The 144,179-nt window shown below is 46.1% G+C and overlaps 2 protein-coding genes and 1 non-coding gene across 6 annotated transcripts; 1 reads left to right on the top strand and 2 right to left on the bottom strand.

The window, feature by feature from the left end:
- Positions 1-3,514: 3,514 nt before the first annotated feature.
- On the bottom strand, positions 3,515-43,668 carry ST14 (suppression of tumorigenicity 14). The gene is made up of 19 exons (XM_032358572.1): positions 43,292-43,668; positions 20,787-20,946; positions 20,337-20,464; positions 20,026-20,096; positions 19,107-19,264; positions 18,843-18,878; positions 18,340-18,580; positions 16,376-16,515; positions 15,964-16,061; positions 15,144-15,253; positions 14,922-15,052; positions 13,485-13,589; positions 13,080-13,190; positions 12,865-12,978; positions 12,442-12,564; positions 11,429-11,615; positions 5,236-5,510; positions 4,322-4,458; positions 3,515-4,167 (listed from the first exon to the last, which is right to left on the bottom strand). The coding sequence occupies exons 1-19, from the start codon at positions 43,370-43,372 to the stop codon at positions 4,006-4,008; spliced, it is 2,568 nt and encodes an 855-aa protein (XP_032214463.1). The 5' UTR covers positions 43,373-43,668; the 3' UTR covers positions 3,515-4,005.
- Positions 43,669-57,245: 13,577 nt separating this feature from the next.
- On the bottom strand, positions 57,246-140,674 carry APLP2 (amyloid beta precursor like protein 2). 4 transcript variants are annotated; one of them, XM_032356280.1, is made up of 18 exons: positions 140,498-140,674; positions 95,981-96,154; positions 94,969-95,092; positions 80,981-81,093; positions 79,824-80,023; positions 79,278-79,486; positions 77,963-78,130; positions 74,821-74,951; positions 73,607-73,681; positions 72,013-72,171; positions 70,946-71,074; positions 67,567-67,666; positions 65,910-66,062; positions 64,394-64,429; positions 61,300-61,385; positions 60,529-60,603; positions 60,044-60,199; positions 57,246-58,798 (listed from the first exon to the last, which is right to left on the bottom strand). In XM_032356280.1, exons 1-18 carry the CDS (start codon positions 140,576-140,578, stop codon positions 58,697-58,699), a joined length of 2,271 nt encoding a protein of 756 aa, XP_032212171.1. In that variant the 5' UTR covers positions 140,579-140,674; the 3' UTR covers positions 57,246-58,696. The 4 variants fall into 4 exon arrangements, with proteins under 4 accessions (XP_032212171.1, XP_032212172.1, XP_032212173.1 ...); XM_032356281.1 differs by lacking the exon at positions 64,394-64,429; XM_032356282.1 differs by lacking the exon at positions 77,963-78,130.
- LOC116600424 lies at positions 123,030-123,132 on the top strand. Its single transcript, XR_004289637.1, has one exon. It is a non-coding gene; the product is annotated as a U6 spliceosomal RNA (small nuclear RNA).
- Positions 140,675-144,179: the final 3,505 nt, after the last annotated feature.

Raw genomic sequence — 144,179 nt, 5'->3', positions numbered from 1 at the left:
CCCACAAATGTGTGTGTGTGTGTGTGTGTGTGTGTGTGTGTGTGTGTGGCGTGTAAGAACATACCTGCCTGTGTGTGTATGTCACAGCTATCTGCCAACTGTGAGTGTTTCATGGGATGATGTTTCACACTTGTTGGCTACTCTGAGTGATGACATGTACCTCCTACCCACAGAGGTGACCTCTGTTCTCAAAACTGTCTTTGACCTCCAGGTCCCAGTGTCTGAGGGCCAGCGCTTCTGGCTGCAGATTAGGGGCGGGGGCACTAACGGGGCCACAGGACTGACCAGGAAAGGTTTCGTGCTGGGGCTTCTTGACCCTCACCCTACAAGAGGGCACCAATTGATTGCACTAGAAAAGCTACTGAAAAGCAACAGAAGGCAGCTTTCTGAGAACAGGTGGACTTGGGGTCCTTCCCCATCCCTCCTCACCAGCCTACTACTCACAACCCACCCCAGAGGGCAGGGAGCAGACCCCTCCCCTGTGGCTGCAATGGGTTCTATTCCTTCCAGCTGGTCGGAGGCCCAGAAGGGAATCCTGTGCTGCCCCATGATGGTTGGACAACTTCCTTCCCCGCTGTATGGGTTCTGGGGCTCTGGGGCTCGGAAGACTTCCAAACTGGGCTTATTCATTGTCTATAAACTCCATCCTAATTCATCCAAGCTCACTGTTTTTTCTGCAGGATCCACATCTGGATCAGACTCCTTGTCCATGCAACTGGATTAAACATTCTCTAAACTTTATATGTTTTTGGTTGGTGGCTAAAACAACTGCAATTAAGGATAGTTGGGAGAGAACCAGAGAAATGGATCTTTGGAGACTAAGGGACCTCAAAGGGATGAGCTTGACTTCCCATTACTTGAGGATTCTTGGGTTATTCTTTTTCTTTTTTTTTTTTAAGATTTTATTTATTTATTTATTTGTCAAACAGAGATGACAAGTAGGCAGAGAGGCAGGCAGAGAGAGAGAGAGAGGGAAGTAGGCTCTCTGCTTGGCAGGGAGCCCAACACAGGGCTTGATTCCAGGACCCTGAGACCGTGACCTGAGCCAAAGGCAGAGGCTTAACACACTGAGCCACTCTGGCGCCCCTCTTAGGCTATCCTTATCCCCAGTTAGGAGTAAAAGGATTTGGCCCCATGGTCTTTTTAAAAGAACTGACATTTCGTTGAGCTTCCAGGCATCAAATGTCTGAGGCTTCTAGGGCAGGGCCAGGAGTGCGGGACACACCTGCACATCACCGCCCTGGGCGCCCGTGAGGCTGATGCCCTTAGCCTGTGGACACACTGCTGAAATGGTGGTGGGTTAGAAGCACCCAGAACACCTGCTAATGCACAGACCAAGGGGCCCGCCCCAAAGTTTCTGATGCAGGAGGTGTGGGTGAAGCATGAGCCTTCCCAGGTGGTGTCACAGCTCCTGGCCCAGGGGCCACACTGTGGGAGAAGCTGTGCCCAGTCCCCGCCCAACTGAGTCTCCTGGAGAAATGGAAGTGACTCCGAAGAACTATCTGTATTTTTAACCCACTCCCCAGGGGGAAAAACAACAGCTAAGGAATGACAGTCAATCAGAACAGGGTAATCGCCCTTAGGGGACGAAGGGACTTCCACATGGAAGTCTCCTGATGACCTTGTGTGCATTTCTGACCTGGGCGGGGAGTTCTCAAGACAGTGCTCACCCATGGTGGGAGAAAGAGGATGCAATGGGCAGGCACAGGCCGGCCTCCCACACTCCACTGTGTGGGCGACCACCTCTACACACCTGAGCCAAGGCTGGCGACCCAAGGGGTGTGCGAACTCGGGAAGCAGAGCGCACGTGAAGCCTCCCACTGAGTGTCAGCTATTTACAGCACAGCGCCCCCGGCACGGGAGTCTTCTGACAACCTCTTCTTTCTTCTACTTATCACGCCTTGGTGAAGAATGAACGCTCTTGCCATCCAAAAACATGAAACCTTGCCATTTGCAACAACGTGGATGGAACTAGCAGGTATTATGCTAAGCAGAATAAGTCAGTCAGAAAGAATTATCATATGATCTCTCTGATATGAGGAATTTGAGAGGCAGGATGGGGGTTCGTCGGGGGGAAGGGAGGGAAAAAATGAAACAAGATGGGATTGGGAGGGAGACAAACCATAAGAGACTCTTAATCTCAGGAAACAAACAGGGCTGCTTGGGGGTGAGGGGAAGGATAGGGTGGCTGGGTTATGGACATTGGGGAAGGTATGTGCTATGGTGAGTGCTGTGAATTGTGTAAGACTGATGATTCACAGACCTGTACCCCTGAAGAAAATAATACATTATATGTTAATTAAAAAAAAAAAAAGCTCCGGGGTGGGTGGAGAATGGGTGCTCGTTCCTTTCCCTGGAAGGAAAATCCAATGTACATGCCTGTGCAGGTGTCAAGACAAAACTCCTCCCTCCAGAAAGTCAAACATTCAGGCTAAAAGCAAAGAGGCAGCTGATCTCCTCCAAGAGGTCCGTCCAGATTGCTCCAACCAAACTGTGTTTTCCTCACTTTGGTTCCCAAAACTCATGGAGGGCAAAGACTATTCATTTAGCAAATATGTATTAGCATCTTCCAGGAGCCAGGCCTGAGCCAGGGGTATGGTGATGAGCAAAGACCACTCCACCTTGTCCATGACACTGGCCATCTGATTTCTCTTTCTAAGCCCCTCCTTTCCCCTAGCACCAGCCTCTATAATGCCTTGGCATACAGAAGGCTCTCAAATGTCCCTTCAGGAACTCCCTAAGCCCTCCCTAGATCATTGATGTCATTCTGTGTCACTCCAAGCAAGGAAAGAGAATATTTGAGATTAATGAGTAAAAAAATCAAAGAATGGGGGTGCCTGGGTGGCTCAGTGGGTTAAAGCCTCTGCCTTCAGCTCAGGTCATGATCCCAGCATCCTGGGATCAAACCCCGCATCGGGCTCCCTGCTCATCGGGGAGCCTGCTTCCTCTTCTCTCTCTGCCTGCCTCTCTGCCTACTTGTGATCTCTCTCTGTCAAATAAATAAATAAAATCTTTAAAAAAAAAAAATCAAAGAAGGTATACTGGAAATGTGAGAACACTTAAGCAAGGCACCATCCTTCCTGCAAGGCTCAGGGACTATCATTGACAGCCTCGACATCAAGCCTACCCTCATGTCTGCGTGTACATGCACACACCGGTTCACAGAACTCATCTCCCTGCCTAAGGAAAAGCCGTACTTCCTCCTTTCTTCCTGGGACACAGCTCCTCCTTCTCCTCGGGCACCCAGGCTGGGCATACTGCACACCCTTCCCACCTCATGCCTCACTGCCAGGCGCCCTTTACCCTGCACACTCCTCCTTTCAGGGCACCAGGCCCTGCTCAGAAGCAAAACATAGTCCCTTGCTGTTCTGGAAAAGGCCACAGGGCACTGTGGCCTCTGCTCTTAGCCTGACTCCAGGGTGTGTGCTGATGCGGAATTTAAACCCAGTTTATGGCTTGCAACTGGAGCTGGGAGAAAGAGGAAGGAGAGTCCATCAAGTCCCGTGAGAAAAAATTTACCTAAAAACAAAGTTTACTCATACACACAAATACATACACTGAAGCCCACCCTAGGAGCTGGTAAAAATTCAAATCTTGGGCCCATCTGTCTTCCAGGGTCCTCCAGCCTGGGTTTCCTGAAGAGTGTGACCCTAGGAGCCTACAGCGCCCCCACCAGCCCCACTGTAGGGGTCCCAACGCTCCTGTGTCAGACAGGCAGAGCGCAAAGATCTTCAAGAGGAGCCTCAGTCCAGTTTGGGACTGGAGGGAAAAGGCTGTGTCTTCGGGCTTGTGCCCCTTGGGACGGGCAATGTCCCCAGCTCCCATCTCCTGCTTCGGAGGCTGAGCGCGGAAAGAAGTTCTCCAAGCCGATTCACCCTCTCCAGAGTCCTGGGGATTCAGTTCACAGTCTGGGTTCTGGGGAGCTCAAGTCAGGGGTGCAGTTAGCGATCCTGTCCTTGGCCCGCAGGTGTGCACGTTGGGGTGGCCCGCCGATGGCCACTGCATCTACACCCCAGTCTGCTCTTTAATCCAGTCCCGAAATTCAGAGATCCTTGTGTACACGCCGGGCTTGTCCCTCTGAGCGCAGCCATCACCCCAGCTCACCACACCAGCCTGGAAAATCCGCCCGTCGGCTTCCACGCTGGACAGGGGGCCCCCGGAGTCGCCCTGCAGGGAGACCAGCGCCTCAGTGTGAGTGCCAGCCCCGCCTGCGCCCTCGCCTGCCAAATGGCGCCAGGCCTCGGGCCCCGCCCCCTACCCCGAGCCCCGCCCCTTATCTCGCCCCGCCCCCCCCCCCCCCCCCCCCCCGCCGCGCGCACACCTGGCAGGCGTCCACGCCACCGCTGAGGTAGCCCACGCACATCATGCGGGGGGTGATCTGCTGCGGGAGCAGGCTCTCACAGGTCGTCTGGTTGATGACGCGGATCTCACCCTTCTGCAGGATCAGCGCGCTTGTGCCTGGGTGGAAGGGGAGAAGTGAGCAGGCCGAGGCTGACCCCGGCCATGGCACCCCGACGGGCAGTGCAACGGCCAGCGCCCCATTCCAGGAGCTCCCACGGCAGTGACCTCACTAGCAAATCTGCGGACACAACCCCAGTGCTCATGGCTGATATGCTCAAGGAACTGATGCCTCGCCTACTCGAGGGGACATCGTGCAGCCCTGTGGATAACTGGGCGACAGGTGACAAGAAATCGGATGTTCGGCATGGGGACTGGGTGTGGAAAACAGGAAACAGAAGAGTGAGGGAAAGCACCACAGAGTGGCTCCAGGGCTGTGTTAAGGATGTAAAGCCTTATGTCAAGCTCCTTCTCGTCTTCCTATCTCTATTCTATAGATTTTCCACAGTGTGCTGTGGTACGATTATAACTGATTTTTTTTTCCATTTACCATTTACCAGCTAAGGGCCTTCAGATGGAGGCAGAATGACTGAGGAGGCCAGGCTCCCCCCATAGGACCTGACATAGGCCCAGCTTGCCAGGCCTTTACATCACACAGGGCTCCCTCCAGTGTCCCTTCCGCTCACTGAGTACCATCTGGGAGGGTGTTTTATCTTCATTTTATAGGTGAAGAAACACACTCAGAGTTTAAGCAACAGCCAAGGCCACTCAGTTCAGTGGCATGGCCAGGCCTTCCATCCAGAGCCTAGCCTCCACTTCACTCCTGAACAACCTCAGCCTGCCAGGCAGAAGGTGGTGGGACAGCCCAGTGGCCACCAGCTCCACCACCCCACTCACCTCCTTCCTGGGTGTGGCCCCAGCCCGTGACCCAGATAGCCTTGCCGGCAGGGAAGGTGTGTGAAGATTCCGGCAGGCAGATGGGCCTCACGGTGCTGCTGTACTCGGCCGGCTTCTCCAGCTCCAACACTGCAATGTCATAGTCGAAGGTGAAGTCATTGAAGAAGGGGTGGGTGATGATGCGCTTGAGCCCAAGTTCCTGCACCCCAGTGGCGCTGCGCTTGCTCTGGTCATGCAGGCCCAGGTAGGCGGTCCACATTTTGTGGTCAGAGTACCTACGAGAAGAGCCCAGAGCGCTGCCTTGAGCCAAGCACTGACCTAGCCAAAGCCACCCACCACTGACAAGTCCGTGAGGGGGCCGTGGCTTCCATGTGGTTGCAGCCCTCCACCAAAACCACTGGTGTCCCCCACCACAGCACTCAGCCCCCTTCACCTCCTTGTTTCATTTGATTACCAAAATAGATTTCTTAGCGACCTGATCTTTCACAGAAAGAAAATTACAGAACTCAGCACAAATACTTTAACACTTTAACAAATAACTAACCACTGTGCTAAAGTATTCTAAGAACAAAATGTATTCTTAAGTGTGTATTCTAAGAACAAAATGAATTGAAAAGTAGACTGAACTTCACCTATGTTTGCTGTTGGTAGTGAGACAAGTATAGCTATTCCGGAATGCATTGTGTATACTGGCGAACTGAACAAGTAAAGATAACACACTGACATCGCTGGGAGCCAATTTTTGGTGTGGGAAAAGGGAGCTACAAAGGGAGTAGGGCAGGAGGGAGTGCAATCAGAGGTAGCAATTAAAGCTCAGGATTTCCCCCATAAAATGGCCCCAAAGCAATGATATCCCCAATAACACCAAGAACTTGGTTTCTCTATATTCTTCTCCATTAAAAGGAACCAAGGCTCCCTGGAGAAATGGTTGATTTCACGTCTGAAGCATGGAAGGCATGAAGTGACCTGGGAACATTTTGATTTACCAGAAGTAAGCAAGTGCTCCAACAATCATGGAGCCAGTTATCAGGACCATCCAAACATCAAAATAAACAACAGGATCAAAGCAGTACACATGCTGACTAATAGAAAAGGGGGAGGGGAATCCATGAGCCCATCTTGAATTCTAAAAAAGAATTTCAAAACTTTATAAGGACAGAAGGAAAGCTACTCTTTACAGAAAAACACCAGCTAATAAATACAGAAGAAGCAATATAATAAGAAATCGCATTTTGCATCTACCTAGGCAATAACAAACACCACCAAGAATCAATGATGGACACTAAAAGCGCTAGGTAAAAGATTGCCAAGAGGGCTGCTGGGGGGCTTAGTTGGTTAAACATGCGAATCTTGATTTGGCTCAGGTCATGATCTCAGGGTCATGAGATCGAGCCCCACAACAGGCTCCAGGAGGGACATGGAGCCTGCTTAAGATTCTCCCTCTCCCTTTGCCCCTCTCTTTCCCCCTCTTTCTCTCCCTCTCCAAAAGGGGGGGGGTTGGAGGGAGTTGTCAGGCAACAAGATACTCACACTGATTCAGTGTCATTCAAGTGGAGGCACATTTATGATGGATGAAAGCCATGAACCCCACCTTAACCAGGTGATCAGACTGTCCTCCCGGCCATTTCCACCAGTGGGCTGGGACACAGCATCACCCATGTAGTGTTTTCCAGAGGGAGGGAAAAAAGTTGAACTTAATTCTAACCATGAAAAAGCAATAAAAAAAACACAAACTCAGAGACAGTCTGCAAAGTAACCAGCCTGGACTTTTCAAACATGTAACGCCATAAAAAATTAAAAAAAAAAGTTAAAATAAAGGCTTAGGGGAACTGTTCTAAGTTTAAGAGACTAAAGAAAACTAAGGACTACTACAGAGCACAACCCTTGACGGGGTCCTACATTTTTTTTTTTTAATCTATGAAAGACAACATTGGGGACACAGGGGGACACCTGAAGCATGAAAGACATGCTCGCCACTAATACTGTGTCAACACTGTCGTTTCTAGAAGCGATCCCCATATTGTGAGTATGTGGGAAGCTCTCCTTGTTCTTGGGAGACAGGAGCCAGCGGAGGAGGCACTTAGGAGAGGGAAGTCATCATGGCTACACCCAACTCAGAGAGTTCAGAAAAACACGTGTATGTGTAGAGAAATAACAAATGTGGTAATATTCAACAGATAATGACTGTAGATAAAGGGTATGAGGAAATTCATTGTCATTTTCTTCTTTCATTATATTCGCAAATTTTTTGTTGGTTTGAAAACTTTTCAAAATAAAAAACTGGGGAAAATATATCTTTAAAATAGAAAGTCTGCATGTAGGAGAAGGGCACGAAGGCCAGCTTCATTTTCTCTAACCTCTCAGGAAAGTCGAGAGGCTAAACAAGCGGCCAGTCCTAAAATGTCCAAGCAACGCTCCTTCCCTCCTCGGAGCTCTGAACCTTAGCCCCTCCTCCCTCTCTCTCGCCGCCAGCCTCTGAAGCCGAGTTCACCTGCCCTCCGCCAACCCCGCCCTCTGCTTAACCCGGCCCTGTGCTAATCCAAGCCGCCGCTAACCCGGTCCTCCGATAGCCCCGCCCACCTCTAGCCCGGCCCTCTGCTAGCCCCGCCCTCCGCTAACCTGCGCCTCCGTCCCCTCTTCTCGGTTCCTGCTACCGCCTCCCTGCAGAACCTCATACCCAGACAGTAGCAACAGCCTCCAAACCGTGTTTTTGCCTCTGGTCTCTCTTTTCCTTTTTTTTTTTTTTTTTTTTTTAAGATTTTATTTATTTATTTGACAGAGAGAGACACACAACGAGAGAGGAAACACAAGCAGGCGGAGTGGGAGAGGGAGAAACAGGCACCCTGCTGAGCAGGGATTCCGGATGACCCGAGCCAAGGCAAATGCTTAACGACTGTGCCACCCAGACGCCCCTCCAGTCTCTTTTTAATCTGTTGCTGCCAGATGAAAAATTCCTGAAAACTTCTTTTGTGAGAGCCGTCTTGAACAGCCTGAAGTGATTCCAAGACCTCCAGATCAGCCAGGCATTCTGTATCTGCGTTATTCAGCCTTACCCTTTCTGACTTGTTCTCCCAACCATCTATAGTGTCCCAGGAATTGCATGAGACCCAACCTTCAAGTGTTCCCTGTACTCGGGGAAGGAGCCATGAACACCACCATGACAGCACAGTAGGGTGACCTCCAGAATGATGGGCAGCGGACTGTGGCAGAGTATCAGGTGGGGGGTGGGGAGTCAGGAGAGGAAGCATGTCACGAACAAGGCCCTGGAGCTCAAATGGACTTGGCTACTCAAATCCTGAGGGTGGGGGAGAAAGCAGCAAGATCACAGAGAGCCCAGGGAATGTGCAGATGCCCCCCAAAACTGAATATATGGAAGGAATGACGGTGGGACAGGAGACCGAGCTTGGAGAGATGTCACGGGCCAGAGAATGTGGCCATCTCGGTCATGTTACACCTTTTCTGCTTTATCCTGCAAGCTACCGCAAGCAAGGGGTTGCTGGGATCAGATGAGCTCTTTAGAAAGACCACACCCACATTGTGGGAGACGGATGGGGTGATCAGGTAGAGGGAACTGCGGCCACTAAGGCTGGGGAGTCAGGGCAGCTGCAAGGTGAGTGGGAAAGAGTACAGATGGTCTGGGATATTCAGCAGGCAAGGGCCAGTGGCTGAAAGGATGGGATGTGACAGGGCTGGGGGGACAGGCTGGGGGAGTCATCATTCTCCCCTCTGGCACCATCTGTCCATGATCCCGTCACCTGCTGTAGACATTTCTTTGTCGCCTGGGTCCATGCTAAGTCCTGTGCCTCCCACCCCCTTGCCAGTCCCATTCACCCAGCAACCCCAGCCCCTCTTTGTCGAACCTTCCTCATTAAGCCTGCCATGGTGGTCTTTTCTCTCCAGTCTACATTCTTCAGTCTAGGACAGCTTTCAACTATATGAGCAGACTTAATCTCTAGTCATTGAAGGTACACACACTCACCAGCAACTGAGAGACCAGGTGTGAAGGTACACCCACAGAGGAGCCCGGGGACTGCGGGTGGTTGGGAGGGCGCCGGTGGTAGCCACACCAAGCTCTCTTCTCAGTGCTGACACGTCAAGTCACGCCATCCCCCAGGCAGCCCTTCAACATAGGGCTGCCCATTTTTAGATGAGGACTGACTTGCCCAAGACCACACAGCTAATGAGTTGTGGACAGGACTGAACCCAGGCAGCCTCTACTCTTAACCATGGCCACACCCTGCAAGCACCTGCCAACTCAGAAATGTGTCCAAAGTAACTGCACTCCAGATCCTTGCACACTTCACACCCACCTGCCTCCGCTCACACCCTTCTTTGTCTGGAAGGTCTGCGTCACCTCGTCCAGTTGCAAACACTCTCATGTTTCAACACTCATATCAGACACCCCTGCTCACAGAAGCACTCCTAAGTCTCCCACCCCCGCCCCAGGGGGGAGGGGGTGGGAATTCTCAACTCCCACATGCTGGGCCCAGGTAACTTACCCAACTCCCACACAGCACTTGCCATGCGCTCATGTACGTGTGTGTGCACAAGCATGGGTCACGTATCTCGTCTCCCCAGCCTGGGAAGCCTGGGAAGTGCGGGGAAGGCTTACTCATCTCTGTCCCCAGTGCTAGTAACAGCATGGGGGTGTCGAATGCATTCACTGCATTATTATTTCATGGAAGACTGATGATCAAGAGAAAATGAAGGCGGGCGCCTGGGTGGCTCAATGGGTTAAAGCCTCTGCCTTCGGCTCGGGTCACGGTCCCAGGGTCCTGGGTTCAAGCCCGCATCGGGCTCTCAGCTCAGCAGGGAGCCTGCTTCCTCCTCCCTCTCTTTGCCTGCCTCTCTGCCTACTTGTGATCTCTCTCTGTCAAATAAATAAATAAAATCTTAAAAAAAAAAAAAAAGAAAGAAAGAAAAAGAAAATGAAGGAAGAGGAAATGAGAGAGTGATGAAGCAAGAGAAAGAGGGAGAAGGAATGGAGGGGATGGGGACCACACGTGGAGATCCTGGCTTGCCCTGCTAAGGGTCTAGAAGCAGTGGGATTGCAGTAACACAGGATACGGAGGGCCCCAGCTTCGCTGTTCCCTGCTAACAGGATTCCCAGGGTGGGGGTGGGGGAGAGTGTCTCATTCCAGCCCTGGGCCAGGGAAAATAGAAGATAAGCCTAGAACTCCTGGTAGGGCCAGAACGCATGGAAGTGGCTGAAAAGAACAAAAGAATGGGGTCAGAACAAAAGAATGCCCACTGGAAGAGAGGGCAACGGTCAAATCTGGAACAATTCGAGCAACGAAGTCACGTCACGGCACTGGATTCCAACCCGAAGAAACGTGAATACACGTGCGCCCATACGAATATAAATAGCTAAGTAAATAAATAAATGGAAGAGAAGGGACAAAGCTTCCTCACAGAAGAATTCCACATTGGCTCGCTTCCAAAAAATAAAGAAAGGGGGACTTCACCGTGAGGCAGCCTGGTAAACACTCCCTCAACCAGCCAAGAAGGATGGACGTTACCAGTGATAAGTCAGGCTGGTGTCCTGTGCCCTGTGACAGCATGTGATATTCCTTCCAAACACCCAGAAGCACAGTCTGAGCAGAACAAGAACATCAGACAAATCCAGATGCGGGGCACTCTACAGGACACCTGGCCTCCAGGCTGTCAAGATCACAAAAACAAAGACGGACCAACAAGCTCCAATAAGCCAAGCGCACTGTGTGCCCAGTGCAGAGCTCAGGGTTCCAGGAGCACGTGCTTGTTACTCTCAGGGCCCCAAGGGTAAGAGCTCACGGGGAGTCTGCACCGGTCCCAGGGCGGCCCCGTGCACAAACTGACCACGCACGCCTGGGACCTGGCACACCCGGGCTTGAGTCTGACGGTGCCGCTCCCAGCGGCACACTCATGAGCACAGGTCCTGACCTCCCGTGAACCCCCGCTTCTTTAAAATGGGGACGTAACGGGACCCATCTAACCGGGCTGTAGGAGAGGCACTACGATACTGCTTTACAGAGAGAGAGGGAGTACGTAACAAGGGTCTGTTTTCATGATTACTGTTATTAAGCCCCATCCCGGGGTGTCTGCCACTCCGCCCGATCCGGTCCCAGCGCCATCCGCTCCGGCAAGACTTATATACAGGCGGCTTTCCGAGCCCAGAAAACCCAAAGAGAACCCCTCCCACCCAGCGGCCCACCTGAAATCTCTCTCATCGATGAAGCAGTGAGCTGCCGACACCATCCAGTTGGGAGAGATGATCGAAGCCCCGCACACGTGGCCCTGGCTTTGGACGTGGAGGCTGACCTGCCAGGGCCACTCACCTTCATCTGCATTCGTGCCGCCAACCACCCGAGACTGCCTGGTGAACGACCGCAGCCCACAGTCTGGGAGGTGCAGAAAACGCACAGGTCAAAGTCAAGGTGGGGCACCAGTCCCCCAGCCCACCCCAGGCTCAGCAATAGGCCATGTGAGGCATTCACCTTTGCGTGGGACCCCCTACAAATATCTTCTAGACTCAGAGATCCCACTGATGGTCCCCGGCCCCTCTCCCTGCTTCCAAACCCAAAACCCTTGCACTCCCTGCTCCCCATCCGTGCCCAAATGCATTTAGAGGTCTTCCGACATCTGCTGGTTTGCTCGGATTTAATTTGAGTGTCATTTGCCTAGATTTCCTTGCTGACTGCTGACAGGCACAGCTCCCAGGAAAGAGCGGATAGGCGACGTGAAGTCAGAAACTGGCCATAGCTGGGCTCAGATATAACCTCAGGCCAATGCTTCTGAAATACACACGAGGCCACAAACTGATGCATGGGTGCAGTGGTGAAACCTGCCGGCTGCTCAGGTAGGCCATGTCCTCTCTCCTCCAGGCAAGATGGCCAGGTCCACAGAGCAGGGGCCAGCCCAGTACATGAGCCAGGACATCAGCTCTGCCACAGAGGTGTTGACCTGCTGGTGGCCACCAGCCCTGCCTCCAGGACCACAGTGCCTCTCTGCCAGTCAGCAAAATCATCCTTTCCCCCAGACAGATACACCCTCTCACCAGGGCAGAGCTGGATGAGTGAGATACTGGCATGATTTCCACCTCTGTGTGTGCCTTGCACAGTGAACAACCTGCACATGTATGCAGTGAACAACTGCATACATTTCTACCTCTGTGTGTGCCTTACACAGTGAACAACCTGCACAACAGTATGCAGCAGCCCTGCTCACCACAATCCTTCTCATCTGAGCCGTCGCTACAGTCCTTCTTCCCATCACACTCGGGGTTTCTCTTGCTCAAACAGAGCCCATTGTGGCAGCGATAGGTGTGTTTGGTGCAGGCAACAGTTCTCACTGTTCAAGAAGGAGTCCAAGGGACAGGGAATCAATTCCTCTGCAGCACCCAACCAGAAACCTGATGACCCATCTTCCTGATGCCCCTCATCAAGCCTATCCCACCCTTCCACACTCATGCCCATGTCCTCCCAGCCTCGCCAAAGGCTCTCCACTTTCCGGAAGATTCTCCCCCCCACTGACGCGTTTTCTCATCACATTTCACATCTAGGGTGGTGTGTGTTTATTAAATTTGGGACACCCTGAGATGTGAGTGTGCTCACAGCTACTTCCTTCCTTCCTGCTCCCACCAGGTCTCACCAAGGTCACACATGGCCTCATCGGAACCATCGCCACAGTTGTCAGTCCCGTCACACTGCTGGTTCTGGGGGAGGCACTTCCCATTGCCACACCTGAAGGTCTGAGCTGGACAGCCTGGGGGCAGGATGCACCAACAACATTCAGCAGCTGCTCTACGATGCCCCCTGCTGAGGGTGGGCCAAGGGGTGGCCCTGGCAGCCCCACCCCACACTCACTGCACTCCAGCTCGTCGCTGTTGTCCCCACAGTCATTGACGCTGTCACACAACCAGAAGAGGGGCTTGCAAAGCTTGTTCTTGCACGCGAATTGGTAGGTGGCGTTGCATTCTGATGGGAACAAGGGGCCACAGTCAGCGGGGCTCTGAGCCCTCGCTCTGACATCAGTCACTGCTCACTGCTTCCCACAGAAGCAGGGGCGACCAGAGAGCTGCCCAGGGATCCCCTTTCCTGCTGGGGGGAGGCAGCTCTTTGGCGCCCTGGTGCCCCCGCTATGGAAACTGAGCCCGGCACTACAGAAGCACTCCACTGCCCACTGAAACAGAAGGCCAGCCTCCCAAACAGCAGAGGGGGGGATGGGGCATGAGGTCTAAATGGGTCACCGCGCAGGCAGAGGGGACTCACGGCAGTTGAGTTCGTCGCTGTAGTCCGTGCAGTCAGCCCAGCCGTCACAGCGCAGCTCGTTCCGGATACACCTCCCGGTGTTACACATGAACTTGCCCGGGCATGCTGCAGGGGAGATGGCAGGCCTCAAGTCCACGAACACCAGCCCTCCCTCCCACGCTGGCTGCCCTCCACCTACAGCCGCCCCGGGAGGGCCAGCCACAGACCCACAGTGAGGGGCCCCTCCTGACCGCCAGCAATCAAAGCCCAGGGAGCTGCAGAATGGAGACAGGCTGGCTGGGTGTGCACTCGGTTCTCCTGCCCCGTGTCCTTGGCCAGCCACATCCCCCCCGAGTGCCAGGTTCCCCTTGCCGGGCATGGACCTAGCTCAGCAAATAGATGATACAGGTGTCCTACCCAAGTGTCAAATGGCAGCCCAAGGGCGCCTGGGTGGCTCAGTGGGTTAAAGCCTCTGCCTTCAGCTCAGGTCACGATCCCAGGGTCCTGGGATCGAGCCCCACATCGGGCTCTCTGCTCAGCAGGGAGCCTGCTTCCTCCCCTCTCTCTCTGCCTGCCTCTCTGCCTACTTGTGATCTCTGTCAAATAAATAAATATAATCTTAAAAAAAAAAAAAAAGGCAGCCCAAGATTTCCATAATTCTAAGGTTGTTCTCACATTTCCGTGTTTCTGAAATTGGAAGGTATCTGCCACCTGACGTTGTGGGGCTGGTGACAGAGCTGCGGGTAGGTGGGGGTGAGTCTGTCCCGGAAGGCGGGGCCTTCACCTGCGGGCTGGCCCTGTTGCCGGCCAGGTAGACTCCAGGTGGTGAGTCAGGCCGGTGCATTCTAACTTAAATTTGGATTCCCGTGTATAGTTAAAAGCTCTCCCAAAAGGTTACTCTCTGATGTGGGGCCAAAACAAAAAGTCCCCGTGGATAGGGACCGGCTTGTCTGCACACAGCAGGCAGGGAAACTAAAAGCCACAGAAACCGCCACATCTCTTATGTAGATAGAGATGGCAGAATTTTCAGAGCCCAGAGTTGCTCGTGTGATGATTCCTGCCCCAGGATTTTCTTACGTGTCTCAGAACTACTATGCTATTCCCCAATGTCTTTGTGGCTAAAAGGCCACAAAGACAAGCATGGATTCCTAGAGGTGTGGCCCTGCTGAAACACAAGGACAGATGGCCCCAAGGAACCTGGGGGGCCCTTGGGCTCCAGTGCCTCTCACAGGGACTCAAGGGCACAGCCTGTAGCAGCATTCACTGTTCACCTTTGTCAAGAAATGCATTTATGGCAGTCTTCCCTTTTATTCCTCCAAAAGGCACCTGAGGATATGCACCCTGCGTTCTCGGGATCTCAGAATCAGGGGAGCACAATACTGGGAAGATACAGAACACAGGGGTCATCGCTGGCCGGTCCCTCCAGCCAGGTTCCTCCTTCTAGAGACGTGTACTCACGGTCACTGGAATCGTAGGAGAGGTACTCGGCCAGGAAACCCGTGTCGGTGTAGGACTGATCAGAGTGGAAGCGCACAGTGATCCTGCTGCTCTTGCTGGTGACCACGAACTGCGGCCTCTCTCCGCAGTACCTATGGGGACCATGGTCAGAGGTAAGAGGGGGATCCGGAGGGGCTTGGGGCACCCCTCCCCTTCCAGCTCCAGCCGCTCCAGGGCACTTACTTCTCCCCGTTGACCTCCACGTAGTCCTTGGGGCAGGAGCCCGGGGGAATGTTGGGCTCCACCAAGTAGAAAAGCTTGAAGAGCACTTTCACATTTTGGTTGTTGGGCACCTAAGAAGGGAGATGCTGCTGGGGGTCTGCTGCGTCCTTCCTTCCTCCTAAACCCAGTGCTGCTGGCCACGGGCACTGGGGGGACCATGGCACATGGCACGGTCACTGCGCTTTTCTCTCTACCACCCGCGTTGGCAATACGGAACACACAGCAGGAGGGACTCGAGTTAGACCTTTGAAAGAACTTCTGGACTCAGAGGCAAGAAAAACCAGAGGTCCTCCCGGCATCACCAAAGAAAGGAAAGAGAGCGGGTCTCTGACTTGGAGGGAGTGAGCGGGAGCCCCAGGCAGCAAGACTCCCGTCCACTGCCATCCAGCAAGTGCTTTCTCCACGCACACTCTGCGACTTCACCTCTGAGAGGCAGACACCCTTCTCTGCTTCTCTCTTACTCTCCCTTCACCCAGGAGCAAGCTGAGGCCTGACAGGTGAAGCACCGGCCCGAGGTCCCTCAGGCAGGCACCGGTCAAGAACTAGGATTTGAGTCTGCGGGGGCGTTACGAGGTCGGCCCTCCCCGACCCTGCCCCATCCTTCCCCACCCTGCAACGCTTTAGACACATCTCTCTACTGGGGATGGGCTGGTCAGGGAGCCCATCTCCCTCTCCTTGCCCTTCCTCACTTGCCTTCCTGGAGCGTCCCCTCTTCCCTCCCCCTTGAGCCCCCCTCCCTCCCTCCACCTTCTGCTCTCACGGGCACCCTACAGCCTCCTACCTGGATGTCCCACGTGCAGTTCATGTTGGGCGGGTAGTGGCCTGGATAGTAGGGGCTGCTAAATGTCCCATGGGTGCCACGTAAAGAGCCTCCACAGCCTGACAGGAAAGGCAGGAGAAAGGCTCGAGGACCCGGGGGCCCTGGCGGAGCCGGCCCGCCCATCTCTCACGCTACACGCGAGGGCACCCGTGCGCTCCGCAGCCCGTTGCTGGAAGGCCTCAGTGCAGGGAGCCCGACACTTTACGGAGGGGTCCCCACCCACACGAGAGGCCAAAGGCCCCACGGCTTAAGCTGCCAACCTCTGTCACTGACCCGGGTCGGTTCACCCACCGAAGGCTTTGGCCTGGGCTTCGTGGGCGCGGGCCAGCCCCTCAGACCCATCCTTCCTCTGCCCTGCTGTGCCCCTCCTTACTGCTCAGCTTGGACAGCTGGGAGAACGTGGCCTCAAAGCCAGGGTGTCGGCGCTCGGTGTTGGTGATCAGCGTGACGAGCAGGACGTTCTGGGAGGAGAGGAAGGTCAGGTTGTAGGAGGGCGGGTAGGTGCCACACAGCCTGTGGGGGCAGAAAGGGCACGTGTTACTGACAGCATCAAGAAGCCCGGCGTCCTGGTCTCGTCCACAAAAGGCAGAGGGCGGGGTCACTTCAAAGCTCCTCCCTGCATACACGACCTCAGTAAGGATTTAGTTGTAAGACTGTCTTTTCAACAAACAGCAAAAACTCTGCCACCTCGAATGCCTGACCACAGAAGATCCATTCAGCTATGCGTTAACTAAGCACAGTAACAGTAACAGCACCGACGCCACCTAGGAACAGAACATGCACTCAGTGTTCTTCCTAACAGCTCTACTAAGTAAATACTAAAATCCCCCCTTTCTAGACAAGGAAACTGAGGCACAGAGAGGAGAAGTAGCTTGCCCAAGGATCCACAGTGACTAAGTGGTGGGGCTGGACACAAACCTCAGGCCCCCGGCTCCCCGACGTACGCAGCCAAGGACAGTGTCCCGCTGCCCTCACACGAGAATGCCACGTTACACAACCACCACAAATGACAGAAGCGCGCTTACTGATTCAGAAAGAGCACCAGGACATGCTTCAGTTTTAAGAAGCAGAGAGCAAAACCACACGAGCCCTCTGATCCCATTTTTACATCACACACAAACATTGCCGTGCACAGGAAAACGCGTGGAGAAACGTACATCGCAAGGCTCACAGCGACTCCTTCTAGAGAGTGAGACCGTGACTGAGATCCGTGCTCTCTGTGCACACCGATTTCCCAGTTCTTCCCTTCAGAGCCACATGCTGATTTTGTTGTACGATTCATAAACGAGAGAGGGGATAAACCTTACAGGAAAAGGAGCCCTGGCTGCTGAGCTGTGGCGGCAGATGGTTCTATCCTGTCCGGAGCCGGAATTCTAGCCGATTATTTATCACAGAACATCTGCCGTGCTCATTTCCGCAGACAGCGAGGGAAGGCTGTGGCCCACTGAGTCAGGGAGAGCTGAGGAGGGGGCAGCCCACCCCCACCCACAGCGCTGTGCGAGGCACGCTCCATCCAGGCCAGGGGCAGGGGGGCTGCGGGTGGCCCCACGACCTCAGCATATACAACGCCTCCTTATTTCCTGTGGTCCTGATGCTCTGGCCACAGGCTGGGGCCTTGCTGGCTCTGGCGACACTGCCCCTCCCAGGACTAGGGAATTACCAGAGAGAGTCAAAAGTCACCCCTGCACAAGCCTTCCACGTACAGACCCCTCAATCCAGAGCCCACACACCCCAACACCCTCCTCCATGGGGCTCTCCCCTCCAGGTGACTGTCCACCAGCCCACATCACGCCACAACCAGGTACCAGACAGCTAGAGATGGCCTTGTGTTGTGCCCCAGAACCCACTGGAATTCTTTGAACCAGCCAATCCTAAACCTGCCTACACGGCCTGGCCTGGCCTTTCCCAGAAACCATGACAAAGGCTCTCACCCGTTTCCACCCCCTCTGCCTGCTCTGCCTCTCCTGACTCTGGGGACTCTGTGGCCCTGCACCTGGGGACTGTCCCTCCTCTTGCAAACAGTCAGAACAAACTAACTTTTCAATGGGCAGCCATCTCCTGAGCCATCAGCCTCAACATAAGTGAGTCTAATAAAGTGGGGTCTGCACCTCCACTCTGGCGAGGAAAGGAAGCGCACCCAGCTCGCCGGCACCAAGGGGCCACTGAGTGCTCCTCACCCCGACCATGGCTGATGAAACTGCCTCTGAGCTGCTCTGCTGATCCCTATAGCCTGGAAAGTGCCCAGGGGCCTCGAGTCCCACAGTCCATCTCCGGCCCACGCTGGGCTTTCCTCTGCGGAAAGCCCCCAGCCCACCTCTGCACCCCTGGGACACTCACTGCACCACAGCACGGGGCTCCACGGGGCTCAGGGTGTCATACACCATGACCAGGTCACTGCCACGGTCGTCACAGGACGCGACATCAAAGCTGTGGAAGGTGAGGCTCAGCACGGAATCGGCATCCCCCCGCAGGGTCCACTGGCAGCGGGCCCGAGCCGGGTACGGGCTGTCGGGGAAGCCGGGCGTGGTGAAGCGGGTCAGCTCCCCGGTCCGGGCGTGCAGGGCGAAGCTGCAGCTGTCTGCGTGGGAGACAGAGAGGCTGTGCGGGTAGCGCTGGGCACAGCTGGCAGGGGTGAGCCACCCAGGGCTTCCCTGGTGAGGCCATCAGGCCTGGCCCCTCTGAGATGTCCCAGGCTTCCCTGGACCCGGAGACACGGAAGAGGGGGCTTCTCGTGGCCTGGGAGAGGCGGATGTGTGCGTGTGTGATTTGGGGGACCCCCGTGACTGAGGGGCATCTGGCCACATCCCTCCTCTTCTCTGGGAGGAGGGCACGATACTTACTGTCCTGGGCGGTCTGTACTGTTCTGGGGTCAGTGGCTAAAGAACAAGGAGAATAAAGTATTTACTGACGCGGTCAATTTCCTCATTCCTGCTTCCTTATTCCCCCAGAGGGAGGTGCCGGGCCGGCAGGCAGGCCGTCTTCCCTTCCGCGCACTGGCTGGGCAGTGCTGCTCCCACGACCGTCCCCCCAGCAGTCCAGGGGCTGGCCCTGCTCCTCCAAAGACAGGCCCAACACAGGCTCACCCCTGGCGTCCCTGTACTCACGGAAGGCCACCACGGAGGTCAGCACGAAGGAGCTGAGGGCGCGGGCGCGGGGCGGCAGAGTGACCACGCGCTCCTCGGCCATGGCGCGCTCGGCCTCCTCCACCAGGTACTTGGGGATGCTGAACTCGGACCAGTAGTAGGCGATGATGCTGCCCTCGCTGGGGGAGAGGGGCGAGCCTGAGGTGCTGGGGCAGGGGGCCCTGGGCATACCACCCGTCCCCACACTCTCCCCGATGCCGGGCACAGACGGGACAGCTCAGGCCCCCAAGAAGACCGTCCTCCAGGCGGGGGCCCACCCCGGATTCTTTTATGCTTCCCCACCTTTTGATTCCTTAAGCCCGAGATCGTGCCCCTTCACCCTCTCCTCTCACGTCTCGCACCCGTCCAGCCGTGCTGCGGGGCCGGATCGGGTTTAGGACTGGGAAAATGGCCCTGGGTCGTGGACTCGGCTCTCCCACTAGCTTGGGCACCCTGAGTAACAAATTCTGGAGTCTGTCTCCTCATCTTGGAGAGGGGGTGATGCCACCTGCCGCACAGCATTCATAAGGATTAAATTAAACTGACAAAATCAAAAGCACTTTTGAGATAAAGTCTATTTTTAAAAAAGCGTGTTGAAGGCGGGGTGAGCAAGGAAAACATGAAGGCTCACGGACGCCTTCCAAAGCCCTATTTGGAAAAGGAATGAACGGTCACCACCATTACTGAGTGGCTTCTGTGGCAGACATGCCGCCTCATTCACCCGTATTGTCCTGGCAATGCCCCCGTGGTTACCCCTGCCCGGGAGACAGCCTGACGCAGTGTGTGCTGAGGGAGGAACGGGCCGGGCGCCATGCTCCCCGAGCCAGACCCCGCAGTCTGTTGGCTATCCCCAACCGCCACCACACAGCACCGACCCCAAAGCCTCCTCCCCAGCACCCACCTGAAGGCAGTCACCGCCGACTCCTTGTGGTAGGGGCCCAGGGATGGCACCCCACTGTATAGCACCTTCAGCTGAGGGAAGGAGAGAAGGCTCACAGCAGGCCAGAGAGAGGCAACAATCCCCGCTCCGTCCCACGCCAAGTCCACCCTGCTCCCTCCCTCCGGGGACCTGGGCCCCCTTCCTTGGTGTCTGGAAGCCTGAGCCACCTGCAATCTGGGAGGAAGGGGAGCCGTGCCCTCCAGGCTGGGTGATGGTGGGGGTGCCAGGGTGGACAGCAGGGACAGGGCTCCCTTCCCAGGGGCCGGACTCACCGCTTCCTTCACCTTGTTGGCCAGGTTTGCAAACTCCGTGGAGTTGGAGTTCTCATAGGCATCCAGAAAGTTCTCATTTGTGATCCTCAAGTAGCCATTGAAGACCTTCTGAACTCGCACATTCCGGTCTATAGGAGACCAGAGAAGGAGGGTGGTCAGAGGAAGTGACACCGTCACCCCCATGGTCCTCAAGCTGCCCTCAGCTACCCTCGGGGAGCAAAGGCCAGGAGGGGCCAGGGCACACATGGGCCTCTGGGCCAACACTTGTCCCTTATGGCCTCAAAGAACCAGGGGAGGCAGAGCCCTGGACCCTTCCCCACAGCCCCCCGCTGCACCCTCCATTTCCTCCCTCCTGTCCACAACCAACGGCCCCCGGCCCCGTCCACTGAGAAGGGAGGTACAGCCACGCCCACATCACCCACCCCAGAGCCAAGCCCCGGCTTTACTCACACTGGAAGTGCCACACCAGGAAACAAGCCACGAGAGAAAGCAAGAATAAGCCAACCAGCACGGTCACCAGCACCACCCAACGCTTCGGGCCCCGCTTCTCAACCTTCTTGGTGTTGTTGACTGGCAAGAACTCCACGCCTTCCTCAATGCCGTTCATGCTCTGAACAGAGAAAGGCAACGCAGCTCAGACACAATCCCTCACCTCAGCAGCCTCCCCGCCCTGCTCCGGGAAGCATGATTATCCGTCCTAAGGTCCAGCTTGGGGAAAAGGGCAAGGAGAAAGGAGAAGTGGCCTTCTCATCCATGCATCCCCATGTCTGGGCAGCGCCACACAGGTATTGCTTAAGGACTGGTAGTTTAAAGGAAAATCAAACAAAGAGGCTGTCTAAACCCAGTCATGTAGGCTCTCCACTTACATGGAGGCTCGGCACTTACAGTGCGGGGAGAAGAGGCCGAGCCAGGGACCACCACCATGTCAGCTTCTCCAGGCAGCCCCCCCGCCCGGGCTGACACAGCCCTGGGGTGTGGTGCAGGGGGCCCCTACAGATTCAGTCCCCACCGATCAAGGAGGGGGTTGGGGGGGGTGTGCGGGCCAGGAGCCCATGGGCCACACAGAGACTGTACACCCTACCCAGTGGCCTTGCTCTGCCAATGTTTAACCAGCCCAAAGTAAAAAGGCAGTCGACCCTGGCCGCCCTGCCACGCCCCTGTGGAAGCAGCCACTCTGTTTCTCGCCTCAGGTGTCCCGGTCCGGAAACTCAAGGTGATGCAAGGCCAGGCCTCTACTAGAATCCACACCCATGCTCACCCTAAGAGCAGGAAAAGCAAAACTTCCCACAAATAGGACGGTGGCTTACCTAGGCTCCTCCTGGCCAGGGGCTCCCCAGGAAGACAGGAGTGTGACTGTGGCAGGTGGGGTGTCCACAGGCACATGGTGACAGAAAGACAAGCTCTCCAGGCACTCTAACACACACTCTATCTGCCCGAAATCCCGGAGAGGAGCCCTGCCCTTCCAGCTTTAGCTACCTCAGACCCACTCCAAAGGGGTATGTGCTAAAAGCAATAGCCCCATCCCCAAATTCCACAGATGAGGTCATGTTAACAGTTTCCAGATGTGGTTCTGGTGTCCACCTCGGGCTCTCCACGATGTGCTTGAACTGACATTTCTTGATTTGTCACATCATCTGTTAACTTCACCATTCAAAGAGTCTCCCCATTCCTGCCACCCTGGACACTATATTTCTGTTTCATCATTGGTTATTTCTGTGACTTTAATATTGCATACAGAAACACACCCCATAGCTAACTCTACTTTGGTAATCATACTGCAATATACAAACATATCAAATCAACATGTCCTAGACCTTAAATTTACACAATGCCCTATGTCAATTATATCTCAATAAAATAAATTTTTAAAAAGGAAAGAAACACAGCCCAGAGGCAACCACTTAAAATGCTTTTGTGATCTGCTTATTGTGGAATTCATCTCCATATTCCTAAATACCACTATCTCTTGATTCATCTATTTAAAATACAAGCATCTGACTTCCTATTATGATAATATGAAATTCAATATCCTTCTTTCTCTTTGTCTCGCCCATCCTCCCAATAGTTTCAGGGCTACAGTTTTTGTTTTTGTTTTATATCCATACTCTCTATTTTCATTACAGCTGACCCTTGGAGGGTTAGGGGTATCCACCTCCTACACAATCAAAAATCCACATGTAACTTTTGACTCCATCAAAACCACTCACAGCCCACTGCTGACAGGAAGGCTTACTGATTAACACATATTTTGTATGTTATATGTATTACATACTGTACAATAAGGTAAGCTGGAGAAAAATGTTAAGAAAATCTTAAGAGAAAATACATTTATAGTGCCATACTGTATTTATCAAAAAAAGAAAACCCCACATATAAGTGGGACCACACAATTCAAACCCCTGTTTTTCAGAAGTCAATTATATTAGTCTTTGAAAATATTGTTCACAATTGTTTCCTTCCCAGTACAACGAATTTGTTTCTCCTACTGCAAAAATGATTCACTTGGGTGTTTTTTTTTTTTTTGAACATATACCCAGGTGTTTCTGTACAATCTAAGAGCTCTGTAATACTCTTCTAATCTTCCACATATAAAGTCTGTCAAATAACCTCCCACTTCATTTTTTCCTGAGATCTTCCCTCCAACAGCCCTCTGCCCTTTCCTATAGCTAGTGTCTGGAACTTCCTTCAGCATCACCCTGGGAATTTCCTTCTTCTCCCTCTTGTGTTAAAACCCCTATTTCCTGAATTCCATGTCTTCTTTTTTCTTGGCTTACTTCATTTTGGTGGAATACATACTTCAGTAGCTTCCCAAGAGGGAAAATTTCTGAGACTTTCCATGTTTCTGAGTATCTTAACTCTGTACTCACATTTACTCATAGTTTAGCTGGGTATAAAACTATAGGTTTCAAATAATTTTCACTTAAAATTTTGAAGGCTCTATTGTTTTTTAGCTTCCAATTTTGCCTTTGAGAAATAACATAAAGGACAAATCATTATTTCTTATTCATAATTTGTTATCCTTCTCTGAAAGCTTTGAGAATGTGCTTTGAATTGGGTCATTAAATTTCACTGTGCTGTGTTCTCTCCACCTGCTCCTTGAATTTGGAAATTTGCATCAGTCTGAGAAACTTTCTTGTAGAGGCATACCTTGCTTTATTGTGCTTTGCTTTACTGCACTTCACAGATAATGCACTTTTTACAAATTGAAGGTTTGTGGCACCATGTGTCAAGCAAGTCTAGGAGTGCCACTTTTTCAGCAGCATTTACTCATGCCCAGATTCCGTGCCATGTTTTGCTAATTCTCACAATATTTCAAACTCTTTCATTATTAGATCTGTTATGGTGATCTGTGATCAGTGATTACAACTCACTGAAAGCTCAGATGATGTTTGACATTTATGAGTAATAAAGTATTTTAAAAATTAAGGCATATACTTTTTTTAGACATAATGAACACTTAATAGACTACAGTATAGTGTAAACATAACTTTTATAAGCACTAGGAAACCAAAAAATTCACTTCACTTGCTTTATTATGACATTTGCTTTATTGCAGTGACCTGGAATTGAACCCACAATATCTCCCAAGGATGCCTGTATTATTTCTTAAATTATGTCTTCCCCTTCATTTTTTCTAGTCTTTCTCCAATTCCCGATAATTGATCCTCTACTTATCCTTTCTCTGCTATTATACATCTCATTGGTTTTTTTCTAAGTAATCTCTACACCCAACACGGGGCTCAAACTCATAACCCCGAGATCAAGAGTCATATGTTCTACCAACTAAGCCTGCCAGGCACCCCCATCTCACTGTTTTTGAACTTTTCCAATGAGTTTTTCTTTTCTGCTGTTAACTTATTTCCAAGGGTTCTTTCTTGTTCTCTGAATTTTGAATGCAAAATCTTCTCATCTTTATATTGCTATTGAGTACCTTTTCTCTGTTTCTTACTTTCTTTTTCATGTTGAAGACTTCCCTCAAATGCCTCAGGGTGTTTGGTTGTTCACCCATATTTAGGAATGAGGTCCTAAAGGCAGTTGGGAAGCTCTGTGTGTGTGGTTTGCCACCAGTGGCTTCACTGTAGGCTACAATTAAGTGGCTAGCCAGATTTTTTTTTTTTCACTAGACACTCCCAACTGTTAAGCTCTGTCTTTTCTATGGAATGGTTTAATTGTTCCTGAGAATAATTTTCTAATCTCCTGGATAGACCGATTTAAGCCCAGCCATTGGCATTCTGAAACACATGAGAGAATAAGCCCTTGATTATTTTTCACCCCTCACTACAGCCTTCCTCTGTACCTAGTGTCCTCAAGTCTAGAGAAATCAATTTCCCATCCCTTATGGGGGACTAGTGGGGTAGGGGTATGTTTGTTTGGGATCAAAGTGGGGATCTGGGAATTTCTAACAATGCCCATCCCTAGCTCTCCTCTATCTCATAGCCTGAGCCCAACTCCTGAACCTGGACAGGAATTTATCAAAGAATACTGCAAGAATATTTCCAAGAGCTAAAGAGAGGCACATATCTTTAAACCCAAAGGGCTCATTGAATAGTAAGAAAGATACATGAAAAAGCATGCTTAACCACACATATCACAATGAAATTTCAGGACACCAAGGATAGAGGAAATCCTTTGCATCTCTCCCTGGTGTTTTTTCCCCCCTCTCATATTTTACATTTCTTTGTCATTTGGTTCTATTCTGGGATTTTTTAAACTTACTCTTGTGAACCTTCTATGGAATTTTAAAATAGCTTCACTGACATATAGTTGATATAAAATAAACTGTACATTTTTAAAGTGTGCAATTTTTGGCATATATATATATATACAGCCATGAAACTATCACCACAATCAAGATAATAAGCATATCTGTCATCTTCAAAAGTTTCCTCCTGGCCCTTCCCTCCCATTCCTCTCTGATTCCCTTTCCAGTCCCAAAGCAACCACTTAACTTGCTTCCTATCAGTGAAGATTAATTGGCTTTCTTCCAGAACTTTATAAAAATGGAATTATACAGCATGTACTCCTTATTGTCTGGCTTCTTTTACTCAGCACAATATTTTGAGATTCAGCCACGATATTAGGCTTATTATGTTAACAGTGCATTCCTTCGTATTCTTGAGCAGTATCCCACTATATGTACATGCAACGATTTGTTTACTTATTCATCTGTTGATGAACATTTGGGGTGTTTCTAATTTGAGGCTATTCCAAATAAAGCTGCTATAAACATTCCTGTACAAATCCTCGTACTGGCACATGCTTTCATTTCTCTTGGATAGATACCTATGAAAGGAAGGGAGCAAGTTTGCATGACAGGTGTATTTTTAACTTTGTAAGAAGCCACCCAACTGTTTCCCAAAGAGACTACATCATTTTACATTCCCATCAGCAGTGTACGAGGACTCCCATTGTCCACATCCTATCCAACATTTGGTATGGTCAATCTTTCTCATTTCAGCCATTCTAATAGATGTATAGTGGCATCTCACTGTGGTCTTATGTTGCTTTTCCCTGATGACTAACGATGTTGAGCATCTTTTCATGTGCTTAAATTGCCATCTGTTTGTCTTCTTTGGAGAAGTGTCTTTTCGAATCTCTTCCCTAGTTTTTTAAAATTGGTTTGCTTAGCTTCACATTACTGAGTTTTGAGAGTTCATTCCATATATTCTGGATACGAGTCTTTTCACAGATACATAATTTGCAAAGATTCTCCTCCGAGTCTGCAGCTTGTATTTTCATTCTCTTAACAGGGTCTTTTGAAGAAGAGATTTTCATTTTGATGACATTCAATTTGTCAAGGTTTTCTATTATGGATTGTGATTTTGGTGCTGTAACTAAGAAATCTTTGCCTAATCCAAAACAACGAAGATATTCTCCTATGTTTTATTCCAATACGTTTAGGCTCACATTTGGACCTATAATGCATTCTGAAATAAAAACATTTTTTTATTTTTTTAAAGATTTTATTTATTGGGCGCCTGGGTGGCTCAGTGGGTTAAGCCGCTGCCTTCGGCTCAGGTCATGATCTCAGAGTCCTGGGATCGAGTCCCACATCGGGCTCCCTGCTCAGCAGAGAGCCTGCTTCCCTCTCTCTCTCTCTGCCTGCCTCTCCATCTACTTGTGATTTCTCTCTGTCAAATAAATAAATAAAATCTTTAAAAAAAAAAAAAAAAGATTTTATTTATTTATTTGACAGACTGAGATCACAAATAGGCAGAGAGGCAGGCAGAGAGAGAGGGGGAAGCAGGCCCAATGTGGGGCTCGATCCCAGGACCCTGAGATCGCAACCCGAGCCAAAGGTAGAGGCTCAATGCACTGGAAATAAAAAATTTTTTATTTGGTGCAAGGTATGGATGAAAGTTACTTTTCTTTCTTTGTTTCTTTCTTTCCTTTTTCATATGGATATCCAATTGTTCCACTATAATTTGTTGCACAGACCATCCTTTGTCTGCTGAGTTGCCTTTGCATCTTTATCAAAAATCAGTTGTCCAAGGGGCATCTGACTGGCTGTTGGTAGAGCATGCAACTTTTGATCTCAGGGTCGTGAGTTCAAGCCCCATGTTGGGGACAGAGCTTACTTAGAAATTTTTTCTTAGGGGTGCCTAAGAAAAAAGGGTGGCTCAGCGGGTTAAGCCTCTGCTTTCGGCTCAGTTCATGATCTCAGGGTCCTGGGATTGAGCCCCACATAGAGCTTTCTGCTCAGCAGGGAGCCTACTTTCCCGCCCCCCCACCCGGCCACCTGCCTCTCTGCTTACTTGTGCTCTCTCTGTCAAATAAGTAAATAAAATCAAAAATATTTTTCTTAATTATTTTTTAATTTTTTTTAATCAGTTGTCCATATATTTGTGGGTCTGTATCCCAGCCTCCATCCTATTCCCTTGATCTCTTTATGTATGTTTAATTGGGTCTAATTCCAGATTCATTCTGTTCAACTGACCTCCTTATGTATGTTTATGCTAACACCATATTGTCTTCATTACTGTAGCTTTGTACATCAAAGAAGCTTTTGAAATACTAAGTGAGTTTGGCCAGCTTACAGGATACAAAATTAATACACAAAAATCAATTGTATTTCTATATATTAACAAGGGCCAATTAGAAATTTAAAAAATTTTTAAATACTATTTACAATAACATCGACAACATGAAATACTTAGGGGGCAAATCTAATAAGAGATATACAAGACCTATAACTAAAAAATACCAAATACTGCTGAGAAAAATTTTAGAAGACTGAATAAATCAAGTAATATCCCATGTTCATGGATTGGAAGACTCAATATATTTGGCTATTCTCCTCAAACTGGTCTAGAGATTCATATAATCGTGATCAAAATCTCAGCAGGCTTTTTGGAGAAATCGCTGTAGTGCTTATGAAATTCACATGGAAAATGCAAAAGACTCAGAATAAAAAGACCAAAACTTTTTGGACAAGTGTCACCTAATCTTAAGCCTTTTATAAAGGCAATGAATTTTTTTTTTAACTTCAAAAATCATATATTTCACTTCCAAGACTGAAGTTTATACTTTGATGGTTACTTTTTAGAGCAGTCCTTTCTTATTTTATGACTACATGACCTTCTTGCTCTTTCTTAGGATACTAAATTGATTGATTGATTGATTGATTGATTGATTTACATTAGAATTTTGGCTTTGTCTTTGCCTTTCTCTTTCAGGGTGTAAATTTTCATTAAATGTCCAATGGCCCCTGGTAGTCTAATCATGTTTACAAATGAAAAAGTAGTAAGGCTTTGGGGCGCCTGGGTGGCTCAGTGGGTTAAAGCCTCTGCCTTCGGCTCAGGTCATGATCTCAGGGTCCTGGGATGGAGCCCTGCATCAGGCTCGCTGCTCAGCAGGGAGTCTTCTCCCTGCCCCCCACCTGCCTCTCTGCCTACATGTGTCTACTCTGTCAAATAAATAAATAATCTTTTTTTAAAAAATTAGTATGGCTTTGGCAAGACTCTCTGAATACAGTGTGTGTATGTTTACACATGTTGATAAAATGTAACAAAATAATAACTTACGAAGCTAATTTTCCATTTTCAGAGTAATTCACAATTTTTCTTACCAGATCCTCAAACAATCCTGGAATCTCTCATGACTGGCACCATCACTCCCACTCTATCGATACGGCAGGGAGAAATGAGGACAGCTACTTGGCGGCAGACCCAGATTTGATCCTGGTTTTCTACCTCCCAGTGTGACTAGCTTCAGGAACTCAGGATGCAGGTATTGAAGGAAATGGAAAGCAAGCTCCTTGGGAAGGGGAAAGCAGCTGACAGCATGGACAGTGGACCCCAGGGGCCACCCCCAGCGCTGCTGTAGAGCAAAGCTGTCAGCATTGGGACTGGCTCAATGGGAGGGCCTTAAGTCACCCATACAGTGTGAATTCTGGGGCTCCACTCAGCCCAGACATGCTGTTTAATCAGTAACTAGACTGCTTCCTTTTATAACCCTACTCTCAGTTCCATTCTTAGGCGTATTAGGGATCATCTTGCCTAACTTAGTCACTTTATTTATAAGGAAACTGAGGCTGACAGAGAAGGAGTGTGACCTGTCCAAAGTCACAAAGGGAATGAGGTCAGGAAAGCAGCAAAGCCGAGACAAGAGCCATGTCCTTCCCGCCGCACATGGGGTTTCAGACCTGCCCAAGGTCCCTCAGCCTCCAGAGGAGGGGTGGCAGGAAGCTCCCATCCACTAGATCTTAACTGCATACGTAACCAACTCTCCACATGTACCAATCTCTCTGCAGGGCCATAAAACCAACGGAAGACAAAGTATGCCAGTGCCTGCTCCTGCCTCTCCTTTCTCTCATAAAAGTAAACACATCAACAGGTGCACATAGAATCTCAGTGCTGGGAAGCCAGGTGCTCACTTATCATGAACAGAGACAGAGGCCACATAACTTTGTGGCCAATTCCCACCAGCCAGCTCAAGTTAAATTATGGCCTGAGTCCCCAGAAACAGGATGGCTCAAGGCCAGCTCAGACAAGAGAGCAAGGAATGACTTGCCAAAGGACAGATGCACATGAAGGGCTCGGAGCACACACATGCTGACAACCTCGAGGGCTGAAGGGGAAGAACCCGAGGGGCAGGATGCAGGGACAAGATGAGACAACCACCATTTCCATCCAGCTTCCTGGGGGGGACCAGGAGGTACAGTATAGAAATCCAGAGACCGTCCGAAAGAAAATGACTTAGAGAAGGTATCCGATGACACAGGGAAAACTCTTGCCGTCACCTGACTCCCATCAAGTAAAAAACTCATCGTAACTGAAATTGAATGTGAAGCAAACAAAACCCAGTGTCCAAGTCAACCAAAACTTCCTCCCACTTTGAAAGGCATCTTCTCCTGGGGTACCTGTCACCGGCTCCAACTCTCCAGGACCCACCCTCCCATGGGCTCCAGGGACCAGCAAATCCAAAGCCAGAACCTTCCACTGGTAGCTCAGAAGGTGCTCTTCACTGGAGACAAGCAACTGGTAAGTGCGTGCATTTTAAACAGCAAAAATAACACTGACTATCCGAAAATCTACACAAGATTTTGATCAGAGCGGGCGGCAGGAGGCGAGGGGGGGGGCAGTTAACCTTCGTGCTAGATTTTTTTTTTTTTTTGGATGATTGTTCCTCATTCGGCTACGGTTGGGTGGGACCTGATGGGAAGGCAGGGGAGGAAACTAAACACTGAAGAAGTCACGCGGAGTCGTGGGATGACATCACACAACAACTGGTCATCTGCTTCTGCTGTTGGAAGATCAGGATCAAGGGGCAGAGGTGATGTCACTGGCTGGAGACACAGATGTTTTGCTCCCACCATAGACAAGGACAAGGGTGGCTGGCTTCATGGGAGGGGTCCCAATCTCACGGTGTCATCATCACCAGCACAGTCATGCGAATGTCCCTCAGACTGTCCAAGCACGAAAGGACAGCCAGAGCCTCTGCAACGGCTTTTCAAGGCAAGGAGGTATTTTGTAGCACTCGAAGAAGCCCTCCTTTGCAAGGAGCAAGACAAAGCCAGCGTAACTCCCCAGGGCCACCCCCTGATGCTGGTTCCAGTCCAAGCCTGGACAACGTCCCTAGAAACACAGTGCAAAGTCACCTAGGACAACAGAGCAAGGAATGACCTCTGAACACTAGCACCGTAGTGGTCATCCCAGGCAATGCTGAGCACAGACATGCACAGAACTGACCCACCAGATGTGAGTGACCCTGGAGAAAGGCCTCTTTTTTCCAGTTGCTGTTTAGGAAGGGAGGTGGGTCCTTACGTAGCTGGGCTCTCTCCAAACTCAGCCGCTGTGGACAAAGAACACCCAGCCCATGCACAGGCTCCGAGGGCAGAGACTTCCCAGTGACCAGCACAGAGACTTCTGAGGGCAGAGAGTTCCCAGTGACCAGCACAGAGAGGACACTTGATTTGTTCGTCATGGGATGACCAAGGGGACAAATGAGAAGGGAACATTGAAATCCTCCACCCACTCACCACACTGACCCCATCGATCCCACAGAAGGCCGGAGTCTCGAGAAACCCACAAGAGGCTCCCGTTCCCATGATCCTACCACTTAGCATTTTCCAGGCTTGTCAGGTCATGAAAGATCATAAAAGTATAAAATAAAGCAAACACAGTGCTTGCCCAGTATCCAGATTCCCAAGCCACTCTCCCTGGAGCTTCTGATTTCAGGAGGTCAGGGGCAGGGCCCCGGGATCTGAAAGTTTAACAACTCACCCAGGTGAGTCTTAGGAACCTGACAGTTGGAGAAACGCCACCTGCCAGTTCCCAGAGGCTGCCTGCCGGACTCACCCACTTCCTGTTGCTGTGAGAGGAGCCAGCCAGGTTGGCTTTCGCCCGCCCCATTTTAAACAACCACCTGCACGCAAGGCACCTGCTCTACAGACTGGGCTCTGCTTCTCGCCCAGGGACCCTCCCACAATGGGTCCCACAAGAGGGGATCGGCATGACCCCAAAGTCCCCAAGGCTGCCACCAGAGTTCCTCAGAGTAACGCATTCCCAGCCGAGGCCTGGTCAGCAGGTGGGGGACTCCCTAAACCTTTCCGCCTTTTTGGTGCCCAACCTTCTCACCCTTGCCCTTTGACCCCGTCCCTGTCCTCAGCCGCCCCACCAGAAGCAGCTGCTGGGAAATGGGTGGGGCTTCCGGGCCCCAAGGAGGATCCAGAATCACCTGTGGATCTGTGACCCCGAGCTGTCTAGAGGAGAGAAAAGCCGACCCACAGCCAACAGTTTCTACTGAAGGAAGTAAATCCTTCAGTAAACTCTGCCCACCTGGTCACAGCAGGAAGGAAAGTCCCCTGGGGCCTGACTCTGCCACCGTGGGCTACACAGAGACTCAGTAGTTCCCACACAGCCGGCATCTGGCTCCCGCAGGTGTCACGCCATGTCCCTTTCCCAGACCCCACCCACACAGCCGAGGGCCAGGACCACATACTCCTGCAGCGACACCTCACAAGGGAACAGAAAACAGACAGAGGGCAGGACCACCAGATCCAAATCCCTTCCTTCCTTTTGGAAGGGTTGGGTTGGTCATCACCTGGATGAGGGGTCATACCTGAGAACCCTGAGCTACTGGGGCCAATCTTTCTCACGGAGCCTCAGTTTTCCCCTCTAAAAAGTGGGTTAATAACCCCTTACAGTCTCTAAGTAGAGGTGTTGTAAAACATAATTAGCTGATTCCTGCTAATGACAGAGGCCTCCCTACAACTGCCCTCTGATGCTCATTTCTCCACCCACAGTCAGTCCACCTGCCTAAGCGCCACCTGTGACCAAGGCGCATTCCTCCCCCTGGTCTGGTCAAACAGCCAGAGTTCAAGTTCAAACATTATAATGAATGTAATGGTTGTTTTGGTGCAAAACAACCAGGCAGCCTCAAAGGTAGCCCATGTCCCCTGCCCTCTTGTCACTCGCCCCTGACCAAAAATTACCAGTAAGGCCTCGTTCTCCCGTCTGGGCTCCCACCCTTCCCGTCCTCTCCTCCTTCTGAGGAAGGTAGGGACTGGCCTTGCGGGGAGAAGAGAGCCTTCCTAGGGACCTCTGCGCCCGCTCACAGCCCAGAGGCGACTCACCTAGCAAGCCCATTAAGTCTGCCATCTACTTACATTCTAGGCCTCCATCTACACGTCAAGTTTCCAGTCATTTCCGAAACATTTCTTAAAACATTAAAATCCGTTGGGGCACCTGGGTGGCTCAGTGGGTTGAGCCTCTGCCTTCGGCTCAGGTCATGATCCCAGGATCCTGGGATCGAGCTCCGCATCAGGCTCTCTGCTCAGTGGGAGCCTGCTTCCCCCTCTCTCTCTGCCTTCCTCTCCGCCTATTTGTGATCTCTGACAAATAAATAAATAAAATCTTAAAAAAAAAAAAAATCCGTTCCAGGGGTGCCTTGGTGGCTCAGTCTGTGGAGCAGCTGCCTCTTGATTTCCGCTCAGGTCAGATCTTGGGGGTGGGGGGCCTGGGAGCCCCATGTCTGGCTCTGTACTCAGCAGGGAGTCTGCTTGGAGATTCTCTTTCCCTCTCCCTCTGCCCGTTCCTCTCCCTCTCAAGTAAAGAAGTCTTTTTTTTTTTTTTTTAAAGATTTTATTTATTTATCAGAGAGAGAGAGAGGGAGAGAGCAAGCACAGGCAGACAGAATGGCAGGCAGAGGCAGAGGGAGAAGCAGGCTCCCCGCTGAGCAAGGAGCCCGATGTGGGACCCGATCCCAGGACGCTGGGATCATGACCTGAGCCGAAGGCAGCTGCCTAACCAACTGAGCCACCCAGGTGTCCCTCAAGTAAAGAAGTCTTTTTAGAAATCCATTTTGAATGCAATTTTTTGCAGAACCTCAAAATAATAAAATAATAAATACCTTGGCTCAAGTGGCCTCAGGATCCAGAGGGTGTCCAGAATATTTCTTGAATCACTGCCCTCAAGGACAGTGACAGGCTTCCAAACCACAGAGGTAGACGGCACCTAACCCAAGGCCTTCCTGGATGGCTACAGGAAAGGGGCTAAAGCCCACGGAAGCCCTGGGGATGCCCTGACGGTTGCCAGGGCACCCACCCCCATCGTCCTCATGCCTCACAGCTCCCAGAGAGGGGGAGAGGCCACCACAAACATAGTCGTGATTTCTGTGCATCTTTGTGCCACGTTAGGCATCTTAAGTACAGATAATCCCTAATTCCTACAAATAGGTTTCATTTCCAGATGAGGAAATGTGTAAAGGAGGGTTACATCAAAAACCCAGATAGCTAAAAAGTGGCAGGGCGGAATTCCAGATTCCAAGGGATGGACAGCCTGCTGCTTCTCAGCGGGGTCAGCTGTCACCTCTTCTCCCGGAGCGTGCAGACAAGCACACCAAAGTGTAGAGAGGAACAGTCTTAAAGAACTCTCTGCAAAACTCTTCCTACAACAAAACCGGTTTCCGGGGCCCAAGTAGTGAGACAGCTTGCCCAACACTGTCTATGCATTTCCACCCCTTCAACACTGGTCTGGGGTGCTGACTTTCCCCACCTCTGACCTTGGCCCCAGCCAGGAGGCCCCCACACCTGTAAGGAGCTGGGAAGCTGTTCCCATCCTGCCCACTCAGAATGGCTCTGCTCTCCTCATCACCTTCCAAATCCACCTGCCCTTGAAAACATGACCCAAGGCTCCGCGCCTGCAGGAAACCTGCACGGACCACCTTCACCCACGTACTTTCTCTTGGAACCCCACCTCCCTTATGACCTGTACCATCCACTTGGCATCAGCGATACCCCAGTGCCATGCTAAGACCAGGCAGTCCTAGGGGGTCAGGTTACCCCTGTTTCTTTTTCATACTGCTTCTCTCCTCAACCCCCTTTAGGACCTTGCCCAGAGGGAGCACTTGATTGGTTAGTTGGTTGATTGATTGAGGGACCTCATTTTCCATAGCCACACTTGGGGAGCTTATGGGGGCAAGGTGAGACTCTCTGGGGAACCAGGGCCCAGGAGAGTTTCCAGTCTCATATCCCCAAGGTACCTTCATCTACCTGGAAGGGGAGAGAATGGTCAGTCCACCCCCCAGGGTTCTGTTGACAGCCTCCTAAGCTCTCTAGTGTCAGCCCTGGCCTGGCCACCTGCTTTGGGCAGGCCCACCTAAGTGTGGACTCTCCCAGCCTCTTCCTCTCCTAGCTTTCAATTACGTGTTCCCCGCAGGACACAACCTCTTTTGTAATTCAACCTTAGAATTCCATCTCTGCTTCCAGATCAGGTGGGAAAGAATGCCACCAGCAGCCCCTGCCCTACCCCGGGCTCCTCCTCCTCCTGTCTGCCTGGTCCTCGTCCTTAATCTCCTGCAATCCCTCTCCCCTCCTGCGCCCAGTCCCCAGATTCAGGGAGCACATGCATCTGCCCAGAGCAGCCCAAACAGAGATTACACCTGAAGCGAAACAAGAGAGTCATGAGGGGAGGGCAGCGCCATGCAACTCTTTTCATTCTTTCCTCAACTTCTCACTGAACCCGCCTTCCGATTTCACAAGCTGATGTTTTTTGTTACTTTTTTTTTTTTTTTACTTCATTTTTTTATTGGGAGAACTAGGTTTAGGTGCAGTTATATGAAATAATTCAAGGAGCGATCCCTTGTACACTCTGCCCAGTTTCCCCCAACGGTAACGTTTTGTAAAATTGTATCATAATACCACAAGCCGACATAACCCACTGAGGCAGCTTTCTCATTCTACTCAGACTCACTGGCGTGTGTGTGTTCAGTTCCTTGTAACTGATGGCCAGGGGAGGGTGGTCCTCCAGCCGCCACCCTTCCGTAGCCACGCCCCCCGTCTCCCTGCCCCCTCCCTGCTCAACTAGCCTCTTATTCTAATGTAGTCCTTGCAAAAAAATGTCATAGAAATGAATCATCCAGGATAAAATCTTTTGGGATTGCTGGCTTCTTCTGCTCAGCAAAATTCCTGGAGAATCCTTTGAGTCATTGCAGACACCAGGAGCGTGTTCTTTTTATTGCTGAGTAGTATTTCACGCAGGCACCATGGTCTGTGCAACAGCTTTTCCGCTAACCCTTTTTAACAGCTGCCTCGAGACACCCAGGGATCTCCAGAAGGTAGGGAAAGCCCCAGCCACCCGTTTCCTGGAACTGACTAGATTCCCAAAGCCACGTCAGGCACGTTTAGAGAGCAATAAACAGAAGGGTCAGTGTGAGTGAGAGGCTTGGAGAAGCAAGTAAGCAGGGCCCTGAGGGAAAGGCATCTGGAGGCCCAAGTCCACAGTCGGGGGCCAGAATCCCGGTGGTGCAAGCAGAAGGGCAGGAAAGTGAAAACCTAGAAATGTGTCCTTGGAATCACATTCCTAGAGCTGAGACAGGCTGTAGACACCACGTCATCTCCTGTGCTCCAAGGGCCATACCTTCCAGAGTTGGGGGAGGGGATAGTATTTTCCTTTCCTGCCAATCTTAGGAAGCTCTCTGGTCACACCAGCGTGATCAGCGTCACAATAACCCCGCACATTAGCACTGCGATAGAACCAGCCCTTGACTCCAGACGCAGTCCTACTCCGAGTCTGCTCCTGATCTGGCTAAACACGTTCCCCTCAATGATTCAAACGATGTGTTTTCTAAACCTCTGGCCATCTGCAACCTCCCAGGTAGCAATATTCCCGTGAAGACACAGTGTCCAGATTTCAACAGCATAATGCAAACAGGGACGGGCATGGTCTGCACAGCAGCCATTTGTCAATTACCTCCCTTATCCCGATGGCTCGATTTCCATTAATTGTCCAATAATACATTCAATTAACACAAATACTAAAAATAAATAATAATAAAAGATAATATAGCCACTTGATGAAAGCTTATGCACAAATCAAAATGGATTTTCAAAGGGTAGGTAATACCATGAAAAAACTCTAAGATACAATGTTTTGTGTTTTTTAAGATTTTTTTAAAAATTTATTTATTTCTTTAACAGAGAGAGCACAAGTACGGGAGCAGCAGGCAGAGGGGGAGGGAGAAGGAGGCTCCCTGCTGAGCAGAGAGCCGGATGTGGGACTCGAACCCAGGACCTGGGATCATGACCTGAGTCAAAAGCAGACACTTAACCAACTGAGCCATCCAGGCATCCTCTAAGATACAGGGTTAAAATGCCGGGGAAGTGGGGAGTCAAAAAACATATAGGTACTTCCCATTCCTCTAAAGTCAACTCTGGTGTCTCCTCTGAGAGGCTCCCAAGGAGGGCCCTTCCTCCTCTGTTTTAGTCAGATGACTTCTCAAGGGTTCGCTAGAACCCCAAACACCCCTCAGTCCCAGCCTCTCACCGTCTCAAGGTCAACCACCTGCTCTTTAAGGATGGTAGAAATGGGCTGTCTTGTTCCACAGTCCCAGCATGAGTCAACACAAGTAATAAATAACCCAGGGGTATCTGAGTGGCTCAGTCGGTTAAGCATCTGCCTTTCCACTCAGGTCATGATCTCAGGGTCCTGACCCAGCATCAGGCCCCCTGCTTGTCCCTCTCCCTCTGTCCCTCCCCCTGCTCATGCTGGGGCTTTCCCTCTCTCTCTCACTCGCTCTCAAATAAATAAATAAACAAATAAAATCTTAAAAAAAAAAAAAGAAAGAAAGAAAAAGAAAAAGAAAAAGAAAAAGACTGTGGGAACAATATAAGCCAAACTATTTATAGGGGTTATAAAACCAAGGAGAAAGAATTTCAGAGGTCTTTGCTTTCTAGTTTGCATATTTCTACGTTGATTGATACAAACAAACAAAAAAACAAAAAAAACCTTCCTAACTTTTGTATTCAGAAAAAGAAGCACCTTTTTTCTTTTTGAGAAATGCATAGGCAATACCAAATTATTAAAATGTCTTTCCAGGGCTCTTTCTCCCACTTCTCAATTCTTTTTATTTATCTGAGTTATCCAACTTGTCTCTAAATATGTATATCTTAGTCTTCTTAATAATAATTTTAAAGGGTGTAACCAAATGCAAATGTGGGGAAGGAGGAATTTCCTTTACATTTTAGGGAGCCACGGAACATGTCTGGCTTTTAGTGAGCTTGCCGTTGACTCAATATATTGGCTCTCCCGTGGCGCCCTGCTTGTTTCTCCCCCATCTCCTCACATCCCAGTCGTGGGAGGGAGGTGGTTTCTGTTTCCAGTGTTAAGGTGGCGCATGGCATTTACTCTGAACGAAGATGAACACAATTCCCGACACCCCACCATACAGGCTGTCCAGGTCCTTCTGACTCAGAATTAAGTCATCTGAGGTATTGGCCTTTCCCTCCCAGGAGGCTGTCATCTACAAAGCTGATAAGCAAATGCTCCAAGACTTCACCAGAATTGTTAGTAAACAATGGGGCGCCTGGGTGGCTCAGTAGGTTAGGTGGCTGCCTTCAGCTTGGGTCACGATCCTGGGGTCCTGGGATCAAGCCCCGACATCGGGTTCCCTGCTCAGCAACGGGCCTGCTTCTCCCTTTCCCTCTGCTGTTCCCTCTGCTTGTGCTCTCTCGGTCAAATAAATTTTAAAATGAAAAAAGAATTGCTAGGAACAAGAAATGGCCCAGAACCCAGGAACAAGGCAGGAGCAGCCCCCAGGTATGGCACAGAGTGACGCTATCCATGAAAGGACCCTCTTGGGCATAGATCAAATCTACCAGACCTCACTGTCTTCCAGCCCCCCACCCGCCACCATGCTAAGCTGATAGAAGGCTTGTACAGCAGTTCCCCAGGACACAAACTGTCTCCACAGCAAGGAACTGGGTAAAACATACACATATGGTAAGGCAGGTAAGAGTAAATCGTAAACAACCTGATGTGTTGGCTTGGGTAGGTGAATTTTTGCGTTCTTCCTTTTAAAACTGCCTTTATAATTGTAATCATGTGTATAATAAATAAGGCTACACTTTGTTCAAAGCCTTGTTGAAATCACATCTCCTGCCAGTCTCCTGGTCCACCAGATGAGTAACCTCATCAAAAGCGGAAACCAGACGAGTCTGGTGTGAGAGGTTTTTGTGGACTTGTGTTGGCGCCTGGTGCTTACCACTCTCTGTTTAATGACGTGTTCCAAAATTTTGCTGGGGATATGCATCAATCGCCATCACCTTTGGAATACAACTGCATAATGGCTTTGCGGTTAAGATCTAAGCTTTGAAGTCACACAGATCTAGGTCTGAACCCTGGTATACCTCTAATTGCCTTTGGGCCATTATGCAAACCTTTTGAGCCTCAGTAGTCTCATCTGTAAACTGGGCTTTTTTTCCTTTAGAGTTGTTGTGAGGAGAGAGATAATGAACGTTGAGTGATGGGTAGAAATGGTTGTAATCCTATTCCGCTCTACCTTTTCACTAACATCACCAAGTCAGAGAAACAAAGGATCTGAGATTTTGACCAGTTCACCAACTGTCCCAAGGATTCTAAGGATTCTGTTGCTAAGCCTGGACAAACTACGCAAATTCAGAAAATATGAGATTCCAAACCAGAAATTTTAGTAGACCTGCTTCTGGAAAAGTTCTTAACAAAGAAAAAGGGGCAATTACTGTCTGAGAACAAACCCCAAGCACCTTCTCACCACGGCCAGCCTGGGTAAGGGTTCTGAGGGAAGCCCAGAAGTTCCCGTTCCCATCTACGAACTGGCCATGATAATTATGGTAAGCACCCAGCATCTCAGAAACGTCCTGAGAAGAGAAATCCAGTTTCTACCCAAATCAAGCTCATTCTTAGCCTCAGTAATCCATCCAGTCCTGAGCCCACGGTCTGACACTCCAGCAGGCCAAGGAGAACACAGCAGAGCTAGACTGCCTGGCTTCAGATTCCAATCCCACTACTGTTTCACTCTGTGACCTCAGGCAAGTTACTTAGCCTCTCTGTGCTCCACTTTCCTCACCTATGAAGGGGTGATAATAATACTAAGAGGTATAATACATGGTCTATGCTCACCAAATGCTAGCAATGATCTGAACACTCCAGTAGTATATGTACAATGTCAGAAGCAACATCTTCAGGCCTTGGGCTGAGGGGCTGGGTCACACTCTATTCTTCTAAGAACAGACTTTCTCTCTTAGGAGAGACATGAGCCAACAGTCTGGGTAGGACCAGAGGCCAGAGAAGGAACTGACACCAGGGAACTCCAGCACCACAGTGGCCACCAGCCATGGCCACCGGCCATGGCCACAGCCACAGTGCAGGCAGCCATCCCCCTGGGGCCACAGCATGAGAGGTCCAAGTGGGGAGGGAGGCTGTGATGATGGGGCACTACCACCAACAAGCCAGCTCTGGAAGACCCCCACCACCCCCACTGTGGACTGTCCCATGGATTTAGATGCCCTGGGCTTCTGACTTGGGCAGCTACCGAGCTAGGGTTGTCTTCTCTGCCTCAGTTTTCCCATCTCCTAAATGAGGCCATGAAGGTCCAGGTCTTCCCAGGACTGGAGGCCCCCCTGGAGTAGGCAGCCTCCCTGTTCATTCACAGCACCCAGGAGACGAGTCCCCACCTAAAGAACCATCCTGGTTTCCCACTGCCCACCCTCTCTACTCTCCCCTCACCCCCTGCATACCCCTTCTCAGCACAAGGGCCTCTGAGAGAGCCCGGCAAGAAGGAAGTTGTTTTAAAGTCTGGGCGGGGTGGGGAGGGGGCAGCGGGAGGAAGAAGGGAAGAAGGAGTCAGTCGCATTGGTCTTGGGCTCACATTTCCTTCCTGTAGAAGGATCTTTCCCATAGAAGCTACATAAAGGGTGCTCTCGTTTCCCACAGCTCCTCAGAGAGAGTCCCTGTGTTCAGCAGGGCAGGCCGGCCCTTCTGGGAGGCCAGTGCCCCAGTGCCAGCCGGGGTTCCAGGCCTCTGCACAGGCCTCCTACCGATACAACGCACCTTCCTGTTGGTCTCCAGGCCTTTTCCAACTCAGAAATCCAACCCATGTGATGTGTGTACCACGCTGCAACTTACAAAGGGCTGTGATGTAAAGTATCCCTATTAATTCTTGCAGCAAATCTATAACACACATGTCATCCCCATTTTATAGTCATAGAAACTGAGGCTTAGACATTAGGTAACATCTCCGAGATCTCCTGCCAGGAAAGTGGAGGCAGCAGGTCTTGGTTCCATCATGTTGGACACTCCCGCCACCACATCACAGATGGCCCCATGCCCCAGTTCCCCTACCCTGAGCCTTTGAACCTGGGTTAGATGCCTCCTAAGTTATCTCCTGCACTCTGCCCAGGCTTCTCCAGACTCTAGTGCTTACCATACATACAGAACTTAATTTCCTGTATTCCACACTATACTGATGTCCCCTGCAAGCAGGGGCTCTCTGACCGGGGTCTTTCTTGTGTTATTGTCCAGAACCTGGCACGTGCTCAGTCAGTGGGTATCTAATAAATATTTGTTACATGGATGAGTGAATGTGTGACCAGTTCACAAAGAGAGGACTCTCTGAATAGCCAGAGCTGTAGAGCCTAGCCCCCACACCTGATTTCCCAGTTCGGGTCTCCATGTGCCTAGTGGATACTGAGTCCCACCCAGGCCACTCCTGATCTGAGAAGGCACCAATGGACGTCTAAGCACTTTTATAGCTCTAGCAAAGATTCAACACTGGGCACTCAGTGAGGCAGGCTTCCCAGTTCTGGTCATAATAATTGGCATCTTTACACTAGCTATCATGGAGGGAGGGTTCACACAATCCCCAGACACAATGCATAAGTCAGTAGGGCCTTGGGGACAGTAGGGAACACTGTGGTGGCCACTTCCTGCTTGATGGGAACAGCTTGGGGTGGGGCGAGGCTCACCGTCATCGGCCTAGGGAAGGATGCAGCCAAATATGAGAACCTCCAGACAGAGACTTTCTCCATCCAAGCAGGAATGGAAGTAGCCAGAAATTGGCAGTCAAAAGCAATAGTCCCCCTGAGGGGCTCAGCACGACCCCTCCAGGCTCTGCTGACACACAGAGCAAAACCAGGGACAGCAGCTGCACCTCCTGGTCAGGGAGGTCAAGGCCAAGTCTACAGACCCTGACCGCAAACACTGTAAGGTGATCCCAGGAATGAGATTTCTGCGAAGGCATGGGGTGGGAAGGAGTATCTGAGGACATCTTGGAGAAATGGAAATGAGCTTTGGGAACAGTCGGCTACTTTCTTCAGGATACGCTGCATCATATCTAATTTTTACACCCGTCTCTCAGCACAACTCTCAGGATTGTAATTTCCTTAAGGGAAGCAATTGTATCTTATTTGTTTTTGAGAACCCTCCCTCCAACAGTTCCTGGCCTGGGATTAGGTAGAGTTGATTCAATGGAGCCTGGCAGGAGAAATGACAGAGTGATCTCTGTGAAGGAAAATTGCAGAACCAGAAATGGAGGGGAAAACCCAATGGAAGAGAGAACGCGTGAGCTCACAGAAGATGAGAAAACGAGCAGGGGCCTAGGGGGAAAATAAGCAAGGGCTTGCAGGTGATGAGAGAAAGCTGGCTGTTGTGGCTCCAGGGGGAGCATGGAGATGAGCCCCAGGCCTGGCCCCTGGTCTGGAGGGCGTGTGGGTGGCCGGGCAGCACAGACAAGACTATGGAATCCCAGAAGGGGAAGTGGCGGGGGGCGGGGGGGGGGGGGTGAATTCTGAAAAAAAATCCCTGAAATAGCAAATACCAAACAGTACACCCTCTGCTGAGGAGGCAGGAGGCTCGAACCCCAGGAGGCGATTATCAGGGATTCATAAACATGGCAGTTACAGAAGTGAAAATAAAAGGCATACATGGGGTCGAACTGGCCTCAGGCAGGGAGGCTCAGCAGGAACCCAGTCCCAAGCCTCTGGGCTGGCTGCCCTGTCCGTGTTGCCTTCCACACAGGAAGTGAAATGTGGAGAAAACAAGAGTAACCCAGCCTTGATGGTTATTTGGGGTCCAGCTAATCACAGCAGCCCCAGGATCTGGCCTTCTGCAAACTCCCCCAGTCACCAGGCCACTTGGAGAAAAAGAATTGATTTCAGAGAGCTACAAACTGTGGCCTGATGTGGAGCAACGGCCACAATGTGCGCCAGCAGATGTTTCTGGACCAGGACAGGAGAGAAAGTGAGAGCTGGTGGTGCAGAGCCCCCCCATCATTTGCGGAAGGGAAAGCTCCCTGCAAAGGGAGCCCTGAGCGCCCGTTAAGTTTCTGCTGTGAGCCAGAGTTCGCTGGCATTTTGGGAAACCAGGGTCCCAGTTAGACGGAGGTAGAGTCCTAGTTGCTAGTCCCGCCTGGGTGCCGCCACCTGTGTGTCCTTCAATAAAGGAACAACCTATGCCCAAGTCTTCGCACTAAGGTTTAACATCCTTGAGATCTTTCAAGAGGTCTTTCATTGTTTTGTCTAACAGGAGCTGCCGACTTTGGGATCTTCCAAAAGGCTCAAGATACATGGTCTCACATCCCTTCCCAGAGAATCACCTTCCCAAAGGGCTCCATTCCCTCTTCGAAGCCCAGGGAAGCCCAACCCTGAAATCGTTAGAACTTTAGCACCACCTTAGCTCTGGTCTCCCAGTCGCCCTCGACAGAGGTCGCAAAATGCCTTTTGACCGGGAAGGAAAAAAGCAAACTCCCGCGGAGGCTCTGGCTCCAAAGCCCCCCGAAACCTCCCTTCCTCACCCCAAATCACCGTGCCTCCACCCCTGGTTCTTTCCAGATGTGCGGTAAGAGCACGGAGTTAATGGAGGAACTGAGACGGAGCCCTTTTTTCAGGTCAGGGAAAGGACGGGGGAGAGATTCGGCGTCTCCAAGGACCTGTGGGCTGCGCCTCCACCGTGGCCGGCTGGCGCGGGGCAGGGCTGGTACCAAAGGTCCGCCAGGCACCCGCGGAACAGGAAATTCCACCTGCCGGGCCGGCCAGCGCCGGGGCCACAAATGGGCAATGGAGCAGTTCCCTTTGCCAAGACAAAGCGCCGCGCTACAGCGCCCGGGGCCCTATGCGCCCGCGCGCAGCACCCAGCTCCGGGCCACTTGGGGTGGCTTCCCGGGCCCCGACGACGCGCGCAAAGCCCGCGCCCCTCTCCCACCTCAGGCCTCGAGCTGTACTTGAGTCCCGCGCGGAGGTCCTTGGAGCCCCCTCCGCCCTTGCGGGCGCGATTGCTCTTCATGGTCCCGGTGGCCGGTCGCGAGTCTCAGAGGCGTGGTCCCCGCGGGCGGCTGGCTCCCATCGTCGTCGGGGCGCGGGGGACACGAAGGGCGCGGGGCGCCCGAGGGCGCACGGGGCTCACCGGGGCGAGGGTCGCGCGGGCTTGCGCGGGGGTCGCAGGGCGCGCGGGGGAGCAGGGGGCGCCGGGGGCGCGGAGCGTGCGGAGTTCCGGTCGCAGCCCGGCGTGCCGGCCGCCGGCGGTCGCTCTCGCCCTCACTCTTCCTGTCCGGGGCAGGTAGTTTCAGGGTGTGGCTTCCCCGGGCCCGCCCCGCCGCCCGGCCGCCCGGCCGCCTCTCCGGCTCACCCCTCCCAGGCCTGCCGCCCCCTCGCCCGCTCCCGCCCAGCGCAGAGCCCCGCGCCGCCTCCTCCCCTCGGGGAGAAGGGAAAGAGCAGGCCATGGCCCGGAAGGTGAGTAAAACTCAGCGACCTGCGTGGTGGTGGCCATTAGCATGAACTGTGCCCCGCCCATGTGGGCCCAAGGTGAGTACCGAGGAGCAACGAGAGTGAATCCACCGCTCTCCTCCTCTCCTAGAGGTGACACTTTGCGCCGGGAGACAAGCCTTCCGTCCACCTCCCCGATGCCAGCCATGGTTTCTCTCCCTCTCTCTGGCATCTCTGTGCAGTCTCTACCTTGCTCTATGACTAGGTCTCAATTATAACCCTCCAAACCTAAACAAAAACCAGAACTGCTCCTTGACCCAGCCTCCCCCTCCAGCCACGGCCCTCCTTCCCGGTGCCGTGGCCATGGGTGCCGTGGCCATGGCCGTTGCTGCCTCTTCCCCTCTGCTGGGAGGTCCTTACTGAGATGTGTGTCCAGCTTTCCCTGGCTGGGGGACCAGAGACTCCAGTTGCTCACCAAATGTAATCTTACCGGCTCCCGGCATCCTTCACCTACTCCCCACATCCCATACTGATGGATCCCATCCTCAAAGGCTCACCTTCCCCGGATTCTGGTCCTACTTTCTGGCCCCTAAAGGTCAAGGTTCCCAAAGTTGTCTCTTGAGCCTTCCTTCCTACACTTTCTTGACATCTCATCTCCTCTAATGGCTTCAGGTAGGTAAATCTGCCTTTCTAATATTGACGTCAGGAAGGACTGCCTTTCTGCATTAAAAATAGCTCAGAAACTTATCCATTTGTGTTCTACCGGTATTACACAGGCAACAAATATAACTGAGCACGTGGTATATGCTCAGCAGTGTTGTAGGTGCTGGGAAACAATAAACAAAATAAAAATCTGTGCTTTGCAATCCACAAGCCCCAAACTTCCTTCCCAGGCTTGACCATCTTCCACGCTTTCCTCGGGCTGTAATAGAAGTCTTCTAGACTCAAAATCTTGGAATTATCTTTGACTCTCTATCTTTTTATACCTTGTATCTAATTTGTTCCAAATCTGGCCAAGTCTTTCTCTCCAAGACCTGATAGGGATAGCCCTTTCTTTACTCCCTCCTTCAAAGACCGCTTGAATAAAAGCCCTCATCACCCTTTTCCTGGATTTGTATAAGAAGCAAAGGGATCTCCTGTCTCCAGTTTGCTCCCCTCTGATCCCTCCTGCACACAGCGCCATTACCCTTCCTAAGACTCAGCTTTTGTAAAACCTTCCCTGTCTTTTGGATCAAATCCATCCTCCTTAGCATGGCTCTCACAGTGTCACCCATCTTCCTTTGCAACCTCGTTGCCGAGCCTTCCTGTTTGGACCCGGTCTCTGCAAGCAGACCTCCCCACATGTGCTCCTCTCCTAATGCTCCTCGTGCACAGAAAAGCCCTTCTCCTTCACACCCGTCTCTGCACATGGGGGCAGAGTCGCTCACGGTAGTTATGAGTGTGTTGTCATTGTTCACAGGGTGTTTTTAGTTTTCTGCCTTGGGCACGGGCTAGGATTGCACTCCCTCTCCTTTGAAGTCAGGTGTGGTCATATGGCCAGCTGTGGACAAGGAATTGTTAAATGAGGAGGTAAACACCACTTCCAGGTAGGAGCGTAAAGAGGGAATACGCAGTGCCATGCCCTCTTCCCCAGTGAAGTACGAGTTCAGGTAAGACCTTCACTCACCCGGTGATCCGAAACGGCTGCAGTGAGCAGAGTCTCTTGCTGATTGATGGGCTTTGGCTGCGGAGACTGAATGGGAAGCCAGCTTTGGGGACAGTAGGCCCCTGGTAGTTGAGGGTTGTTCGATATTGCGACAAGCCTAGCCCACCCTAATATATTACCTCCTCCATGAGGCTTTCCTTCCCTCTAAACCAGGACTGGGTCTCCTTGGACCTTTTTCATGGAATGCATCACCTTTCCTTAGCATTTCTGTCAGTGTCTTACTCACCTTTGAGTCTCTGAGCTCAGATTGCACCAGCACTATTGCTCGGGGCAATTTAATAAATGGGAAATAAGTCTGCCACTGTCCGTAGAACACATTCCAAAGCTACCTAGAAGATATCAAGAATAATTTCCTGCATATCAGGACATGGTCACCAAAGGTTTTGTGTAGGCGCTGGGGTTACTAATGATGCAACAGGCTTCAGTTAGTGTGGGTGATTGACAGCAAGCCAGATCCGAGGCGAGAGAAGTGAGACAGCGTGCATGGAGCTAAACTCATCTCTTAGCTCCTGGAGCTAAGAAGTGCCTTGCCCACAGAAGGCGCATGGGGAAGGTACCACTGAACACAATACACATGCAAGGCATTGACTCTGATTCCAGATTACGAGGAGGCCATGCAGACCGAGACCCTTCTCTGTGGTCACTGTCACGTCCATTTACATTAAACCAATCCTCATAAAATTATACTAAGTGAGATAAGTGTTTTTATTCCCAAATTATAAGGAAAGAAAGCCAAGAGCAGGCAACTCACGACCCTGAGACACCCAGAGGATGTAGCCAGGTTCTCACACTCTGAAGGGGTAAATCCAGACTCAAACTCAGTTGGAGACCAGGGTCATTCATCGGTCTCAATGACCAACTCACACAGACTCCATCATCTCCCAGCTCACCCCAGACATTCCCATTCCAAAGCGGCCAGCCATGTCGTGGGTCAGTCTTTCTCATACTGACCCCAGGACCCTGTCTGCTGGGGAAGTCAGTTCCATGCCCCTGGGACACCCCCCACCCCCCTCCGCCACCTTTCCAATTACCCCACTGTCCTTGGGGCCAGAGCCACTTAGAGCTTGTACAAGTGTGGACCTGACCACAGGCCAGAAAACAGGTTTCAGCTGGTGATACCGTGGGAGACAGTGGGGCCACATCTGGTAGACCCAGCCCAGCCCCAGTTTAAAATCACAGAGCCCTGTTCCGGTCCAAGATGGCAAGCACAGGGGGGGAAGCGCCACTGAAGCAGATTGTGCCAGGCCTGCAGGCCAATCCCACCCCTGCCAGGAGAAGTTTGCAGACAAGGAGTGTGGGGCATGGGGGAGGTTTGGCATAAACAGGGTAGAGCAGGGTGAACCAGCTACGGAGCCATCATCCGTGAATGTAGCCACATATTCTGGAACAACGGGATTGATTGGCACCTACTGCCACCTTGGGTTTCGTGCTGCTGCGGCTCTAGCCATTCCCTGTGGAAGGTGGAAACGCACTTTCTAAATACGAGTTTTTAGTAGCCAATGGGTGATTCTGCCTTCTCCCTGCACGACCACTTCACCGCACCCCACTTTTTCTCCTTCTCCTGCAGAACTCCAAATTCATCTGAATTATCACTCTGTGAAACTTTCTCCAGGCATATTAATCTCTTCTTCCTCAGTTCTCCCAGAAATCTGTACACCAACACCAGAGCTTGCTTTAGGGGCCATTTGGTTGTCCCGGTCCCGGGAAGAGCTCTTTAAATGTCGTTGCAGGACGGAATGAGCAAGGACCATCCATGAAGCTGATGGGAATGTCAGGGTATCGAGCCCTTGCTCCAGCTTCTGTTCTTGGGTTTCTTCATGTACAGTTTAAGAATAAGAGTATTGGGGTGCCTGGGTGGCTCAGTGGGTTAATGCCTCTGCCTTCAGCTCAGGTCATGATCTCAGGGTCCTGGGATCGAGCCCCGCATCAGGTTCTCTGCTCAGTGGGGAGCCTGCTTCCTCCTCTCTCTCTGCCTGCCTTTCTGCCTACTTGGATCTCTGTCTGTCAAATAAATAAATAAAATCTTTTAAAAATTAAAAAAAAAAGAATAAGAGTATTTACCTCATATATCATGATTTTATGAGAATTAGACCTAATGGGTTTACTGTAACAACATAGGGTTACACTCGTCGCTCTGTCACATAACAGCACGCTCTCAGGAAGTCAACCTGACACAGTGATTGTAGAGAAGGGTCTCAGCCTGCATCTCTTCCTCTTAATCTGGAGCGGCATTAAAGGCACTGCATGCAATTTGCATTCAAATGATAGCACCCAATGCTTCCTGTGTCAGGGCGTTTATGGGCTCATCAGATAAGTGGTGATGGGGCACCTGGGTGGCTCAGTGGGTTAAGTCTCTGCCTTCGACTCAGGTCATGATCCCAGGGTCCTGGGATCGAGCCCCGCATCGGGCTCTCTGCTCAGCAGGGAGCCTGCTTCCCCCTCTCTCTCTGCCTGCCTCTCTGCCTACGTATGATGTCTCTCTCTGTATCAAATAAATAAATAAAATCTTTAAAAAAAAAAAAAGATAAGTGGTGATGTTCTAGGAAGCCAGGAAGCAACGTGAGACACTCCTTTCCTAGCAGAACAGCAAGTTTTATTTATTTTTTATTTATTTATTTTAGGCAAGCTCTAGGCCTAGTGTGGGACTTGAACTCACGACCCTGAGACAAAGAGTCACATACTCTAACGACTGAGCCACCCAGGCACCGCTTTCTCAAGTATGATTTTTTTTCTTTTTTGAAGGGAAGATTGCTTCATATATGGTGGTATGTTTCCATCTGGCCGGTTGTCTTATATTTCCAGCTTTATGCTTATATTCTAAATTCAGGAAATGTGGAGAGTAACGTTTCAGGTTATCATGCCTTGTTTATTTACTGACTGAAGTACCTCTGTAGGGCGAAATTTCCCATCAACGCGGTGGGGGGAGGTGGGTAACATTTGCATTGGCAAGGAAGGATAAAGGCCCGAATCTTTCCCTTTATTTGGCAGTTTTCAAAATAGTTAATTCCCTAACATCTTCTAAAAGGAACAATTGGGGTGCCTGGGTGGCTCAGTGGATTAAAGCCTCTGCTGTCGGCTCAGGTCATGATCCTAGGGTCCTGGGATCGAGCCCCACATCAGGCTCTCTGCTTGGTGGGGAGCCTGCTTCCTCCTCTCTCACTGCCTGCCTCTCTGCCTACTTGTGATCTCTGTCAAATAAATACATAAATAATCTTTTTTTTTTCTTTTAAATAAATAAATAAATAGATAAAATGCTCAACAAATTCATCTGGATATTTCCAATGCAAATTTAGGACCACTAGGTATCGACAGAACTTATTCTTGTGTCTGTATTTTTCCCCCACACTGAGTCCTCGTTCCCATGTCACTTTTTTTCTTTTGCCTGATCTTCGTTGTTCAATGAAGGTCACAAGTACAATTTTCTCATTAGAGTTCAGTGACTTTGTTTTTAATGGAGTTTTTGTCAACTTGCCAATTTACGAACAACATTATACCCTAACTAATTTGAGAGAAAATAAAAAGAGGCAATTATTAAAAGATTCTTAGCGAGTTCATAGAATCTCTGGGAGGGCCAGAGAGGCAAGAGGAAAGACAGCCAGGAACTAGGCCAGTCACCACACAAGGAAGCCCCCCAACTCCCACTGGATCCGGGGAGATAGCGCTACAGCTCTGTCCCAGTGAGACTCATCCTGCAGGCCAGTACCTCCCCACACCCTCTGGTGCCCCAGAGCTGCCTGCCTCTGCTGTTACTTGAGCCAGAGAGTGACGTGTGTCCTTTCTTTGTTCCTTCTTGAATAGTGAGTGCATCTCATTGGCAGTCCCGAGTTAGATCTGGGTCCTACCTACAAACCAGCTGAAAAGTCGAGTTCTGTTTCCTGTCTTGGGCAGGCAGGACTTTTAACGTGGAAATCCTCCAAATAAAGGAGGGCTGCTCAAAAGATGCCCTGCCGTCTATGAAGTAGGCAGTTGCAGGTGTTCTGAGCTGGTCGTCTGGAATGTGCCCTCCAAGCCTTTCTGAAAGGCATTTTATTCACCCCAGGCTACTACTTCTGTCTAGACAGCACCATTGAGCACTTTCTTCTGTCTGACTTCCCCTGCCCTATCCTTATCACCCACACATCCAAGTTCACCCCTTCTTCCATCTGGTGTGTGGAGCTATGCCCCAGCCTACTACTCCCTGACCCACACCGCTGCATGGGGCCTCCATGGGCTTTTTCGAAAAATCAAAGTACCCTGACTCATGTGCTTACATTCTGAGTTCGGTGCTCATGGGTCTACTTAAAGGAACTTGAGTTTTAATCAACTAATGTAAGCATATGTGCATGTGGCTTTAGAGTTTCTTGAAAAATATTATCTTCACTGCAATTAAGTAAAATACCAGTACTTCAGGTACAGAACAAGAAAATGTCCACGTTTGACAGTTGACATTTCTACTCCCAAGACAAACTCTTCAATGGCCACAATGGCCTGATGGTTACAACAGTTATCATCAATTAAGAAGTTGGTTGAAAGGTTCTAAATCATCGAGATCATGGATTTACATCTACTAACAAAGATACTCCTCACTCTAAGTGTGTTGGGCCTTGAGGTGTTAACAAATATTGTGAGGCCAATGTGATTAATGAGACTTAAAAATTAAATGTCCTGGGTGGCGTAGTTCGTTGGATGCTAACTCTTGACCTCAGCTCTTTTTTTTTTTTTTTTTTAGATTTTATTTATTTATTTGACAGACAGAGATTACAAGTAGGCAGAGAGGCAGGCAGAGAGAGAGAGAGAAGCGGAAGCAGGCTCCCCGCTGAGCAGAGAGCCCAGGACCCTGGCAGAGGCTTTAACCCACTGAGCCACCCAGGCACCCCTCTCAGCTCAGGTCTTGATCTCAGGGTCATGGGCTCAGACCCTGCAATCAATCAATCAATATCCACTACATGAATACAAGCCACTGCATTCTTTTTAGTGCTTAAAGTCATGCAATACTCAATTTAGTAATTTACAAAATTTCATTAAGGAATGATAAATGTACAGCCTGAGGTTCTTAATTACAGCAAAGACACTACAGAATCACTTTTTCAAAATGGCTGAAATAATACAAAGAAAACAGCAGGCAACACTATAATCCATTCTTCTATCAGTAAATGCTGTTGGAAGATTCACAGACTTGAAGAAACGAGCAAAAAAACAATGTTAGTGTATGGAAGCTTTGGATGGAAGTACAGATGTTTCTATCACAACCCAGTTTATGGCATAGTGTTTACCAGTTGTTTTATTTTATTTTTTTAAAAGATTTTATTTATTTGCCAGAGAGAGAGAGGGCACACACAAGCAGGGGGAGAGGGGACAGAGGGAGAAGCAGGCTCCCTGCTGAGCAAGGAACCTGAAGCAGGACTTGATCCCAGGACCCTGGGACTGTGATGGAGCTGAAGGCAGATGCTAAATGACTGAGCCACCCAGACATCCTTTGCCAGTTGTTTTAATCATGAAGTACACAAGTACTGTCTCTTGAGTGGGCCCTATGTCCCGGAGAAGATATATTTTCAAGGTGTGTTTTAGGTTTCAATAACATAATAATACCTGGGGAGCCTGTCTACCTCAAAGAGAAGAGCACGCTATTCTTGATCTCAGGGCTGTGAGTTTAAGCCCTATGTTGGGTATAGAGAAAAAAATAATTTTAGAAAGATGGCTCTCAGAGAACCTGGGTGGCTCAGTGGGTTAAGCGTCCAACTCTTGATTTTTACTTAGGTCATGATCTCAGGGCCGTGAGGCTGAGCCCTGCATTGGGCTCCTAGCTGGATGTGGAGTCTGCTTAAGATTCTCTCTCTCAGGCGCCTGGGTGGCTCAGTGGGTTAAGCCTCTGCCTTCCGCTCAGGTCATGATGTCAGGGTCCTGGGATCGAGTCCCGCATCAGGCTCTCTGCTCAGCAGGGAGCCTGCTTCCTCCTCTCTCTCTCTCTCTCTGCCTGCCTCTCTGCCTACTTGTGATCTCTCTCTGTCAAATAAATAAATAAAATCTTTAAAAAAAAAAAAAAAGATTCTCTCTCTCCCTCTCCCCATCCCCTCAATCCCTCTCTCTAAAAAAAGAAAAAAAAGATAGCTTTTATACTTTAATAATACCTAACATTCACTGAGCACTTGCTCTGCCCTGGGCACTGGTCCATGTTTCAGAGCTTTTCCTGTGGTCACTCACTCCTAACCCAATGTGGTAAGCACCATCACTATACCCATTTTTTCCGATGGGGAAACCAAGGCACAGAGCAGTTAGATAACTTTCTCAAAGTCCCCTAGCTAGTAGGTGGCCAAATTACGAGAAGAACCAGCCAGTTTGGGCTTCAGAATTCCCACATGTAGCATTATAATTGCCTCTTACATTTTATCTGTGTTTTATGGGAAAAATGGATTATGAAAAATCTCAGAAAATATAATGCTATTAGATTGGCTTATTTGGTTAGATATAAAGAAATATATCCAGATAAAGTTCTGGAGCTAGCCCACGTGAAAACCTTAAATGCACAGTATGTTATGAAATGTCTTCAATGTAGTTATTTTGATAAAATCAGGAACATTTAAAATATGGAAGCATCTTTGCAATATTTTAAAATAGGATTAGAAGTGACCAAGAAAACATTTTGTCCCACGCAGAGATTCGTCTTGCAACAAAGTACTTAAAAAGTTGTTGAACTTAAAGATGTTGCAGTTTGTTGGTAAGTTTTAAAGCTAAAAACACCTGTTCCAATTTTTTTCTTTCTTTTTTTTTTTTTTTTAAGTAAGCTCTTGGACCATCATGGGGCTCGAACCCATGACCCTGAGACCAAGCATCACATGCCATTTGACTGAGCCAGCTAGGCACTCCCTGATTTGCTTTTTCTGAAGAAGCTCATGCTATGGAGAAATTTGAGAACAAAAAAATCTAGAGAAATTTCCATCACTAGGTTCTTTTGTTGTGGACAGTGATGTCTCCCCTTAAAGACCTATTTGTGTACCTAAACTCGGAAACAGAATTGACAGGTCAACGGTGCTATAAGAGGCAGAGTCAAAGGGCGCACTTCTCATTCCAGACTGTATGAGGTGTCTCTCTTGGCTTTTTGCTTTTTTAAACAGCTTTATTGAGGTTAGTTGACAATCAACTTCACCCATTGGAAGTGTTCACGCTTGTGCATATATCCAACTTATATACCCATAAAACCATCACAACTGGTTAAGAACTCTTGGGCTGTCTGGGTGGCTCCATCGGTCAGGTGTCTGCCTTCAGCTCAGGTCCTAGGTCCTGATCTCTGGGTCCTGGGATTGAGCCTCCCACCAGGCTCCCTGCTCAGCAGCGAGTCTGCTTTTTCTTCTCCCTCTGCCCCTCTGCTCAGGCTCTCTCTCAAAAATAAATGAAATCTTTAAAGAAGAAAAGAACTCTTTCAGCTTTGATAGCTATTAAATGATGCAACAAATAGACCTTGAGCCAGACTTGTAATTGCTCTACTTCTAAGTGTTAAAACACAATTTAAAAATAAATATGGAGGAGCATAACTCTCCCCTCCTTAACTGTGGGTGGCACGTAGTGACGTCCTTCCAACAAGGGAATGGGGGTTGGTGAGAGTATCTTCTCAGAAGAGATACTGACAGAGCCTGCCCCAGCCGGGTGAGCAATGTAGTAAGTCATAAGTCATGGGGACGGTATGTACCCTTGACATGGTGTGATGAGCATGGCACTTCGGTGTTCCTCCCCTATAACACAGAACCCTAGGGTCTTACCATGAGAGAAACATCAGACAAACCCCCAGTGGAGGGGTATCCTACAAAATACCTGACCGGCACTCCTCAAAATGGTCAAAATTGTCAAAGATAAGGGAAGTCTGCAATACTGCCATAGTCGAGAGGAGCTTAAAAAGACACACACACACACACACACACACACACACACACAACTAAACAGGACACGGTATCATGAGACAGAAAAAGGACATCAGTAAAAACTAAGGAAACCTGAATCAACTGTGGACTTTGGTGGCAAGAGAATCAAAGTGATCACTTCGCTTGCACCGAAGCTTGTAATATTTCCTGGACCCAAGAGGCTCTATTAAATAACATTTGGAAAAAATAATTGTCTTTTTTGATGCTTTCCAAGTTTCTGTTTATGACTTTATATATATCTAATTTTAAAATAACTATATAGGGCACCCATCAAAAATGTGCTCTGGATGGATGTTGGTGTTCTAACCAACGGTTTTGACCGACTTCAGTATCTAAAGTTCATTTGGACCTGGGTTAAGTTAGCCAAAGAATTTCTGAAGATGCTCCAAGCCGTGCCTTGTCCATTTCAAGGATCCAGAAACAAGTTATTTGTGAATTGATCATGTCTCTTGTCCCATCCTCTGCACATCTTGGCTTCCCACAGTGGTTTCCCAATAATAACCTCCAATTTTTAAGAAGTTCTAGACATAAGTGTCTCCAGACAGAGTACCCCAAGACTCTATGCTCTTATTTTATTTTTTTAAGATTTTATTTATTTATTTGACAGAGAGACAGAGAGAGAGCATGAGAGGAGAGAAGGTCAGAGGGAGAAGCAGACTCCTTGCTGAGCAGGGAGCCTGATGCGGGACTCGATCCCAGGACTCCAGGATCGTGACCTGAGCTGAAGGAGTCGCCCAACCAGCCAAGCCACCCAGGCGCCCAAGATGCTTTTATTTTAGAAGAACCACTTTACCTTTTATCCAGAGGAAAGAACCTGCTGCACGTACCACAGACTTGGTTCTGCACTAAAGAGCACTGTGACCTTGTGGTCATGATTCAACTGTGAAATGAGAGATGCCATGAGGGCCTTTCTAGTTCCTTCTGTCCATTTTCTCCATGTCCATCACTTCTAATGAGTGAGGTGAGACAGTAGGTTGCTTGAGAGGGAGCCTCTGGGCTTCCCCCCAATCTGAGAGACTTGTGGCCTCCTAATCAGTGTCTCCCAGTGTAAGGGTATCAGTGTGACAGCAGGTGAAACCAGAGGAGGCCGCCAGGACACCTGCACTGGCTCTGAACTCGACTGCTAGGTTCTGAGTTGTACCAGAGCAGACAGGGAAATAGGACCAAATTCAGCTGGGAGCTGCTGGCACCAGAGGCCGACAAGGTGGGCAGGGCCACATTCCTCAGAAGGCAGAGCTGAGTCACCAAGGCAGAAACCAGGCTATGAGTAAGTTTCTCTCAGTCCCCAAACAGTAGCCGGGGCCACCAGGGAGCAGAGTGGAGCTGGCAAGGGTGAGGCCGGCTGGACAGTCTGGGCTGGACACACGCCTCATTGCCATGGGCGTCTCCTTTCAAAATGAAAAAACAGACTCTTTCTAGCTACTCTATCTGGAGATCTGTATCAGTCCAAGATGAGGGAGGTATTCGAGCTCATTGCCAGCACATTTGAGTTTAACCCACCTGTCTCTTTACCGACCCTGTTTGGGCAACGGATGTGTAAAAGGAAACACTGCAATTTCACCGGCCCTAAGCTCCCAGGGGCCCATCGTCAACAGGAGTGATGGCAATGGATCAAAGTCTCACTAGCTAACCAGCCGGATGGGTCCTAGTCGACTGGCACCAGGCTGTGGGATGACCCCAGGGACCATTGTCCTCCAGGACCAACGTACAGCGAGCGAGAGAATTACTGTTAACGGCGCTGAGCTTGGATCTCTGCTCTATCCCTTAGCAGCCGAAAGACCTCAGCTCTCTCCAAGATAAGAATACCCGCACTATAAAGGTTAAGACAATTAAAGGAGGCTGTGCCTGTAGAGCAGCTAGCAGATGGCAAGCCCAAAAATAAATGAAACTGGTCTGTTCGATCTGGAACCAGATAAGGAATGCTCCGTCTACATTTTCCAGCTGATACTGCAGAAGGTCAAGTGACAATATTTTAGAGATCACTCTGCCAGAAGCTCGCTTTAAGAATTAAAAGTTTCGGGGCGCCTGGGTGGCTCAGTGGGTTAAGCCACTGTCTTCGGCTCAGGTCATGATCTCAGGGTCCTGGGATTGAGCCACACATCAGGCTCTCTGCTCAGCGGGGAGCCTGCTTCCCCCCCTCTCTCTGCCTGCCTCTTCCTACTTGTGATCTCTGTCAAATAAATAAAATCTTTTAAGTTTTGGGGTGCCTGGGTGGCTCAGTTGGTTGGGTGGGTAACTGCCTTCGGCTCAGGTCAGGATCCTGCAGTCCTGGGATCCAGTCCCGCATCCCCCCCCTTTACTCAGCAGGGAGTCTGCTGCTCCCTCTGACCTTCCCCCTTCTCATGCTTGCTCTCTCTCTCTCAAATAAATAAAACCTTTAGAGAAAAAAAAAAAGAATTAGAAGTTTCGGTTTTTTTCATGGCTTTCCTGGCAGCAATCTGAGTAGTCAAGAGAGGAGGAAGAGGCAGACAGGGAAGTGCCGATGGTTACAAAGCGGCAGCCTGTTCAACGAATGTGTCCCACGGTGCTTCCTGGCCCCAGGTTTGTAAAATACACGGCCATTATATTTGAGCATCCTAAGCAAGATGCATGCATCATATATGTACACATGAATATTTACAGACATACATGCAATGTTACCTTCACTGCACTATGCATGTAAACCAGCATTATGCTCATCTAGGGTGGACTCTAACATTAGCCCCTGAGTTTACTCTCACACATGTAGCCAGACACTAAAAATACTTAAAACACCAATGAAAACCACCCCCAGACACAAAGTTCTGTAGGCAGAGGTCAGAGAAAAAAAACCCTTCAGTGAGAAAACAGCACCTCCTAGTGGCAGGTCATTAAAGAAACAGAAGTCGAGGCTGGAAAACACCTCTGAAAATCCAGCCACAAACCCGACTCCTTGTTTCCAGTTTCAAAAAGAAGTCTCATATTAATATCAGTAGCCCAAATTCAATTTTGTTGGGCAAAACACTCAGCTAACTTTCCCTCTTACTTTATAAACTAACCATGATCAAATAAATGATTGCTACAGATTTACAGGAAGTCAGTAACAGGAAGTCAATAGTAATTTTTTTTTGTCAATAGTAAATTAAAGTGTCATGTGTAAACTCAGACTTGTCTTTGTGAAAAGGGATGTTAAGAGAAATAGTAAACTAAAGCAAGCAGCTCTTCTGAAATTTTACTTACAAAATTCACCAAAAAGGCTGCAAGATAAAAGCAAAGCAAGCCCTCAGATTATAGACTGAAACTACATGGGAAATTTTGAAGAAAAAAAACCAGAGAAGTCCAACCAAATTAGCATTTTAGAAAACTTAAAACATGGTGGAGGAAATTAATGGAAATAATAATGAAAGAATAGTTCCCTTGGTTTTCATTTTTTTAATAAAGATTTTTTTTTAAAAAGATTTTTATTTATCTGTTTGTCAGAAGCACAGACAACTACAGGCAGAACAGGCAGAGCAGGCAGAGGGAGAAGCAGGCTCCCTGCTGAGCAAGGAGCCTGATGTGGGACTTGATCACAGGACCTTGGGATCATGACCTGAGCTGAAAGCAGACATAAATACATGACTGAGCCACACAGGCATCCCAGTCTTCATAATCTCTACACTCAACTTGGGGTTCAGCACACAGACATCAAGAGTCACTCGCTCTACCGACTGAGCCTGCCAGGAGCCCCTCCCTTAGTTTTTATAAATGAAAAAATGGAATTCAAGCCTAAGAGCCAAATCGCTTGAGTGGCCAGATTTCTGTCCCTGTGGCAGAGCTTGGAACCTTCTAGGGAGGGCAGAATGGCTACCGCGATCATCACGGATTAACACCATGCCAATGAAAACAAGGAGTCTTGGTGGAAGTTAAAGTATTTATTGATGTGTTTCAACTGTACATTCTCCACAAATCAGATTAAGGAGTTTGTAGGTGAAGTTTATCTGTGCATAGTGGGAAGACACATGGATAAGGGAGGAGGGGGGAAGAAAGGAAAAAAAAAACCCTAAAAAACAAAAAAAACGGTCACCGGGAAATAGAAAAAAATACACCACAGGTTACCAGAACCTCCAGACTAAAATAAAAAAAGGAGAAGAAAGAAAAAAACAGGAAAAAAAAGAAAAACTGTGAGCATCATCAACTAACTATACAAGCATCACAAAGACTCAGGTGAAGGAAACAAAATCTCCGAAGCTTTCCACAGTGTCTACAGAGCATTTCGTTACAATGTGGAATATGCTCCTTGCACATAAAGCCAGCCCCACACCTCTCTCCCGGGGTGGGGTGGGGGGAGCGGGGAGGGCCACCCAGTACTGCGGTCTTCTCTGAGCAGCTGAGAGGCAGCTGCCGGGAGGGGGCGGCCAGGGAAGTCAGGGTATAACGGGGAGGGACGAGGCTCAGTGCCTCGGCGGAGGTGGGCGGTGGGGGGGGGGGAGGGGGATATGTCCAAAGAGGAAAAGACAGCACGTGTGGATGTGACGGGGAAGGGAAGTGAGTAGTAAAAAGCTACGGTCAGTCAACGGCAGACAGTGGAAGAACGTCCTATACAAACTACAGGCTAATTTCCGCGGAAGAACTGGATTTAGAAGGAAAGCAGTATTGGCTGCCCTAATCTGTATACAGTAAGCTCCCTAAAAGCCGCCAAACCAAATGCTTTCAGCCTCCTGGGTGACACCAAGTTGCCCAGCACTGGGAAAACCAGACTTCCAAGAACCTGGTCCTCTGACGCGATTTTGCGAGGGTCTCATGATGTGCTTGAATGGTCAATGACGGTTCCCGATCACGTTTAGTTTCTGGACAACTTTCTGGAAGCTAGCTCATTGAAAAAGGGAATACTGCCTTAGTTTCTTCTTCTTCTTCTTCTTTTTTTCCCCTAAGAAAAACCAGGACAGTGAATGAGCCTTAAACAGTGATTTATACAATGCAACTGGGACGGCCTGCACAGTCAGTCTATCACTGAAAACCAATATTGTCCATTTACAGAGAGCATATGTGAGACAATACAATAGAAGTAGGATTTCTGATTAATTTAAAAAAAGAAAACTACATCAGTCAAATATCTGCAATAGATTTTTTTTCATTTCATTTAAGGTTTATATATCATATAGTTATATTAACATTTTTCACCCATTTAAAAGAATGGAAATTGTGATTCTACAGTAGTATTTTATAGTCTTAATGATCCAGGAGGTCCGAATGGAAGCTGGAATCCTCTGGGAGCAACTGCTGGGCAGGAGTTGCTCCCAAACGTCGGGCCTCCCTCTCCTGGCCCACCTGCAGCGCCCGCTCCGACCGGCGCCGCACTTCCCCCCGCTTAGATCTGCATCTGCTCTAGGTATTTGTAGGTGGGGTTCTCGTAGCCATGGTTCTGCATCTTGTTCAGGTGGCGCTCTTCTGGCGTGAGCATTGGGTCAACCTGGAAGGATGAAGATGGAAGATCACTGCACTGTCCCAGAGGAGAACCGCACAGGCGATCGGAAGATGGCAGCTGTGTGCTGTGCGGTCCCCCGGGAACCAAAATCTACCTGGTGTCCAACTGCCACTGGGCACAGTGAACCAGAGCTGGTGGCAAGGACACAGGAGGAGGAGGAGGAGGAGGAAAAGAAGGGGGTCAAAGAGGCTGCTGAAACCTGTCCTAAAAGCCGAGTCTGAGCTAAAGAAAAGAGTGAACTGAATTTCCTAGCGGCACAGCGCCAACCAAGTCTCAGCTGTGCCGCCAACTGTTCGGGACAGCCTCGGGGAGCAATCCCTATAAAATAAGGACTGGGACCACATGATCTCTAGGGTCTTTTCTAGCTCAGAAATTCTACTACTAGGCAAGTATCCAGCAGGAGGTGAAACTAAGACACACGTCTGGACTGATTTTCCAGACCACATCACATTCCTTATTTATTGTATTCATTTTCTGGAACCAAGAAATTTGGACATTCCCATCACTCACCTCAAAATGAGTTGTAAGCAGTTCTAATTATGAATCACCAGAAGACGGAACTGAAACGCTCTGCTCTGGCTCTGAATTTCCTGTTGCTTTCTCCCCCCACTTAAAAAAAAAAGACTACTGGGACTGAGCCTGGGTGGCTTAGTCAGTTAGGTTGGGGTGTGGAGGGGGACTCTGCTTCTCCCTCTCCCTCTCCCTCTGCCTGCCGCTCTCCATGCTCTCTTTTTCTCCCTCTGTCAAATAAATAAATAAATAAAATCTTTTTAAAAAATGAAAATAAAAATACTATTTATTTCATACTTTGAACACTTACTCACGATTGCCACTGTTGCCTTATCTGTCATATACTTGGTTTGCTCCTCAAAAAAACCCAAGTTAACAACAAAAACAAAAATTAAAGAAGGGTATCGACAGTCTTTACTCTCAAATACCTAAATATATCAGAAAGAATGAAACACTAAGGAAATCATCTGAAAAAAGTTTTCACCCTCTGCACCAGAAAACACTTTTATGGTTTCCTCACGTTCACAGTCAAAGGCCCAAATTAATGTTAAAATGTGATAGGGACAACATAATTCAGTTGGGGCGAACTTCCAAGACTTGACCTGATAACCAAGTAACTGATTTAACCTATGAAATTGAAATGTTTGAATTCCATAAACCTCCCTGACGGCACAGAGCCAACCATCACCAGCTCGGGGCACAGAAAGGCCTGCTGCTCACCTCCACGATCCCATGGCTGATGGTGCCGTACTGTCTCTTCCTCAGCATCACCAGGCTGATGACGATGACCGTGGCAATGGCCACCGCGATGACCAACAGCCCAATGAGGGCGCTGCTGCTCAGACTGAAGTCCTCCCGCAGGGGCCCCACAGATTCCTACAGTAACCGAACAGACGTGCGACAAGGTCTCGGTGACTCTGCACGGCGGGAGACATGCACTCCAGGAGGGCCAAGCTCCTGGAGAGTCGTGACTCTGAAAACTAAGGGAGTGCCAAGGTCCCGCCTTCCAAGTAACCATCCCCATAAAGAGAACTCCCACTTTTCCCAATCTCCATGGAGATCCTAATTTTAGGTTTCTTAGCCCAAAGTATGGAAAAATGGGGATGGGGGCCTTTGAAAGCTTGAAACGCCAGGCATCTCTCCGTTTTTCCCTTGAAATGGAAAGAGCGAACTCCTGGCGTTGGGGTCTGCAGCTGAACACATACCGGCTCTGCCTCCAGGCCGCCAACCCTCTCAGCATTGAAGATCATTTCCTTAACATCCAAAGTCTCGTCGATGACCTGAAACGGTATGAAGAGGTCAGCAACTGGGTGCACGCGGACATTTAATACAAATGGAGCCGCTTCTTTTCCACTCCATGTATTATATGGTGGAGGGAAGCAGAGTCCTGAGGACACCCACTAACCAAGCAGTTCGTCACCTTCTAAACCCACTCCCCAAACCCCTCAAGGCGGAAGCAAGTGCGGAAACAATGTTACTGCATCACAGCCGCCTCCTGGGGGACCTTCCCCTGCATTTCCCTTTAGGTGACCACCAAGGAGAGACATTTCAGGACAGACTACCAAGAAAGCATGTTTAAATATCGAACTCGGTTGAGAATAATCCAGAAAGTGCTCATAGAATAGTAACAGTAGATACAAACCTAAAGCAAAAGAAGAGTGAATGTCGACTATATTCCAATTTCAAGTTACTAAATCTCTATACTCACTTGAAAACGGCCTCTCGTATTTGAGATCTGTAGGTGCAAGTCTATAGCAACAGATGAGCTACTGCTGAAAAGTGATTCTTTATCCCTTCTCCTACCCAGATGCTCAACACCACAACCGATTTGTGGGAGCAGCTGGAGCCGACCCAACTTCTACCACACGGAAAAGGAACACACGGAGGTTCATCTGGGAAGCGTCCAGAACAATGCCACTCACACTGATGAGTCTCAAAATTACAACAGGGCAGGGCAGAAGGGAGTGATGGCTCACCATATTTTCATCCACTTTATTCTTACTGTTAATCACTTTCTCCTCAGCACCGATCAGTCCTCCATCCTGCTCTCCCACTCCAGATCCTGTGTTGGGGAGAGATCACAGCAGAGTGTTTCCCAGGCTGGGCTGGCCTCGTGCCAACCTCACGGTAGAAGCAGACCCCCTCCTGAGGGCCGGGGAGCCCTCGCTATCACCTCCCCACCCCCACTGCCCACCCCGGCTACATGATATGCTACTTTATTCCCAGCTGTGGGGATGCACTGTGCTCTGTAAGGATGAACGGTACAGGCATTTTTCAGAGGACCGATGGATATAATGGAGGAGGAGAGTGCTTACTTATATCCAGCTTGGAAAAAGTGGAATGCCGGCCTTCAGAAGAGAATGTTTATTGTAATGAAAACAGAAGTGGAGTGAAGGCACTCTAACCCTCACGTGAGATTACCAAGCGCCTGTTATCCCACGACCCGGTACTTCCACACCCTGGGCTCCCTCTGCACGGAGGCACCATCGTACCAGCAATGAATCTGCACGTCTGCCTCAAGCATCCTATTTTATTCCACAGGCAATTCTTTCCGCCTGAGATACCCTCCTTGCCTGACCTCAAACACTTCCTGTTTGTCCTCCGAGCTGCAGCTCCTCCTGGGAGACATTCCCAGCTTGCGGCACTTAAAATCCTTGTTTATCCTCATTCGTCCTCCTCTGTGTCTCCCACTAGCCTGTCGCCCTCTGAGGGCTTAGGTCACAGATGTCACATCTTCAGTGGGGATCAGAGAAGGAACAGGAAGGAAGCATTCCACAGACAGGGAGAATTCTAAACACGAGGGTGGAAGGTACCTTTCTGTATATGGAGCAAGACTGGCCACACTCCTCTTGTCAAGGTCAGACATCGCCTGAGCCAATGTCACCTGTGCGTGGCACCCCAAATGACAGTATGTGAAGATGTGGCGTGACAAGCCAGCACAAACCCAGGCAGAGAAGAACGGACGAGCACCCTCCTTATTTCCAGCTCCAAAAAGCGTGGGACTCCTAGTCATCCTCCCGGTTTCTCGTGAATAGTAAGATCCACCACTGTATATGCATGTCTGTGATCTGAGCCTTCTACAGAGAGGTCCCCCTGCCAGCACACCCAGCATTCTAAGGGGGCAACGTGCATGTGAGGACGACTCACACCAAAGGACATGCCAAGCACTGCTGTCCCTGGGCTTGCGGACAGTGACGCTGGGCCCAGCCACAGCCAAGCCTTCTAGCTCACAACCGCACTTGCTCTTGCTGCGGGGTGATGAGTAATAGCTAACCCAGGCGCCGATCACGCGGGCTCGCTACTGTCTTCACTCATGAGAAGGCAGCCAAAAATAATGCCGGTTTTTCCTAAAGCTTTCACTTCAAAGAGGAATTTCACAACTCGATTCTAGGGTGTGTTAAATCAGGGCTGGCTTTTGTAGTCTCAAAATGCCACTGGAACAGTATTACTGCCCGCCTACTACTTGAGAAAGAAGAATCTGGAGAGGTGCTGTCTCAGCAAGGATGCGGACGAGTAAGCCTAGTAAACTCTAATCCTTCTGTCACTCCCTCTTCCCTCCTCCACCAGATTTTAAAGGTCACAGGGCAAGATCCTATTTGAAAAGTAACATGGCACTGAACCAACTAATTTCAAGTCCTACTACTAGTCTAGACCATTCTCAAATTCCTCTGGTGGCATAACCCACAGATTTTCTTAAACACTGACCAAAACCACTTTGATTTTCTAGAAGGGATAAATAAGTGACATTAAGAGAACAAAAACTCATGTTCAAATTATTCCAGCTAATAACAACTGAAGTATAAGGACGAAAGCTAAGTAAACTAGGAAATTCATCTCTAGCTACAAATATCTAGGATGTACTGTTCAGAAGAAAGGGAACAAACACAGTCATCTCCAAGAAGAAGCATATTCAAGTAGAACCAAATCAGGTATTTACATATAAGTGATTTTTACAAGATCTGAACTGCACTCTCATGTTCTGAGGAAAAGCTGTGGCAAAAACCACAACATCAAATTCCTCGAGAACACTGCTCAGTCCAACCACAGTCTGCCAGAGCCAGCAGACAGGGCTCATAAAATACACCCTAAAAACACACTGACCCTAGGACGGCAGACTACCCAACAACCTGGGGAAATTCGGCAACACTATGGAACAGAAACGCATGGGCTTTGAAGACAAAGGAGCTGGGTTCAAATTTGAATTCCTCCATTTCTCAAAGTCATGAGTCTGAGCAAATCCTGCAACCTGGGGCTTCTTTAACCACCCAACCTGTCAGAGAGAGCTAAAACTCGACCATGAGGTATGCTCAGTGCATTAAATGAGAGCAAGCACGTGAGGCCCTCAGAGTGGTGCCTACGGAGTACTAGCACGTTCTGAAGTTTGGACGCTCACTACTGCGCAGCAAGAATTCACTTGTCACAACCTGTTCTGTCCACCAGCTTCTAAGCTTTTGAGGATGGCTACAACTCCGGACAGGAGACAAGTGGGCATCAACAAAGGGCCAGGTACAGTGAAAAGGAAAGGGAAAGATGTAGTGGGAGCAGCAGAATGGGGGGGTTGGGTGGGGGGGAAGAGGTCAAAGAAAACGACTGTCTACCTGCCCCTAAATCAAGCACATTTTAATTATTTTAAAAGATTCTTTTTTAAAGTAAACTCTACACCCAATGTGGGGCTCGAACTCCCAACCTGAAGATCAAGAGTCACAGGCTCTACTAACTGAGCCAGCCAGGCGCACCTGGCGTCATTTTCAAATACAGGAGCAATTCCAGCCAACCTGTTTAAGTTGTATACGCATTTAAAAATCTACCCAGACGAAAATGTTTCAGAGAAACATCTGTATTCTCTGGGCATCCAGAAGGAAAGTTTAGGGTGGCACCTTATCACCAACACCACTGACACTGGATTCTACGTGGGGGACGCAGGGCTATCTGGCTCCACTCCCAGCCACGCCTGAATAATGAGGTGGGAAGATCTCAGGTGATGGGATGACACAGAAAATGAAACTCCCGACACATGGGGAAAGTGAAGAGGAATGAGGTCTTTAAAGGTAACATCTTTGACAGACCAACCTTTTTTCATTGAGTGGTACAACTCCGGCTGAGTGTCTAGCAGAAAGGAAAACAATAAAAAAAAAAAAATAGCACAAAAAGGAGATTAAGAAAGAAAATGGCTTCTTTCAAAATTCCTATCTGAGAATTTCTCTGTAACGTGAACAGAAAGTAAGCTTCCTTAAAGATATGCCCGAAATACCCCGCAAACAAACCAGGAGGTAAGAGCCACCGCATATGGACTGGAAGGCAGGAGGGAAAGAACAGGTCTGCCTTGGGTCTTTGGGGGGAAATTTTCTGGGAGAGTTCCAAATTCTTCAGCTGAGCCCACACTTTATTTTTCTGAGGAAATAATAAAGTCAGTATCAACCATGGTTTTCTGAACAGGGGAAAAGGTCCTAGTTCAGACCTGTGCAAGATGCCCTGGCCCGGAACAAGGTGTGTGAGCACGGCCTACCTACAGGCCCACGGAAGTCCGGCGTTGGGAAGGGTAGGGTTTGGGAACGAAGTGGTATCTCTTTATGTATCTGGCTCCTTTCTCAGATTCTGAGTACCTCAAGGTCACTCGCACTGAACTGGTGCTTCTGGGGTAACTGGTTCAGAAGGCATTCAATTAAGGTCTGAAGGCCAAGCTGGATGCTCCCCATGGTCCTCGTTCAGCAGGTGTCTGGCCCGCACCGCTCTATCTGACCACGGGCAGCTGACCACACCCAGGACTACAGGGGCTCAGATCCTTACTCTCCCCCTACAAGCTACATGACCCCGGGCAGACACTTAACTTCTTTACATCCTGGAATGCCCAAATGAAGACAGTCCCGGGCACCAGGGGTATGATAAGGACTCTAGGGTTGTGGCCACGATTTTCCCTGTCACCCCCATTAGCAGTTAGCGCAGCAGACAAATAAATAGAAACTGATTCCACACCCTGGTCTCAGGGCACCTGGCTCAGCAGCTTGTTTATTTCTGGTGCAGACCCACAGCTTTTAAAGATCTTTTCAGACACTGAGAACCAGCAAGGGAATAGAAGGAAGCATGCCAGACCGGGAGTCACAGCGACAGGACTTCTGATCCCGCCCAACACACCCCCCTCCGCCCCCAATACCAGAGGTGTCACCTTGAACAAGTCAAGCCTCCTCTGTGGCCTCTCCACGGTCTGCCCCCCCCACTTGTTATGAAAAGCTGATGACCTCACATAACATGGAAGTGCTATTTCAGCAGCAGAGTGAGGTCCACGTGCAAGGAGTCACACACTGTGGTGGCAGCTGACAGGACCAGGAGAAAGAGAGGGTTTCACACAAACCATCTATGAAGTGGGAGAGCTACTACTAACCTCATGGGGATCCGGAAGCCAACCACCTGAAGGCCCCCAGCACGGTGCCTGCACACAGCAGATGCATGGGGAATCCAGTTTCCTTTTCCCTGCCCAGCTGTCCCACCAGGCTCTAAAATGCTCCCTTCAACTTTCTAACTGGGTGCCACACCCTGCCCAGGCCAGCCCCGCCAGCAACCGGGCCGCCAATCGTGCGATCATACACACCTTCGTTCTCAGGTAAGGATGGGAAGGGATGGAAGGGATGGAACGGCGGGATCTCCTCGCTCTCCTCGGAGCTCACCCGGACGTCCACGGGCGTCTCGGAGATGGAGGCAGTGAACTGGTCCATGTCGGCCCGCTGCTCCTGAAGCAGCTCGTCTGACAAAGACAGACACGGCAGCGAGTGGCTTTCAGAAATACCGCCAGTGTGAACGAGGCTAAGCTGGTCATTCTGCTAAAGGGAGCATCTCGCCTGCTCACAAGGCAGCAGACGACTCCCTCCTACCTACGACTCTGATTCCATACCACTGCAGAACCCCAGCACCAGGAGCCCAAGGCCCCCATCCCCCGCATGCCCTTCTCCTCTAGGAACTCACTCTGGGGCTCAATGGTTTCTTCCCACAGCAGAGATCTGATGCATGCATAGGCCAGGACCCCCAAATCTGTACCTCCAATTTACTGCCCTGTCCTCTGGCTCACTGGCCAGCCTCCCTTACACCCGCACTTATGTCCAGCAGCAACTTCTATTTTCTCCTGTAGAAAGAGAACGCTTTTCCTCAGTAAAGGGGCGCCACCGTCCACGCTGCTGCTGACAGTGGAAGCCTGGGCCCTGCCCTCAGTGTTTCCTGTCCCTCTGCCCAGAAGCACAGCAGGCTCACCCCTCCTCTGCCACGTACCCTTCAGACCCATCTCTGTATTTCCTCCATGACTATCACACTGCATTTGTCGCCTGGATGTTTACAATGGCTTCCTGGCAAGTTTGTCATTTTAATACCACGCAGCAGCCAATGAATTTTTTTTTTTAATTCCTGTTCTTTTTTAAAGCATAATACAGATCTAGTCACTCCCTAGTTTAAAACCCTCTAAAGGCGGTCATCCTAGAATAAAACCCACACTCCTTGATTTTGCTAAAATCTCTGCAAATTGGCCTCTGCTAACTTCTTTAGCCCCCTTCCTCCCTCAGTGTTCCAGCCACACCGATCTACTCAAATGTGTCCACCTGACTAAAGCTTCAGGCAGCTGCAGGAGTCATTCCTCCGCTCACCGTGTCCTGCCCCTCAGGATCTTTGCGCGGGAGGCTCCTTCTCATCACGTGGATCCCAGGCTACTGTGCTGACACAGCCTCCCCGACGACCCAGCTACTCTCCGCCGCTCCACTCTGTTCTACCCACCACGTGGCACCCCTTGTCTTGTTTTCCTGACTCCCCTACTGTAACATGACCTCCTGGACAGACCGACTGCTGTCTGTGACACACAGCAGACAATGTGTTTGCCAAATAAACGAAGAAGATGAAGAGCACGAAGAGGGAGGGAAGTGAGAACGTGTGTAAAGCAGGTGCCTTAACTGCATCAGCAATTAAGGAGGAAAAGGGCAACAGGAAGCTCCCCAGGTGCCCCGCAATTTCACACCTTGGAGTTTTTCTTCCGGTCACGGAGTCAAGGTCAAGAAACTCAAGGCTCTGTGGCTCCCAGCCAGTGCATCTGTCCCGGGTTACTCCCTGACCTTGCCACGTAAGCTCTAGTGAATTTGAGACTTAAACCCTGGTGGCTAATGCCTGGCTTCCCAGCCCTGGATGCCCCGATTTCTCTCATCTTGCACTGCTGACACCCCTGAGCCTCAGCCAGAAGTCCCACTGGACCTCGAGACAAACCCAACACCCACCAATTTCCTCTTGGATTTCTTGGGCTACGTAAGGTACTTTGTAGAGCAGGGAGAGGCTCTGGTTCCTTCTTTCTTCAATCACATGGAGATGTGTCATCACCTGGAGGCACAGAATGGCAGAGCGGCCTTGTTACCAACAGAGCCAGGCCAAGAGCAAACTTGGCAGATGCTCACTTCCTCAAAGATCAGCTGAAAACGTATATTCTCCACAAAGCCCAGCAAAGCAGCTGGCCAGAGGAAATGTACCCAACCCCACCCTGATTTACTGACCCCTACGTACAACAGTCCCCCCCTTATCTGCGGGGCCTATGTTTTAAGACCTCCACTGGACACCTGAAACTGCAGACAGTACCGACCCCCATGTACACTGGGTTTTCTTCCAACGCATACATACCTAGAACAAAACTCAATTTATAAACTAGGCACAATAAAAATAACCAGCAATAAAAAAGAACAATCATACTATAATAAAAGGGATTTAATGTGGTCTCTCTCTCTCAAAATACCTTCTTGCACTGTTACCCTTCTTCTTGTGATGATGTGAGAAAATGCTATGTGAGGTGACATGAGGGGAATGACAGAGGCCCTGTGAATAAAGTTAGGCTCCTACTGACCTCCTGAGGATAAGGGGCGGGGGGGGGGGGGGGGGGAATAATTCGCTTCTGGGCTGCAGCTGACTGTAGTAACTAAGACTACAGAGAGTGAAGCCTCAAATCGGGGGCAGCACACTGCTGTAGAAGACTATGTTTAGACTGTATGTAATACCCCTTGACGATCTGAGAATTTATCCAGAGAATGCTTGGAGTTAAAAGAAAAAATATTTTAAAATTTACTCTAGGCAGTTACTGATTTGATTTTTATACAATGCACTTACTAACTGTACTAATCGAGAGTAAAAAGCACCCTAAATTATACGATGCCGGATACTCAGTAAGGTTTTGCTGAGTGACAGATGGAGGGAGTCCATTCTTACCACTGGTCAGACTGGATGGAGTAAAAAGAGAATGAAATCATGAGCTGGAAAATACATCTCCATGGAGAGGGGGCCACTCATGATTTGCTTAGTGAAGTAATTGCTTGAAATGATTACCATTGTGAATAACAGAACAAGTTTATTCACATTTAACTGAATTAGTTAGTCCTTCCAAAATTTATGCCAAGGTACAAGTAAACATGATTTTAGGGAGCGATAAAGACTTACTTACAACAGCTCTAGGTTGTTCATGTTTTTAAAAAAACCATCAAAAATGGTCATTTACTCTTAAAGCTTTTCTCAGGGTGGAAATAAAAGGTAACCTGGGCTAACATCCACCAGAAGGCCACACAGTGAGGCTTTATGTCGCCGTAGCTCACGCAAGCTAATTCAGGATGGTTACACTTGCAGTTACCATTCTCGTCCTAAAGAGGGCGCTCTAAGCCTATGGCTTAATTAGTGGGCTTGAAGCCATTAGTATGGTCAACATGGAAAAAAAATTAAATGGAAAGATGCTTTTTTGTAGATTGATGTCTCTCTGACCTTTAAAAGCAGGGATGAAAGCAATTTAATTTTATATTTGCCATTCTTTCAATCAAGTAAATTGATGGGAAAGCACAAGAGTAAGTGCCTTAGAAAATGCAAATGGAAAGTGAAAATGCACCACCCAGTCTTTGCAAGCGTGTGGATGCTGTTAAACTTCCCATGATTTACAGAGCCATTTGATTGAGGACGGTTCTTATGCCCCCAGGAGAAACAAGAGCAACAGCGTGGAATACAGAACACCCGTATCTTCCCGGTGAGCCCTGAGCTACAGCATGTGGGGTAGGAGAACCAGACCGTTCACAGCGCAGACTGAACATGCATGCCGCAACTGGCTGAACGTATTCAGCGTTTTCTAAAGTGTAGAGAACAGGGAACATGTAAAAGTTTGTGTAGTTCAGCAGCCAAGTTCTACTAGAACTAAGGGCTTAGAGCACAGAGCAAATACCACAGAGGAAGAGCCGGGTTTTCCCCCGGGATCTGCTAAGAAGGGAGGTCGTTCTACTCCCCACGCCATCTGCTGTGGCACTTGTGAGACAACTCCTTCCTTCTACTCTCAAGCCATATACTGCATGATAATCTAGTTTCCCCACAAAAAAAAATCTGAAGAAAAAAAAAAGTCATGTTTTTTGTTTATGTTTTCTTGTTTGTTTTAAAAAAAACCAAGCAGACCTGAAATCTAGCCCCTGTCAAGGTGGATGCATTGTTCCAGCTATACTTCCTGGAAGCTACTCTAGGACTTGGCCTTCTGCCTTCTCTCTTACTCCAACCAGCTCAAAGCAAAGCCTTGAGCTCCAGGTCCATGCCAGATGCCTCCTGGGGTCCCCAGAGCCATCCCTGTCCAAATTCTCCCACTCTTTCTCGTTCCCCCAAACATCCGGCTTCTGGAGTTAACTCTGTATGTGTAAGGGTAGTTCTTCATCTTCATGGCTACTGTAATTAATACTACACTGATGGTGAGTTGCTCAATGGTACACGCCGGATTCCACTCTACAAGGTCAGATGCTAGCACAGGGTGTGGCATGTGGACAGCAGGCTCTCCAACATCTGAACCAAGGGAGCAGCCACCGCGGTTGCAAGACTTCTGGGCTGACTGCCTTGCAACCGTAATACACACTCAGCAAGAGGCTGGGAGGCGAGTCTCTGGGGAGATGGGCAAGTCCCCGCAGCTAAGTGCATCCCATGGACACTGGGCAGTCAGCACAGCACTCGATTTAAAATACGGGAGGAAATTAAATACAATCAGTTGTGTCATGACAAGGCCCTCTAGGAAAACCAACAGGCTAAACTATTAGACTTGCTGGTTTATAGGGAAGCCAGCAGGCTTGTAGGCCAGGCTTCTTTTCTATAAACACAAGAAGAGTAAAACGCAAGTTAACGGATGATACTGAAATTAAGAGGATCCAGAAACAAATCTCTCCAGATCACTGTAAAGGAAAGCTGGAACAAAACCAAGGAATGTACCACTGTCTGTCTCAACTAAAACTCATGTACAAAACAAACAAAACAATTTTTTAGAATTACTTGATACAGTTGCATATATCCATTCATCCATCTGAATGAATGGATATATGTAAACTATGTATCGTTCAGATATGTATATATCTGTACGTATTCAAATATTCATTTTGGTGGTACCCAAAATCAGAAATAAACAGGTATAAAAAAGACTGAAAAACTGACTTAGCCCTTCAATATAATTCATGCATTCCTAAACTTCCAGAAACTCTTTTAAGTAGAAATAACCTAAAATAAGAAAGTACGGAAAAGGGGTTTCTACTATCAGCACCGCCCAACCACTGATCAAAGCAGTCTCCCCACTAGAGATGCTCCCACCGCAATTTCTACTCTGTCTAGTTGTACCTGGGATTTCATCTGGGCTGCCTTTTCTGGGTCAACAGCCAACACATGCTGGTAATGACGGATGGTATGCAGGCGATCTTTGTTCTCGGCGCGGACGTAACGCCGCAAGGCCTGGAGAATGCGATGAGGCTGCAAGAGAGAACAGTAGTTAAAGACCCGGACACTACAGAATGAAAACAGGCAGGAAAGCAAAGCTTAAAAACACTCACCTAAGAATGTAAAGTCCAGTCAGGCATAAGGATGAAAGCTGTGCTTTTTAAAGCTTTTAGCTTACCCAGTAGCAAGAAACTACCTTTCCACAGAAAGTACCAAAAACTAAGTTCCAAAGTTATACTGGCTCCTTAACCAACAGTGTTTTCCAGAATCTCTAGCCCACTCTCCCACTCAATCTCTCCTCTTTACTGGGTTAAGCGTCTGACACCTTAATTACAAGGTCAGCAGCCCCTGTGTCACCCAGAAAGACTCTACTTGCTCACTTAAGAAGGATACCAATTAAAAAAAAAGAAAAAAGGAAGAAGGATACCAATATCTTACTTTCCAGTACTTTCCATCCCCCCAAAGCAAGGGGAGTTAAGAGATTAAGTTAACATTAATTTAAGAGATAAATTAACATTATAGTTAAGAGATAAAGAAGCAGGAGGCCACTAGCACAAAGGGCTTTGAAAAAAGTTCTTTTACCCCTTTGTTCATAATCTTATTTAGAACAGAGTAAGTGCCAAAGCTTTGAAAGGCAGGTTTTTATTCTTTGAAAGTAAAGCTACTACAAAATTCAATAACTGAGTAACTACCAACCAGTATCATGAGGTCAGACACTTCTGTATCACAAGCGGCACACACAGGCAGAAAGTGTGGTGCTCCGGTGACCTAAGCACATACTAGAACACGGTACCTCTCTCTCCCTGCTCCGCTTTCCTTACCTCCTCCAGCCTCGCCGGAACTCATAGAAATGTGATCATTTTGCTGACCCATGTATCATCATCCGTGGGTTCTACATGTGGCCTACACTAGAGCCGGCAACCCCGAGGACAGCACTCGTCGTCAGTGACCGGGCTCTGCACACCACTTACCCGGGGCGGGTCGGACTGCAAGGCGGCGAGGTAATTCTCCAGAGCCATTCGGCGGCGGTCATTCAGCATGGCTTCCACTCGAGCCAGGTGGGTTTCCACCAGTTGCTGCTTCTCGCTGGCTGCCTCTTTCTCCAAGGCTTTCACCATAGCTTGGAAGTGCTAAACCGAGAAAGCAGGAATGGCATGTAATTCACGGCGCCTGGAGGAAGTCTAAGCAAACAGCCTGAGCCCCCATTGCTCTTGTCCTCGCCCAGAGCCTGTGCAAGTCGGTAACAGGGTCAGAGGAGTGGAGCAAGGGTAAGATCCAAGTACACTCTGAATGCTGTCAGAAAAATCACATCCTTATCCAATGAAAGCATGTTCGATCTGAGCATCAGAGTCCAAATCAGCACTTCTGTCGCTGAAATCACCAGTGTTGCAAGCCCAGTGTGGGCTTTCTCAATGTGCCCTGCAAGAGGAGGAATGCTGTCCTTTCCACACTATGGCCAAGGCGCCCAACTTCCAAATCCTGAAACACAGACCAACGGGAGCTAGAGTTTGAAACATATCCCAACAGCATGGTAGGTTATGCTGAGTCATTCACATCAAAGTCCTGAATGAAGGGCAAGTTATCTGTGAAGTACCTGGCCAGGCTTGAAGGTCAAGTTTGAAGGCCGTGGAACTAAATTTCTCTGCAGAGGATGCACTGACTATGTAGAAATTAACACTCTCAGATTTTCAGAGTGATTGATAAAAAAGAAAAGGTGTCCCAATAAAGTCTTAACATTGCGAGAAGCTAGACTTCAGTGAGTCATAAACACAAACTGATTTAAAATGCAACCTGCTTTATGAAACCCAAATCAGTCTTATAAATTGCTATCCCTATTCCTAGCAACACTCTCTTCTATTCAAGGGGCACCCAGCTGCTGCTAAGACTCTAAGGTTACATTCTTGCAAAGTTAGAAGATGGACTGGTACCTCAGAGTGTCTTATTGTCTGCCTTTTGAATTTTGAAGAAGTGTGCAAAAACAGAACTCAGGGGGTGCCTGAGTGGCTCATCCAGCTCAGTGTCAGACTCTTGGTCTTGGCTCAGGTCACAGTCTCACCGGTCTTGAGATCGAGCCCCTACCCCCGCACCCACCCTTGTGCTCTGGAAGGAGGAAAATTCCCTCTGCCCCTCCCCCAACTCACACACACTCATGCTCATGCACACACACGCACTCTCTTTCAAATAAATAAATCTTTGAGAGAGAGAGGGAAAAAAAAAAAAAAAGAATTCAGTACTGCTGAAAAACAAGTCACAGCCTAAGAATGAAGATGACCAAGGATTTTTGCCAGGAGAGCAGAATTAACAAACAGAGGCAGCTAAGGTTGCTTTCTGGCATGAATTAGGTGCGTTCTGGTTGGTTTGCTTTGCTTCTACTACAGGTGATCAGTTCTAGAGAATGCCAGTTTGGAGGTGAGAAGAAAAAAAAAAAAAGGCCACTTAAAACGTCCCTGTAACATAAGCTCTCGACTGAGAGACAGTGTCAAACTCTAATTTCCTGGGCATCTGGCTCTGACTGGGTTTCAGAGGGCCAGGCTGCAGGCTCTGTCCCTAGAGAACGCATCCTACCTGAATGAGAGTCTGCCTCTCTGCTTTCGGGAGGTTCTTGGCCTGAAGCTCAGCCTCTTCCCATTCCTTCTTTACCTAGAACAAAGGTCAAAGCCACTATCACCAGAGAATCATCTCTGAAACAATCCCCCCATTTTCTAACACCACCGCCAGGCCCTGAAATCTAATAGAGGAAACTGCACCATATGACCCCTCACGAGCTCAGGGCTGTTCAAGCTTATTCACAGAATTACTGTCTCAGAAGCTCCCAGACCATGACCATCCCCAGACAGAGCCTCAACTCCATGACCTCCCTGTTCTAGATAACCCCAGGCGAGTTATTTAAAAGTCTTTGTGCCTTAGCCTCCTCACAAATGTAAAATAATGGGAGTGAGCACCATGTTTTATACCTACTTCTCAGGACAGTTGTGGATAAAAGAAAACGACAAACATTTCCCGAAGTATAAGCCCAGCACAGGTGATGTGTGAGCTTTTAGGCAGTATTCAGACAAGAAATTCTTTTCAATTTTCTTTCAGTCTTCCTAAGTAACTCCAGGAGAGATCTGCACTATGGCGCACCATGTTGCTCTAACACTTACAGCTCTTTTGAGAAAGCAACCTGAGGGGCACCTGGGTGCCTCACTCAGGCTTCTTGCTCAGTGGGGAACCCGCTTCTCCCTCTCCCTCTGCTGCTCCCCCTACTTGTGCGCATGCACATGCTCTCTCTCCCACTCTCCTCTCTTGTTGCCAAATAGACAGATAAAATCTTAAAAAAAAAAAAAAGAAAAAGAAAAAAGCATCCTGAGACTCAGAAGCTTCAGCAGGCAACAGCACCTAGCTAGAGTGTGTTAATTCAGGTTTGCCGTCATCTATTTTTACAGCTACCTGTTCTAATGGCAAGACACTAGCTTTCTATTTACAACAGTTAAATAGTTTCCCTCCTTAAAATAAAAAAATTTTTAAAAGCTAGTTCACAGCAAAGAAAAATAACAAGGATGTAATGGTTATAGGAAGTGCTCCACAGAGTCTGAACACGATACGCACTCAGAGTAATTATATTATCGGGGGGGCAGGTGCTGGGCTTGCCCAGAAGAGGGCCCCGCTAACCTCTCACACTTTACCTATCCTAACAAAGCATGACAATCTGGGGGGGATGGTGTCCCTTTTCTTCAATGATGAAAACCCTACTACCCAACGCCAAACACCAGGAGCCTAAGGGAAGTGCCAAGCTTTACCCTGTCCATCCGGTTGCGGTGCCGTATTTCCAGCTGCTCCTTAGCCTTCTGGAAGCGGGCATGCTCATTGTCATCTGCAGAGGTCTCAAAATACACATCGACATCATTGGTTGGCAGAGGAGTTGGGGGAACTGAAAAGAAATGACAAGAGGGGTTCCCTTTGGGGGTCAGGCCCAACATGGAAAGCGTGTTGGGCTCTAGGAAGAAGGCCAAGCAGAGCACCTGCACGACGAGCTAGCTGGCCTTGCACCGTGCTCCCAGGACACGGTGCTCCTGTTTGCCAAGACACCACTTGGTCAGATCACAGTGCTCCATCTTCCTCACGTGACATTTGGCCACCAGGCCAGTCCGTGCCCCCTGCTATCTTTGGCACCAGCCAGGTACCTACTTAAGGACTTCAGGGGAAGAAAAAGAAATCCTCAATACCTTCCCACAGTTCCTGAAATCATAAAAGCTAAACTCTAATCATTTACTGCTGTCACTGATGGCTCCTAGCCAGAGACAAGGGCAGGTATCAGACCTGCAAAGGCACCTTCCCCAAATTCTCCATTCTGAAAGGAACTTTGGTGCCGAATGGTGTTTGCACAGAGACTGCGTAGAGGAAGTCCAAGCGGCTTAGCTCTAATGTTTTAGTTACAAATAGGACTGAAGAGGTCTTAGAACACCAGGGATAAGAGGGACGACACTAAGTTGCTGTATTTGACAAGGACGCACCACATAGTGTGAAGATACTTTGGGAGTTTCAACCCATGGCACTCACTGGCCTTAGGAGGTCACCGTTAGAAAACACACTCCCTGCTGGTCAAGCATTAAGGGCTTACTGGCCCCAGGCAAGTGAAGAGCTAGCAGCACAATGGAGCCAAACCGTATAAAGGAAAGGTTTGAGATGACAAGTTTACCTGCCTGACCCCTTAAGAAATACGAAAACTGGGACTTGCCCAGTTCACTCCCAATTTCCCAAGCCAAGGCGGAAGGACAAAGAACTTGCTAGTACAACTTGCTGTATAATATTAGAGCTAAGTGGAGAGCCAATACCAAACCCAATGAATTTCAATACAGAAATAAAGTCACCTTACTTCCAGAACTGTGTAGCTGTAACACAACACTGAAATAACTGTAACTGACAAATGCAACTACAAATCAGTCAGCCACTCCAAAGTTCTGCCGCCAAAGCATCTTTCCCTCAGCTTTAAACCTAAAAGCTGCGACTAAAATTTTGTCAAGAATGTCTGGCTCCTACATAAAGTTTAAAGACGATCGCCATAGCCAATTTTCAGATTAACCAAATTAGAATACACAGCTTCACAAGCCGCCCTCCCCGTGATACTCCAAAGCTCAGCTGGGAGAATTTCAAAGCCCTGAAGTCCACCGGTGCCAACGAGCATGCTGCCTTCAGCAACGCACGTCTGCAGCTTAAAGGCTTATGTGTTGGAGACAGTCTTCGGTTCCTATCACTGGGCTGGATAAAGAGAATATAAAACTCAAGCTGCCTCCACCCCCTGGAACAAAAAGGTAAAGGCAGAGCAGCCCCAGAGCTCTACTGGAACCCAGAACTACAACCATGTCCTTCTGTCCATGTGAAAACAACCAGCTTAAGAAACCAGCACATTTGCCCACCTCTGACCCCTCCGGGGAGGGGCACACACTTGACGAGAGGCACAGTGATGCTTCTAGGCTCTCAAAGCACTCAACCGGGGACCCCACATCTATGAAGACCAAGCTTCTCTGTGGCAAGTCTTCCCTACCATAACCGCTGGGAAACTACAATTCTGTAGACTGCAGAGCCAGGAATGTAGAGGACAGCCATTCCATCACAGCTGCCAGTACTATCTATGTGATCCTCTGGGAACAACTGTCTCTCTGCATTCAGGGAGATCTTTAACGACCCAATTCCTCGGGATGCACCCCCAAATAATGGGTTGTTGCACCTTAGTTTAAGTAATTTACAAAGCAGGAAGTATCACAATAATTTGTCTCTTTCCTGAACAAAGAAGTTTCTGCCACCAAAGTTCCCTAAGGACTCATATTGTTTCCATACTTTCAATTATTTCTAATAAAAACAGCTTTTCTACAGAGCAGCAGCTGGAGTGGAGGTGCTAAAAGCATACCATATCATGTTAAGATTTAAAACAGCTTTCGGTGGGGGAGGAAAGAGGAACATGAAGGTATCTGAATGAAAATCCATCAGAAGCTACAGCCCAACATCTTTAAAGCAAAAGCCAGAAAGGACCAGCAACTCCTTACTCTAACGAGCTCCAGGATCAGAAATGAGTGTTTAGCCTGAGCGAGGATTTTCCACACACACGGACTAGCCAGTACCGTGAGGTAAGACGACAGAGGCCTGAGAAAGGGAAGGGAGTCGCCACAGAGAAAAGTGTAAGTTCTCCTACCCGTGTCTAAGTGAACCCAGCCCAGCTGAACAAACCACTCAACGTCCTCTGTGACCAAAGGACACATGAACTAAAATTCTTTCACTTCCTAACGGTCTGCGTGATCCAGCGTTGCCAAAACCCTGGAGAAACAGAGGTTACCATGCAACTGCAGAGCTCACTCCCTAGAATGCATAAATTAGCAAGACATCTCGATATTCTGGACTCTCAAAAAAAAGTAACCCTAGGGTCACTTCTCTGAAGAGCGGGCACCCCCTCAGCCAGCACCATGGGGGTGGGCGACAGGGTAGCCCCAAGACAAGAATAAGAGTGAGAAGCCCAGGAACAAGAATGGGCAGAACTCAGGGCCGCTGTGCTGACCATTCTGTGCCTCTCCACCACAGCCAGCCACGGTCAAGGCTGCCATCCCCAACCAACAGACATGTGCCGGGAGCCCACAGATGACAAGGCAGGATGCAAAAACAAGCCCCCGGGCTTTCCCACTGGGCCAGGGAGGGGACACACCACCAGCCAGCCACCAGCCACCGCCACCAGACCCACGGTGAGCATGGGACACACAGAACTGGGCTCCGGCCGCCAACAGGAGAGCAAAGCCTAAATGGAGAAAGCACAAAGAGGAGGGGAGGAACGACGACAGCAAACACCTGTGTCGGCGGGAGCACGACGCAGACGCAGTCACGAGGACGGCCAGGAGAGAGACAGAACGCCGGACAGACAGGGCCACAGCACGGAGCCCGTGCACCGAGACTTACTCATCGCTTTACACACAGCCATACAATAATCCTCAGACTCAAAATTGTTCCTGTTGCCTCCGCAGCCGCCATATATAAAGCGCACGCACTTTCCCTTGGAGAGGTCGAAGTACCAACGGGGCATCACGGCCCGGCAGGGCCCCGTCATCGCCTCCTGCGAGCAGACAGCTGTGTGGAAACGGTCAGAAGGTCAGCAGGACAGAGGCAGCGGCTTCACGCGCTACCCAACTGCTACAGGCCGGTAACGGCCACGCCGAGCCCCCACGGATGCAGAGCCTCCACGGTTGCTGAGCCCCGCTGGGACCTCACTGCCCTGGCCAGCTAGCTCACCAATTCCAGCCCGTCGTTCAGGGGGATGCAGTCGCCCTCCCGTTCTGATGGAGTGAAGGCAAGCAGGAACTGAAAGCATTTCTCCCACTGTCTGGAGTCTAGACCAAAACGGGGGGATTCTGAGTCTCACTGCTCTGGGAGCCTCACAGTTCTGATCTGGCAAGCGGAGCCGTCTGCCTGACTTGTCCATCATGTTGGGGTCAAGGACCAAAGGAGCCCAGTGCAGGGACAAAGGCTGCTTTAGTGGTGACCACCACAGGAAACGCTACTTAGGCACCCAGGAAGCATGCGTGGGCATTTTTATGTTCTCCAAGGTAAATCATAAACTTTTAGACTTTTTCAGTATTTCCCCCACACGGAGTCCTAGATAATTCTTCAGAGTCTAATAGCTTCAAATATACACTCAGCAGAAGACTGTGTGTCAACAGGTCTAGAATGGACACAACCTTTTTTTCTCTTTTTTGGGAACTGGCAAGATGAAAATCCTTCACCAGTAGGTTGTTAAACTTTACCCTCCCCGTCACAGACATCTTATAGTGGACAAATTTGGCAGCCTACAGATGGGAACACAAGAACCAAGAAGTCACTTCCATTCTAGAAGGCCGGGGCTTTAGAACACTGAAGAGGGGGCCTCCCTCCGGGAGAGAACATTTCCGGCTGCATGTGGAAGAACCCTGCCCAAGCATAAACCACCTTATGTCCCTGATTCTCTGGTCTGGTCCTTCTTCTCTAGTTAGGTCCTTACAACACAAATGAGAGTTTCTGATTCAATTTCAGGTCCCTCCCTGGGTGTGTCAACTGTCAGACCCCTCAGGGGCCTGGCCCCTCAGTGGTAACACGGCGCCTCCAGTGTGCTGGCGAGCCCATCTGACATAGCGCCCAGGAGCACCACCTCTCCTGTGACTTACCTGTGATGAATGCAGTCCAAAATTGTAAGCAAGAATTACCAAATGGATTTTAATGCCACAACTTTATATCAGATTACCTTTAACGTCGTGAGTAATTTCCTTTTCTGAAATTGTCCCATCGCTGCTGGGTTCAGTTGGGCTCTCCTCATTGTAGTCATCTCCTTTAAAGGTGTCGTAGTAATAATCACGGTCTTCCACCACTTCCTCCCCTTCCTCCTCATCCTCCTCGTCCTCATCCACAGCTGCTTCTGTGAAGTCCTCCAAATCTGCTTCGGTAGGAAATTCACTAAAGGTCACAACAGAAAAGGAAGGTTAATACCAATTCCTATATGCACAGCACAACAATGATTCTCCTCTCTATTCTAAAACACAAAAACAAGAGGCAGGAAATAAGCTCCACTCACAGCTCACTGGGCCACTGCAACCCTTAGCCCAGCTACACCAGCAAAAGGGTGGACCTGGTGGGCAGGGACTGCATTAACCTGCTGCAAGTCCTACTAGAACAAAATGCCGCCTGGCTCGACTCCTGTGGAACAAGGGGCTGCCCACTTTATCCAGAGGCGGGCACTGGCAGGCCCCAGCCACCAGAAAAACCATTTCACAGGTGCAAGACAAGAGTTTACCTCTTGTAAATATCATAGTCTTCCTCTTCATCCTCCTCCTCTTCTTCCTCCTCCTCCTCTTCCTCCTCTTCCTTTGACACAGTAGATTCAATCATCTTTGTCTGAGGGCAGCACACATACTCAGTGCCGTGAAACTGGTCTACCCCACAAGGCAGCAACATGCCGTAGCGATATAAAGTCATTCCCTGAGTCAGACAGGCCTAAAGGAAATCCACAGGTCCACAAGAGAACATTAATATATTTGGTCAAGTAGTCCGCAGTCATTAGCTTTATCCAAAAGAAATGCCTATCAAATCACTATGTAGGGCATCCGGGTGGCTCAGTCAGTTAAGCTGCTGCCTTTGGCTCAGGTCAGGATCTTAGGGTCCTGGAATAGAGTCCCACATCGGGCTCCCTGCTGAGCAGGGAGCCTGCTTCTCCCTCTTCCTCTGCCTGCTTCTCTGCCTACTTGTGCTCTGTCTCAAATAAATAAATAAAATATTTTTTAAAAATCACTATGTAATGCTTTCTCTCATGGACATATCAATTTTCTGTCAACAGCTGTGATGCCATTATTTTAAGAAGATTTACAAATTTTGCTTAACGGACAATGGGAAACATCATCTGAGCCAGGAACAACGAAAGACCAAAGTTAGAAAAGATTAAGGAAAAGGGGATTCTTCTAGTAATTATCAATGCTGGCTGAAGGTGGTCAGCGATAATTTACATTCCTTGCCGTGAGGGCATGGTGTCAGAATGTGGCCAAAGAAACTGACTAGTGATCCCTCTTAACTACAGAAGGCAAGTATAAGAAGGCTATTTCTCCTCCCAGAAGAATGAAATGGCATCTAATCCTATCAGTATATATGTCGAGACAGGGTTTTCTATGTAACTGGCTATTTCTACTCTAAATTCCTAGGGTTGGGATGGCCTCTCCTTAGGAACCCAACTGACAGCATCCTTGCTTTTTTAACATCCTTGACTTGAGGGGTTGGTCAGTCAACACCGTATTTTCCCATGAAAATACCCTCCCAAATATTTTTAATTTAGAAGATACAAGTAATCTTACATTTTGAAGAGATAAAGGGAAAATAAAATTAACTTGAAATCATGAGGTTTGGAAGAAAATGCTCTTTTGTCTCTTAACCAGAAAAGCAATACATGATCCCTTCTTTTACCTCTTTGACTACAGTGTGCCAATGCTGGTGATTCTCGCACACCTCCATCCGCTCTTTGTGGAAAAACTGGCACTTTTCTGGAACTAGTAGGACATCACTTACGAATTCACCCACTAGAAGAGAGAAAGCTTTGTTACAGACAAATCTGATGATTCGAGCTAGCAAGGACCCTCACTGAAGACTAGGACACTTCTGTAGTGGGGCAGGAGCAATCTCAAATGTATAAAAAAGCTGATGGGCCTCTCTCATCTTCCAAGGTCAACTGGACATTATAGATCCAGGCAAGCAGCCACAAGAGCTCAACATTCTGTTACAGTCATGGTCCTTGGGACTTCCCTCAGTCTTTCCAAACTCTAAAATCCCTTACAGTCCAGATGCAGGGCTAAAGCAACACATGATGGGTAGAGCAGGAATAGGACCCCCATGCCCACCATTCCATGACCTCAGACACACACAGATAGTCCTCTGAGTTCACATGCATTCATATTCCTAGTCTCTTATTCCCTAATTCTGCTCACATTAAGTTTTGGGGTTTTTTTGTTTTTTGTTTTGGTAAGATTTGTTCATTTATTTTACAGAGGATGGCGGGAGGGGCCAAGGGAGAGAGAGAGACTCTCAGACTCTGCGCTGAGCACACAGCCCAGTCCCACTGCCCTGAGATTATGACCTGAGTCGAAACCAAGAGCTGGATGCGTAACTGACTGCACCACCCAGGCGCCCCAGTTCTAATAACAAAATAACAAAATTCCAAGAAACTCAGGGTGTTCTTCGGAAGTACGGATGACCCTTACTTTAGCCCCTTTGTGTACCTAAAGACACACAGCTCTAAGACAAAGCACTGTAATAAGTGAACTGTAATAACGCATTGTCATAAGTGAATCAGAAACGACTGCTTGATGGAAGGGAATGGGTGCTTCTGCGATGGAAAACTCTGGCAGATGCTACTTTTCCACCAGGTGACCAGCCTAACATGAGGTTTGTCACTGACAATGACAAGATGACAAATGTGATGTGCTAAGAAGAAAATACCACTATACAGTCTTTCTGCCAAAAATATGTCATGAGTCTAATCATGATAAAACAATAAGACAAATTCAAATTCAAAGATATATTTAAACAAATGACCTAAACTGAAAAAATATCAAGTCATGAAAGACTTTTTTTTTTTTTTTAAGATTTTATTTATCAGAGAGAGAGAGAAAGAGCGAGCGAGCACAGGCAGACAGAATGGCAGGCAGAGGCAGAGGGAGAAGCAGGCTCCCTGCCAAACAAGGAGCCCGATGTGGGACTCGATCCCAGGACGCTGGGATCATGACCTGAGCCGAAGGCAGCTGCTTAACCAACTGAGCCACCCAGGCGTCCCATGAAAGACTTTTTTAAAAGGAACTTGGGAACTGTTGATCAAATGTAATGTTTTATCCTTTTTAAAAGGAATGCTATAAAGGACATTATTTGGACATTTAGAGAGAAAATGTCCAAGGTATGATTTTTATATTGTAGTTATATAGGAGAAAGTCCCTGCTCTTAGGAGGAAAAAACCTGAATATTTAGACGTGAACTGTCATTATGTCCCAACTTACTTTCAAAGGGTATAATAACAACAAACAAAAAGATAAGATGTGCAATGTGCACATGTACACACACACACACACACACACACACACACACACAGAGAGTGGACAGATAAAGCAGAATCGGAAAACCTCGGTAAAGGGTATAAAGGTATGCACTGTTACATCTTTTCCTATAGGTCTGAAACTTTTCAAAAATATTAAAGCTGGGGAACGCCTGGTTGCCTCAGTTGGTAAAGTGTCTGCCTTCGGCTCATGTCATGATCCCAGCATCCTGGGATCAAGCCCCAAGGCAGGCTTCCTGATCAGTGGGGAGCCTGCTTCTCCCTCTTCTTATGCCGCTCCCCCTGCTTGTGGACTCATTCTGTCTCACATAAATAAATAAAATAAAATAAATATATATTTTTTAAAATACAAAGCTGGAAGGAAAATACACATAGCTGTTCAAAAAACAGAACGTGATCTTTCAGAAATACACACTGACATATTTACAGGAAAAAAAAAGTACTATCTGTGATATGTTTCCAAATTAGCAAGGGTGGGTAGGAGTGGGTCCACAGACAATGGGAGAGTGACTCACAAAATGATGATCGTTACACAGCTGGACCACGGGTACGTAAGGGTTAAGACTATTATTTTTCTCTATGTTTGGACATGTTTGTAATTTCCATAAGAAAAGGCTAAAAATACATCTATCACAGGGGCACCTGGCTGGCTCCCGTCAGTAGAACATGTGATGACTCTTGATTTTGGGGTCTATGTGCCTATGTGGTGTGTAGAACTTACTTTAAAAAAAATATTCATGTATCACTGGGTCATAACCCAGAGATTCTGATTCATTAAGCCTAAGGTGGGACTCAGTGATTTTCACTGAACAAACATTACAGAGAATCTGATCCATCACCAATATGCTCCACACCAGTTCTCAGTGGAGGAAAACAAAGAGAGGTGTGTGCTCAGCTCCGGAAGAGATGCAGTAAGTAGGGGCAGGAGAAAGGAAGCAGGCAGCTAACCTCTGAGGTTTCCTTTTCTTTTTTTTTTTTTTTTTTTTTTTTTTGAAAGAGGAAGTGAACAGGAAAGTAATCTGGCCTGAGAAAGGTCTCAGGGCTTTGAACTAGTGGAAAGTCTATGTAGACCCACTAGGTTTGTCATTGTGGCCTGGTCCTCCAGGACCGCTCCCTCCAGGCCTCAGTCTCTGGGCACTACAGAAGTCAATCCTTCCATGACCCAAGTGGCAAGTGAAAGGAGTCCTTGATCTACTTTAAGGGGGGAGGTGTGCTCTGACATTACAAGCTGGAGCAGTAAACGCGCCTCCCCACATAAAACAGCCTTTCACAGGGTAATGACATTTCACACTATTATTAGCACAAGGGAACTGGGGGGGGCCAAATAGCTCCATCTGACACTAACGCAGGAACACAAAGTAGTAAGTTAGACACAGTGTTGCCTTGACGCCCTAAAGGCTCTAAGGTACATGAATTTTTTCAATCAACCAGGCACAATCAATGCTTTAAAAAAACAAAATCCCCATGGGTATATGAGGAGAAACAATCGTGACACTCGACCAAGTCAAAAATCACTTAAACTATGACATCCAACCACCAACCCATATTGTTTTAATGGGATCACCCTGTATTGATGAGGCAATTTTTATATTTAATTTATGAAAAAGGCAACAAAAGAGTATATTCAAAGGCAGTGTGCACAGGGTTAAATGCTGGGGTTCAATTTCAGCACTACTGTTACTAGCAGAGTGGTCTTAGGCAACTTACTTAATCCTTCTGTGCCTCGGTTTCCTTACCGAGCTGAGGATGACATAATATAATATGCAGAGCACAGAGAAAGCTTGGAGCAGAACCTAGTGCACGGCGCCCACAGCAGCAGGTGAGTGTGCCAGCTCTGATTACCGATGCTAATGTTGCTACAGCCTTGACATGAGTAGCTTCACACAAAGCAAACTATACATATACCTATAGTTATTATACAGAAATCTGTAATTTGTAAAACCACAATTTTGTGTACAAATGCGACATCAGAAAAAAATTTAAAACAGCAATTTTATTACTAGATATGCAGTCTATAAAAACAATAAACCGAGTTTAAAGAATACAATGGAATACTATATATCAGGTGAAAAATGAATGAAATCTACTTATATCACACCTCAGACACACTCCAAAACGATGTAAAGTAAAAGTTGTAAGAGGTCAAGTAGAGAATTATACCACTCAGGAAGTTTGCAAACACAAAAACAAATGGTCTGTAGATACATACATATATAGAAGTATAAAAACATGCGAGACAGATGGAAGGTGGGGGGGTGGGAAAAACAGGTGATGGGGATTAAAGAATATGGCTATCATGATAAGTGCTGAGTAATGCAGAGAATTACTGAATCACTAATATTATATATCTGTAACTAACAATAATGTACGTTAACTACACTGGAGTTAAATTTTTTTTAAAAGATTTTATTTATTTATTCAACAGACAGAGGTCACAAGTAGGCAGAGAGGCAGGCAGAGAAAGATGGGGAAACAGGCTCCCTGCTCAGCAGAGAGCCCAATGTGGGACTCGATCCCAGGACCCTGAGATCATGACCTGAGCTGAAGGCAGGAACTTAACCCACTGAGCCACCCAGGTGCCCCTGGAGTTAAAATTTTTAAATTAGCAAAAACATAAATAAAGAAGCTACTTGAACTTGGGTTCTTCCCCACCCCTCAAAAACATGTGAGAATAACATGCCAACAAGAGGGCAGTGGTCACCTCAAGAGCAGGGGAGGGAACAAGGGAGGAAATGCAAGGAAGGATGGGGTCTTGGAACATTTCAAGCAAACCTGGCACAATGTTGAAGAACTTGAATCAGGATGATGAGTACTGAGTGACCACCATATTGTGTTATCTTTTCTGTGTGCTTCAAATCCTGTATTTCAGAATTAAGGTTAAAATGAAAACTTTTAAAATGCCAGTGACTTAATAATTAACTCCATGCTATACTGGAAAATTAAATGTCTCCAATCCTTAGCTATTCCATGACTGAATCAATCTGTCTGACCTCTGAAAACCAGAAGAGAACATCACTGAATCTGACAAGAAACTAAAATGTAACAATAAAAATTAAAAAAAAAAAAAAAAAAAGAATACTCTTTGACTCAACGAATACAATTCTAACAACATACTCTAAGGAAATAAGTAAGTCAACAAAGATATTTACTGTGTTGTTGTTAATATCAAAAATTGGAACCAACTTAAATACCCATCAGCAGGGAATTAGTTCAATGATGGTAGCTATATACAATGGCATACCATAAGGTCACAGGTTTGTGTCTATATGTAACATGGAAAAAACTTCCATGGTAGTGATTAAGTAATTTGAAAAATCATTAAAGAAATAGGGGTGCCTGAGTGGCTCAGTCGGTTAAGAATCAGACTCTTGGGGCAGGGTGGCGGGGGAGGAAAAGAATCAGACTCTTGGGGCGCCTGGGTGGCTCAGTGGGTTAAGCCACTGCCTTCAGCTCAGGTCATGATCTCAGGGTCCTGGGATCGAGTCCCGCATCGGGCTCTCTGCTCAGCAGGGAGCCTGCTTTTCTCTCTCTCTCTCTCTCTCTCTCTCTCTCTGCCTGCCTCTCTGCCTACTTGTGATCTCTCTCTGTCAAATAAATAAATAAAATCTTTGAAAGAAAAAAAAAAAAGAATCAGACTCTTTGATCTCGGCTCAGGTTTCTATCTCAGGGTAGTGAGTTCAAGCCCTATGTTGGGCTCCACACTGGGCATGGAACCTACTTAAAAAGAAAAAAATAAATAAAAATAAAAATCATTAAACAAATAAAGCAGGAAACAAACCCCATATCTCTACCACTCTTCCTTCAGCCTGGTTAATTCCTTAAGGTCAAGTTTGTCTTTTATTCAAAGATATGTAACTCCCAAGAGTAGTACATAATAGATGTTCAAATGTCAACCTTAAAAAGAAGCAATAACAAAAGAGCACATGAAGTATGACCCCATTTAAGGGAAAAAAATGCATTTAAAAGCACACATATTTCCATGTGTGTCCAAAAAGAAAAGTCTTTTTTTCTTTTAAAGATTTTATTTATTTAATTGACAGAAAGAGAAGGAGATCACAAGTAGGCAGCAGGCTCCCCGCTGAGCAGAGATTCCGGATGTGGGGCTCCCCCCAGGACCCTGAGATCAGGAACTGAGCAAAGGCAGAGGCCTAACCCACTGAGCCACCCAGGCGCCCCAAGAAAAGTCTTTTTTTTTTTTTTTAAGATTTTATTTATTTATTTGACAGACAGAGATCACAAGTAGGCAGAGAGGCAGGCAGAGAGAGAGGGGGAAGCAGGCTCCCTGCTGAGCAGAGAGCCTGATGTGGGACTCGATCCCAGGACCCTGAGATCATGACCTGAGCCGAAGGCAGAGGCCTTAACCCACTGAGCCACCCAGGCGCCCCCCCAAGAAAAGTCTTATATACACACCAAACTATTAATCATGGTGCAAAAAATGGAAATTAGTATTTTTTTTTAAGATTTTATTTATTCATTTGACAGAGATCACAAGTAGGCAGAGGGGCAGGCAGAGAGAGTGAGAGAGGGAAGCAGGCTCCCTGCCGAGCAGAGAGCCCGATGTGGGACTCGATCCCAGGACCCTGAGATCATGACCTGAGCCGAAGGCAGCGGCTTAACCCACTGAGCCACCCAGGTGCCCAGAAATTAGTATTTTTGCTTCCTCTACCTTCTTCTATTGAAAATAAGATTTTGGGGGCTGGGTGGGTGGCTCAGTCAGTTAAGAGTCTGCTTTCGGCTCAAGTCACGATCCTGGTGGGCCAGGACTGAGTCTGCATCAGGCTCACTGCTCAGCAGGGAGTCTGCTTCTCCCCCTGCCCTTCCCCTCCAATTATGTTCTCTCTTACTCTCTCTCTCAAATAAATAAATAAAATCTTAAAAAAAAAAAAAAAGAATGAATGAATGAAAATAAGCATTTTAAACAAGAAAACTAAAGACGAACCCATTTCAACCCCAACATCAGTTCTGTCACTTCCCTGGTACTTTTTGGCATTTGCTACATTCATCAGAAGCTTCTAAGAAAAAACAAAAACAAAACCAGACTTGGACAGATCGGATTACTCTGTTTTATAGAAGAACACTGAAAATGGTTTGGTCTCAGTTTAGAATTTTACCGTTTATAACAATCCTCAATTTAATCAGACAGGCTGTTATAAACAATGGCCACAATTTCCCAAATCACTGGACACAGAAGGTTGTATTGTTTTCACTATTTAAGAAGCTGATCAATGAAAATGGCAATTTAACAAAACCTAATGAACTTAAGATTTTCTTTAAGCTGCACTCATGATCTAGCTCCAACCTCCACCCACGCCCTATGATCCTGTGATTCTGTCTCTCTCTCAGACCGTCTCCCCCGTAAGCAGGGCCATGACAGCCATCAGGTTTTAGAGCTTTTCCAGAGTTGCTTAAATTCCTTTTAAAAAGAACAAAGGTCATGTAGCCACTTGGGAAAGCCCTCAACACCAACACTCACATTTTTTTTTTTTTTTAAAAACCTACTGCAAAAGTACTCTCCAGCTGCAGGTAGGAAGACCCGTGTCTGTTATGCAGCCCGGGAAGCTCGAACCAGGCAGTGGGGGACACCTTCTGACATGAGATGGAGCCAAGAGAATTGACCTGACCATCGAATGCAAATTTCTGTGAGGTCCAGTGGCCACCTGGACTAGCAGATGTCTCAGAAGTAAATAGGGCTCTGAGGTTAAAGACCCAGGATAAGAGATGCCTGCGTGGCTCAGCTGTTAAGCATCTGCCTTCTGCTCAGGTCATGATCCCAGGATCCTGGGATCAAGCCCCGCATCGTGCTCCCTGCTCAGCGGGAAGCCTGCGTCTCCCTCTCCTACCTCCCCTGCTTGTGTTCCCTCTCTCGCTGTCTCTCTCTCTGTCGAATAAATAAAAGCTTTTAAAAAAGAGAGAGACAGACCCAGGATAATTCTCATGAGCAGAAACACTACAGGGCCCACAGCGGGAACGGGGTGAACTGTGGATGGGCTGTCATGAATTCAAAGGTAGAAAACGAGCTGCTAACAGATGCCTGTGACAGACCGTAAGACCCCGAGGTGCAGCTGCCAAAGGCAGCACCCCAAAGCCTCTGAGAATGAGAACTGGCTTTGGCAGTCATCACAGTCACACTCTCTGTCCAGATCGCAATCCATAAATAACCCAAAACAAAAACAGTCACGGGCTCACAAAGCTCTCTTCTTTTGGTACAGGAGCCAGCCTACATAGAAATGTCAGGGATGACTAACTCCTTCCCCCAAAATACCAGCAGTTTGGCTTCTTCACACATCACAAACTCCGCCCTACTTGGATCATCTTATCTATCTACCTACCTATCAATCATTTATATACATTTTTAGAGATGAACAGGAGTCAATGAGTAGTAGTAACCTAACAAGGTCATTTTGAGAAGCAAGAGACTGAACTGAAACAAGTCACACTGATGGGTCCTTAAGCATCAAAAGAGGGAGAGCTGAGTTACATGAACACTTGAGGTCTGCCAGGCAGTAATTCTCTTTTTTACTGTTATCTTTTAAAGGAAGCTCTACACCTAACATGGGGATCAAACTCACAACCCCGACATCAAGAGCTGCATGCTCTAGTGACTGAGCCAGCCAGGTGCCCCATTAGCTAGTAATATCTTCAAGGGGGTCTCAGGGCCGAAGCTAACCATACTTCTACCATCACTTTGTTCCAACAAGTGGTATTCATCTTACTATGCACAGGAAGAATTACTGTGGTTCGGGGTGCCTGGGTGGCTCAGTGGGTTAAGCCGCTGCCTTCGGCTCAGGTCATGATCTCAGGGTCCTGGGATCGAGTCCCGCATCGGGCTCTCTGCTCAGCAGGGAGCCTGCTTCCTCCTCTCTGCCTGCCTCTCTGCCTACTTGTGTTCTCTGTCAAATAAATAAATAAAATCTTTAAAAAAAAAAAAAAAAAAGAATTACTGTGGTTCTTCTGGTGAATAAAATGTAAAGAACTCTTACTTTCTACTGGATCCATATTTAGTACAGCCCGTATGTTAAAAGAATTCTGTATGGTTGTGTAACTCCCTGAATATACTATAAATCATTAAAACTATAGACTTTTAAATGGGTGAGTTATATAGAATATGAATTACAGCTCAACAAACTTGGTATTTTTTTAAAGCAGAGACTGACTGGGGAGCCTGGGTGGCTCAGCTTGTTGAACGTCTGACTCCTGATTTCAGCTTAGGTCATGATCTCGGGGTCGTGAGAACGAGCCCCGCATCAAGCTCTGCACTGGCCATGGAGCCCGATCCCCAGGATTCTCTCTCCCTTTGCCTCTGCCTCTGCCTCCACCCCTCCCTGCCTTTCCTTCTCTTTCTATCAAAAAAAGCAAAGACTGATTATTTATAGGAGGTGCTGAGTACATATATATATTGAGGATAACGGAACTGGAGGCATCAATATGAGCTAATATTTCTAATATACGCATGTAGCTATAGAACTATGGATTTATGTGTACGTGTATATGTATATATACATGTATTTCTTAACTCTGTCTGCTGAGTGGGCCCAGAAGCAACAATATCCTAGTACTCATAATGCCCAGACCTGGTTTCTAAATACCATTCTCCACTGAAAGAAACCAGGGCATCCTGGAGAAAAGGCACACTCCAGGGGTAGAAGCAGGAAAGCATAGGATCAGCCTGGATCATCTTTTTGTCAAATCTGGACAATGAGTTCATAAGGAAATCAGTGAATGTAGACAACATCTGAACCAGGTGTTAAGTTATCATGGACAACCTGTAACTCCTAGTATCATGCAGCACAAACGACGCATCTGGCGTAGTCTCCTCAAAAATACAGAAATCAGAAGAATTGTAAGAGGCGCCTGCCTGACTCAGTCAGTTAAGTGTCTGACTCTCGATCTCAGGGTCATGAGTTTAACCCGTGTTAGGCATGGAGCCTACTTTTTAAAAAAATAAATAAAAGAATCATAAGACAAACCCAAATTGCAAGGCATTTCCACAAACTAATTTGTACTCTTCAAAAATGCCAAGGTTATGAAAGACAAAGAGAGACTAAATGCAATGTGTGATCTTGAATTAGATCCTGACATTACTGGATAAAAGGTGAAACTTGAATAAGGTCTGTAGATTAGATTTAGATCAATGATAATTTCCTGATTTTGATGATATGGTTACATAGGAGAATGTCCTTGTTTCTAGAAAATCTACACTGAGGTACTAAGGAATAAAAAGACATCACTTAAATGACTCAAATGCAAAAACCCAGGAACGGAGGGCAAGGGTTGAGGGTGTTGGGGGAATAAATACAGTTAATTTTACCGTATCAGTCAAATGGTAATAGTTGGAAAATCTGAGGAAAGAGTATACAGAACTCTTTGCACAATTTTCTAAGCATTTCATAAACTTGAGATTATTTTTAAATTATTCTTTTTTATTTTTTAAGATTTTATTTATTTATTTGACAGAAAGAGATCACAAGCAGGCAGAGAGAGAGGAGGAAGCAGGCTCCCGGCTGAGCAGAGAGCCCAATGCGGGGCTCAATCCCTCGACCCTAGGATCATGACCTGAGCCGAAGGCAGAGGCTTTAACCCACTGAGCCACCCAGGCGCCCTAAATTATTCTTAATTTTAAAGGCAAAAGCAATTCTAAAAGACTATCACCGGAATGCTTTCTAAAAATATGGAAAAGAGGAAGTGGTGTTAATTATGAATCAAGCTCAGTTCTACTTGGGTGCTCTATGGGGAGATGGGGGGGGTACAGGACAAAGACATTAAAATCTACTTCTTAAGGGGCACCTGGGTGGCTCAGTCCATTAAGCGACTGCCTTCAACTCAGGTCATGATTCCAGGGTCCTGGGATTCCTGCTCAGTGGAGAGTCTGCTTCTCCCCCCACCACTGCTCGTGCTCTCTAATAAATAAATAAAATCTTAAAAAATAAATAAAGGAAATCTACGTCTTAAATGATGACAAGGAAGAATTGGCAGTATTTCTGTCCTGCTACCTCCCTTGAACTCCAGTCACCTGGTCCCTTACTAGCTTAGCCTCAGGCAACTGTATGCATTTAAGAAGGTGTCTAAATGGGTACAGGTATAAACACAAAGAATTGTCTGAATTAAACATCAAAGACCATACAATACAATACTCAGTGTCCACATGCAAAGAAAGTATTGAATAGTTGATGGTCAAACTGTCCTTTATACATTTAAATTAACAACAATATCATTTCACTGTTTGGTTCCCTTTTTTTTTTCTTTTTCTTTTTTTAAAGATTTATTTATTTATTGACAGAAAGAGATCACAAGCAGGCAGAGAGAGAGGAGGAAGCAGGCTCTCCCCTGGGCAGAGAGCCCAATGCGGGGCTTGATCCCAGGACCCTGGGACCACGACCCAAGCCGAAGGCAGAGGCTTTAACCCACTGAGCCACCCAGGTGCCCCTCACTGTTTGGTTCTTAACACTGAAAAATTCAAACTACATACAGCATATTGGAAAATAAAGTATTAAAATGTGATTTCTGTCGTGTACCAGCTATGGTAAGCAGTCTTGTCTTCTAATTATCATTAAAAAGTGTATCCTCTGTTCTAAACACCGTCACTGTACTAGAGGACAAAGAGGATGAAAGCAGGTCCCTAGTTTCACAGTGTTTACAGCAAAGTTGGAGAAAGATCCCGAAACAGATCATCACCGTACAGGGTGACAGATGCAATGGCAACAATGGGAGAACTTCAGAAATCCGTGTATCTGGACAGAAAATATAACCAGGATGAAAAGTTTTCTTTAAAGGAGGAAGCCCCTCACCTGGGCGGCTCGGTCAGCTGAGTGTCTGACTCTTGATTTCTGCTCGAGTCACGATCATGGCATCATGAGATCAAGCGTCAACCCCCAACCCCCAACGCCCCCCGTTGGGTTCTGTGCTCAGGGGAGTATCTGCTTAAGATTCTCCCTCTTCCTCTGTCCTCCCTCCACCCCTGTATTGGCTCAGGTGTGTGCATGTGTGTCTGTCTCTCTAATAAATAAATATTTAAAAATAAAATAAATATGAGGAAGGCAGCCCCTTAAGTAATAAGCCTTGAAGGGAGAACTTCCCAAGCAAAGGGAGCAGAGGAAAGGCATTCCAGCAATGAAAGTTGGATGGTGCGTGAATGTGAATGCCACAGTGACGAGGAGCGGCATGCGGAGCAGGGGTGGCAGACAACCTAGAAGGCCTAAGCAAAGGCCACATCATGGAGTTTTTAACTAAGCTAGGAAGCTTAAACCAATCTACCTTACAGGGGAAGAAGAGCTACTAAAGGCTTTTAGGTACAAGAAAAACAACTCAATCTTCATTTGAGGTCAGAGGGCAACAGACTAAGCAACAGAACAGAGAAGCACCCAAGGAGGCCGCTGTCACCATCCAGGCAAGAAAGAACGAACGGGCAGGAATCCGATGGGAGGAAAAGGATATAAGCCAGACATTCCCAACTTTCAAGTCACAGCACCCTGCGTGTCTCGGTAATGTTTTCATAGCACTTCCAGGCCAAAAGAACTCCCAAAAGCTAGTTAGTTAGGTCCAACTACTTAATAAGTCCTCGTGTCCTTAGTGCTTGCTGGGCACCACAAAACTCCTTCAGCACTGCAACTGCCTGAATCCCAGCACGCTTCCTTCTCCTCCCACTCCAGTTACGTTAGTGTGAGCCTCGCTCTTCAACTCAGGAACCACTAAGATACCAGTCCAGAAAGACAGGAGGTCACTGAAGGAATGGAGCCATAGGATGCTGCAACTGTGAATACCTCCAGCTAGTAGTAAAACGTATGTCTCAGAGGTGCCTCCCTTGAAAATCAAAAACACCCCACAATGCCCACACCCTGAGTTTACACCAATGCCCTTGGTGCCTAAGTGTACAGTCTGGGAACCAGGCAGAGAAGCCGTATTGAAGAGGTACGAATTAGGCTTCAAAACTGACTGGATGTGGGGAGAGAGAGGTCTCCCAGATCTCCAGACCAAAGCTCTGGGTGAGGAGTGGAGCCACGACAAAAAGCATGCAGGAGAGGCAACCAGCTGCCAAGTCCCGCTGGGGTGCGGTGGGGTACCAATGCAAAAGGAAGAAACGACTGCAAGTACTCTCTATCTCTTGTCTACAAATAACTCAAAAATACACTCCTGTTTCAATTAGTTCATGAATTTTATAGAGAATGAATGAAACCTCATTCCCGGAGAGTTCTGAGAGCCAAACGGAATGGGAGAACATCCTTAAAACCACACCACACAAAAGGTTTCTAGTTCTCACACTCTGGACTGCATGATCCTCCATTTTAAAGTGAACAGTGGTATGTAAGCACCGGCACTGTCCCTCTTTCCCCCTCTACTGAATACTTTCAAACAGTAACTGCTACAAATTTTAAACACTGTTACTTAGGCGCGGACTCTTCCTGTTACTTTGATACATGTGAGAATGAGAAAAGCAACTTACTCCATTTTAGGAAAGGCTTTAATGAAGGGAAGAAGTAGAGCAAGTTAAATTAATGGCTAAAATTAAATACATCTACGAACTACCCAGAATGCCCGTTCATGCTGTATCTACATTAATCCTATCATGCATCATCAAAAATCAATTACTTTGACCTTTTAAGCTTCTATGACCATGTCTGCTCCTGAATCACCCAGATGACACACACACGTGAGTACGTATGGATGCCTCAGTGACGCATGGTTAGGACTAGGCAGGCAGTAACTAGGCAAGCGTGGGAAACTACTGTTTCTGGGGAATAAAAATTTCTTGCTCAGTTTTAGTCAAGTTAGCTCTATTAACACCAACCACAGGGTCAGACAACCCCACAGCGGCCATGGGCCCTTCAGAACAGCAGGCAGCACAGGGCAGAGCCCAGGCCTCCCTAATCATGTGCACGGGGAGCTGAGTCACTTCTCCTGAAAACTCCCACAAGTCTGGCCTCGCCAGCAATACAGGCTCTCAGTACCTTGCCAAATGTGTGTCGGACAAAGTAAGAGGAAGAGAAGCCTCCATTCCTTGGGCTACTCAGTACATCTCACTACTACGACTGGAACACAGGAATTTCAAACATCAGTGTGAGGCAAAGCTGGGCTGCTCCCAGGACAACACCCTGACTCACACCGTGCAAAAAGCCCAGCATTAAAACACAGGATGCCCACCGATGGGAGAGGTCATGACCATCAAAGATAAATCAACCATCTACCCTAGAAAGCAGTAAATAATGAAAAAAGGAGGCCCACGATACACTCCTGCAGCCCTTGGCTTCTTAACTAATGTAGAAATTTCACTGTGAGGCCAGAGAACATTAAATGTAAAAATGAGCAACGTCCCTGTCCTGGAGGTTCCTATAACCAAGAGCATCTGAGCGACACTCACCAAGACACTTGAAAGGGATCACGATGTGCGTCTTGCACTGTTTTTTGTCCCTCCGGCACCAATTGTCAACACTGACAGGCTCATTTGCTTCCATCACGTTTGTGATCTGTAGCTCTGGATACATCTGCAAAGAAAAGAAAACACACGCAAAATAAATGTACTTGATCCATAATAAATGGACATTCGTTTGCAAGTAAGGATGCCCGGTGTCATGTCATCATTAAGCTCTATAAATCTCAACTTCCACTCTCCTACTCCTGGTTCTAACTTAACTCATCCAATGAAAGAATACTGTAAGTATTAGTTTCCTTTTGACAGGTTGATTTTTGACCACTTCTAATGTGTTCTCTAAAAAAAAAATAAAAAGGAATCTTTATTTAAGGTTTAAATAAGGATTTAATCTTTTATTTATTTTTGTAAAAGCAGCAAGCTCTCAACCCAAAATAAATCTATTAGGTATCAAGTCCACTTGTAGGATGCACATAAATAGCGGAGAAGAAAAACCTATTAAAAGGCAAGTCCATGGAAATGTCTGCTGATGAAATTAGAGAATAATACTTTAACTCTGGCCCTCCATGCTAATCTTGGTAAGAATCTAAAACATCCCACATCCCTTCCGAGGTCAAGGTTTGACCCAAAAGGTAAGTTGAGTCGGATCTGAGATTATCATTTCCAATACTGTGACTTTCTATCAGGAAGTGGAAAGCCAAGAGAACCAGGCTTTACTAGCATAAACATGACATGCTGACATGTCTGGCCTCACTGTTGGGAGTAAGTGGGAAGCAGAGAGAACCAGGCTTTACTTGTGTGGGTCCCGCCCAGCCTCTGTACTATTTTCCCTCCCAAAAGAACCAAGAGCTCGCAGTGCACATGAGACAAGTCTGTCCCATCATATATATTTAGAAATAAAAGGCCTGGGCTCTGTCATCAGCAAGTTGGTCTTCTAAGGTAAAGAGTTTCAAGCTTGACCCAGAAGAAAAAAGCCGTTTTCCCATTCTAGAAACACTCTTACCTCCTGACAGTACTGAAGAACTTCTTCTTTTGTTCCAAAGCAGCTCTTAGTGCCTGTTGGGTCCGGTTCCCATTTTCCAGTCTGAATATTCACATGCATATTTAACTTCCCACAAAACATTGCAATTTGAGGCTCCGCGACAGCAAATCCTGTTCCGGCATTGGCTGCAAGAGCCTACCGAAGGGGGGAAAAATATCCATGTTTACTCCAAAAAAGCTGGCATGAAGGCACAGTCATCCAATGGCTTGTGTGACAAGAACTGATCTTTTAAAATTTCATTATTTATTATTTTTATCTTCATAAACAAATCATTTTCCTAGGAGTTAGGCCAGAAAAAACAACTGTTGGACTTAAACGATCAAAGCAAAAGGTCAATGGAAAATCTAACCCCCACTCCCCACCTGGATACTTCTAACTTGGGAGCCTATAACCCAACCGTGATTAGGAAGCCACAAAAGTGCAGAATGGCTAAAGTTCCAGTAATTCACTCACTCAACAAAATTTTGTTAAACAGCTGCCAATTTGCAAAGCAACATGCTAAATGCCTAGGTCACAAGAGTGAGCAAAAAGTTGTGGTCTCTGCTCACATGGGGCTTACAGTCTAGCCCAAGAATCCATACTCACACATAAGAAAAGTGTGATCACATTCCTAGATGTCCTACAAAGGAAAAGAACCCAATGCTGAAGCCGCAGACCGGAAGGCAACTGAACTTAGGGTGGGGTACAGAGGTGGTCAGGGAAGCCTCCTGAAGAGCAGTGCTTGTGAGGTTCCCATGTGGAGAGAAAGCAGAGGCAGACAGCAAGTAGAAGGACTGAGAGGCACGCAGGGACAAGCCTACACAAAAAAACAGTGTATCACTGTATCACTAAGGTGCTGGGAGGTTTTAAGCACAAAGTTAATATTTTCAAAATGCAGCTGCGATACTTTTTCCTGGTTGCAGGATGGCAAAGAGATTGAAGGGGAACAAGCATATGCAGGGGATGGCTCAGGAAGCTGGAGTTGCGGACTCGGAAGAGCAGGGGGAGAGGGAAGATGGTACCTTGGACTGAAGGCAGTACAGCAGAGAAACAGATATGAGAGGAGAGACAGCACACGGGGCAAGACTTGGCGACAGATTCATGGGGGGGGGGGGGGGTGAGGAAGATGTCAAGCATGGCTTGCATCCCTCAGTGACGGACGGTATCATTCGTGGAAGCAGAACACTAAAAGGGATTTCATGAACAATTTTATCTTGTATTAGATAAAAATAATCAATTATTCCATTATGTTTCTTTGGTTAGTGTCCTCTTCTTTGTGAAAAAATCAAAGCCACTAACAGATCACAAATTACAGGTGAGAAATAACATTCAGGCATTATAACAGGTAAGGTCCTAACAAAGTCTCCTGTTCTAGAGAAAACAGGCATCCCAGCACCTAGAATTATGCCAATACTGATGGCTACATCCACAATGGAGTTTTGCAGTCTCCCCGAATGTAAATGTTCTTTCAAAATAAAAATTAAAGAGTTTTTTAAAATGTTAAAAACTGGGCACCTGGGAGGCTCAGTCGTTAGGGCAGCTGCCTTCTGCTTGGGTCATGATCCCAGAGTTCTGGGATCCAGGCCCACACTGGGCTCCCTGCTCCCCCTGCTTGTGTTCCCTCTCTCTCTGGTGTCTCTGTCAAATTAATAAATGAAATCTTTAAAACATAAGAAAATAAAATGTTAAAAACTTGGTGTATAGGGTTAAAGACTGTATGGTCTACTGTGTTGCTCTTTTTAAAATGAGCAATTAACATAAAATGTTTTTTCAATTAACAGAAAGGGTAGCTTTGACTTTTTTAATATATGGAAAATATGCGCTTTCTAAGCAACTCTCATTTATTTGTGCTGATGGATGATATGGACATTAATGGTCCTTCCAATCAGGAGACTGATTCTGAAATACATTATGATCTTTCCTCCAGGAAAAATTCGCCAGCCTCCACACATTTAGCATAGGAGCTTATTAAAATAAGCCAACTTTCGACCAGGACAAGAGAAGAAAGCACAGACACTTGTTGGGTAACTGGGAGAAAGCTAATTTGGGTTGAAAATATTGCCAAGATCAATCAGGGTTGAAAAAAATACCTCAATTAAATCCAAAGAAGAGAACAATTAGCAACTTTATCAACTGGAATTGACTGTAGCCCTACTGTGACAATTAATCATTTATTAAAGGAGAAGGCAGATTTTAGAATTCCAGATAACTGCATATAAAGCTATAGGCTGCTAAGAAAAAGAGAAGAGGGGCGCCTGGCTGACACAGCCAGCAGAATCAAGCAACTCCTGATCTCAGGGCTGTGAGTTCAGACCCCATGCTGGGTGTAGAGATTACTTAAAATCTTTAGAAAAAAGAAAAAGAACATTCAAGGATACCTGTGGAAAGGAACACACATTTATTTATAGGCAATACTCTAATGGTGTATTAATTCAAACCAATCATTAAGAGGGGTAAAGACACACAAGACAGGTATGTTTAATTCTCACCCTGAGTTCAAAACATGTATCAAAATGCCTCTTCTATTGGCCGTTCTGCTTTTGAGAGCCATATCGAAGGATTATGGCTAGAATGCTAGATTACAATATGGAGGAAAATGGGTATACATAAATGTGTTAATACCGAGAAAAAGGCAAGGAAACCCCAAGGAACACTTTTATCAACCGAAACCAGTGTTTTCCTAAGTTTTTTCCTTCCTACTTCAAAAGCCCAGACAGAAATAAAGAAAACTGAGAGATGATAAAATAAAAGCAAAAAAGCCAAAGCATAGGCCAAAAGGAAAGTGTTTCCTAAATCTGCTATAATTAATCCATCACAGTTAAATCTAAAAGATGTGGAACAAGAATTCCTAAAGGCTCTCTATGGCTTTGTATACTTTATTTATTTTTAGGAAAAGACTTTTTTAAAGGGGCAGAGGGACAGAGTCTTAAGCAGGTTCCATACTCGGAGCAGAGGCTAACACAGGGCTCCATCTCATGACCCTGAGGTCATGACCTGAGTTGAAATCAAAAGTCTGATACTGAAATGACTGAGCCACCCAGGCATCCCTTTAAGATTTTAAGTAATCTCTACCCCCAGCATGAGGCTCCAACCTACAACCCTGAGATCAAGAGTCGCAAACTCCACTGATTGAGCCAGTCAGGAGCCCCTGGCCTTGTATATTTTAACATTAAAAGCAGCTATTACACAAATGGGATTTCGGGTGTGGCAGAACAACCTGGGGGAGGGAGGGCTAACCTCTTAAATTCTAAACATGAAATCATGTTTAGACTCTGTAAGAAACAGCGTCGATTAGTTACGTGAGCTCACCCAAGCCACAGACGTGGCGCGGTCCAAAGTGTGCCGGCAGCCACTTACCAGCACCAAAGATTATGTTCCACATGTTTACTCATTATGGCTGCTGGTTAAAAGACCGCAAGAGTTCCAACTGTATAAATGTTCAGTTTATGGGTCAACCACGAAGGTCAATACATCAGTGATGAGTGCATTTGATCTTTGTGCTGAGATGGTCAGCATCGCCTTCCCTAAAGAGAGTCGAAACTGCCAGAGGTTAAAGCAACAGGAAGAGGCAGCGAAGCGGCAGCAGCCCCTCACGTCGGTTACCATCAAGAAAGGAGAGTAACTGGCATCACTCCAGACAGCTAATACGCGGCCGTGATTCACTTTTGAGTTCAGAAAGATTAATCCTTGTGGTCATAAGAGACTCTCAAAAGGTATCATCTGAAATATAAAAAGCCTCTGTGGACCATGTCTAGGAACCAACCGATCAAACAGATGCCAACCTTACCTAGACTATGGCAGATCGGTTTTGTTCCTCTGAAAATGCTCTTATTCAATGTGCCTCCATTTTCTGAAGCACACACGGGGCGTGGATCCACTACATCAATGTACAAATCAATCTGTTTCCTGATCTAACATGTTACAAATGGGACTGCACTGCCAAGTCAGCACTTCTGATATCCTGTGAACCTGGAATCCTCTACGAAAGAAAATTAATGCCCCGTTTGGCACTTAAGCCAGTCCTTGTGATCTATGCACACTGCAGCACTTTTAAGGCTTTGAAAACAAATTGCATCAATTGCTTCCCAGCCCAGTGCTTCCATTTAACTTAATAATTCATTCTTAATAAGAAATTCCATTTTATTAATTTGGTTCAGGGAAAAGAGTTCAGCTTTACAAGGACAGAAACTCAAACTTTGTAAAAAGTGCTTCTAGTAACTTGGTTGAAAACCTGGTGTGGCTTAAGGCCATAAATAAATTTAAGTAAATCTAAATCTGAGCCTAACTTAAATGAGGGCCTTTAATCATCATCTCAAGAGACGCAGCTCCTGGGCCCACCTCAGCCCCATGGCCTTTCACGAAGGGGCTCAGGACGCGCGCAGCAGCATTCCTAGTCCAAAGCGAAATGTAAGCCCCGTTATTTCCTTCCTCACTGAAGCAATCATCTCAGAATCTCATCTGGCTCTGGGGTTTGGGGAAGTGCCTGCTGTGGAGGGAGCATCTTCTGAAGAGGGCGGTTTTATCCTTCTTACTGAGTGAATCATGTTTCCTCGGACAGGAAGTTGCCCCATTACAAGCAGGCAAGCGCTCCAGCTCAGCCCTGGGAAAGCCTGTTAACACAGTCCCAGTATGAATCGATACTGACTGAAGCTTGCCTTTGTAACATCTAGTTAGCACCTGCGCAGCGGCGACTAATCAAAGACCTTCCATTTGTAAAGAAAAAGTCAGCAAAAGGATAGTCAATTCTTTAAAGGGTGCCATGATCCTATACATTCATTCCTGTTTGTTCAAGTTCTGCCTGGCATTTCATGATTCCTAAGTTAAAGTGACTTAAATATGTGTCCACCAACTTCCACGTAAGATTTACTTAATTGAGCAAAGTTTTTAAAGTTATCGTTTCAAGGTATCCCTGAAACACTGTTATGACTACAAAAGGAAAAAAAAATTACTGCCCAGTGGACACAGGGACACTTCCCTCACCAGCAGTAAGCTAGCTGGTAAGAGAGCAGATGAGAAAAATGGCGAGGCTCTCCCATTTCGGAAGACCAAGGAGAAATGCCAAGTAAATTCAACACCAGAGCAAGACAGGATCCTGGGACAGGAAAGCGACATTAGTGAGAAAACTGGAGTAATTATATGGATAAGGTCTGAGTCAGTTAGTAATTGTGTAATAGTGTTAATTTCCCAGTTTTAACAATTGTACCACGATTGTGTCAGATGTGAACATTAGGGGAAGTCCGAAAAGGGTACATACAGGGGAACTCTGTAGACTTTCTGCAACTTTGAGAAAACTCTAAAGTTAGTTCAAAATAAAGTGGTTTGCGTTTTTAAAAATCTTGTTCATGGGGTGCCTGGGTGGCTCAGTGGGTTAAAGCCTCTGCCTTCGGCTCAGGTCATGATCCCAGCGTCCTGGGATGGAGCTCTCTGCTCAGCAGGGAGCCTGCTCCCTCCTCTCTATCTGCCTGCCTCTCTGCCTATTTGTAAGCTCAGCCTGTCAAATAAATAAATAAACTGTTAAAAAAAATCTTGTTCATCACCTGTCTAAATTTTGACTCTGGCTACATGGTTCCAATCCATCACAAAGAGAAGACACACTTCTAGGCTAGGCCACTAGCAAGCTATGATCCGAGAAGCCAATACCTGAAAAACAAACTATTCTGAACACACGAGCGTACATCCTAATAGAGTAAAATCCAGGTGTACACATAATAAGATCTCTCCAGTGGGAGAAGAGAGCCTAATACATATGAAAGTCCACTTTCGTTACTGTCAAAAGGATGACTGGAGTTTGGAGCCTCTAGCATATCTTCATCAGCAGTAAAGAAGTGAAACTTTCAATATAAAACAAGCTTCAAACATTTCAATCCACTATTTAATAAAATAGCAGGATTCATGTTAAGCATTTTCCAATTTTAGCAGCAAACTGAGAAAACCTGTCCTTAAAAGTGACAGTTTGTATTACACCAACTGAAAATCCTTAGCTTTTTTTTTTTTTTTTTTTAACATTTGGACTTAATTCTAATTAGAAACTGGTGAATTAGGTTTAGGGCAAAAAACTGAATGCAAAAAGCCATTACTCTTCCACTGACATATGCCAGCTGTTAGGTATTATTTTCATAGACAGTAATTTATACAAATAATCTCTGCTTTATTAGAGCTTTAAATATTAAAAGTATAAATGAGGTATCATTTCTAAGATTAAAATGGTTTAGACTGTCTCCAAGGCTTTTTATAGGAGCACAGTAATTTGTTCATCTGGATTATACTGGTTGGTAAGGATCCAAGTCCCAAGATTTAAGAGAGGTCTGTTATGTGTCCCCGAGATGAGAACAAAGAGTCTTCTATAAAGGAAGTTATTGAAAAATACATAAACACATAAAATATTTTACGTTAAAAAAAAAAAGAATAGCATTTATGGATCTAAAATTCCCAAGTGTACGGGTTCTGCACTGGCTCCTGTGTTTCTTTCCAACTGCCCATAATAGGAACTCTAATAAGAAACTGATTTCAGAAGGTACGAAGACATGCCTGGACCAACCATCCATCCTCAGCCCATTCCACCCGACCTCACAGGGAAGTGCCTGAGGTGTGCCCAAGGGCAAGGTGGCAGACAATGACTGCGTTTCAGCCCATCACTGACGAGCTGTGCCATCTTTGGCAGGTCCCCTAACCTCTCTGGCCCTCAGTTTCTTCATCTCTAAGAAGCTGACAACAGAACTGCTCAGCATAGTCTTGTCTTGATGTGTAAATGAGTTAAGATATGCAAAGTGCTGGAAAGAGTGCTTGTTCTATAGAAAAGAGTTCTTCAAATATTGGTGGCCGTTGTTATCAGGCTTTAAATTCCTTTATTTGGAAAACAGGACTCCTAACATACCTTCAGCTCTCAGACTTGTTTGAGGATTAAATGAAGACACTGCCCAGAAGCAAGGAAGCCTGATACCTGCCACAGAGCAAGCATTCAGAGGGTAACCTCATTATCGTCGGTGGCTCCTCAACATTCAGTTCTCTCCAGCTACCACTGCAGCACTGGAGCTGAAATTCCGAGTGTGCAGGGAAGAACCCCTGAAGTCCCCCTGGCACTAGGCATCCTCCCCAAATCCAGGACAGCATGAAATGGGCTTCAAAGACTGCACAGGCCTTCTTTGCCTATTAAATCTGGACATACTTCAAGTAGGCTGCAGTAATGCACCACATTTTCTTCTGTGGGAATTCAGGTTGACACGAACAATTTAATACCACCCCACCATTTAGAAGAAAATCACCGGGAGTTGCTGGCTTCCTGGCCCTGGTCCAGCTTCCGGCTGGCACGGAAGCCAGGTCAAGATGAATCTGCAGTTACTACTGAGACACTGCTGTGATCAAAAGAGCACGATGTAAAAGTTATTTCTCTGGATTTGTATTCTTGAGAGCATATTCCCCCTCAACTTACTAGCTACCCAACCCCATGGAATAACCTCTCTCAGTGTTAGTTTTCGCTTCTGTGCAACATAAATACGGTGCTACCCAAATTTTGGGTATTATAATAAACGACACCCACAGTATTTGAACTTTGGTTCACAGTTAACACTACAACAGACAAAACTCTACTTTCCTGACATTCCCGATGCCTAAGGACCATGGCTTGGAAACCAAGACGACGGCTTCCTCACGAATAGGAATCTGCAAGATTCCAGAGGCAGGCCATATTCCGGTCCTATGTTGAAGGCATGCTAACTGCAGAGGCCAGAAAGCCAGCAGGCTTGAGTATTAATATAAGATGATCTAAATGGGTGTGAACTTGGGCTTAACCTCTGAACTCGCTGGCCAGCATTAGTTGGTTCTTTACTGAGGGTGCTAAATAAATAGCGTGTGCAGGGTCAGGGGAATGTGTAAGGGATATGCTTCTTAAACCTTAAAAGAGGGAAATGATTTTAAGTAACAAACATCCAGAAGTACTACTGATTAAATATTAATAATTAACATCCATTCTAAATCATTCCTACTAATTCACGGATGATAGAAATAATACCAAAAAAGAACCAAACCAACAGAAGAAACAATACAAATGACTGCGGGTAAGGGAGTGCTCTGTAGGCTACCCAAGCACAGAGCCGGCAATATTCTCAGAAATTATAAACATGCTTCCTCTGGCTAATCAAATGCTTTTATAATACTGTTTATTTCAAGTGCATTAAGTCATAACCATTAAAAATGAGGCACTATTTTAGCATTTTTCAATTATCTCATGTACCTAATGTAGTAAATTCCATCTCCCTTAAAATATTCTATTTCAAAAAAATAAAAAAAAATATTCTATTTCTATTTCACTAAAATAGATACTCAACTTAGTGATTTTACCAAAGCTAAGTTGGAAACTATCCACACATCAGCTTTGGCTAAAACGCTGACTTCCAGAAGTTTCCACCACAAACATGAATAGCTAATGTCAGGGATCTGAAATTGATTCCACTAGGTCTCCTTTCCTGTACTGTTATCGAGGAAAGATAAGAGCTCAGGTCATGATCTCCGAGTCCTGGGACTGAGCCCCGCCATGGGCTGCCAGCTCAGCAGGGAGTCTGCTTGTCCCTCTGTCCCTCCCCCAGGCTCGTGTTCTTGCTGGCTCTTAAATCAATTAAAATCCTTAAAAACGAAAACAAAAACAAATCCATGCAACTGAAAACATTCATGTCTCAATATGTAAGATGGCTTTAGAGGGCTAATAAGATTCTGGACAAGTTTTCAATGGCCTGAAAAATAAGGGTCTGGTGTGCACATGTGTGTGCGTGCACCTCAATGTATAAGGATATGGAATTGCTGTCTTCTCTTGAGGAAAGAGTGCTCTGAATTCTACGATTATTTTTATCTTTTGTTTTAAAATTTTTTATAAAATGAAAGCAATAGTAAGCTGATAGTATTATTAAGAATTAATGGCCTAATCTAAAAATTTCTTAATTTTTTACTTTTTCATGAAAACCAAAGGCCTGGTGCTTTATTTCTGAGGTTCTGTAATGTTGAAAGTCAATAAAAGGCAGCAATCCTTAGATGAGTAACCCGTATCTGTTTACGACCAGAAAATAAGACATTTTGCCAAAATCACTTCTACAGAGCAGAGGGGGAGGACATTACATTTTAAATTACGAATGGCACTGTCTATGTGCTGTTCTGCCAACCACTTTACTACGTTTACTAGGTGCAAGCCATATTCAGATACCAACCATGATGAAGCAAATTACTTTAACTTCTAATGTCCATTAAAACAAACGTGAAAGTAACAAAAATACCAAAGAGCTCCACCCTCCCCCCAAGTTCAAAGCAAGTCAAAAAGGCATCTTTCCTATGATTTATGTAGCATTTAAATTTAAAAGTAAATACAGACTGGATTATCAGCTCACACCAGATCTGCTTGCAGACAATGATTCTTCCTGTCTGGGACCCGTGCCCATGTGCATTATTGTAATTATCAGCAATTTAAAAAAATAAAGTAATAAAGCTAGTATGAACTGCTGGTCAGTATGTTTACTGCTCACTGCCTCGACCATTAATTAACCTTCCTGGGTTCAAGCCACTGGAACTCCTAAATAAATGCATCAAGGAGAAAGGGAAACACTCCGTGCAAGTAAAAAGAATGAATAAAAGGACGTAGTAAGTGTGGGTGTGAACACACACGAACACGAAGGCACCCTCACCATGGAAGCACGACCCCACTTTGTGCCACCTGTCAGGTGGGCTTCTGGGGAGCTGTGTCCACTCTTGCCCTGCCTGATCCATCCCCCCAACATTCTGAATCAGCACAAGTCAGAATACATCAATCACTCCTCTGTGCCGGGAGAGATTCAACTGCTCCATCACCCAGGTCCAGGCTAGCACCACCCTTCTGGTCCATGCAGGGCCTCTCCTGCCTCAGGGCTCTCCACCTCAAGCACTCAGGTCCCCTGTGCTTCCCCCAGCAGGCACATTCTCAACCATCAAGACTCCTCTCAAAAGTGCACCCTCTGCAGGCCCTTCCTGAGGACAGTCCTCACCCCACTGGTTGTTTTCCCTTCCCCTCAAGCAATCTAAACTCCCTTGCCAAGCCACCTGCAGGCAGGTCCCTTCTGCTAGAATGTGAGGTCCTCAAGGGGAAAGGCCTCCTACGGTTTTCTTCCCATGGTATGTGGAAACATCTGGAAACTGGACCGAGGATACAGTAAGTAGTCATCTAGAGCCAAATAAGTGACTGACTTGAAAGCGCACACTTTTGGTTTTTTTCCAAGACATTTAAACTAGTATTAATTAGCAGATATCACTCAGCATTTTTTTTTTTAAGATTTATTTTAGAGAAAGAGAGCACATGCATGCAAGTGGGAGAGGGGCAGAAGGAGAGGGAAATGGGGCGGGGGTAAGAATCTCAAGCACACTCCTTGATCAACAGAGAAGCCCAATGCAGGGCTCACTCTCATGCCCCTGAGCTGAGGTCATGACCTGAGCCGAAACCAAGAATTGGATTCTTAACCAACTAAGGCACCCAGGCAGCCCATCTCTCAGCCATTTCTAAACGATTAACAATATACAAGTTCCAATGAAGAAGATCTATAATGATAAATTAAATGAAAAGAAAAAACTTATGCAGTATAATAAGCTTCCTTCCCCCCCGCCCGAAGTAAGCTCTGTGCCCAACGTGGGGACTTGAACTCATGACCCTGAGATCAGGGGTCACATACTCCTGATATGAGCCAGCCAGATGGCCCCAAAAGTTTCAATTTGTAAACAACAAAAAAAATTTGCTAAGTACATCCACATACACAAGCTGAAAGGCCACATAACAAAGGCTTATACTAGAAGAGCAGCCCCCAACCTCAACGGGCCCAAACTCCTGAGAGGCTGCACTTCCAGCCTTTCCTCCACTGACCTCCACATGCTGACTAGCACACTTTATTCCTGTACCCTTTTCAGTCCAGACATTACCTAGGAACTCCCTAGTAAAAAAAGGGTGTCTCTCAGGAGCGCCTGGGGGGCTCAGTCCGTTAAGCATGAGATTCTTGATTTTGGTTTTGGTCAGGATCTCAGGGCGGTGGGATCGAGCCCTGGTCTGGCTCTAGGCTCAATGCAGAGCCTGGGTGAGAGGCTCCCCCTCCCTCTGCCCCCCCCACTCCTCTCTTTCACTCAAAAAAAAGGTGGGGGGGCTTCACTCAGAAACCACTACCCTATGTTCATACACTCACATCCCCCTGCCCTAGTGGTCAAATCAATACTCCTACTTACACTATCATAGGAAAGAAAAGTCTTTTGATTACAGTTCCTTTCTTGGGCCTCTATTTCCCCCCTTAGAGACAGCAACTGCACCTTTCCTTTCACTTGCTTGGTTTCACAGGTGCTCATCTCTCAGGCTCTGAGGCTGTGAGAAAGGTCTGCAAAGCTCCCTCCGGGCAGCCTGACACAAGAGGTGATCCAGTGGTTTCCATTCCATTTCTCTTAAAGACGGGCCTCCTATTTTTCCTATTTCAGAGACACTGATTATTCTCTAGACCTGCCGCACAGCTGCCGTTCCTGGCGCTTGGATCACAAACTCCCTCCCCTTCCTCCTGTTCCTGACTCCGCCCTTTCCTCTGTCCTGGCTTACTGCCTAGCTTAGAGGCTTGCACCTCTGACAGCTGCCCAAGAAAGGGTGCATGGCAGAAGTTTCAAACATGATGGGTCTCAAATAAAGTTTTTATTTTATATACACACTTTAGCACTAATTTGGATGAGAACTAAATGTAAGCCAGACACAATTTTCCCTCAACATTTAAGGCATGAAGCTACTATCTTCCAGCTTCCAGCACTGCTGCTGATAAAATCTAATGGAAATCTGATTTGGAATCTTCTGTGCAGCTGTTTCTTTCTGTATGAAAGTAAGTTCTAAGATTCTTCCCAATCTCTGCTACTCTGACATTTCAACATAATGTGCCTTTGGTGAGTGGGGTTCTGGCCCCAACCTGAGCTCTCTGCGAACCAAGTCAACCTGGACACACTCAGTCCTCCATGTTGTCTCTGTTCTCTTCCTGAAATTCCGACTCCGTCTTCTCAGAGCCTCTACATCAATCCCCTGCTTTTCTTAATTTTCCTTTCTAGGTTCTCACTGTTCTCTCTGAAAGATTCCTACTATATTTTCAAATTTCTGGTGTCAACGTTTCTCACCTTCAAGAACTCTTACTCATTCTCTGCCTACTTTTACTACAAATTATGTCACAGAAAGAATGCCCTCCCCTCCTGGAAGTAAGTATCAAGAACTTATCGGAAGTTATTTGTCCCTGCCTGGTCTTCAGGCTGCTTTATCCCCCTTCATCGGTTTTGTTCTTGATCGTGTTCATGGCGTTCCCGCACTCCTCGGTGTTCCTAAGCCATCTGATTCAGTATTTAGGAAGAGGCACTAAAATGCTGGTTAGAAAGTTTGGGGTTTTTTTAAAGAGATTCTTTACTTATAGAGAAAGCGTGAGAGCAAGCGAGCACACAAGCGGGAGGGGGTGGGGGGAAAGACAGAAGGGGAGGGACAGCAGACTTCCGGCTGAGTGGGGAGCCCAACCTGGGAGCTGGATCCCAGGACCCAGGGACCATGACATGAACTACAGGCAGATGCTTTAGCTCTGACTGAACTGACTGACTGAACCACCCAGATGCTCCTGACTAGAAGTTTTCTGTATGTGGTTAGGACCAGTCAATGAGTTACCTATCCAGAGCAGAAGGCAGCAAGTTCACTGCCTGGTGCCCACCAGCGTGGCTGTCAGCAGACTGGTGGCCCAGTTAAGAAGACTGCCACTTGGGACGCCTGGGTGGCTCAGTTGGTTAAGCAGCTGCCTTCGGCTCAGGTCATGATCCCAGCGTCCTGGGATCGAGTCCCACGTCGGGCTCCTTGCTCAGCAGGGAGCCTGCTTCTCTCTCTGCCTCTGCCTGCCATTCTGTCTGCCTGTGCTCGCTCTCTCTCCCCTTCTCTCTCTGATAAATAAATAAAATCTTTAAAAAAAAAAAAAAAAAAAAAAAAAAAAGAAGACTGCCACTTCTCAGCCTCTCATCTTCTGCTGGGCCTGCTGTCCCCAGGTAAAATCAGGAAATGTCCTCTCCCCGTGCGGGGGTGGGAAGAGAATGACACAGTGAGAGGGGTATTCCCGGGCTGATTCACACTTAGTTTCAACCTCTTCCCTCACCCACTCAGAAGCCCTGATGCTTCCTGTTCCTCAGTCAAGTCCTGCTCTGCAAATCAGTTTGCTTTCAGTTGGCCTCTCCCCCTGCATTTACATTTCAGTTCCTTCTGGTCTGCTAATAACTCTGCTACTCAGGGTCCATCTGCTCTCCATCTTCGAAATTTCTTTCCACTCCTTTGTCCTTGTTGGCTTATTCATACATTAAATACATCGAAAGCTAAGCCAAATTCTCTCTCTCACCAGGACAGTCAGAACAACTAGAATCATCCACTTGCATCTTTTGAGATGCAACAATTCAAAAGCTGCCAAATATCGATGTACCTGAAAACTAGAGATAGGAAAGTATGAACAACGAAATCATAAGCGTTTTTTGATTATTTAAACATAATGCCCATTAAGTAAATAAAAGTCTGAACTTTTGCTCAAAGATTATTTCACTGGCGGTGCCTGGATGGCTCAGTGGGTTAAGCGTTTGCCTTCTGCCCAGGTCATGATCCCAGGGTCCTGGCACTGAGTCCCACATCAGGCTTCCTGCTCAGCGGAGAGCCTGCTTCTCCCTCTGCCTGCTGCTCCCCCTGCTTATGTGCGCCTTCCTCTCTGACAAATAGATAATATCTTTTTAAAAAATGACTCCACTGGATCACTTTACAATTATGTTATAGTCAACATACTACTGGTTGAAGTATATCCCCACCAAACTCATATTTGAAGTCCTAACTCCCACTACCCCCACATGTGATGTTATCCGGAAATCAGGTCAGGCAGATGTAATTAAGATGAGGTCATCCTGGAGAATGGTGGGCCCCTAATCCAATATGACTGATGCCCTTATAAAAACAGAAATGTAAAGACACACACACACACACACACACACAGAAAGCCATGTGAATGAAGCCATGCTGCCAAAAGTCATGGAACCTCCAGAAGCTAGGAGAGAGGCCTGAACAGACCCTTTCAAAAGCACTTTCAGAGGGAGCGCCACCCTACCCTCCTAACAACTTGGTCTCCGACGTCTAACCTCCAGAAGAGTCACTACATTGCTCTTCCTTCTGCCGCTCGGTTTGTGGGACTTGTTACAGCAGCCCTAGCAAATGAGTACACTTGGGCAAGCTAGTAAGACCCCAGATCCGCATCTGGGGAGCTAACAGTCTTAGAGACAGGATCCAGGCACAGAAAAACCCAGAACTAGAGTCTAACAAGTGCATTATGAATGAGGGGTGAGGAAGTGGAAACTGAGTGCAGTGTAATCTGAGAAGAGCTACAGCAGACACAGGTACAGGGCAGGGCACAGGAGAGAACAGCTCTGGGGGGAGGGGAAGGGCCAAGTCTTCAGAACCTCTCCTCCAGAAAAACTAGGCACCAGCTCTCTTCCAACTCAAGGAAGACTTGCTAGGCATATTTTTGAAGGTGGAAGGGTGTGATGTGGAAGATTAGGTAGAAATAAGGAGGTCAGCTAGGATGCCACTGCATTCCCCCAGGAGAAAGGCTGATGAACACACACCAGGGCAGTGCGCAGGAAAGGGGCTAGAGAAATGTCTAGAGGATATGAATAAGAGAGATTAAAGAAGCATCAAAATGATGCCAACTTTTTAATTTTGGCAACTAGGGAGCAGTGCCACTACTAACCAAAGGAACTTAAAAGGGCTGGAAGGAGGGGGGCTGGAGATGGGTGGACTTCAGACCTGGATACACTGTATTCGAAAGGCACCAGCGTCACCACAGTGGCCAACGTGGAGATACTTAGCAGACAAAAATACAGGTCAGGACCTCCAGAGGGTAATGTGGGCTGGAATCATGAATTTGCAATTTAGTAACAGGCTGAAAGAATTTTAAGCCCAGAGAATAGGTAGGATCATCTGAGGCAACTATATTTAAAAAGGAGGAGGAGGCACAAAAGTGGCTCAGTTGGTTAAGCTCAGGTCATGATCTCAGGGTCCTGGGATCGAGCCCCACATCAGGCTTCCTACTCAACGGGGTGTCTGCTTGTCCATCTCCCTCCTGCTTATGTGTGTGATCTCTCTCAAATAAAATCTTTAAAAAAAGAAGAGGAAGATACACCAGAAATCAATCAATCTTTCCTTCCTGCACACAGAAGAAAGCCCAAGTGAGGACACAGAGAAAAGGCAGAAACCAACCCTGCTGGAACCCTGATCTTGGACTTTCAGCCTCCAGAAATACAAGAAAATAAATTTCTTCATGTAAACCACCCAGTCTGTGGTATTTTGTGATGGTGCCCCTAGCAAACCTAAAACAATCACATCACTATCACACTGTATACGAATAGAGTGTTCAAAGGAAAGTTTGTGCCTTGGCTACATAAGTATAAAAAATTTTACATTGAAACTAAAATGCAAATTACATTTGTAAACTAAAATTTACAATGCAAATTAATAATTTCCTCACTTTGTAACACGAATATGCAGAAGACTTTAATTAAAAGCATAGTGTGATGTGAACTGGCTACAAAAACTACAAGAAAAATCTGCAGAATGATGTTTGATATGAATTAAATTTAGGCTTGCTTTTCAGTATTTGCAATGTTCCTCTGCATTGATATTAATAGTACTGAGCTGATACAAGAATTAGTGGATTTATTTAAATAATAGTTCTGAATTTACATACTTCTGTTTCAAGGTGAAACTGATTCTAAGGGCACCTGGGTTGCTCAATCAGTTAAGCACCCAACTCTTGATTTCAGCTCCTGTCACTGACCTCATGGGATCAAGCCCAGAGTTGAGCTCCACACTCAGCATGGAGTCCACTTGTTCCTTTCTCCCTCTGCTCCTCCCCACAACCTCTGCCACTCACACACAAACAGTTTTTTTTTTTTTAAGATTTCATTTATTTATTTGAGAGAGAAAGAATGAGAGAGAGAGAGCACACACGCACATGTGCACCAGAAGGGGGAGGGGCAGGCAGAGGTAGAAGCAGACTCCATGCTGAGCAGGAAGCCCCACACGGGAACTCGATCCTGGGACTCCCAGACCATGACCTGAGCAGAAAATGACTGCTTAACCAACTCAGGCTCAAATAAATATTTTTCTAAAGAAATAAAGAACATGAACCAGTTTTGTCAACAAAGACACAAATATCAAAGGAACAGGATTTTTTTTTAACTCCAGTTATTAGAAAATGTGTATGTCTGGAACAACTTGAGAATGTCTAGTTTGCCAACTGTAAATTTCATGAAATCTAAATAAAAATCAAGTATTTCCAATGAAGAGTACCATCCAAGTTGAGATGTGGCTATGAATAGAGGCAGAACTTCAAAGACTTGGTGTGTAAATTTTTAAATTGCAAAATAACTCAATTTTATTACATGTTGATTTTATAACATGATTATACACATTGAAATGATTATATCTCAGATATACTGGGTTAAATAAAATATAATGGTCAAACTAATTTCATCTAGTTTTGTTTTGTTTTGTTTTTTTTAAAGTAGGCTCCACATTCAACATGGGGTTTGAATTCACAACCCTAAGATCAAGAGTCACATGCTCTATGAACAAGCCAGCCTGGTTCCCCTCCTATTTTATGATTTTTTAAAAAATGTCAACTAGAGGGGCGCCTGGGTGGCTCAGTCATTAAGCGTCTGCCTTCGGCTCAGGTCATGATCCCAGGGTTCTGGGATCGAGCCCCGCATCGGGCTCCCTGCTCAGCAGGAAGCTTGCTTCTCCCTTTCCCAATCCCTTTGCTTGTGTTCCCTCTCTCGCTGTGTCTATTTCTATCAAATAAATAAATAAAATCTTTAAAAAAAAAAAATGTCAACTAGAACAATTTTAACTACATATACATGGCTTGCATTTATTTCTGGGAGACAGTTCTGTGCTCAATGTTCAGTTAGAATTATGCTAGAAGGTATGACCCAAATGACCTTTTTCATTCCATATAAATGCATTTTCCTTTCTTTCATCATGAAGTCTAAGGCTAGCAAGAGTTTCCAGTGATCAGAAGAATGAGGTAGGTACTCAGAGAGTTCCTTCAGAAATCTTCAAGTTGTTAAGACTTAAATGGGTTAAGAGCCACAAAGCTTCCCTGAAAAAGCTAGACTAGTTCAAAAGAGACAAGGGTTACAAGTAAAATAATGAAGAGGAATTAGATAGGAAGAAGTCATTTCTTGAGACATTTCTCCTTATAAGAGATTCAATATTAAAAGCCAAGGGTGTGTGTGTGTGTGTGTGTGTGTGTGTGTGTGTGTAGGATTCAGTATAAGTTATGTAAGTGGGTTAAGTGTCAAGAGCCAAAGTTCTTATTTTAACCAACTGGGCGGGGGTGGGGGTAAGAGTGGACACTCTCCTTCATCCCCCAAGCTTCTTAGATCCACAATTATGAAAGGAACCGTCACTGAGACATCAACAAACAAATCCCTCTTCTTTCAGGCTTCTGACAACCACAGAACAAATTCCAAGGGCCATCCAAAGACTATAAAAATAACCAGAATAGAGCATATATGTTACAATGTTCACATCCCACAGGAATTGCTGATTCAGTTATTTTTGTTTTAAGTCAGTAAACATTTCAAGGGAGCAGGCTCTAAAGACAATAAAATGAACAATTCACAAGTCCTCATATGCATAAAGGCTCCACTTGGTAGGGCAGACAATTCTGTAAACAAAATGATCCTAATAAAGAAGGAAAGCTTCTTCAACTCTGTCATGTCATATAGGAGGTCCCCAACTTCTGAGTGGTTTCTAAATGACAGTTAAAAGTTAAGCCTGGGCACCTGGGTGGCTCAGTGGGTTAAGCCTCTGCCTTCGGCTCAGGTCATGGTCTCAGAGTCCTGGGATGGAACCCCGCATCGGGCTCTCTGCTCAGCAAGGAGCCTGCTTCCCTTCCTCTCTCTCTCTCTCTCTCTCTCTCTGCCTGCCTCTCAGCCTACTTGTGATCTCGCTCTGTCATATAAATAAATAAAATCTTTAAAAAAAAAAAAAAGTTAAGCCGAAATAAAAGGGGCAGTGATGGTACCCCTGGTTTCTACAGATGTAATATTGTAAACTGGGAGTCCACTTCTGAACAATTATGAAAATAAGAGAAAAACGAGCAGACACAAGTGCTATTATAAACTTAAGTATCTCGATCATAAAAGTTCTTTTTGAGTGTTTCCTTCATGGGCAAGAGTGGCTGAGGCTTCTTAAAATATTTAAATCTACGAAGTACAGAGAGATGACATCTTTTCCTGGAAAACTTCCCTGGAACAAGCTACAGTACCCTTTGTGGCTCTAAAAACTTGGGTATTTCCTTCAAGTTTACACACCTGGATGACTCATTACACATGAATGCGTCAGTCAATACGGGGAAGGAGGCAGGCATTTTTCCAAAGATACATATTTAGTGTACCTATTCCTTCCTTATTCCTAGTGTATTTATTCCTTACTTCTAAATTCAGCTAACTTTTCTGGAAAACTCGGGCATTTCCATACCCCTTGTAGCCTTCCCCTGAGTGCTGATTTTCTTAAAAATCCAACTAATCATTTTTTTTTCCTGTAGCAATCAAACCATCCTTTCCTTGGGCTAAAAAACCTCTTTCCTTTGATGATTTACAGACATTGCCCAGACCAAGCGTAATTACTTGCTGTTTATAATAACATGCCATTTTAATTTTAATTCAAACACATCATAAAAGCAAATCCATAAAAGGCAGACGACAGCTTGGCAACCATCAGCAATTTCCAAACTATTGTATTGTGGATGAAAAATTGACAACCATCTTGCTAAACTGATTTCACATATTTCCAAATAGTTAAAAAGTCACACCAAATAGTAAAAAGCCTTTATTCTTTTAATGTATCACTACAAGCCACAATCTTATATGTGTACCTATGCTATGTATACACAAACATATACATGTATGAATACACAAATTCAACAGTTCTTCAAAATTTACCCAATGAAAACTGAATATAGTTTGAGAGCAACAACAACCACACCACTGTATGAAACACTAGTTCTACTACAAGTGTTTATATGTCCTTAGATTGGCCTCTAAATGATGTCAACCCAAACACTCTAAGGAAATTATTTCTACCAACACAGTGCCCACACCATAACACACCCACCCCCACACAATATCTCCTCAGCATTTATGCACAGAGGTAATTTTCAGCACATATGAGAACTTGAATAGCACACATACTTTGTCTATAAAAATCTCTCGTTTTTCTCCTAAACAGTCTTACAAAGTCAACAGAACTAGTTCACCTTAAACCCTTCAAGGACTGGCAGGTCAAGCAGCTATTTATGTATAGTAATATCTGGTATCTTAGTACCTCAGCCAAATTTGAGCCATCCAGGTTGGCATGTATCAGAATGACTCTCCTTTCACTCTCCTTGTCTCTTGGGAACAGCTATTAAGTAGCTCAATGAAAGAATTTTTGCAACTCATCTCTAATACTTAATGCCAGGATGTAAGCAAGTGTTCCTATTAGGTTAAAGTAACTTCTTTGGCCCTATGAAAAAAACTGGATTCAAACAAGGCTACTAGTTGTCTACACAACATCACAGAAGCCCTGTGTTAATCTCAGTAATATTTAACAGAATAATCTACTTGGCCAACAATGAACTCAACCTATGATGGTATAAAATAATGCAACCTTATTGACCTTCTGATCACTTATCTCTTTGCTTTCTTCCAAACATTTGCTCCCATTAAACACTGTCCCACATACTGGATATGGCACTGATGTGATATCCAATGAAATATATCCTCACAAATTACCAAGTAAAAAGAATGCTAAAAATACTATAGGTATAATATTATCTTCTAATAAGGGGCACCTGTGTGGCTCAGTTGGTTAAGCATCTGACCTGGTTTTGGCTCAAGTCATGATCTTGGAGTTTTAAGATCGAGCCTGCATCAGGCTTCCAGGTTCAGTGTGCAGTCTGCTTGTGATTCTTTCCCTCTCACTCTGCCCATTTCCCTGCTTCCTCGCTTGTTCTCGCTCTCAAATAAATAAATAAAATCTCTAATAAAAGTAAAAATAATAATGTATATGAAGCAACCATCATTACCTCAAATGGGACTTGAAGTTTATATTCCATTTCCTATAGCTTCTTGGAGACATAAATGCTGCTCTCATAATATCAGATTACCATAGGGATATTTTCATGAAATCCAGTCTGCCACTAGAGCTACAATATGCTTTCACTTCCATTATTCTGTGACAAGTTCAACTTCTTCACTCATTACATATACATAAATAAAACCACATGTAATGGCTTAACTTGGCTAGGAGCTTATCAGGTTTTGCATCTTTTAAAATCAATACTTAAAACATTTTAATCTGATTTTTATCTCTCCTGATTACTATTTACATTTTTTAAAAACAACACTAACCAATCTTCAGTATCAATGACTTTTATCAATTCACAAAATTAATCTTTCATAATGATAGCTCAGCAGGATATTTTATTAATGTAGATTCTCAGGAACCTAACCAAGCCTCATTTTTCTTAGAGTTGCTATAAGAAGAGGTGCCTGACTCGCCCAGTCGGTACAGCATGTTAACTCTTGATCTCGGTCGTGACTTTGATCCCCACACTGTGTGCAGACATTAAAGAAGAAAAAAAAAAGGAGCTGCTATAAGGAAAAACATTATATAGCATTAAGCATAAACCATCTTCCAAAGGGAGTGGGGATAGGGCAAGGTCCAACCAGACCATCAAAGAGTCTGTTATGAAAGGCAGTTTTCAGGTCACTTAAAATCTGCCATGAGCAATAAATACTTATTCCAAGAGATAATTTCATTCCAACTTTCTCTTTCTCCTCTTTTCAAAAGGGTTGAAATCTCTCTGCCTATGGACGAACAGAGAGGTGATAGTGGCAGACAAGAATGTGAGACAAAAACGGCAACCCACATGAAACTTTCCTCAAGAAAACCACAGTCTCCTTCCCATCTGAAGGAAGCCTGGTGCTACTTGAGCACTGCTGCCAGATCTTCCAATTTCTCAAAAACTGAAAGGAATTTTAACATATAAATCCATGTTATTTGGAAGGTTTTTGTTTTGTTTTGTTTTTTGGTGATTTTATTTTCAAGTGCTCTTTACACCCAATGTGGGACTCAAACTCACAACCCTGAGATCGAGTCACATACTCCACTGGCTGAACCAGCCAGGCGCCCTGGAAATGGTGATGTTCAATTTGAATTTAAAATACAATGAAGTCCAACATGGTGATAGCCAATTAAAACAGAAGTCCAGGCCACATGCTGTCTGCTGACCACAGGTTTTGCATCTCTATCTGGTGCTTAGATACCAGGAATCACAGCTAGTAGAGATGACAGTTAATTTCAGAAGCCTAAAAGTCATCAAACACCTAACACCCAGAAGTTATAGTACAAACTAAAATTAATCCCATATCAATTATAAAAAATTGGATTACAGAAATTTATGTTAGAGACCTAAAGACTTAATATTAAGATGACAATACTACTCAAAGTAATCTACCAGTTCAGTGCAATCCCTATCAGACTCTCAAGTGTTTTCTGCATAAATTTTTTTTTAGAAATCTTAAAATTCAGGGGCGCCTGGGTGGCTCAGTGGGTTAAAGCCTCTGCCTTCGGCTCAGGACATGATCTCAGGGTCCTGGGATCGAGCCCCGCATCGGGCTCTCTGCTCAGTAGGGAGCCTGCTTCTCTCTCTCTCTCTCTGCCTGCCTCTCTGCCTACTTGTGATCTCTGTCTGTCAAATAAATAAATAAAATCTTTAAAAAAAAAAAAAAGTAAGAAATCTTAAAATTCATATGGAACCTCACTCTCTCAAAAAAGACCAAAGTTAGGGGCGCCTGGGTGGCTCAGTGGGTTAAAGCCTCTGCCTTCGGCTCAGGTCATGATCTCAGGGTCCTGGGATCGAGCCCCACATCGGGCTCTCTGCTTGGCAGGGAGCCTGCTTCCCCCTCTCTCTCTGCTTGCCTCTCTGCCTACTTGTGATCTGTGTCTGTCAAAGAAATAAATAAAATCTTTAAAGAAAAAAAAAAAAAAAGACCAAAGTTAGAAGACTTAAACTTCCTGACTTCAAAACCTACCACAAAGCTACCTATAGTAATAAAACCAGTGTGGTACTAGCATTAAAAAAGGACATACAGAATGGAGAACTCAGAAACAAATGCCTGCACATATAACCAAATGGTTTTTAACAAGGGTGCCAAGACCATTCAAAAGGGAAAGGACAAGCTTTTTGACAAATATTGATGGGAAAAACTGGACAGTCACCTGCAAAAGAATGAAGCTGGATCCTTACTTTAAAACACAAACAAGAATGAACTCAAAATGGGTCAAAGACCTAAACACAAGAGCTAAAAAGACAAAACTGAGGGTAGAGCCTGACATGGGGCTCGATCGCAGAACCCTGAAATTATGAGCTGAGTCAAAGTAAGACACTTAGCTGACTGAGCCACCCAGGCGCCCCAAAAGATAAAAATCTTATAAGAAAACATAAGGGCGGGGCACCAGTGTGGCTCAGCAGGTTATAGCCTCTGCCTTCAGGTCAGGTCATGATCCCAGCATTAAGCTCTCTGCTCAGCAAGGAGCCTGCCCCCCATCTCTCTGCCTGCCTCTCTGCCTACTTGTGATCTCTGTCTGTCAAATAAATAATCTCTTTAAAAAAAAAGAAAGAAAGAAAGAAAGAAAACATAAGGGCAATCTTCACATTTTATTTGGCAATGATCCCTTAGATAATGACACCAAAAACAAAGACACACATACACAGAGAGACACACACACAGAACAGCTGAACTGGACTTTATCAAAATAAAAAACTTCTGTACAAAGGACACTATCAAGAGAGTAAAGACAACCCAAAGAATGGGAGAAAATATTCGCAAGTCACATATCTGATAAGGGATGAATATTTAGAACACATAAAGAACTCCTACAACTCAACAACAAAAAGCCAATTCAAAAATGCATAAGACTTGAATAAACACTTCTCCAAAGATACACAAAATGGCCAACATGAAAAGATGCTCCACATCACTAAGCTTTAGGGAAATGAAAATCACCATGAGATACCATCTCAAACCCATTAGGATAGCTATTACCCAAAAAACCAGAAACAACCAGAGTCAAGAATGTGGAGGAATTAGAACCCTTGCACGTTGATGATGAGAATGTAAAATGGAGCAACCACTATGGAAAACAGTTCAGTTTCCAAAAAGCTCCACAGAGAATTTCCATATGAGCCAGCAATTTCACTTTTCAGTACATATCCAAAAGAACTGAAACAGGAACTCAGATACAAGTATACCCATGTTCACAGCAACAGTATTCACAAGAGCCAGAATAAAAACATCCCAAATGACCATCAACAGATGAATGAATAAGCAGAATGTGGTATATATACACACAATGGAATATTATTCAGCTTTAAAAAGGAATGCCATTCTGATACATTTACTTTGAAAACAGTATAATGTTTCTAAGACCATGTATAAGAATTGGCAAATTCATAACAGAGGTTTCCAGGGGGGTTTCGGGTGGGGGAGAGAGAGCGAGTTAGTGTGTAATAAGTACAGAATTTGTTTCAAAGCTGAAAAGTTCTAGAAATGGACAATGCTGGTGGTTGCAGGGGACTGTGAATGTACTTAATGCCACTGATCTATACACTTAAAACTGACCACTTTAACCATTTTGTTATGTATATATTACCAAAAAAAAAAATTTATGGGGCACTTGGGTGGCTCAGTTGATTAAGCGTCCAGCTCTTGATTTCAGCTCCGGTCATAATCTCAGGGTTGTGAGATGGAGCCCTATGTCAGGCTCCATGCTGGGCGCGAAGCCTGCTTAATTTTCTCTCTCCCTCTACCCTTCCCTGCCAACACACATGAATGCACAATCTCTCTCTTACCAAAAAAAAAGGGAGGGGGGAGGAAAAGGAAAAGAAATTTCAATAGTCCAGTTCAGAGAAATTTCTGTATCTTTAGGCTGACATATTTAATGTATCTGGAAGTAAGCCCTAGAAATAAGTTTTTTAAAAAAGATAAACTAGACTAAAATCATCTATGTTAAAAGACTGGAGAAGCAGTATCATTTTTCCAACAACATAAAAGGCTTCTTTCATTTATCATTTTGGTAACTATATGCTGCTTTCACCTATAGTGTTATCTGTCATGTCACAGTGCCTGCATATAGCAATTTAATAAATATGGGCTAATGAAGACTACGAAGAACTTCAAATGAACCAATTCCCATGGAGAGTCTTCAAATTTAGAACAAGTTATGACAAAGGTTCTTTTAAATGTCAACTTAAGATATAGCTAACATGGTTTAAAAAAAAAAAAAGGCGACATCCACTGCATATTAGAAAAAAAACAGAAATATGAATATCCAATTATAAAGGAAAGAATTCAATAAATTATAGCTAAATTACAGAATAAGAGGATTCTTGCTTTTATATATAATTCTTGGAAAAGTGGGCAAGTTCAAAGATATGAACATTATTTGGGGGTTCTGCTACTAGAAAGGTAATGATTTATTCAAATCTCAATTACTCCCAGTCTTTCAGGACAAAAAATATCCTTGAAAACTTGATACCAGAATCTAAAAACATTCCATCATAGGGGTGCTTAGCTGGCTCAGTCATAAAAGCATGCGACTCGTGGCCTCAGGATCATGAGTTCAAGTACCAGGCTGGGCCTGGAGGCTACTTAAAATAAAAAAAATAGTAGTAATAAGGGTGCCTGCGTGGCTCAGTAGGTTCAGCATCTCCTTCTGTTCAGGTCATGATCCCACAGTCCTGGGATCAAGCCCCGCCTCCCATCCCTGCTCTGTGAGGAGTCTGCTTCTCCCTCTCTATCCCTCCTCTGCCCTCCCCCCACCTGACCCCGTGCTTACTCACTCTCTCGCTCATGCACTCTCTCAAACACATGTTTTTTTAAAAATAGGATTAATACATAAAAACACTCCCTCACTTTTCCAACATAATTGAGCCCACTGAGTGTTCACCTAACTTCAAAGACTTTCCAGAAAGCACCAAGTAAGTACCAATACATTATACCATCCGCTTTTTATCAACACAGTAAGCACTGTGCTTCCCATTTTTTTCACTCATTCTTATAAAATAAGGGCAAAATACAATCATATATTCAAGTTGTAATGCCAATACTGCAAGTAACCCAACCACTGGTAAACAGTATTCTTCTGCAGTGTAAGCGTTAAGTACGATGTATTCAGGGTATGGAAGGCAACTTGTGGGGGCGGATGAAATATAAATATTTAAATATTTATTTAAAAATGCAGGGAGGGCCGCTGCAGGATCAATCCCCTCTAAGTTTCATCTACCTCCGAGCACACCATGGCCGGGCCCCTGAGCACCCTGCTGGCTACCCTGGCCCTGACTCTGGCCCTGGTATGAGCAGGAGCCTGTTTCCAATGGTGGAAGCCCCATGGGACGCTGACCACATCAAAGAGGAGGATGTACAGCAGGCACTGAACTTCACCCTCGCCAAGTTCAACAAGGTGAGCAAGGGCGTGTACCGCAGCTGCGCACTCCAGGTGGAGCTCGCCCGAAAGCAAGCTGTGGCTGGGATGAAAAACTTCTTAGATGTGAAGACTGGCCAAACCAGATGTACCAAGTCCCAGCCCAGTATGGACAGCCGTCCCTTTCATGATGAGCCACACCCAATGAAGAAAATGCTCTGGGGGCGTCCAGGTGGCTTCATCGATTAAAGGTCCGCCTTCAGCTCAGGTCATGATCCCAGGATCCTGGAATGGGAGTCCCCCATCAGGGTCCCTGCTCAGTGGGGAGCCTGCTTCTCCCCTCTCTCTCTGTCTCTCCTCCAAATGATTCTAATAAGTTAAATATTTAAAAAGAAAGAAAGAAAAGAGAGAGAGAGAGAGAGAAAGAAAGAGAGAAAGCAAGCACTCTAAGCCCTCTGCTGTTTTCAGGTATACACTGTCCCCCGTAGGGCAGGACCTCCGTGGTGAAGTCTAGCTGCCAGAATGCACAGAGGACCCTGTGACAGGCTGGTCTGCTCGGCACTCTTCTCCTACTCCACTCCCCCCCTTGTAGAGTTCCTAAGCCTTGGAAGGGTGGCCCTGCGCAGGCGATGTCCCCTTCAGTGTATTGGCCCCAGGACACGAGCAGAGAGGGTTCTGGGGCATTTACTGAACACTAAGTGACTATAACTCCTTTCCTTTAATTGTCTTCCAAATGCACCAATATGTAGTATGCATGTTCTGCTCTATCTTACATCATGTTACTTTTTAGTAACATCAGCTAAAACTAATAATAACATTTTTAAAAATGCAGGGAGTTCAAAAGCCCCAAACCATGAAGGGTGATTCAACTAAAAGTGATGTAAAATACTTAACGCCCTGGAAAGTTACTCAATACGTGAAATGGGGGGAACAGGTTATAAACATATAAAGGGGAATCTACTTTTTTAAAAATTAAGATGTTTAAAAAACAAGAGTGGGAAAAACAAGTTATTTATCTAATTGGTAAATTCTTTAATTGGTTAATTTCTTTATTTTTATTTGTTTTGCCTTACCTGTCTTTTCTAAATTTTTCACAATGACTGTGTATTTTTTCTTTAACACACACACACACTAAGGGTCACTTTTAATAATCATTTGTAAAGAGTCAATTGAGAACCTCAGTCGTTTTTTTTTTTAAATAGTTTTATTTTTTTGGAATCTCTACACCGAACATGGGCCTTTAACTCATGACCACAAGATCAAGAGTCACATGTTCTTCCAACTGAGCCAACCAGGTGCCCCCAGAATCTCAAACATTTTTCAAGATTTTAAGATCATACACATTCGAGACCTAAAAATAGGACAATTACTGATAATGGTTTGATGGTGGAGAAACTACGGGCCTGAGGACAGTTTCCCTTGACTTTCTGATTACTAAGAATCATCTCGTATAATGTTTTACCTAAATTTTGGCTGTCAGGAGCTTGCTTCAGCAACACATGCACTAAAGTTGGGACAATATAGAGAGGATTAGCAGGGCCTCTGCACCAGGATGACACAAATTTGTGAACCGTTCCATATTTTCACTGAAACTAATATTATACTGTGTGATAATGGGAATAACAATAAAGCCTTACAAAAATAAACAAATTTTAAAAAATGAATGTTGACTATTTGATAACCTTCTCTGGAGACATTTGAGCTTGCCCAACCTGGGCTTTCCTTTCCCCGGGGATCTGATCCAAGCCATCTGTCCCACCAGCCAGCACAAACTTGAGAACAAGTTCATCACTTCCTGAGTCATGACCTTGGTCAAGTAACTTTACCTGAACACATCCCAGTTCCTAAATCTGTAAGACAAGGATAACCACAGTTCCCGTTCTCAGGATCATTTCAAGGTTTCAATGAAAATATGTAAAGCACTATTCAGAGGGACGCCTGGGTGGCTCAGTTGGTTAAGTGTCTGCCTTTGGCTAAGGTCATGATCTCAGGGTCCAGGGACCCAGCCCCACGTCCGACTCCCTGCCCAGTGGGAAGCCTGCTTCTCCCTATTCCACTCCCCCTGCTTGTGTCCCTCTCTCACTGTTTCTCTGTCAAATAAAAAAAAAAAATTTTAAGACACTATACATAATAACTGTACCATAAACAGATCATTATTATTACTCCAACAATCACTAGAAACTACTACTCTATTCCTGATTGTCTGTTCTTCCCTAACTATGTAAATTCACTTAAGTTCTCTCTGTAAATTCCCAGGAAATATCTAATTTCAAGGGAATTAACTTCCAGTTATGCTCAACTAGGTAATTCAGACCAACCACCCTAATGAGGACAACCAGAAGAGCAATGCAAAATATGAAAATCACCTGCTCAAAGGCAGCAGAGATCTAAAATGACAGTAAAGAATTAACGAGAATAAAGGCTCAGGCAGACAGGCACAGCTTGCAGAGTTTTCTTTCTCTGAGGAAACAGAAAGATTCTGAGGAGAGTATCTAAGTAGTGCTTTTGATGCACAGAAGGACTAAAGGGAAAGGGACTGGAGTCCAGGGCTGGAGGAACAGGGGAAGGGAAGTATACCTGGAGAACCTAAAATTAGAAGTTGATACTACAAAGCAGACTAAACCAAGAATGGTGACAGGCCTTCCCAGAGATTGCAGCTCAGCTTCTAACAATCTAAATCCATGAAATGAAAAGGAGATCCTGGACTGCTACTATCCCCAAGCTTCAGGAAGAAGCGAATGGAATGCTCCTTACAATATAACATTAGCTTAGGCCTCAAATTAGCCTATAGGGCATGTGTGTAAATAAAGTGTCTGGCACATAATCAAAACTACTTTGACAAAAATGGAGACATGAATGAAAACCAAAATAAATAGATCTTAGTTAAAAAAAAAAAAAAAAAAACAGGGACCCCAAGATACTGGAATTATCAGACACAGACCTATATATTTCCCATGGTCAAAGACACAGAAGACAAAAACTGAGAATTTCAGCTATGATCTAGAAACACTTAGAAAAAATTTTAATTATGCAGTACTGGATGATTCAGTTGGTTACACACCTGCCTTCAGCTCAGCTCATGATCTCAGGGTCCTAGGACTGAGTCCCCCAACAGGCTCCGTGCTCAGCAGGGTTTTCTCCCTCTGCCTGCCACTCTCCCTGCTTGTGTTCTCACTCTCTCTCTGGCAAATAAAATTTTTTAAAAGTTTTTTTAAATTATACAACTGAAACCACAGTAACTGAAATTAAGAACTTGATTGGTGGGCTTCAAGGCAGATCAGATACAGCTGAAAAAATTATTAGTAAGCAGAAAAATGAGCCAGAAGAAAATCTATCAAATGAGACCTGGAGAGACACAGTGGACACAGTGACATCTAAGGTATTGTTTTTGGAGTCCCACAGGGAAAGAGAGAATCAGGCAGAAACAATATTTAAATGCTTAAAAAGAAAATGGCTGGGAATTTTCTAAAACTGATGAAAGGCATCAAACCACAGACTCAAGAAGCTTTTTTTTTAATCATTTTTTTAAATTTATTTATTTATTTATTTATTTATTTTGAGAAACAGAGAACACTCAAGTGGGGAGTCTCAATGTCCTCTCAATAAGGGAGAGGACAATAGAGAATATTAAGTAGGGTCCATACCCAGAACAGAGCCTGATGCAGGTTTCAATCTCACAACCCGGAGACCATGACCTGGGCTAAAATCAAGAGTGAGGTATTTGAACTACCCAGGAGCCCCAAGGAGAACACATTTTTTTTAAAAACTCCTTCTAAGTATAGAATAGTAAAATTGCTGAAAATCAGATTCAAAGAGAAAAGCTTAAAAGTAGAGACTTAAGAATACGTTACTTTCAAAGGAGGGTAATTATACTGACAACAAATTCCAGTTACTGATAACATTCAATATCGGGATATTGGTAACAAAGTATCAGGAATGGAGTAAGTACTTAAAGATGATGAAATAAATTCTATTTCCAATGAACCTATCTTGCAAGAAAGATAGTGAAAAAGGTATTTGGTAAAAGAATATGACAACAGCCAGCCTACCCTTAAAAAATTCTAACACGGGGCACCTGGGTGGCTCAGTGGGTTAAAGCCTCTGCCTTCAGCTCAGGTCATGATCTCAGGGTCCTGGGATTGAGGCCCGCATCGGGCTCTCTGCTCGGCAGGGAGCCTGCTTCCTCTTGTGATCTCTGTCTGTCAAATAAATAAATAAAAATCTTTTAAAAAAAAATTCTAACCTGTTTTGGAAGACAAAAAATTACCCAAGAAAGGTCAGAGATGCAAGAGGTATAAAAAAATCATGAAAACAATAAATATGGAAAACTAGAGGCTCTCAATCTTACCACAAAATTGAATTACCTAAGGAGTTTTTAGAAAATACTAATGCTTGACCCCCTCTATTCAGAGGTTCAGATGTCATTGGTCTGAACTGCAGCCAGCCATCTGTGTTCTGCAGAAGTTCCCTAAACAATACCAGTGCACCTCCAGAGTCAATAGCCACTGACCTAAATTCATTTGACAATATGGAACATGGTTTGTGTAACATCTTCTGGGGTTTAAAATGAAATTAACATATATAACAACAATGGCAAAAGAAAAGATGAGATGGGGTTAAATGGAGTTAAAAGTGTTCTGAAGTCTTCTATTGTCCAGGAAGAGGATAAAAATACCAATTAACGTAAGGCACCAAAAAGTGAAAGATACTGAAATTTCTAAAGTAACCCCTAAAGCAGTAATAAAAGACTATATAAATATGTTCCAAAGTAATAAGAGAAGTAAAATAGTAACAATTCCAAAGGAATTAACTAAGGGGGGAAAAAAAAACAACTGGCAAAACAAACAAAAAGCACTAAATAAGAAGGTAGATGAGAACTCAAGCGTATCAACAGCCACATTAAATGTAAATGTACTAAATACTCCAGGAAAACACAGGTACTAGGTTAATAAAAGAAAAAACCATAGCACATATAAAACATAGAAATATTAAACAAAATATTAGTAAAGGCAAAAAAATTACTGGAGATAAAAAGGGAAACTATAACTGTGAGATTCAATTCTTCAGGAAAATAATAATAAATCTGTATGCACCTACGAAAAGCCTCAAAACAAAGCAAAAAACTGTCAAAACTACGAGGAGAAAAAAAATTATCCAAAATCACAGCTGGAGAGGGTGCCTGGGTGGCTCAGTCAGTTAAGTGTCTGCCTTCAGCTCAGGTCATGATTGCAGGGTCCTGGGATCAAGCCTGACCATGACCCAAGCACTTAACTGAGCCACCCAGGTGCCCCTGTTTGTTAATTTCTAAATATAGGGAATTTTTCTGATTGCCTATTCAGCAGGGAGTCTGCTTCTCCTTCTCCCCCCTTTGGCTCCCCTGCTTGTGCTTGCTCTCTTCTCTCTCTGTCAAATAAATAAAGTCTTTAAAAAAAAATAAAAATGCCAGTTGGGAGATTTTTAACACACTTTTCTCAATAACTGGGAAAAAATGATCATAAAAATCTTTTAAGGATAAAAATCTGAACAACACAAAAACAACAGGATCAGCACATACAGAAAACATCAGAAGTAAAAACTGAAGAATATACATTCTCTTCATTCACATAATCAGTATTTTACCATAGACCAGTAATAGAACACGTCTCAACAAATTTCAAAGGACTGAAACCATATACACTATTTTTCTCACCACAAGGCAGTTAAACTGGAAATAACAAAAAGACAACCAGAAAAAATCCCTATATTTAGAAATTAACAAACGGGGACACTTGGGTGGCTCAGTTAAGCACTCGGGTCATGATCCCAGGGTGCTGGGGTGGAGTCCCACATGGGGCTCCCTGCTCAGCTGGGAGCCTGCTTTTCCCTCTACCCCTTCCCCTGCTTGTGATCTCTCTCTCTCTCTCATGCTCAGAGAGAGATCTGTGAGCTCTCTCAAGCTGAAATAAAGTCTAAAAAAAAAAATTAACAAATGTACTATTATTATTATTTTTTTTAAGTAGGCTCCATACCCACTGAGGAACCCACCAAGGAGCCCAATACAGGGCCGGAACTCTGAACCCTGAGGTCAAGACCTGAGCTGAGGCCAAGAGTCAGGCACTTAACCAACTGAGCGACCCAGGTGCCCCAGCAAACGTACTTCTAAATAGCCCAGGGAGAAAAAAAAAACAGAATTAGAGTGGAAAACCAATTTTTCTAGTGAATGATAATGAAAACATAACATACCAAAACTTACATGCTGGGGCACCAGGTGGCTCAGTCATTGTTAAGTGTCTGACTTAAGCTCAGGTCATGATCACAGGGTCCTGGAATCAAGCCCTGAGTTGTGCCCCCTGCTCAGTGGGGAGCCTGCTTCTTCCTTTCCCTCCCCCCTCCCCCTGCTCACTCTCTCTCTTTCAAATAAATAAATCTTTTAGTTTTTTAAAAGATTTTATTTATTGGGGCGCCTGGGTGGCTCAGTGGGTTAAGCCGCTGCCTTCAGCTCAGGTCATGATCTCAGAGTCCTGGGATCGAGTCCCGCATCGGGCTCTCTGCTGAGCAGAGAGCCTGCTTCCCTCTCTCTCTCTCTCTGGCTGCCTCTCCGTCTACTTGTGATTCCTCTCTGTCAAATTAATAAATAAAATCTTTAAAAAAAAAAAAAAAAGATTTTATTTATTTATTTGACAGACAGAGACCACAAGTAGGCAGAGAGAGAGGAGGAAGCAGGCTCCCTGCCAAGCAGAGAGCCTGACATGGGTCTTGATCCCAGGACCCTGAGATCAGGACCTGAGCTAAAGGCAAAGGCTTTAACCCACTGAGCCAACCAGGCACCCCCAAATAAAATATTTTTAAAAACAAAAACAGAGGTGCCTTGGGTTTGGGTGGCTTAGTCCTTAAATGTCTGCATTCGCCTCAGGTCATGAGCTTAGGGCCCTGGGATCAAGCCCTGCACTGGGATCCCTGCTCGTGGGGAGTCTGCTTCTCCCTCCCCCACTCCCCCTGCTTGGGTTCCCTCTCTCGTTGTTTCTCTGTCAAATACATAAATAAAATCTTAAAAATTAAAAATAAAATAAAATTAATTAATTAAATAGAAAGCTAAAAAAAAAATCCCTTGTGCACTGCAGCTAAAGCCCTGTTTGGAGGAAAATTTATAGCTTTAAATTAATATAAAAGCAGAAAGGCCAAAAAAAATTTTAAGTGGTCAGAAAAAGAATAAATTAAACTGTTAGAATAAATTAAACCTCTGGAAAGTAGAAAGAAGAAAATTATAATGAGCAGAAATAAAATGGAGGCTGGCTCAGTCTGCAGGGCACACAGACTCTTGAGCTCAGGACTGCTGAGTCTGAGCCCCATGTAGAGAGAACTTAAACATAAAATCTTTAAAAGAAAAAAAAAGAAAGAAAGAAAGAAAGAAAATGTAAAATAAACAGACAACAGAGAGGATCAACAAAACCCAAAGGTGATAAAAAGACTTAACACCTGGTTAGACCCACTACAACAAAACAAAAATACACAAAAATAACCAAGTTAGTAATGAAAAAAGGTAACATCACTGCAGATTCTACTCATATTACAAAGACCATTAAGAGTATATTATAAACAACTTTGATCAAACTATATCAATTAAAGAAATCCAATGAAATAGATTACTAGGGAAACTTAACCAAACTCACACAAGATAGGACTAATCCTACAATCAGTAAATAAATTGAATGCATAATTAGAAATCTTACCACAAAGCAAAGTCCAGATGGCTTTACTGGCAAACTGTTTTCCAAACATTAAAAGAAAAATAATGCCGTAAGTAAAATATTTCAGAGAACAGAAAAAGAGGCAGTATCTCCTCTCTCCAAGTCCTTTTGAGGCCCTAAAACTTTGAAACCAAAACCTGACAAATATTTTTTTAAAAAAGAGAGAGAGAAGAATTACAAGTCAAACCGACTTTTTAAAAATGATTTTTAATGATTTTTTAAGATTTCATTTGTTTTGGACAGCAAGAAAGAGAGTGCAAGCAGGGGGAGGAGAAAATCTCAAGCAGACTACACTGAGCACGGAGCCCAACGCTGGGCTTCATCCCACAACCTTGAGATCATGTATGAAATGAGCCAAAATCTAGAGTCCGTCCAATCAACTGAGCCACCTGGGCACCCCAAAACTACTTTTGAGCACAGAGGCAAAAAACCTGAACAAAATTTAAGCAAACCAAATCCAGAAAGTAAGTAAGTTTGGATCATTTCAGGAATGCAAAAGTTGCTTACATATTTAAAAAATCAATTACTATTTCATACTATCAAAAAGAAAAATCATATGATCACCTAAATAGTTGGGGAAACAGTGAAGAACATTCAACAATCAGTCACGAAAAGAATCTTTAGCAGACAGAAGAGCTCTTCCTTATTCTAAAGGACAGGGTATCTACAAAGAAACCTACAATTATCATATAAACAGTGAAACGTAGTTTCCCCTTGAAATCAGGAGTTGAAGAGAGATACCAGCTATTACCACGTCTCTCAGACATTTTTCCTAGAGTCTTAGCCAGTGCAGTAAAGCAAGAAAAAGAAATAAAAGCTGTGAGAATTGGAAGGCAAAAAACAAAGCTATCATAATCCATAGAATATATTCAGAAATTTTCAAAATTACTGATAAATTATAATTAGTGCACAAGTTTAGCATGTCTTCTGGATGCACAATTTGGAACTATCAACTGTGTTTTCACAAGCACAAAAGAACAATAAATTTACAACAGCATTAAAAATAATCAAATACCTATGTATAAACGTAAGACAAGATAGTACAAGATCTCTAGGCAGAAAGCCATACAAATGACCGAGGGCAATGAAGGAAGACCTAAATAAAGGCATGCACCCTGTCTCTAGATTAGAAGACTATTTAAAGTAAGCTTCACACCCAGCACCAAATCCAACTCAGATCCCAAGCTCATAACCCTGAGATCAGAGTTGGACACTCACCCAGGCGCCCCTGGAATAATCAATATTTTAAAAATCAATCAATCAATCAATTTTTTCCCCAATTAACTACAGAATAAATGCAATCCCAATCTAAATTCTTACAAGTAGCTGTTTTCAGTGAAATGCAGCAAATGTATTTGGGAAGAAAATAATTACAAAAAGTCAAACCCTATTAAAGACAACCAAAGTAGAAGGGCATATTCTACTAGTAGATATAAAACCTTATTATAAAGTACAGTTATTAAGAGAGTGTAGACTTGGGGCACCCGGGTGGCTCAGTGGGTTAGGCCTCTGCCTTCAGCTCAGATCATGGTCTCAGGATCCTGGAATGGTGCCCCATGTCAGGCTCTCTGCTCAGCGGGGAGCCCGCTTCCCCCACCCCCTGCCTACTTGTGATGTCTCTGTCAAATAAATAAATAAAATCTTAAAAAAAAAGGGGGGGGGGTATAGACTTGGTGTAAGGATACACACCAACATCAATGATTAAGAGAGACGAGAAACAGATTCACCCATACAGAGATATTAATTAACAACAAAGGTGCCATGGGAGAACAGAAGGGAAAGGATGACCTTGACAATAAATGGTGCAAGCTGGATAGCCATATGGTATGGGCCACATACCCATATGGAAAAGATAAAAATAAAAAGACCATGCTTCTTATTACACAAAAATCAGTTCCAGGTAAACTGTAGCTCTGAATGTGCCAGGCAAAATAGTAAGTTCCTAACAGATAATCAAGGAAAGTAATTTTATGTCCTCAGGGTAAGAAAAGACTTCTGAAAGAGCACACAAAAAGCATCCATCATCATCATCATCATCATGAAAGAGGTAAGTTAGACCCTAAAATTAAAAACTTCTTCCAGAGATATCATTAAGAGAGTAAAAAGGCAAGCGAGAGAGAACAATAGTATCCCAATAACCTCAACCTGGAAACCCAAACGTCCGTCAGCAAAACAAATCAGTTTCTTCCAACACAGTAATATACTACACAGCCACACTCAACAATACCAATGACTCTCAAAAACACATTTAGTTAAAGAAAGGTGCCTAACTGACTCAGATAGAAGAGCAAGCAGCTCTTGATCTCAGGGTCACGAGTTTGAACCCCACACGGGGTGTAGGGATTACAAAACAAAACAAAACAGAACGCCATGATTACTGAGAGAGCCCAAATACTTAAGAATACATACTGAAGGATTCCATTTATATAAATTTAGAAAACAGGATAAACTACAGCGGTTAAGGACAAATGGTTGGATGGTAAAACTATAAAGAATAAATAATTACCATGAAGGTCAGTTTAATAATTGTTAGAGGGGATGGTTAGGGTAGGAATGTTCTATTTTTTTTTTTTTTTAACCCTGGCAATGGTTACATAGGTACATACTTTATAAAAACACACTGAGCTATAAATTTCTAAAAGCTCAAAAATACTCAAGGGCTTTTGATGTACGGAGGGTTGCAATGGTGCCATGCCTGCTTGGCACCTTCATGAATATCTGGCTATCTCTACTTCCACTTCAAGTATCTTAGCTTTTAAATCATAGTATGTTCAAACAATTAACGCTCTGCATCGATAAATATTTATTACCACTCTAAGAGCCTGAACAAACTTCTTCGGAATCCAGAAATTAGAAAGAGGTCTCTCTCAGCATGAAAACATGAATGGGAATGCTAAATTCCCAACTCAAAGTAAGAGTTATTTCTGGAAAGGAAGGTTAGTGGGACTGGAAAACATTCAAAGGAGGCCTTTCTACTGTAATGTTTTATTTCTATATCTATGCTTTAGTACTCAAAAATAAAAAATAAAAAGGATAAAGCAAATATGGGAAGGGTTAAAGCTTAAGAGAACTGTGTGGTATATAGAGGAGTATCTGTATTTTTACTATACTATGTTGGAAATATTCGTAATTTTTTTTAAAGATTTTATTTATTTATTTGACAGAGAAAGATCACAAGTTGGCAAAGAGGCAGGGAGAGAGAGAGGAGGAAGCAGGCTCTCCTCCGAGCAGAGAGCCAGGTGGGGGCTCGATCCCAGGACCCTGGGATCATGACCTGAGCCGACAGCAGAGGCTTTAACCCACTGAGCCACCCAGGCGCCCTGGAAATATCCATAATTAAAGGAAGTAAAATAAAAGAACATCCTATACTCTTATTCACCTCATTTCTCCACGGAGAAACTCTGCTTCAGTCTCCTACTTAGCCTTCAGAAACAAACAATCAAATAGTCTAACACATTCTGACATATTGTTAGTGCCACCACCACTAAATCCCACCTTTTCTTCTTCTCCAGGCTAGGTATCTCCCTTACAGTTCGTTCATGTTTCATGTCAAACTCTTCATATTCTTCACCATTCCAGCCATTCTGTTCTAGACAGCAATATCGCTCAAAATGAAGGGCCAAGATCCTAATCAACGGCCTGTATGAGGCTCCTTCGATTTCTCAATTTTGCCAGCAAACATTTAACTTGCAGATAATTAGGTAAGAATGAATTAGTTCTTTTTCCTTCCAGCCAGCCCACCTACTCTTTTTTTTTTTTTTAAGATTTTATTTATTTGACAGAGAGAAATCACAAGTAGATGGAGAGGCAGGCAGAGAGAGAGAGAGAGGGAAGCAGGCTCCCCGCTGAGCAGAGAGCCCGATGCGGGACTCGATCTCAGGACCCCGAGATCATGACCTGAGCCGAAGGCAGCGGCTTAACCCACTGAGCCACCCAGGCGCCCCCAGCCCACCTATTCTATAATCTCCCAAATAGAGAATGCCCTTGCCTGTGCTACCTACCCAACTACCAAAGCACTTTTTTTCCAACAGAACGCAACCCACAGCACCATTCCCCTGCAGACATCTGGATTGGCTAGAAGCAGCTGATACAATTCTGTCCAGTGAGATTTGAGGGGTATTGTGCTGGTGGGCTTTGAGAAAGATTTCTTCAATCTTAAGGCTCCGGAGATATACAAGAAGAAACAGTCTCTTTTCTTCCCTGGACATCATATAGGAGTGTGCCTTCTGGAATTCCATCCAATCTGCAACCGCAAGAGGTGTTCAGCTGAGAAAGGAGCAGGGGAAAGGCTGCACCGAGCTGCTCAACTAACCAGCCTCCCAGGTGCCCCACTATAAATGCCGACTAACTTTTTTCTGAACCACAATCTTATCCCAGTCATGGTGATTAGTGTTAACCTCGTCCTATGGTTTGTCTATCAACCAGGCTAGTGATTATAAATCTGGTGAAGGCAGGCTTTTCTCTTCCAAATAATTCCCATACCCTGATTCTCATTAGACTCCCCCCCACCCCCACCCCGCCATCCACAACACACACACAGGGGCCTTTCAAATTTCCTTTCCTTAAATTTTGCAAAATACAAAGATGAAACAAACTTACTATTTTGAGAGAGAGAGAGAACTAGCACATTATATGAAAAAGCATTAAACTTTTTAAAAATCCGAAAGGCAAACTCCCCTGCAATTACATCCTCCAAAGATAACCACTGTTAATAGACTGGTATATACTGATTCGTGATTCATTGTAACTTCTATGAAACTAATTTCTTTTAAAGCAAATACTTAGATCAGATTTTTTGGTAGTGGGGAAGATTAAAAAAGGAAATCTGCAACCACAAGAGAAACATTATGAAACACCCTGACACAGAGGAAAGAAAGAGCAACCAACTAAGAAGAGGACAGATGGATTCATACCCTGGCCTGCTGCAGGGCCTTTTTTAGGCGAGGATAATAATACCTACCTCAGTAGGCTGTTTGTATAGACTTTGAAGATAATGTGCCCAAATAAGCTCTGTTAGGGTTTTTTGCTTGCTGTACTTTTGTTTTTCTGTACCTGCACACAAGCATCACCTGGGGAGCATTTTAAACTGAGAATCCCAGATGTATTCAATGATATCCTCTGAGGGTTGGGTCTAGAAATCACAGGCAAGTGCATTTGGTAGAGTAAAAAGCACTATGCATATTTGTTTTTACTACTGTAGCATTTAGCATCTAAAACAACCTCACAACAGTGATTCAACAAACACTAGTAGGATAAATAACAAATGAAAAGTCTTATTTAAAAAAAAAGATTATAGGGGCTCCTGGGTGGCTCAGTGGGTTAAAGCCTCTGCCTTTGGCTCAGGTCATGATCCCAGGGTCCTGGGAGCAAGCCCCACATTGTGTTCCCTGCTCCAAAGAGAGTCTGCTTCTCCCTCTGCCTCTGCCTGCCACTCTGCCTGCTTGTGCTATCTCTCTGTCAAATAAATAAATAGATTTTTTTAAAAAAATAAAAATTTAGGGCGCCTGGGTGGCTCAGTGGGTTAGGCCGCTGCCTTCGGCTCAGGTCATGATCTCGGGGTCCTGGGATCGAGTCCCGCATCGGGCTCTCTGCTCAGCAGGAGCCTGCTTCCTCCTCTCTCTCTCTCTGCCTGCCTCTCTGCCTACTCGTGATCTCTCTCTGTCAAATAAATAAATAAAATCTTAAAAAAAAAAAAATTTTTTTTTAAATTTTTAGAAATTTCATGATGGCCTATGTAAGAAAAATTCCCTTAGCAAAAATAATTAGTTGGGAGCGCCTGGGTGGCTCAGTGGGTTAAGCCTCTGCCTTGGGCTCAAGTCATGGTCTCAGGGTCCTGGGATCGAGCCCCGTCTATCGGGCTCTCTGCTCAGCGAGGAGCCTGGTTCACCCTCTCTCTCTGCCTGCCTTTCTGCCTACTTGAGATTTCTCTCTCTCTGTATCAAATAAATATATCTTAAAAAAATAGTAATTAGTTGTAGGTGGGACTACAACTAGTAGTTGTAGGGACTGGAACCTATTTCTATCTGAATGGGGCTATATGGTTCACTTTCCATCTACAGCCACAGATCAAGGTACATGATACTAAATTTAATTAAGCATCAAGGTAATCTTTATCTCACTAAAAAACTCTTGAAAATTGGACCACAGACAATTTCAAATTCTCTCTCAAATGACAACCTCCCATAGAAGCTATAATTACTGTACAAAGATTTATCTTTACATTTTGTCACACAGAAAACTTGATTTTCTTTCAGTAGTTCATTTTAGGACAATTCAAAATAGTAACTGTTAGGTAGCACCTCCAATATCCAATATACGTCAGTTTCATAAAAAATAGGTACTTGATACATCTGCTAAGATATATACCACCAAAATGTTTACAGTGAGATTGCCCTGGAAAATAGGTTTTGAGATTATTTTCATTTTTACCTGTATTTTTTAATTTTTATAATGCATGTGTTATATATATATATATATTATATATATATATATAATATATATATATATTTCTTTTTTCTGTTATTTTAAAAAGAAAATTTAGAATGGGGTGCCTGGCTGGCTCAGTCAGAACAGCATGCGACTCTTGATCACAGGGTTGTCAATTTGAGCACCACAGTGTGGGGAGACATTACTTAAAAATAAAACCTTTAAGAAAAAAAAGTGCAGAAGCCCAAGAATTCAGTAATATTGAATAACATAATTAAAGAATCTTGAAAAGTCTAAGTTTTGATTTTCCCAAAGTCAAAACAATATAAGTTAAAAATCTGATTTTTAGGGGTGCCTGGGTGGCTCAATGGGTTAGGCCACCAAATTTTGGGTCTTGATTTTGGCTCAGGTCATGATCTGCAGGTGGTGAGAGTGAACCCCACAACGGGCTCCCAGCTCAGCAGGCTATCTGTTTCTCCCTCTCCCCTCCATGCCATACCCCTCTAAAATAATAAATAAAGCCTGTTTTTTATATTTGGAAAACATTAATAACCCTTCATATTTTACTGCCAAGACTTCTAAAGCTTTTCAGCTTTAAAAATAACTATGTTGTTGAATGCTTAAAAAAAACATTAGTGGGTCAACTAACAACTGGAATACAGACAGGAGATTTGATCAAAGTATTGTATCAATGTTAAATTTCCTTAAATTGATAGCTGTACTAAGGTATGTGTAAGACAATGTCCTTGGTTCTTAGGAAATACACAGTGAAGGGATCAAGGGACGGGATATATATAACTCACTCAAATACTTCAGAAAAAAATACATAATAATAGAATGAAAGATAAAGCAAATGCTGAACAGGAAAAACATTAACAACGGGTAAATCTGGGTATGAGACTCATTTGTATGATTTTTGCTACCTTTCTAAGCTTGAACTTATTTCTAAATAACATTTTTTAATTGAAAAAAGTAACAAAAAACAGTCGTCAAAGCTGTCCTAAAAAACACTTAAGAGCATGCTGGACCAACTTAAAGCAAGACATTAAATTAGGGGCGCCTGGGTATCTCAGCCTCTGCCTTCAGCTCAGGTCATGATCCCAGGGTCCTGGGATCGAGCCCCACATCCCCACATCGGGCTCTCTCCTCAGCAGGGAGCCTGCTTCCCCCCACTCCCTGCCTGCCTCTCTGCCTAATTGTGATCTCTCTCTGTCAAATAAATAAATAAATTGTTTAAAAAAAAAAAAGACATTAACATGGTCCAGAAGAAATACAGTATGAGCTATATATGTTGTATTTTCAGGTGGCCGCATTAAAGTTAAAAGAAACCGGGACCCCCTGGTGGCTCAGTCAGTTAAGTGTCTGCCTTCCGCTCAATTCATAATCCCAGAGTCCTGGGATGGAGCCCCCAAGCAAGGAGCCTGCTTCTCCTTCTCCCTCAGCCCCTCCCTCCCCCACCTCACACCATTTTCTAATAAATAAAATCTTTTTAAAAAAATTAAAAGGGGGCGCCTGGGTGGCTCAGTGGATTGGGCTTCTGCCTTCAGCTCAGGTCATAACCTCAGGGTCCTAGGGTCGAGCCCCGAATCAGGCTCCCTGCTCGGCAGGGAGCTTCCCGCCTCTCTCTATGCCTGCCTCTCTGCCTACTTGTGATCTCTCTGTCAAATAAATAAAATCTTTAAAAGAAAATTTTTAAAGAAACAGGTAAAATTAATTTTAACATATTTTATTTAGCCAAGGTTTTAAAATATCATTTTGATGTAATCAATATAAAAACTTTTATGCGACATTGCTCAATTTCTTTCATTTGAAGTCTTTACAATCTGGTGTGCATGTTACACTTACAGCAAAACGCAATTTAGATGTTAAGTTTGCATAGGAAATACCTGATCTCCGTTTAGACTTCATTAAATGAGTAGATCCACATAACCAAGTTGTTTCAATTTACAGTTAAAAGTTCTCCAATCCCTGAACTTTCAGTTTTAAATGTCAACTTAAATTAAAACTAAATAAAGTGGAAAACTCCTTCCTCAATCATACTAGCCACACTGCAAGGTCAGTAGCCACATGTGGTTACACTGTAAGACGGCTCAGCTTTAGATGACAAAACAAATTCCCTCTATGACAGAAGGACCTGATTGCTAAGAATTAGTTTTTCATTTATCAAAAGATTTAAGAGTATGATAAAATAATGACTGATCATCCTGTCAGAAGCTCTGGCATCTCCCAAGTCATAATTAGACATTCCCTATCCCACCCCTCAGAAATACCAAACCAAGCCTTTTTTATCTTCTAAGTCAATTGTCATACTCTGTAGTCGTTTCTGAAAATTGTCTGTCAAATGGCCCCCTTTTAAATGCAGCAGAACGAACCTGAGTTCTGGCTCTCAGAAGCATCAATGTCCATTGTTACAGAGTGCAGAGTTTCAGCACAAATACTGTCTGAGAATCCCAAATGGGAGCATGCACACAACAGAACATACCCTGGATTTAAAAGAAATGACCTCAGTAGAGGTGGGTTTTTCTTTTTAAACAGGTGTAAGAGATTGATTCAGTCAACACCAAGCAACACTAAAGATTCGACAATCAATAATTCTGCGCCAAGCAACTTGATCAGGGATTTGGCTAGAATCCCTTTGGCTAATCTCAATAAAGACCTTCCCAAAGACATCCTGATTTAGGCCATTCTCATCTAAATTAAGGTTTAGGCAGTCCTTTGCCTGACAGCAAATAAATGAAATGAAATGCTATACACACAAATAAAATTTTGCCTATTTGACAAAAGGAAAATGATCTGAAAGGTAATTTAGTGTGGTCAAAAATATAGTCCCAAAGGACAGTAATCACAAAACAGCATTTAAGAACCATTTTAGGGAAATGTCTAATTCCTACCTTCTGTCTAACCGGACTCTGCAATTTAACAACGTAGTGGGTAACAACTAAATTCAATCCACAACTAATTCTGATATTGCTAGTTTTTCTTTCTCTGCAGGCATACGTACAGGTGTTAATGTTCTGCTTAAACTTGAAAGGAAAATAGTCTTTAAAACCGATGAATCCTTTATTGTGAATCTACTAGTGCCTGAAATTACGAATCCCCCTGGGGAGTGAGGTAAAAGAGTGTGCAAAATGGTTTCTGACACCCTGACCTAGAAGTTCTATGTTCCATACAAAATCCTTTTTTTTTCCCCTTCTTTTCCATCCTGCTGATCTAGCTAGCAACATCCCATCAGGAATCACAGACACAAATCTAACCATTGTGCGGAAACTAAAATAATGGTCATCTAAAAACATGTATATATAAACATTAACTCTACTCAAAATACAACTTCCTTCCCTCCCTCCCTTCCTCCAAAGCATCACAAAGCTTTAAGCAGGATGAATACAAACATTTTAAGCCGTTCCATCAGGAAGGTGTGTTCTTGATTAGATTTATTTGATCCTGGAAATGTCTGGACATTCTGTAGAACACACTATAACTCGGGGTTTTTGCTAGAAACTTCTCGCTCAATGCCTATGTAATCAAATCCAGTCTCACTTGTCTCTGAAATTAGCTAAATCCGCAGAAATCCATTGTAACTTTAAAAATAGTGAAGAGGAAAAAGAAATAACTACACCCGAAACTACGCATTCCAGTCCAACAGTTCAAGCACTATTTCGAGAAGGCAAGTAAAAATAAAGTCCCACGTCTCCCTCAGGAACAGAAAAAGGTTTTCATGGAGCGGCAGGGTCCAGACTGCGCGGTAGAACCCTCCCCGACCCCGGCCACTCTGCCCCTTCCAGCGGCCTTAGCTCCAGCGAACCAGCCGCGAATCCAGGCCACTTAATCACCACGAAGCAAAAAGATGTTTATGGGTCTGTCAGATGCGTAACAGCTACTTAAATTCTAACACCGAAAAAAAGTATGATTAAGCAAGAGTTCCTACACCATATTCATCGGTACGCTTCCTCCTCGCTGGAACCCACAAGAAAAGGGGAGCAACAGGAACACCAGAGAGGGGTTTCCCCTTGTTTATTAGACTTAGGCAAATAGCTATATTTAACAATTCCTCCCGAAGGCCTGATGCCAGAGCGGTGGATCTCTTGAGAGGAAGGCACACAGGAAGCAGAAGGCACACCCGCTGCTTGGTGCAGGGCATTCATTCTCCCGGTGCAGCCAGAGCGGCGCTCGCCCCAGCACCTCGGCACTTTCCAAGCGCCAACCCGGGAGCCTGCATCCCCACAGCCCAGCCCGCGCTGCCAACAAAGGCTGCATCTGCTGCTTCCAGGTGGGAAACCCCGCCGTCGGGGGCGGGGAGCGCGCTGCCCGCCGCAGCCGGGGAGCTCGAGGTCTGCGCGGAGCCGCCCCCGGAGGGAGCCGCGCCGCACAGAGGTCCGAAGCTGAGGACCGCCGCCGGGGCCGCAGGGCGCAGAGGCTCGCAGTATCCCGCGGGAGGGCGGGCTGGGCGTCTGAGCTGCGCAGGGTCCCCCAAGGAGGTGGCGGCGCCGCGGGCGGGATGGGGGCTGGGGCGGCCAAGGCTGCCCGCCGCCCCCCGCGCCCCGCAGCCCCGATGCCTTTCATTTGGCCTCTGCGGCGGCGGAGGCAGCTCGACCTCCAGCGCTAAGCACTGCGCCAAGCAGGGGCGGGCGGGGGAGGCGCCGCCAGACCCGCCGCAGCGCCGGACCACCCCCACTCCCCCCTCTCCACGCCGCGCCCCCGGCCCAGCCGGACCCCGCCGCCCGCCAGTCCGTCCGCTCGCAGGCCGCGCTCGCACAGCGGGAGAAGGAGACTGCGCTTCGGCGCTCGCCGGGTCCCCACCTCGATGTAGCCGGCCAGTGCCGCGGCTGGCGCCGTGAGCCCGAGCAGCAGCAGGACCAGGAGCTTGCCGGTGGCCGCCATCCCTCGCCGGGTCGCTCTAGCGCTCGACTCTCAAGCTCACACACGAGGACTCGGAACCCTTCCCCACCGCAACCCAGAAGCATCTGAAGCCCGTTCGCCGCCGCCCCGGGGGTTTTACACCAACCGGAACTGACTTCACAAGACCACGCCCTCTTTTTTCGGAGCCCAATGCCGGCCCACAGAGCCTCTCCAAGACACCGCCCCTTGTCCAACCCAAGCCCAATCAGGGAACAGAAGAGCCTGCACCTCCCGCCCGCCCCAACCGCGAGCCCCACCAGGCCCCGCCTCCGGCCCCTGACGGCCCCGCCCCCGCCCGGGACCCTGCGTCCGCGTAGCGAGGGGGTGTGCGCAGGGCGCGTTGGGGCCAGCGGCTCCGGGGAGGTTGGGGAATAGCTCTGGCCTCCCGTACGGTAAGAGATTATCTGGCCGCGCTGCGCCGGTGTGTCCGCCTGCAGCCTCCTGATTCGGGGACACGCCCCGCTCCCCTAGCCCTGCGGGGTTTGTTTCAGATTCCTTTGGGTACCGCCCTCTTGGAGGTTCTGAAAATGGTTTTATTAAAAACAGAATTAAAACATTTTGTTGTTGTTCCGAGGCCAGGCAGGTTAACCGAAGGCCATCCCCGAGGCTGGCGACCGGCTAAATGAGGGAGCTTTCCTCCTCTCCTGACCCCTGCGCTAGGCGTGCGAGTGTCAGAGCTCTGCTCGCCCAGAGCCGGGTTTGCCCTTTCCCCGAGACTGTGATGGGCGGTGTTTCCACGCTTTTGACCTCTGTTCTTAGGCCTTATCCTTACCCTTTCTTCCCAGCAGCTACTAGAGCCAGGGATAGCTGCCTCTGTCTGGACCCCAATGGGGCAAGGACCACGTTGACCATAAAGCCCAGATGCCCTTCCTCCTGTGTTTTAGGGAAAGATCGTTTGTCTTTCTTGCTCAGTTTAAGATCACTGGCAGAAGACCTGCTTCTCCGCTTTCTTGCTCCACGGCATTTCCACTTCAACTGGGAAAACGTTCTGCTGCCCTCATTTCACAACTGGCACTGTCTCTCCACTGCGAGGGCTCTGCTGGCTTTGTTTCCTTTCAATAGCCCTGTGATTTATACACCACCCTTAGCAGAGTCCTTGCTAGTCCCTTTAGGTTCAACCAAATAATAGAGAAGAGGGTCCCTACCCTAGGAAACAGAGAGTAAAAAGAAAGAGACAGTGTCCACAGAACAAACAGTGGAGGGGTGAGAAGTACCCTGGATTTTCCAGCCTTATTGCCTGACTGCCCAGTTCTTGGTGGTTAAACAGAGTCTGTCCCTATTTCCCAAAGACAACCCACGCTCTTTCATTTTAGAGCCCTTTGTATGCCTGCAATGCCCTCTGTCCATACCTACCTGTTGAACATTGTCATTCTTCCTCCTTCCACTGGATGTAATATTGTCACCTTCTGAATGCTATTTTCCATTAGGCCACTTGCTCCCACGGGGAGCAAGTTATGGCACTGATAAGAACTGAGGTATGGGACCTCCTGCAGTAGAGACCTCCACACATGTTTGTGCAACCACACTGAAACCAATGATGCTGGGTTCTGGGCTCAGTTTTGGAACAGTTGCTATAACAATTTGTGTCCTTCCCACAAAGTTTCTACATGTTGAAGCCCTAACCCCCAGTGTGATGGCAGTAGAAGGTGGGGCCTGTGGGAGGTCATTAGGGTTAGATGGGGTCCTGAGGGTGGGGCCCTCATGATGGGATAAATGCCCTTAGAAGAAGGGGCCAGAGAGACACTCATGTAATACCGCAGTAGGAGGAGAGGAGAGAGCCCTCCATCGGGAACCAAATCAGTAGGCACCATGATCTTAGACTTCCCAGCCTCCCAAAAAGAAACATCTGTTATTTCAGCCACCTGGTGACTCCCTTTTCTTCTCTGCCATGTGTGGATATTACAAACCTGTCTCACTTCACCAATTTATGTGACTCAGTGAAAAGTGAATGTACAAGAGGGACAAGCAAGAAGAGACACACCTAAAAGGTGAGAGCAGTGTGAAGCAACATGTTACCAAGAGCAAGTTTCTGTGAAAGTATGTGTGGAGACAGTATCAAGTGACTATGCAAGTTCCAGTTCTGTGGAACAGGCTCAGGGAGTCAGTTAGGCCTTCAGGGGTATGTTTCCTTGCCCACAAAAGGATCCCTAAACTTATTTGAATTTAAATGTTGAGAGAAAAGCAAATGAGATTACCTGAATTCAGAACAGCGGTCTTGCTCTTCTTCAGGCTCTTGGGACTGTCTATTCAAGACTGAGTTCTCATAGCATGGGATGGGACCAGGAAATAAAGAGAAATGATTTAGGGAGTTTCAATCCAAAATTAAGTCCTGGAAGAAGTTTGTTTACATTTTCCGGTCACCAAAGGATCATTAAAAAGAGTGTCTTGCCCCAAAGTCAATGGTTTTGACTTTAAAATGCTACCCTCTTTTTATTAGGTGCATACCTAGTCCTATCATTCTTTTTTTTTTTTTTTTTTAAAGATTTTATTTATTTGTCAGAGAGAGGGAGAGAGAGCGAGCACAGGCAGACAGAATGGCAGGCAGAGGCAGAGGGAGAAGCAGGCTCCCTGCCGAGCAAGGAGCCCGATGCGGGACTCGATCCCAGGATGCTGGGATCATGACCTGAGCCGAAGGCAGCTGCTTAACCAACTGAGCCACCCAGGTGTCCCTAGTCCTATCATTCTTTTTTTTTTTTTTTTTTTTTTAAAAGATTTTATTTATTTATTTGACAGAGAGAGACCACAAGTAGTCAGAGAGGCAGGCAGAGAAAGAGAGAGGGAAGCAGGCTCCCCGCTGAGCAGAGAGCCCGATGTGGGACTTGATCCCAGGACCCTGAGATCATGACCCGAGCCAAAGGCAGCGGCTTAACCCACTGAGCCACCCAGGCGCCCCCCTAGTCCTATCATTCTTAAGCAATAATTTTCCATCCTAACCCTGCTCATGTCAGTGACAAGTTGTTTGAGGAGTGCTATGTTTTCATTTTATTACCCTTAGTGTGCAAAAGGAAAAGTCTCTAAAACCACCTCCTCTTGTGTCTCTCTTCTTAAGAATCAGACATTCTTGGGAGTGCCTGGCTGGCTCAGTTGGTGGAGCTTGTGACTCTGAATCTTGGTGTTTTAAGTTCAAGCCCCACACTGGGTGTAGAGATAAAGTAAAATGTTTAAAAAAAAAAAAAAAAGATGTTTGCTTAAAGAAGTATCTTCCATGTACCCTTAAGATGTGTGCATCTCACTGATGGGGAAAAAAGTAAAGTTCACGTACCTCTGTGTATATACTTCCATGAGTAGTGTGACTGCATTCATCTGACACTTATTTATCCCACACCTGTTCAGGGTGAGGTAAGCCAGGCTAGAACAGTTACTCCCAAATCAGGATGCTTTCCAAATCATCTAAGAAGATTTATAAAAAGGCAAAGTCCTAAGCTCCTACTTCAGAAATTCTGAATCACTAAGCCTAAGTGACATAAGGAAATCAGTCTTTTTTGTTTTTCTTAAAGTTTTCCAGGGAATTGTAATCCACTAGTACTTTTGAGAGCTTGACTCTTGAATATCACTGGAACTAGTAAAAAAAAAAAAAAAAAAA

Source organism: Mustela erminea, chromosome 9, assembly GCF_009829155.1.
Source record: "Mustela erminea isolate mMusErm1 chromosome 9, mMusErm1.Pri, whole genome shotgun sequence".
NCBI classification, from domain to species: domain Eukaryota; kingdom Metazoa; phylum Chordata; class Mammalia; order Carnivora; family Mustelidae; genus Mustela; species Mustela erminea.
This window is presented reverse-complemented; position numbering and strand designations above follow the sequence as displayed.

Coding starts and splice junctions, on each gene's coding strand:
- ST14 (XM_032358572.1), bottom strand. CDS start 43,372: ATGAAGAGCAATCGCGCCCGCAAGGGCGGAGGGGGCTCCAAGGACCTC. Junction 18,581..18,842: donor AGTACAGACCGCCCAGGACA/GTAAGTATCGTG, acceptor TCTCCCACGCAG/ACAGCTGCAGCTTCGCCCTG. Junction 13,590..14,921: donor CTCCTACGATTCCAGTGACC/GTGAGTACACGT, acceptor TCTCCCCTGCAG/CATGCCCGGGCAAGTTCATG.
- APLP2 (XM_032356280.1), bottom strand. CDS start 140,578: ATGGCGGCCACCGGCAAGCTCCTGGTCCTGCTGCTGCTCGGGCTCACG. Junction 78,131..79,277: donor AATTACTCACGACGTTAAAG/GTAATCTGATAT, acceptor GTTTCCACACAG/CTGTCTGCTCGCAGGAGGCG. Junction 67,667..70,945: donor CAGCCCAGATGAAATCCCAG/GTACAACTAGAC, acceptor CTGTGCCTCCAG/GTGATGACACATCTCCATGT.